The sequence below is a fragment of the Trichomycterus rosablanca genome, chromosome 10 (genome assembly GCF_030014385.1).
Source record: "Trichomycterus rosablanca isolate fTriRos1 chromosome 10, fTriRos1.hap1, whole genome shotgun sequence".
Classification (NCBI taxonomy): domain Eukaryota; kingdom Metazoa; phylum Chordata; class Actinopteri; order Siluriformes; family Trichomycteridae; genus Trichomycterus; species Trichomycterus rosablanca.
The window spans coordinates 25,780,576-25,924,754 of record NC_085997.1 but is presented as its reverse complement, the minus strand read 5'-3'; the positions used below and the strand labels follow the sequence as shown (position 1 = coordinate 25,924,754).

The following is a 144,179-nucleotide window of genomic DNA, read 5'->3' as shown; positions in this document are numbered from 1 at the left end:
ACATCTGTAAACCATGGCCTAATCTTAGGTTTTTTAGGTTTCTATTATCCCGTACACATCACAGAGCAGTGAAAACTCAAAGAGGAAGAGTAAAAGTGGTACACTTGCTGTAACTGTGCACTCCTCTTACAGCACAAAATAAAACCAAGTGCATATCCCAATTCATGCATTTTTATTGGCTAGGAATACCAAGCCTATCTGAGTGATAAATATCAATTATTGAAAAGTTAATAAAACACCTTTAATTGTCAAAGTTACAAAAGTGAAAATTAATTATTGATTTAAAAGAACTCTAAGCTCATTTGAACCTCAGAAGATCAGCAATAAATAAAAGAAAATTAGTTTTGCTACATCAAAGCTACACCAAATTTGCTATGAAAGCCCTGACAGCTTGCTTTGAGTATAGCCTGCCTAATTCGTGATCCACAGGACTTCAGCCCTTAACTTAAACCTTTAACACAGTCCATTACTTTTCTCAGATCCAGCATTTGATCATCAAAACTGCAGACAACATTCCCATAATCATGGCCATATAGAAATGATAGAAAACACAGTTGACAAGCGTATTGATTTATTCTCTGTATTGTAAAAATCATTTAAATTGTGTTTTTTTTCCTCAAATTCAACACACAAATTCAACATTCAATAGCACAGCTGTGTATTATGCTGTCAATTATTAAAGTCACTGTCAATACTTGAGGAAAACTACAAATCTTAATTACATAACAGTTGGGAAAATGCAAATTAAAATGTAAAATGCAAATAAAATCAGAAAGCTTTTGCCTGTATTTAAACAAGCAGGAAAATATTTGCAAATATTCTCATTCTAACACTGATACCTGCAACATGCCTGTTTACAAAAAATGCTTCTCTCTCATATTTGAGTGTTTAAAAGTTTACACAGGAGTTCTAGTAAAGTAGTGCTGTACTACAGAGCAGTATTACTTGTACAAACCTTATGTTTATGAGAGCATAATCAAAAATGCTGGTAAATAAAATAACAGATTACATTAGATATCAACAAAGATGTAAACAAATGTGACTGTAATTTGAAAGAATATTGACTGGCTGACTAAACTTTGGTGCTTAAACTTTTGCACATGGCACACTTACTACTGTAAATTGTTGTTATTATTTTTAAAAAGGTTATTAAACATAGTAAATGTGCATTGACATTTGATAACAAGGCACTTTTCACCTCCATTTAATGAATAAAACAATATGTATTTTGTCTGGAAGTAACCTGAATGTTTATAACACAGCTCACCCAGCACAGCTACACCGGTACCAAGCAACAAAAGTAATAACTTTGGAAACAATTCTGATAGTTTAGCAAATATTAAAAATGGTTTTGTAGAAAAACGTACTTTGGGGTAATCCGAAGCTATTGACGCTAATGAAGTAAACATTTCTAAACATTTGTTATGTTATGTGAAGTTATTCTGAGTTGTTTAGTGGCATGCCATGAGTGCTCTGATTGTTACTGTATAGTAACTTTGCTTAACTTTGTGGTTCTTAAAGTTAGATTGGGGTTCCGGATTGTATGTACTGCTATTTGGTAGGTCACTTGAATACAGTATATGATTCAAAATTATGGGAAACTGGGGGTCTGACCCTTCTAACCAAGGCCGTAATCAAAATATATACTGGGAGGACATAAGCTCAATTTAATGATGTAAAACATACAAAATAAATATATTCCACTCACTACTATTTTGTATTATTAGGATCAATGCGTTCCCATCAGTTAATATGGCAGGATGGTTTTAGAATCCCCCCCCCGGTAGATTTGGTCCCCCCCCCCGGTAGATTTGGTCCCCCCCACCCCCATGTTAAATTCATGGCTACGTCATAGCTCCTAATTAATACTTGGACCCAAAAAAACAAAACAGTCCGTGGGGGGTCGTTAGTTAGCTAAACTGTTACTTCAGGCAAAACTTTAGAAACTAGCTGATGAGCGCATTCATCAATATGCAAGTGACACTGTCTAATCCCGAAACTCAGAAAGCAGTAAAGTGTATTATTTAAGATAAATAGTTACTTACATCAACATACAGTGATGCGCCACTGAGACCTGAACGAAGACGCAATCAATAATCTAAGTGAAGGCAGACGACATGAGAAGTGGTATGGTCCACTATAGGGGTGTCTGAAATCGTATTCCTACATACAAAGTTTACCCCACCCCATTTTCACTGTATATTTCGCACTGAACACAATTTAAGATTAATGCACGTATTTATAATTATAAAGCTTAGCACACGAATATTTATATGTACTAACAGCTTTCTTTTGTGGACAAACTTCTGCTAAATATGATATTTGCTGCATTCAGTAGACACTTTTACCTAAAAATACTTACAATAATGACTAAATGAAACTTGAGCAATTTAACTTGAACTGGCAACTCTCTGATTACCAGTCCTGTACACCAGGGTTTTTCAAATTTTTTTTCAAGCGACCCACATTTTGTCCATGGTTTTTACCTCGACCCAGGCAACACATCAAAACACATCAAATTCATCAAAAAATCAAATTCCTTAAAAAAAACACAAAATAAAATTTACTTAATTAATTTTAAAAAAATGGTGGTAATCTTGTCCCACTGTGGTTTACAGGATTTAACATAAAGCCTCCACACGGGAACATTCGTGAACAAGTTCATTTTGCCTTCTTCAAGTGCCTGTGAAAATTCGTTTAATTAATATTATTTTTGTCTGTAACCTATTTTTTTGGCTCTTGACAACCCAGGCTGTACGGTACCACTGCCAGCATGAGTGACTGTGTAAATTATAGGCCATCTGCAGATTCATAGTGCTTCACATTAAAAATTTACAATTACAGCATTGGACAGTAGTAGCCTAGTTAGTAGAGCTTTTGGCTATCAAGTGAAAGGTTGAGAGTTCGAATCCCAGTTCTGCCTTGCAGCCACTGTTGAGCCCTTGAGCAAGGCCCTTAACCCTGTCTGCTCCAGGGGTGCCATACGATGGCTGACCCTGCGCTCTGACCCCAGCTTCCAAACAAGCTGGGATATGCGAAGAAAGAATTTCATTGTACTGTACAGTATGTACTGTGTGAACTTAACATAACAGCTAATACAAATAGACGACAGTCTAAGAACACAGCTCCACTTAGACCTGTGAGAAGAAAAGTATAGGTAGAAAAACAGTTTTTTGTCTGTTAGTAAACACAAGATTTTGAGTGTTACATGTAGCTACATTTCTGTAATTCTTAATGCTGCCTGTATCATTTTTCATTTACAAAAGACATTAATCTTGGCAACAATCAATTTAAAACACAATATTATGATGATTTTCAGTTTCTCCAGGTCTGCTGGAGCTTTATATTTAGAGAATGAAAATGATTTCAATGTTACACTTATGCAATGGCACATTCAAGGCAAGACTGAGTTTTCTCAGCTCCCCTGCTAACTTCATATTCAGTCCTTTGTATTATTTTGTTTAATCTTCTTTGGTATTTATTTTTCTTAAAAAAGCTTTTAGATATTGGATACATACACAATTGGAAAAAAAAAAGTTTATTTTAAACACATACACAATAATAATGATGAATAAAAAACACATTTGAATTAATATTATTTTTTGCCCAAGCCTTCTGGGTTTTCACTGCACTTTTAGAGCATGACAATAACCCTCAGTAAAAGCAGAAACAGTGTCAACAATACTGAAGATGAACAAGATTATTCTGCAAAACATTTTCTAGCAATATGTAATACAAACTTCTGTGCAAGTTTACTGTATGCTGCTTAACAAAATGCTGCAACATAAAAGAAAAGTCAGATGACAAAACTGTGTGCCTGATAGACATCTGTAATATACTGTATATTTAACAGCTTCACATATTAAAGAAACAGTATGCAAGAAAAGCAAGTCACAAGTCTTTCCTGTTTTTTTTTCCATAATTGTCTATTTTGAATGTGTCGAGTTGTTTTTTTTAGCCGCCACGGCTAAAACAGGGCTTTCAAGTTAGGTTTAGACAAATTTAGAATGCGTTTGAAATAATTTATTATAAAAAAATTAATCAGTTCTTGGATAAGACTTTACTATATGTATGATGTAAAGAACCACTGGTTTTAAAAGAGCATTCACTTTATCATGATTTTTCAGGCTTATTTATTTCAGCTATAATTATTACAGTCCAATGCTTAAACCTATGCTTACTTTCAGTCTATGGACACATTCACCATATTCTAAAAAAATACAATGTCAGTATACATTAGTAAGGATCTACAACTCTGATTTTTTTAATGCTCTGCAATCTTACATGTCTATAAATCATTTAACCATTAGCACTATTTACTAAATCAGTGTTCTGACTATTACATTAAACCAGATATGCATGTCTTTTCAAGACTAAATGCTTTAACATAAGATTTTACCCATATGCCATCACAAAATGTGACACCACTTCCAATGTAAAAATTATGGGTGAGCAAGAGGATTCAGCTGTGATTTGCAAACACAAAATGTTTTCAAGTGAATTTTGAACTGGGCCAATTTACAAGCCGAGGAGTAAATATGTCAATTACCGACTTTTTGGCACCTAATATGACAGTAATGATCAATATCAATCAGAAAATAAATGAAAAATGAATGTTTACACTTTGGCTTCTATTTCCAATAACAGTTCCTCAGGCAAGTTGTGTTTGGGCAGTGCTTGTCATTTGAACAGGGACCACATAAAAAAGTTTTTTAATTCCCTAGTTGGAGGTTCTGCGTCCATTCAGAGGCTGTGCAACAGGCAGGTTCTCATGGAGGAACTTCATGCTTCCCTGCTCTGAGAAGTCTGCAGCTGTGTGGCCATCTCCTCGTAAAACCCATTTAGTGGTGAGAAGTCCCTCAAGCCCCACAGGCCCACGAGCATGGATACGAGCGGTGCTGATTCCAACCTCTGCACCTAAAAAAGAAGATAGGGTCACTAACAAACAGCATAAAGGGCCGTGGGTTTGATTCCTGGTTCCGGTTACTGTCAATAAAGAGTTTCACATTACTGGGTGTCAGACAGTTTGTTTTGTTTTTGTTTTATGGAATTTTAACGTCATGTTTTACACTTGGGTTACACTCATGACAGGAACAGTAGTTACTCATTACACAAGGTTCTTCAGTTCACAAGGTTATTTCGAACACATTCCTGGACAATCTTATATCTCCAATTCACCTCACTTGCATGTCTTTGGACTGTGGGAGGAAACTCCACAAAGAAAGGACCCGGACCGCCCCACCTGGGGATCAAACCCAAGACCTTCTAGCTGTGAGGCGACGGTGCTACCCACCGAGCCACCGTGCCACCTGGGTGTCAGACAGTAAATTAATGAGCAAGTGTGAAATGCACTATGACTGTCCAGACTGTCCAGTTTTTATTATGTGCCCAGTGTTCCACTGTACTACCTGACCCATGGTGACTAAACAGTAAAGATGAATGAATGACACTGGATTATCAACAAAATAAATTTTTTCCCCATGTGATATATAGTAAAAACAATGTAGAAACAATGCAGTGAAAATGTACATGCATAAAAAAAGTCAAAAAGCTGTGATATTAGCACCATTCTTACCGAGACCAAAGCGATATCCATCAGCAAATCGTGAGCTGGCATTCCAGAACACACATGCACTGTCCACCATCTGCAAGAACTGCTCTGCTGTCTCCTCTGAAAAAAAGTTAAAAAGTTATAATAGATAAAACACACATTTATTTATTACATCAGGGGGAGTTTAGTGGATATATAATACAGCCTTGAAATAAGACTTTCAATTTCCTGTAACAAAGTTTACACACAAATTTAAAGTAGACACAGTCAAGAAATTCTGTCAGGGTGTCAGAATTCTTTTCCACAAACAAAGTGCTAGTTAAAAAGTCTAATCACAGACTGTTATGTGATTTTCTGCATCAATGGAGCTTGTTCATTGCCAGCAAAAATGGTTTGTTTCCAAAACTGAAGCCATAGAATAATTTGGTTGAACTGACAACTCATGTAATTCTATTTTTTTTTTTTTTTTGTTAAAAATATTATAACACAACTAAGATTTTTTTAAAGCCATTTGCAATTAACTAAAGAGGAGCTACACAGCCAATGGTAACAAACTTTGAGCATGCTCCAAACTACTCATTACAAAGCTTGTAAAACCTTTTACGGCACTATCTGTAAAGATTCTAATTTAATATACTACTAAGTATAATAGCATGTAGGTTGGAATGCAGCATTATAAAACGGATAGTTCCGGTCCTAAAATCTGATTAGCTGAGCCGCATTCGAAGCCGTTGTAAAATCCCTGATATACGCACACTTATGACCACCTCACATCATTCCATATTAATACTAATAATATAATGAAAAGAAAAAGTACAAACTTGGTTGAACATTATTTTAAGTCATGTACTATACATGAAAATGTCCAGATTAATATAAACAGTAATCCTGATCATTAAGCGGGTGTTTCGTCCAAGAAATAGTGTAATAGTGTTTGTGGAGGAATGTTTATTGCGAATGTTATGTTCGCCCTCATGTTGCCTAGCAACACTGTTAACGGACTACCTGATTTCGCGGAAGAATGCTTTTTGTAAGTGTTTTTGTAAATAAAAAAATTTATAAATTGAACATTGTTGTATTTTATTATATTTTATGTTGACCGCCGTTTTATAAAAGCAATAAGCCACTCGAGACCGTGCGTTACTGCTATGATTTTATCATGGGGAATGATGTTTTTGCAAAAAAAAAGTCTTTCGTGGCTTATTGCTTTATTTTACTTTACCGGAACTACAACAAGTTAAATAGGATGCAATTAATTAAAATAGTGTTACAAGGACAAAACAGCAAACTGTTATGAACTGTACTACTTGCAAGCTGCTGGAAACACAAAGTGGTTCCTACAAAAGGTAAGCTGCATCACAAATAATAACAAATTTGAGGTCTTGGTGTATGTACAACCACATACATTCATTACACTACATGAACAAAATAGCTAAAAGTTATTATCTCGTTAGAACTACGTTGGCACCTTGTTTTAAAGTGTTACTAACATAATCGCCACAAGATGGCATTGTTACATAGTTGCAAAAGGTACAACCTTCATTTGTTGCATCTCAATTTAAACATATCCTACATTGTTCCAGCAAACCAAAAAATAAAGTGTTAATCATTGCTGTATTTAACAGATAAATAGCAGAACTTTCTTACCATTCTCAGTGACAATGACATCTGTGTGGGAGCTGCCATATTTATGAATGTGATCCACAGCCTCCTGCATGCTGTCCACCACCTCTATGCAGCATTCCATATCTCCATACTCAGTTCGCAGAGACTTAACCTCCGAGGGGCTAAAGGTCAGGTAGGATGCAAACTTGGGGCCAGCATGTATCTTTACCTGTATGGGAAAAATCAAAAATTTAATCTGTACATCAAATCAAATCACTTTATTGTCACGTCACATTAACACAGGTGTGAAAGGTGAGTGAAATGCTTAGGTGCTCAGTCCCTCACAGTTCCAATACACATTAATTACAAAAAATATACACATTAACTTAAACTAGCACCATTTGTTTAATATATACAGATATAATACAGGAATATTTATGTGCAGATGTGCAAAATTATGAAAAGACACATACAGACACATACTTGTCCTGTTTGTGTATTTGTGACTGATGCGGTAACATGATAATATATTCATGTCTACAATTAAAAAATGTTTCATTTAATTTGACGCTGATTACACATGAAACTGCAAAGTGTGGCATATAAAAGTGGACAAGATATTTTTAATAAACACTTATAGTATGACAAGTAATGTACTTTTATAAGACCACTAAACAAGCACAGTCTAATCCTGGCTTTACTCTATGAATCCTACACGTGTTCATTAGTGGCAAATATTATCAATACCACACACACTTCTCATTAAACACTTTAACCAAGGTTTTACATTTGTTACGATAACCTAATATGTCACTGAAGTACAGACATCACTTAATGCCAGCATTACAAACATAAATGCACACCTAACAGTGATTTGTCGGTCTATTGCATGCTTGTTTTAAATATGTGAAAATAACAAAGATGCAGGGAGTCACAGAATCACAGACAAAAATAATCTCAACTGTGGTCCTGGACATACCTGTTCTATTCTCAGCATGTCAATGATCTGATCAAAAAGTGGGGTACGGAGGATATCTCTGTGAACTAGCAGGGTTTCCATAGCATTGCAGGCTGCAGGGTAGTCACATTTGGAGTCTCTGACTACAGTAATAAAAGTTATCTTTATTTTTTAATATAATAAACATTTCAAACAGAACCCTGAACATCATTCATGTATGCATCATTCTAATAGGTAGTGAAAGTTGAATTCACATGTTCATGTTTACCTATCTTGATGACTTTGTCAATGCTGGCCTCGTGGTCAACATACACATGGCAGATGCCCTCACTATGGCCCAGCACAGGAATGCCCTTGGCAGCCCGCTGGATATCTCTGACTAGCTGTGATGAGCCCCGAGGAATAATCAGATCGATCATCTTTTCTAGTCGACACAGGTCTTCCACCTCCTCTCGTGTGCTGACCTGCAGCACACATTGTTCAAACAATTCCTTACTTTTGAACACCTCAAAAAAACAAAAGTACAGCATCACTGTGGAATAAAAAGAAAACTGATATACACTTACCAGTTGGATGGCATCTTTTACACCATGTATGGATAGAGCCTCCTGTGCTAGCTCATGTAAGACACGGTTGGTATTGGCTGCCTCTTTGCCACCCTTTAGCAGCAAAGCATTTCCACTGGCAATAGCTAAAGCAGAGACCTGTTATAGAAGTATAAAAATAAACTATGCTTAATAACAAAAAAAGTAAAACTAACTGATGTAAAATATAACTGATGTAAGTAAAAACTATTATGATCATTTGGATAGTTTAGATTTGTTCTGATTTAAAAAAAAACAGCAAAAATTAAATTATTAAAAACTATGCTAAAATGTGGTTTTTTTATTTTTGTAACACTTTTGTACAGAAATACTCACTGTACATGTCAACGTGACAGTCCTTAACAAAAGCTTGTCTTTTAGCTAGCATCTACTACAAATTTAAATAACGTTTTCTTAAATAAATAAAAATAAGAATGTCTGACAAAATAAACTTTTTCTGTCCTTACTCAACTAAGTTATTGAATTTAGATGAAATCAAACCTGATTATGGTTGTAACAGCAGTTTTTTTCTCCCATTTTGTTCCGGCATTGTCTCAGTTCAGATATACTACAAGTAGACATGCCATTTCAGACATGTGTAAAGACAATGGAGAACTTTACACCAGCCTGTCATGGATTTTAACAAAAAGCATTAACATGTACACATGACCGACTGTTCTCAACCAGAAAGTAAAAGCCACTGTGGCAGAGGCAAGGAGGTGAATTTCTTTTCAGGACTTCCCTCCCTCCAAATTGTGCCACGGCATGTGTGGGAGGAAAAATATGTGTGTCAGAAAAAAGAGACCTGTGGCAGGCAGTCTGGGCGTGATTCAAAGATGACAAGAAGGACTCCAATGGGGACAGTGATCTGTTCCAACTCCAGGTTGTTGGCCACACGGGTTCTGCGCAGGATTCGTCCCACACTGTCCTGAGAGGACACAGCGATCTGCCGCAGTCCAATGGAAAGGCTGCTTAGCTTAGATGTGGACAAACTCAGTCGCTTCAGCATGGCAGGAGGCATATGTCCTGTCATGAAAAAAAAAAATTAGACAGAACAAGATTTTTTTTAAAAGATTCTAAAGACTACTGGTTGACAAATATACAATACTGTCAAAATGTGTATATGGCCATTAGCATGATTCAAAAACATAGGCCAAAATGTATTAGTATAGATTAAATGCAATTTGGATTGTGTTTACTGTGGTGTGAAAGTCTGTAATATACCTGAATTTGCAGCTAGTTCCATGTCTTTCTTATTAGCAGACATAATTTGTTCTCTTCTTTCAGTCAGAAGGTCAGCCATGGCATAAATGATCTCACCTCTCTGAAGCCAGAAACATTAAATGCTTATATAAACTTCATAACCATCCTTCATGAACTATGTTTTACATATACCGTTTAGCAGTTTTACATAATAACATTATTAGTATTTGCATGTGGCATGATATCAGAAGGTTGTGGACCTGCCTGCTCTGGGAGGAGAGAAGCCAGTGTCCTGCCTGCAGCACGAGCCATGTCTGTCTGCTGCTCCACTGTGGGCCCTGTATCATTGGTAACATATACTGTACATGTAAGGGATAAGATCAAATAGCAAGATTTTTTTAAAATAAATGTTGTAGTCCAAAATGATTGACATACCAGCAGGTTTGACCTCTGAAAAGAAGGTGCCCACTTTCCTGCCTTCTACAATGTCAGTAATAACATGGCCGGTGACTTTAGGATGTGTGCCATTAGCAATAACTACTGATGTGCCACCCTGAAGAGCCCATAAAGCAGCTTTCACCTGCCAAAATAAAAAAGAGATTTATTAAAAACTGACCCTTATTTGTTATAAACTGACTGAGAAACTGTGATCATACCTTAGCTTCCATTCCTCCAATGCCGACTCTGGATTTGGTTCCATAGGTGATAGATTGCTGGTCACCAGGGTAGAAAGTGTCAATAAGTTTGGCATCATCTGACCCAGGTGGGCTGTCATAAAGTCCTGCAAAAGGTAGTGATTCAGCAACTTAGAGAACTTAAATAATTACCTAATCGAAACGCATACAGTGTATCACAAAAGTGAGTACACCCCTCACATTTCTGCAGATATTTTATTATATCTTTTCATGGGACAACACTATAGACATGAAACTTGGATATAACTTAGAGTAGTCAGTGTACAACTTGTATAGCAGTGTAGATTTACTGTCTTCTGAAAATAACTCAACACACAGCCGTTAATGTCTAAATGGCTGGCAACATAAGTGAGTACACCCCACAGTGAACATGTCCAAATTGTGCCCAAAGTGTCAATATTTTGTGTGACCACCATTATTATCCAGCACTGCCTTAACCCTACTGGGCATGGAATTCACCAGAGCTGCACAGGTTGCTACTGGAATCCTCTTCCACTCCTCCATGATGACATTACGGAGCTGGTGGATGTTAGACACCTTGAACTCCTCCACCTTCCACTTGAGGATGCGCCACAGGTGCTCAATTGGGTTTAGTCCATCACCTTTACCTTCAGCTTCCTCAGCAAGGCAGTTGTCATCTTGGAGGTTGTGTTTGGGGTCGTTATCCTGTTGGAAAACTGCCATGAGGCCCAGTTTTCGAAGGGAGGGGATCATGCTCTGTTTCAGAATGTCACAGTACATGTTGGAATTCATGTTTCCCTCAATGAACTGCAGCTCCCCAGTGCCAGCAACACTCATGCAGCCCAAGACCATGATGCTACCACCACCATGCTTGACTGTAGATACAGTTGTCTTGGTACTTCTCACCAGGGCGCCGCCACACATGCTGGACACCATCTGAGCCAAACAAGTTTATCTTGGTCTCATCAGACCACAGGGCATTCCAGTAATCCATGTTCTTGGACTGCTTGTCTTCAGCAAACTGTTTGTGGGCTTTCTTGTGTGTCAGCTTCCTTCTGGGATGACGACCATGCAGACCGAGTTGATGCAGTATGTTGCGTATGGTCTGAGCACTGACAGGCTGATCTTCCACGTCTTCAACCTCTGCAGCAATGCTGGTAGCACTCATGTGTCTATTTTTTAAAGCCAACCTCTGGATATGACGCTGAACACGTGGACTCAACTTCTTTGGTCGACCCTGGCGAAGCCTGTTCCGAGTGGAACCTGTCCTGGAAAACTGCTGTATGACCTTGGCCACCATGCTGTAGCTCAGTTTCAGGGTGTTAGCAATCTTCTTATAGCCTCACCATCTTTGTGGAGAGCAACAATTCTATTTCTCACATCCTCAGAGAGTTCTTTGCCATGAGGTGCCATGTTGAATATCCAGTGGTCAGTATGAGAGAATTGTACCCAAAACACCAAATTTAACAGCCCTGCTCCCCATTTACACCTGGGACCTTGACACATGACACCAGGGAGGGACAACGACACATTTGGGCACAATTTGGACATGTTCACTGTGGGGTGTACTCACTTATGTTGCCAGCTATTTAGACATTAATGGCTGTGTGTTGAGTTATTTTCAGAAGACAGTAAATCTACACTGCTATACAAGTTGTACACTGACTACTCTAAGTTATATCCAAGTTTCATGTCTATAGTGTTGTCCCATGAAAAGATATAATGAAATTTTTGCAGAAATGTGAGGGGTGTACTCACTTTTGTGATACACTGTACATGAGGGATCTTTAAAAAGTTTCTGTACTTTTTATATTTTGTTTGGAAACAGTGAGGGTGGGAGGAGTAGTAATTGGTCATGTCTGAGAGACTAAGAGAGAGCTTATATTCCAGATTTAGCGCCATCTGATTTCCACCTTTTGGACCACTCAAGATTGTTCATGTGATGATGATGTGAAAGCAGCGGTGCATCAGTGGCTATGCGCTCAACCAAAAACCTAAAAAGTTGGTACGACACTGGGAAAAATGTATTGGAAGGTGACTATGTAGAAAAGTGATTTCATTAGTTTTCTTAAATTCTTAATAAATAAAGCTTAAAAAGTGTGGAAACTTTTTGAAGAACCCTTATATAAACACAACTTAAACATTAGTGAGTGAGCTATTTAGACCTTGTTATCCTGGGTTTTCCAGAGAAATATTACAACAAACGTATCCTCTAAATAGTGTGTTCCTAGCTTACCCTCTACATCAGAGAGAGCGATAAGGAGATCTGCTCTCATCTCCACAGCAAGTCGTGCTGCCAGACTGTCATTGTCCTTGATGCTGATTACCTGTGATATGAAAGAGATGCATGACAGTCAAATCCCAAAGCCTCTCCTTACTCACTACCCGAAATACAACCAGACACTTTTTGAATAAATAGCTCCTTATTTATGAATCAGAGACTTACACCAGGTTCAAAAGACAACAATAATGGGAAGATAGACCATGCAAAGAAACATGATGAAATGTTAGCTCTTAATGTTAAAAGTTTGGACACACTGGGCGAATTCCATGTTTTGCTGAAAATGAGGAAAATCATTTTCAGGAAACAAATTAAAATATGGCATTTTTCAGCAAATAAAACTTTTAATATTTAGTTTTATCACAATACAACATATTGCCAAAAAAACCCTGTATTTTTTATTTTTCATTGGAATCTGTAGGAGTTACGTGTAGAGGATGTTTTAGGTCAGTGCTCCCCAACCTTTTTTGCTGCAACGAGACGCTGCTTCCACCTGGGGGTGATATGAGATGATAAACACCTGTGTGTTGGAAATGGAAGCAGTGTTTTCATTGCTGATGTAGCAATCTAATTATTTACTCTTTTTGTGCGACCCAGTAATAAATGACCCACGGACCGGTACCGGTCCACGACCCGGTGGTTGGGGACCACTGTTTTAGGCTACTTCTAATTACAAAAATAAACAAAATATGTCTTTTGACCAAGTGGTGTTCAAACTGTAGGGAATGAAAGCAGAGGCCAGTTGTGTTTCACTGAGCTACAGTCTTTCCTAAAATATGGTTTACTGCATGTGTGTCTTTCTCATACATCTTCAATGGGCTGGAGGGTGGATTTGGGATGCTTTGCATGCCCCCTCCTCCCAACCACTACCATTACCTTTCTGTTCTATACCCACATTTACCCCCTGAAGGTCGCTGTTGGGTTCTGGGGGAGGCACTACAGCATCGTTAGTGTTGATAATGGGCACAATGTTCATGCGCAGAAGCTCGTGCAAGGTGCTGTTCAGATTACGTCTCTTTTGATCATCATGGAAGTCAAGGTTTGTGACCAAGATCTAGAGAGGAGAGACAAACCAATAATCAATAATGGGTATAGTGGAAATTACAGCTAGTCTTTGAAAGCCTATATAAGTTGTCCATACCTGGGCTGTGCAGGTGCTGTACTGAGTGAACATTGCCTCGTACAGTGCCATTAATCCACTCTGGCCTGCAGCAGCACATGCTCTGGCCTCCAAAACTGGCAAAGTCTAAGAAAGAAAGCATGTCACTAAATTACTTATTAGAGCTCATCAAGGCAAAGGGATGTTCTACCAAGTACTGCGTGTAGTCAAAACATTAAAAATCTTTCTTTTACAATGTTTTCCAGGTAATAATAATTTTGCTGCCTGTCTGTTTGATATTATTTTAGCTTTATTAAAACTGAATTGGAGCAGTGAAATCTCTAGCAGAAGTCACACTTGAATGGTATAGCTGTGATAAAATGACAAAGATTACCATGTCTTTGAGTTGATTCTGCCCAGAGTGAAGAGCCTGTCTGACGCTCTGAGAAAGCAGAATCTCATGCCTCAGCCTCTGCTTCCCAAATGCCACTGCTCCACTAGTGACAATCATCATTTCTCTGCCCTGGTTCTGCAGCATTGCCACCTTAATATTCCAGAAAGCAGTTATAGCAATATTAAAGATTAATACAATGCAAACCTTAATTAACATCCAGTAAAGTTTAAATAATAAACAAAACCATGTACGATTAGAGAATAAATAATCAGAACTAATACTAACCAGATTACCAGCCAATGTCTTGTAACATTTGGTATTACTTGGCAATAAAAGTTTGAAGAGATCAGATACAATAAGGGCATCCTTATCAGTATTAATTAAAAACATACTGGGGAGTAGCATTAGAAGAAATATCTAAATATGTAGCTAAAGTAAAAACAAAGCCGTATGTGTCTCTGCTGTTTACTAATAAAACCACACAGCCACACTATACACATACACAACCTAAAGGATTTGGCAGCTGCAATCTTACCTGTTCAACAATAGAGGCGAGCCTCCCAAGAGCAAGGCCACACTCATCACCTCGAGTTACCACAGCACTTCCCAGCTTCACCACAATTCTCTTTGCCTGGCGCAATTCACTGCGGTGAGCAGATGATTTACCATGACCACGCATCAGTGGCACTGTAAGAAAAGACACATTACTCAACGTGGAGTCTTACAAATAGAGAGATAGAGGAATTTGAAGTAAGAAAGAACCAGGAAATGCCATGTAAGTAGCAGATGAGAAAAGTAGATCTAAAAGTATGGGTACGAAAAAAGTAGTGGTGCTGCATCCAAACGCTCAGAGTGTAACTCAGAATTTCTGACCTTTGTCCAGGAAAAATGAAAGAAAATGCCCTTTAAGTGGGTATTTATTAATTTAATTTAGGACAGGTATCTCCAATTCACCACACTTTCATGTCTTTGGACTGTGGGAGGAAACCAGAGCTCCCAGATGAAACCCTTTCAGACACAGGGGGAACATGCAAAGTGCACACAGAAAGGACCCGGACCACTATACCGGGAATTGAACCCAGGAGCTTCTTGCTGTGAGGCGACAGTGCTACCCACCGAGCCACCGAGTGGGTATTTCAACTAAAAAACTCTACAGTCTCCCCAACCTCATATTAAAACGGTTGCCCACATAATCAGCAATAACAGAAGCAAGAATCTTTGTGTAGATTACTGTAGTATTTAATTCAGATCAAACAACATATCTACCAGACTGGTAGATCTACCTTAAAAAGAAATCTATTCATAAGCTTTTTGACTACAGAAAAACAAAACAAGAGACAAACTGCAAAAATGTTTTGTCACTATGTAGTTAAACTGTGTGAATGATGCAATGTCATTTTAGCTTTCGAGTTTAGAATACAGCAATGTATTAAATGTAAATGTTAATAATTTGTAAAATGTTTCCTGCTTAAATAAAACTATTGCTATTGCTAATTTCATCCTGCCATACACATAAACCCTATCCTAAAGGCAAACATCAGTGTCAAAGATGCCACATCAGCAATGCCAAATGACAAGCCTTAGTGCTGACAGAGCAGAATTCAAAACAGAGCATGAAACTCAGGAATGAGATAGATTGTCAGTTAAAGAAACAAAACGAGATCACCACAGACAATGATATAAACAGTAAAAAGGAAAATTGTATTGAAAACTTACACTTGCCTTGTGAGACAGATCTTGTGAAGCTCTGTGAGATCTTTGAGCCAACAGAGAGCCGAGAACACAAAGACAATCTCTGCAGCAACATTGTGATCACAGTAATTCAACTGCAAAACACATACAAAGCATGTGCCCTGATATTAATAATGTACTGTACATGTTTAATAAGAACTAGTACAAGCAGAACAGTACAAGTTTCTGTTGTCCAAGCACAACAATTCCTTTACACACTAGTACTGTGGACATACTAATACTATAGATAATAATGGGAAATAATATACAGTGTATCACAAAAGTGAGTACACCCCTCACATTTCTGCAAATATTTTATTATATCTTTTCATGGGACAACACTATAGAAATAAAACTTGGATATAACTTAGAGTAGTCAGTGTACAACTTGTATAGCAGTGTAGATTTACTGTCTTCTGAAAATAACTCAACACACAGCCATTAATGTCTAAATGGCTGGCAACATAAGTGAGTACACCCCACAGTGAACATGTCCAAATTGTGCCCAAAGTGTCAATATTTTGTGTGACCACCATTATTATCCAGCACTGCCTTAACCCTCCTGGGCATGGAATTCACCAGAGCTGCACAGGTTGCTACTGGAATCCTCTTCCACTCCTCCATGATGACATCACGGAGCTGGTGGATGTTAGACACCATGAACTCCTCCACCTTCCACTTGAGGATGCGCCACAGGTGCTCAATTGGGTTTAGTCCATCACCTTTATCTTCAGCTTCCTCAGCAAGGCAGTTGTCATCTTGGAGGTTGTGTTTGGGGTCGTTATCCTGTTGGAAAACTGCCATGAGGCCCAGTTTTCGAAGGGAGGGGATCATGCTCTGTTTCAGAATGTCACAGTACATGTTGGAATTCATGTTTCCCTCAATGAACTGCAGCTCCCCAGTGCCAGCAACACTCATGCAGCCCAAGAACATGATGCTACCACCACCATGCTTGACTGTAGGCAAGATACAGTTGTCTTGGTACTTCTCACCAGGGCGCCGCCACACATGCTGGACACCATCTGAGCCAAACAAGTTTATCTTGGTCTCGTCAGACCACAGGGCATTCCAGTAATCCATGTTCTTGGACTGCTTGTCTTCAGCAAACTGTTTGTGGGCTTTCTTGTGCGTCAGCTTCCTTCTGGGATGACGACCATGCAGACCGAGTTGATGCAGTGTGCGGCGTATGGTCTGAGCACTGACAGGCTGACCTCCCACGTCTTCAACCTCTGCAGCAATGCTGGCAGCACTCATGTGTCTATTTTTTAAAGCCAACCTCTGGATATGACGCCGAACACGTGGACTCAACTTCTTTGGTCGACCCTGGCGAAGCCTGTTCCGAGTGGAACCTGTCCTGGAAAACTGCTGTATGACCTTGGCCACCATGCTGTAGCTCAGTTTCAGGGTGTTAGCAATCTTCTTATAGCCCAGGCCATCTTTGTAGAGAGCAACAATTCTATTTCTCACATCCTCAGAGAGTTCTTTGCCATGAGGTGCCATGTTGAATATCCAGTGGCCAGTATGAGAGAATTGTACCCAAAACACCAAATTTAACAGCCCTGCTCCCCATTTACACCTGGGACCTTGACACATGACACCAGGGAGGGACAACGACACATTTGGGCACAATTTGGACATGTTCACTGTGGGGTGTACTCACTTATGTTGCCAGCTATTTAGACATTAATGGCTGTGTGTTGAGTTATTTTCAGAAGACAGTAAATCTACACTGCTATACAAGTTGTACACTGACTACTCTAAGTTATATCCAAGTTTCATGTCTATAGTGTTGTCCCATGAAAAGATATAATAAAATATTTGCAGAAATGTGAGGGGTGTACTCACTTTTGTGATACACTGTATTTAAGGTAGTTAAGATTCATCAGTTCAAGTCTTTAATAACAAACACAGTCATGGACAATTTTGTTTCTCTAATTCACCTCAATTGCATGTCTTTGGACTGTGGGAGGAAACCCACGCAGGCATGGGGAAAACATGCAAACTCCACACAGAAAGGATCCAGACCGCTCCAGCTGGGAATCAACCTACTTGCTGTGACAGTGTTACCCACTGAGCCACCATGCCGCCAACGTAAAATAATCAATATTAAGAAAATATTACCTAAAATGGAAGTCTGATTGTAGTTCTGATGCACATTAAAGCTTATGCAAAACTAGCTATTTATTTGGCTCCCATTTATTTCTGTGGTTGGACACCAAATGTCATACAGCAGATGTACATCTGACTCTGTTATAATGTACTTTATGTTAAACATACGTGTAGGGTAATACACTGTAACAAAGCTGGTGTTTATTTTTTGAGGTGTAATAAATTCACATTTTCGGCATTTAGCAGATGCTTTTATCTAAAGTGACTTTCAGTACTACTGAAACATACATCACACCCCCTGCACACTACAGTGGAGAAACAGAGAAGCACGTTCAGTGGTAGACTGATACAGCTGCGCTGTACTAAAGAGCGCCGTGTGAGATCTTTTCTTCCCACTGCAGTAAGACTCTACAATGATTCTCCCCATTCCAGGAACACTACGGATCTCCTGCCACCCGAACAGTGTTGATTTTCTTTTGCAGTGCAATATCTTATCTCTCTTAGAGCAATATACTTTTGTAAAATAATATATTTTTCTCTTAGTGCAATAATATGTATGCGGCTGCTTATGATAATGTCCTGTCTATTTGCTTATGCCCTGTTATGTTTAATTGTGTAGTTTTTTGTCTGTCTTCCCTTGTGTAACTTGTACTGTAATTTGTAAATTGTAACTGTAATTGTGTAATTTGTATAGTACTGTGACACTGCAATTTCCTTCGGGATCAATAAAGTCTTATCTTATCTTATCTTACTGTTACTGTATATTGTCTACGCAATTGAGGGTTAAAGGCCTTGCTCAAGGGCCCAACAGTGGCAACCTTGCAGTGATGGGACTCAATCCAGCGACCTTATAATTACTATTCCAGCACCTTAACCACTAGGCTACAACTTCCCTAAAATTTTAAAGATTTATAGCAAGGTTAATACATTTTTTGTTAGATTTTTTTTTTTTTTTTGATGGAAATGGTTTTCTTGTTATTCTTGTTTTTAAATGTTACAACCATTTAAACAGAATGCTTTTTGAAAAGTTTTATTCAACTAAAATAGTAAATTAAGCTCTACATTTGTTGTTTTAGAGATTGCATTACTTGGCAGGGATTTGCCACTGGCACTGATTGTGGATTGCTGGACACACAACTGGGGGTCATGCTCATACTTTTTCCATATTTAGCAGGCAGCTTGTTTTTATTTAGAGCTAAATATGTAACACTTAATTGTTTTACTAATAATATTATGAGGTGAATGTAGCACAAATTATACCTCATGCACCTTTAATCCAAGAAGCAGCAGCTAGATATTTTTTACTGCCTGCAATCCTGAGCTGGAATTTTACAGCCCAGCCAACAAATAAACTTCATTATGTAAAGTCTGTACAAAACAACTGGCTAATGTTAATACTGTAATCCATCCTGTGCTTATGCTGGTACAATACAGGCAGTCGTTGCATCAGTTCAGATACACTGCTGATGTGCTGCCACAGTCAGCACCAACACAGCTAACGCTACATGCAACATTTAAACCAGCTAGCAAACAACGTTTAACGCTCTACAGTCTTAATGTAACAACACACTCAGGCAAACATTAGGAATCTGTATGTACAAGCAGTGTACTCTTACATACCGATCTCTGCAGACTAATAAACTTTTGATGTAGTTCAAGTTCAATCTCTGGGACTTGCTCTAAATGCCACATCAACTCGAACAAGCTTCATTCCCTGCAACCATGTTGACACCGGCTCTCTTTATTTCCCACCAGTATTTCGACATAACACCCGCCTCCTGCACTACGATTGGCTAAAAAATGAAGCCTTTAAGTTACCTCAGCAACCATTATAACCAAAAATTATCTCGATTTACTTTACTCATTTATTTATTTATTTATTCACTTATTCAGTTTCTTGTATCTTGTTGGGATTGTGTGTTGGGAATATACTTTGAACAGGGTGTCAATATATTTAGTGTCAAAAATCCACTCACACCCTAAGGGCAAACTGGAGCAGCCAATCCACCTTTCGCATGTTTTGGGACGATGGGAGGAAGCCGGCGTACCTAATGACACAGAGAAGACATGTGAAATGTCGAACTGAACCCACAGTGCTGTAAATATTACCCTCGCTTACAGCTGCGCCACTGTCCGGTTCATTTTGACTTCATTTGTTGTGAATCAATAGAGTCGATTCTCAGAGTCGATTCTACACAACAGTTATCGTTATTGTTGATTCAAAATTTTACCTTGACAGTGTATCGTACATATATAATATACTAGGTACAATTCATTGATGTACACGATATCCTAATGTACTAATCTTACAATATAACACACAGTCTCAAAGTTCCATACGTGCTAATTTTAATGAGCTTACCCCCTCCCACAACACTAAAATATACGTAAGTACTATAAAATAAAACCATTATAAAAGTGGTCATTTGTATGCCTTTTTGAATAAACATAACATGGGTTTGGATTTCCAATAATTTAGTCGCTGTTAGCAAAACAACCTCTCAGCATTCTTTATGTACACAATAATTGTATTGATTGGACTGAATACCAAGAAACAACGAGACGCTCAGTCCAGAGCGGTAGAGAGAACAGAGTGGCGACACTCCCATAGGGAACCGTTGGAAAGGGGGCGGGACATTTTTTCTGCGCAGCTTCCGGGTTGTGGAGCTCTGTATAGTTCCAAACAACCCATAGAGCCCCATTCATTTCCACTACTTATCAAACATTTTTAGCTGTATGTTGCTTTGTTTTAAAAAAAGAATGAATTTAATGTCATTAATATACTTAATACTGTTATTGTTTAGCATTTGCTCAGCACTAAATGTTACATGTTTATCTTAATTAATAGGTATAACCCAATTTAGCTTAGTCAATTAAGCTTAATTAATGACACACGAGTCTTTTCACCTAAAATGAGTTGATTAATCAAGAGTCTTGTTACAGAAATGATCATAAAACATTAGAACCACAATAAATCATTATACTTTTACTTTCATACTTAAGTACATTTGAAGGTAAATTTAGTTTAGTACTTAAGTGGAGGTAAAGAGTATTTTTACTTTTACTACTACTTTTACTGGAGTAATATGTTACCTTGGATATCTCTACTTTAACTCAACTACATGGTTTGTGTACCTTGTCCACCACTTACATTAGACAAAATGAATTTGTGCATATTCATAATGAATTCATTAATGTATTACATGTAGGAATCAATTATTAATAACTCATGAAATAAGAGATGAATGAAGCTATTTCATGTACCTGCACTATAATGTTTTTGATACGGTAATGTGTTTATCAATCTGTTCATTCAGTGCAGGTAAACCTTATGAATCCAGCCACATGACTTAGTGTTTAGCCAAAATGATTATTATTATGAATCCTCAGGAAAGTGAAGGGAGATTAGTTTATGTAAAAAACAAAACATAAAAAAACTTTAATCTCTGTACTGTATATTGTCTCTACTACTCAATGATATCGCATTATGTAATGTATGCTAATATAATGTACTGTGTGTTAACAAGAACGACCTATTAACAAGTCATTATAAACATCAATCTTCCACTTTATATACCAAATTGACATTAAAGCAGATGTACAAATGTTTATTATTTACTGTTTAATATTTCATTCACTGCTGCCTGTCCCATTTGAGAACATGACAGCGCCGGGTTTGTTTGGAACTATTGAGGGTTACATGAACCACGTGACCGCGTAGCGGCGAGATCAAGGAGTGTCGCAACTCTCTCTATCGACGGCTCTGGCTCAGTCAGGTCATTCACTGTCCAATCAGCGATCTGCTTTTACAGACTGATAGCCAATCCTCGTGTCAAAGGCGGGAGTTTGCCCGAAGACAGGTGGGAAAATTTAGGGGAAAAAACCGCTACTTAGCCTCCATAGTAATTCTTCTTTCTCTATTTATTGATTCGCAACGTGTACTTATAAACACTACAAATAAATACTACGTTTCTATTATTAATAAAATGCAAGGTATACTGTTTTGTACAAATTATACTATCTGCACTAAGCATAGCTGATGTTGATTCTTATTTTGTTGTAATTTCCACGTGGCAAGAGACAAAGTAGTGGAAATATCCAAACTGTAACACGAGGGGGCGGTATAATCATATCAGATAGAGGCAATTAAAATACAGCTCAATAATTTAAAGAAAGCCAGAATACAAAGATCTTATTTCACCTGAAATATTTTAAGACTTTATAAAAAAAAAGAATGGAAAAGGGAAGAAACAATTTTATAATTAAACGTTTTATAGAACTTCAAAAAAATTAAGAAACAACTCATATAACGCTGCTTAAATTAATATAGCTGAAAATTTAATCAGTGGAAAATAAAAAATAATAAATTCCAAAAATGTGTTTATGCTATTTTAAAAATAGGATTAACGATTATAATAAGCTAAAATGTATTTTGCAAAAAAAAAGATAATCTAAAAACATATAAAACACTTGTATTGTCTGAACTACAAATCCAAAAACAGTAGATAAAATGCAAAGAGAAACAGAAACAACAGTAATTTGTAAATTACCTAACAAAAGTGTTGTTTTAATAACAGCACAAAGAAATTTTTAGCATTGCAACGTGTCAGCATTATTGATTTTCATAAATATATGCAATTTGACACCTGTAACATATTCTGAAAAGCGAATTAAGTGCTGAAACACTTATGTAAAAAATCTTAAATATCTGATGCCATAATTTAATTAAAGGCTCGTTAATGAAAGGCTAATTTATTTATGAGAAAGGATGTGTCTGAAGTGAATAGTCCTACAGTTTAAGAATATTTTTCTTTAAGGCAAAACTCTATTTTGTAGGGATATACAGTCCATAAAATTATTAAAAGATTCAGAGGATCACTAAGTGTAATGGGTAAGGCCAAAAAAGATTGAAAACCCTTGTCAGTAAACACAGTTTATTTCTGAATATGAAGATACTATACAAAACAGAAGCCATATTTCAACAACATCCAGAAACACAAACAACTTCACTGGGTTCAGACTAATCAGAAATGGATTGACAATTAGTGAAAATGTGTGCTGTGGTCTGACAAGTTCTCCTTGACAAGTGTTTTTAATTGTTTCAATTGTGGCAGTGCTAGCTCAGCAGTTAAGGTACTTGACTATTAATTGTTGCCTGTTTTTGAATGTTTTTGACTGTTGGGCCCCTAAACAAGGTCCCCAACCAACATTTAGCTGCATTATATATGGTCATAATTGTAAGTCATTTTGAATAAAAATCTGCTAAACGTAACGTAACTTGTACATTATTATAATTGTTTCCCCCTTCTTTTAATTTTGCACTGTATAACTGTATGTACATAATTATGGTCGCAAATAATCTATTTTTTAAATTTGTTTTGTTATTGTGTTAAGTTTTAAACTAAATGTTTTTGATACAATAGAGAAATTGGTGCCGAAAGTGTTTTGTGAGATTGCGGGATGCCAACTTTAAAAAAAGATCCTAACAGTAGTAAATTTACACATCTACTAGACAACTTGCCTTATTGTGGATTGAATGATATCCGAGTATTTAGAAATGCTTGTGTAGTCCTTTTCTCCTCTTAATGTTTCGAGTATAGCTCACATTAACAATTCTTTTTTCTAAAAGAGCAGCTTTAGACTTTGTGTGCCTTGTTTAGGGCATAGTTTGAATAAAATCTCATGTACTGCACTTTTAGAGAACTTGTCTGTACAGAGGATCATGAACTTTGTAGCCAAAAAGTAATTCCTTTTTCTTCAGTAGCTGTTTATCTTGATTAGGGACACACTGGGGACACCTCTTTCACATGTAGTGGCAATTTACAATAGTCAATCCACCTACTGGCATATTTTCAGGGGTGGGAGAAAACCAACCTGGATAATGAGCAATAAATCAAAACTATAACTCTTTCTGTGTTAGAACGTATTGGGCCTTATATTATTATGCCTCAGATTGGTCGTCCTTAAACTTTTACATTCCTGTACACCATGACAGGATAAACCTCCTTCTGAGTACCCTCACCAGCACCATACACATACAAACATTTACACATGTTCACACAGTGCACATAGTGCTACATACCAACAGAGCTGAGAAAAAGTGTTTGTTTCACTCATGTTCTTTTTTAATTTTGCATGTGACACCTGATTTATTATAGGACAAAGACAACACAGTTTTTAATCAAGCATTTGATTTATTGACAGAAAAATATACCAACTAGACTGTGTGAAAAATGTATTTCCCTCTTAGTTACTTAATTATTCAAATAGAAAATGTTATTGATAATTGGGTTTAATTAAACTAGACACATACAGCTTGACACATTGATTACTGCCCTTCCTGCCCTTATCCGTTTTAACAATGTGCAGACTAAAGGGTCTCAACTCTTGATGCTACAGAAGAATTGACAAAGAAAGTTTTAAGAAAGAAATATGTTTTGCCTGGAATGGGTTACAGCTCCTAGGGACTCCGGAACTCTAGCAGACCACAGTGAGAGCCTCTATGTCCAAATGAACAAAACATGCAACAGTAGTGAATGTCTCAAATGCCTTCTGGAGCTCATCAAAGACTTATCAGAAAGTCATAAAAAAACATAATAGAAACTGCAGGCCTTGCTTGTCTCAGATAAGGTCAAAGTTCATGATTCCACCGTTAGAAAGACACTGGGTAAACAGCATTAGTGTGGGAGTTGTAGGACAAAAATACTGCTAATCAAGAGACACAAAACCACCTAGCATTTTGGTTAGAAGTGGAACTTACTGAAAGACATGAGTGTCATTCCACAATAAAAAAAACATACCAACAGTATAACATGGTGGTAGTGTGATGATGTGAGAATGCTTTGTTGATTTAGGGCCTGTATGAGTTGCCATTATATCTCTCTTTATCAGAAAATCTTGAGGGAGTGAGTACTCATGTGGATGTGGCTTGAACCTTAACAGGCAGTTCATGGTCGAAACCTCATCAGTGACACCAAATTAAAGCAATTCTGCAAAAAATTTTGAAATCATTTTCAGTTACTGGAACTACAGTGGTCTGCACAGAGCCCTGACCTTAGTCCCATTATATAGCTTTGGAATAAACAGGAACATCAATTGAGGCTTTCTTCACCAACGTGAGTGCCCAGCCATACAAATGCTCTTTTGACTGAATGGGTGCAAATTTCCACAGACATACTTCAAAGACGTATATGAAGGCTTCTTAGAAGAAAGGCTTTTGTTATAGCTGAAAAGGCTGCATAGAGGTTGTATTTGGAATACGATGTCCAACAAGCTCATGGTCAGTTGTCCAAATATTTTTGGCCATATAGTGTACCTTATGTCATTTGTAGAATACAATGTAACTATTTTGAAGATATGGATGTATACTGGGACACACATCATCAGTGATGTATCCTGGGGTCACTGGGTGTTTGGGTCTTTTAACATCAGACACCCTCACCCAGACGACCCAAACAAGAGTGAACAATACCCAGCTTGTGTCCCAGCTAACCTATGCCATGGACCTGCCCTCTGACCTGCCCTCTCTGCAGCATCACATATGGACTTTAGGGCTCTCATTTAAGCCTGCCCTACTATACCAGAGTGATTGACCTCTAAAGCCCTGACAGCCCACCTCTATTGGCTTGCACCCAACAGATTCTTGTTTTCATTGCATTTTATTGCATTCAGCTTTACAACACTAACTTCTTTAAACATGGTGTTGGTATTTTTATGCTATGGGGCTGTTTCGTAGCCATCAGAACTGCTAGCAAAAGGCTTATATTAAACTTTTGACACTGCCTTCCTAAAGTCCTTATCCCAACCCTGTTGAGAATGTGTGAACTGTACTAAAAAGTCATGTCTGCACCATAAAACCAGCAAATATGGTTAAACTCTAAGTATGGTGGTCAAAAATGTGAACAGAGTGATGACTCTTAAAAGCATTTTACTGGGGTAAAAAAGAGTAAAATTTCAGAAGAGAAACAAATACATCTGACCGCCCTAATTAACATTTGGACACATCAAATGTTAATTAAGACATGTGTGTTTGTAAGTATGTACAGTGTATCACAAAAGTGAGTACACCCCTCACATTTCTGCAGATATTTAAGTATATCTTTTCATGGGACAACACTGACAAAATGACACTTTGACACAATGAAAAGTAGTCTGTGTGCAGCTTATATAACAGTGTAAATGTATTCTTCCCTCAAAATAACTCAATATACAGCCATTAATGTCTAAACCACCGGCAACAAAAGTGAGTACACCCCTAAGAGACTACACCTCTAAATGTCCAAATTGAGCACTGCTTGTCATTTTCCCTCCAAAATGTCATGTGATTTGTTAGTGTTACTAGGTCTCAGGTGTGCATAGGGAGCAGGTGTGTTCAAATTAGTAGTACAGCTCTCACACTTTCTCATACTGGTCACTGAAAGATCCAACATGGCACCTCATGGCAAAGAACTCTCTGAGGATCTTAAAAGACGAATTGTTGCGCTACATGAAGATAGCCAAGGCTACAAGAAGATTGCCAACACCCTGAAACTGAGCTGCAGCACAGTGGCCAAGATCATCCAGCGTTTTAAAAGAGCAGGGTCCACTCAGAACAGACCTCGCGTTGGTCGTCCAAAGAAGCTGAGTGCACGTGCTCAGCGTCACAGCCAACTGCTGTCTTTGAAAGATAGGCGCAGGAGTGCTGTCAGCATTGCTGCAGAGATTGAAAAGGTGGGGGGTCAGCCTGTCAGTGCTCAGACCATACGCCGCACACTACATCAAATTGGTCTGCATGGCTGTCACCCCAGAAGGAAGCCTCTTCTGAAGTCTCTACACAAGAAAGCCCGCAAACAGTTTGCTGAAGACATGTCAACAAAGGACATGGATTACTGGAACCATGTCCTATGGTCTGATGAGACCAAGATTAATTTGTTTGGTTCAGATGGTCTCAAGCATGTGTGGCGGCAATCAGGTGAGGAGTACAAAGATAAGTGTGTCATGCCTACAGTCAAGCATGGTGGTGGGAATGCCATGGTCTGGGGCTGCATGAGTGCAGCAGGTGTTGGGGAGTTACATTTCATTGAGGGACACATGAACTCCAATATGTACTGTGAAATACTGAAGCAGAGCATGATCCCCTCCCTCCGGAAACTGGGTCGCAGGGCAGTGTTCCAGCATGATAATGACCCCAAACACACCTCTAAGACGACCACTGCTTTATTGAAGAGGCTAAGGGTAAAGGTGATGGACTGGCCAAGCATGTCTCCAGACCTAAACCCAATAGAACATCTTTGGGGCATCCTCAAGCGGAAGGTGGAGGAGCGCAAAGTCTCGAATATCCGCCAGCTCCGTGATGTCGTCATGGAGGAGTGGAAAAGCATTCCAGTGGCAACCTGTGAAGCTCTGGTAAACTCCATGCCCAGGAGAGTTGAGGCAGTTCTGGGAAATAATGGTGGCCACACAAAATATTGACACTTCAGGAACTTTCACTAAGGGGTGTACTCACTTTTGTTGCCGGTGGTTTAGACATTAATGGCTGTATATTGAGTTATTTTGAGGGAGGAATAAATTTACACTGTTATATAAGCTGCACACAGACTACTTTTCATTGTGTCAAAGTGTCATTTTGTCAGTGTTGTCCCATGAAAAGATATACTTAAATATCTGCAGAAATGTGAGAGGTGTACTCACTTTTGTGATACACTGTATGACTGAAAAAACTTTTAGAAAAAAACAGTATGGAGATGTTGCTGCAGCAGTATCGATCTGGTCAGAACTTTTAGTGTCTAAACCTTATTTAAAACCTTTCAGCTAGCTGTCTCTCTTCTATTATTACACCTGCATGCATTAACTTATATTAGCACTTCACAAACAAATGAATTTATCATACAGTACATCCTTTCCTAGTTATAGTAGTCAAATTCAAATCAAATCAATCTGAAGATTCACTTTCATGGAACATTGTCTGTATAAAAATAGACTCAGAGCCATTTCCTCCCACATTCAAACTAGACCACACCCAGGGACTTTGGGGTTATCAAGAAGGCCCATTTAAAATAATATTTTTAGAGAAAATAAAACCTTATGATGAAATTACAAACCATGCAGCAATCTAATTGTGATCTATTATTTAGTACATTTTACAGACTGATCACACTGATGACTACCATAACTGAAAAGTTAAACAATTTAGTTCATTTTGTTTCATAGTTTTTTTAAGTTTAATGCCTCAAAATGGGTGCTTGAATAATCCTTGTAGAGTATGGGTGAAATGTATTATAATGCACCCATACTCTACAAAGGTTATTCAAGCACCCATACACTACAAAGATCAATCAAGAGTGAACACTTGGATAGCATCAATTGCCTTCAACCTGATGTTAATTTAATGAAAGCTTTATTCTTTCCAAAAAATAAAATGCAGCTTTTATTCCTCTAAGAAATTTTGTTCATGACAACTGCTTTACCTTATCATGTGCTTTTTTCAAGCACCCACCAGAAATGTGGAGCATGAATATAAATATATAATTTTTGACCTCATTTCTGTAAGTCTACAATAAAGTCTACACACACACAAATCAATAACAGTATTTTAATAGTGCTTCAAAATAAAAGGAAGGACTAAGGGTATGTCATTGCATGATTTCTGCCACTTATCATAATGCACCCATACACTACAGGGATTATTCAAGCACACTACAAAGATCAATCAAAAGTCAACACTTGGATAGCATCAGTTGCACTCAACCAGATGTAAATGTAATGAAAGCTTTATTCTGTCATTGTTCCAAAGAGAAAATGCAGATTTTATTGCTCTAAGAAATTTTGTTCATGACAACTGCTTTACCATATCATGTGTTTTTTTCAGACACCCACCAGAAACGTGGAGCATGAATATAAATATATAATTTTTACTTCATATCTATAAGTCTACACACACACACACACACACACACACACATCAATGACAGTATTTTAATAGTGCTTCAAAATAAAAGAAAGACCTAAGGGTATGTCATTGCATGATTTCTGCCACTGATGCCTTAATAGACTAAAAAAAGATTAACTATGATGTTTATAGCAACATAATATTCCATGATCCAAAACAAATTCTAATGTAAGCAGCATTCATGAATTAAAATGGTATATCTGTGCCCCTTTTAAAGTCCATATGTTTTCTCCAAAAGGAAGCTGGATAGACAGGCCCATCCTGCTATGAATTATGCATGTAATGCCACAGAGAGACCAAGTGTGTCGTAAAATGTGAGGTCAAACATGTTCCACTCAGTGAATCCATATCCTTCCAGTTAATTTCCATTGCTCCATATAGATGCTTGTCCTAAAAATGTAATAATCATGTATTTATGCAGGAATTTGCTTTCTAGTCTTTAAATAAACAAGATACAGAAAGCCAGTAACCCAACTGCTTCATTTTAATGAGAACTATTAAACATTTTTGTGATTTATTTGAAATTCTGCAACAATGTTCATGAATTATGACCTAAAAATCTTTCATGTCATGATAATAAACATGTCTGAACCTGTTATGTATTTATTAAATCAAGTAAGACATTATTCACAATCAATTCTTTAGAATATCATTTAATATATTGTATATCATGTCAAATATCTTGGTCTTTAATGCTCCAACTTGTTTGCATCTAAAAAATTATTCTTCTAAAAACACTTATTTAAAGCACAGTTTTATTACTCGAAATACCTGTTAGTTGGAGAAGCTGTTAGACATGATGTTTATTATTCTTCTAGACTAAACTATTAAACAATGTGTTTAGGACAATATATTTGTCTATTGACAAAATTTCAGGTAATTCCGAAGTGTTTACAAAATTTGCAACTATGTTCCAGCTATAATTCTATAATTCTAATATAAGAATCTCATTAAATGAATATGTCAAAGTAAGATTTGTATCATTCAAATAAACATAGCTGTTAATAGTTTCTTTTCCATTTACAGTAACAAAAAAGAGAAATAACTAATGTTTTCTTCTTCTTGAGACATAACAAAAGTGATACTGTATTCTTTCCTTTTTCATGTTTCCCTCTTTTATTCTGCACATTGTGTCCTACTTTTACACGGGAACTGAAAATGCTGATAAAACCAAAATCGACCTTCTTCTTTTTTTCCCTTTGTTTTTTAAGTTCCATCTGCTCACTGGAGGCAATAATATGACCAGGACCATATAGACCTACAATTAAAGACAGAAAAATTATGGCTCAGTTATGAGAATGTAATGATCTTCGATGTATGCTTTTCACTCATTCGTTAGATTAAAGCACACACTAAATTCGCCCTTTAGTTCCTGCAGACACTCAACACCATTTGGTAATAACACATAATGTGCCATCTCCTCTCCCTCAGGGCATATTCCCAATAAGAGCGCAGACAGAAAACACACAGATAAAAGGTGTGATGACATCTCTGACACATTATTAAAACAGCAATATGAAAAATTTCAGCATATCATAATGAAAAGATGGCCTGTAAAATATTTTCAACTGACCAGCATGAAAGCCAGTTGTGGCACCGAACAAAATAACAAACATGCTTTTGTGTCCAGTGAAAGCTTGGCCAGAAGTCAGGCCTTTTAGAAAAGGAATGGTGGCAAGACAATACCGGCTAGTGTGAGAGACTCCGTATTATGAATAAAAGCTGAAGGCACCTAGTTGTGTTTCCTACATAGTTCCAGTAGTTGACCAGGCTGTTATACTCTGTTTTTTACTCTCTCTCCCACCGCTTTCCCATTTTTTTACAATACATACTCACAAGCACACACATACATAACACAAATAGCCCATTCTTTGAGTAAGCAGACAATGAGTTAGGGTTTGTGATAGAGTGAGGGAGGAAGGAAAGAGCGAAGGCAATCCCGCCCACAGTTACCCCCTATCTTATAAAGGACCGCAAGAATGGAAACGACCTGCTAAGAAATACAAGCCAACAACAAACAGAGGGAGACCCATAAAAGGAGGTTGTGAGAGTAAAAGAGGGTGTGAGAAAGGACTAAAAAAGGCTGCACGAATGGATGAACGGCAAGGTAGGTTAAGCACACAAAATACTGCACACATTTTACTATGTGCACTTTGCTTGCTTCGCACAGACAGGATGTAACTACGATCAGACTGCTCTAAAAGCTGGAGGTGGAGTTCAGGTTTTCAGAGTCGGATTACTTAAATGCAGATGGTGCACAGATGGATTCCACATGATTCCAAGTATGTGAAAGTAAAGTGTTCACAGCTGGTCATGTCTTAGTCCAAGCTTTACGTTTTACTATGATTTTCATTGTGTTTTAAGACTGGATGCGCTTTTGGATCTTATCACTTGATAATTAGAGAATTCTGCAAATCTGAAGATTTAAATTGCATGAATAAACATACATTCAGACATTCTCAAACAAACAATCAGAAGATAAGTAAGAATAACTAAAAAACAAACTTAAAAAGCTTAAAATATGAGTGGATCTTTGGTTTTAAAGTGTGTTTATTTAACTGGGCTAGTTATTATTTATTAAATAACAAATAATATAAAAAGATAAAGCATACTTTAAACTAACTGCACAATTTACAATCTGATTAAAATTTGTTATTATGGTGAACAGTATACATATATTAAATCACATAGTACATTCGGTATAAACCGCTGCTCGTGCTATATCATTGTCTAGTGTCAAAAAAAGAACCATATAGACGTGGTAGATCTGTAGATAATTCTGTATGAAAGTTCATGGAGAGTTCTGTATTAAGGACAAAACTGAATCACTCTGTTCTGCCGTGTTTTATCTTTTCTCTCAAATGGAAATTATTTAAAGTAGTCCTGCGCACTGAAGTTGAGATAAACAGTACTTGCTGTTTTGTCACAATTTACAGCACTCTTCTTATGTTTACATTGCTGATTTCCTCATGGCACATTTGTAGCCCTGAATAATGTCAAATTGTTTGACAAAACATTTCTAACACCCATATTACCACTATATAAAAGGAATTGTTCACTAACTTAATAAGCTGTTGCACCACACTTATCAGTTATTCCTGCAGCTAAACAGTTTCTCTAATTTACTATAAGAGTTGCTGGTCTGCTGGTCTTGTGTCTTGTTAATTCCTGCCACAGCATCTCTATTAGGTGCAAGTAAGGACTTTTGGAATTATGACTCTCACTGTGGTTCAGTAAAGTCATAGAGGCTTAGAAATGGATTTGTAACACTTCCCAGACTGACATAAAAATCTGTGCTCCTCTGAAAATGTCTTTAGATTCGGCAAATTAGTTTACAATTAAATTTCTTGATCTGTTTTATTAAGAAACCAATGGGGCAGTTATTTAATTTTTATGGGTTATATTTTAATATTAATATTTTATTATTTACATAAATAAATAATTACAATTATTTTACAAAATAAATACTGTATTTTTTAAATACAAGTATTTGTGTTTTACTTATGTAATGTTTTTATTTTTTATTTTATTTTAGTTTAGTTTTTATGATAAAACTAATTAGGTGAAACAAATATGCAATCATGGGGCAATCTGAAGAGCAAGTACCCCCACACCCCTGCAAGTGTCTGTGTAATTCATCATATACTAAAATGCCAAGTCTTTACACATAGATGCATTTTGATTGTCAAACAGTATAAATCACCCAATGCCAACCTACATTACAATTTCAAGAATTAATGGGAAAAATCTCCCTTCATAGCTCATAGAGCTAAACATACTTGTTACACAGCAAAAACATTGTCCAGTTTAGAAAATGTCTCAATAACCAGAAAAAGCTATCAAGTAACCAACCAACCAAGTGTCAACTCTGTTGATCAGTAATTGATCTGTATCATATACTCAAATCTGTAATACAGAAATCCCTACTGATCACTGCTGATAATTTACTGATGGTTGACATCTCAAGCATCACAATATCAGGTCATGAAACCAGTTAGGAACTGTGCAGGAAAGCTACTTTTATTCACAGAAGAAACTCTATTTATTATATTAGATTATATACCAAAAACAAATGTAATTATTTACAGGGGCGACATTGGAATGAACTCTCTGATCTTAGCATGTCTTGCTATGAAAGTTTGGTGCCAAATAAAAGTGTTTCCGCCATGTGTTAGTAACAGGTTTATAACATTAATAAAATAAAATTAATTGTACACTAGTAACTTTGTGGCAACAGTTTGGGGAAGGCTTTTCCACTTGTAGCAGGACTGTGCCCTGTACACAAAAAACGAAGTCAATAAAGAAATGATTTGACAACTTTAGTGTTGAAACAGAAGGTATCATTCAACCTAAAATCCCATGAGACTAATCTCTACATAATAGAGTTGAATGTTTTGCACCCAGCTTCAATACAAGCGGAAGCTCAAGAGTCTAGAAGACCTTGAAGTACATCACAGGATGCTTGATTTAGTATTGCTGCTCCATTAAGGTCAGATAAACTAATGGAAGTTACTGGAGCCCCTGTAAAGCTGATACACTGAATGGTGCTCTAATGTGTCTATACTTGGCTTTTGGGTTCTGTCCAAACAATTGTGGCTGAGAAGGAGTTTGAAAGGGTGATAGGGAGGAGTGCCTGAGTGCTGGAAGTGATGACAAAGACTCTGAGAAGGAAAAAAGGAAAAGGCTGTTCTCAGAGGGTCGATCAGCAAATGCATACATGCCATCTAAAAACTAAGCAAGCCAACAATACAGAAGTCTGGCACTGATTCCAAGCAATGTACCTATAATAAATATGATGTAGACAGCTTTATATAAGAGGGTTTAAATGTTTCATTAGTGTTTATTTACCCTAAAACAAACAGGTGTGCATTTGCAATCGTGTTTTAGATTGATAAGTCCAGCGATTATTAGGTATTATTAGGTTGCTATTGTGCTGCAGGACAGAACTAGTCACTCATTGAGTGCCATCACCCACCCTTTCGCCATCAACAAGCCCCTCGTTTTTCTGTGTAGAGGAAACAAAACTTCCGGTGGCTGACACAACAAGGTCCATGTGGAGCCTCCTTAATATTCCAGTCATGTGACATTCGAGGAAGTCCCCCAAGAGGGGCCATGGTGATTCCCTTTTTCTAAGTGTTATTTACAACGAGCATTGCTTTCTTGCATATAGAGAAAGTTACTACAGATATACAATAATAGTAATTACATATACAGCAATAGCACAGTAATAGTAACTAATAAAATAGAATAGACAGTGATATGGCTGTCTAGGTTTGTATTAATAGTAATCATAAAGTCTTACTTTGTAAGTCCAGATGCTTAAATGTTAAATTCTTTACTCTCTCTAGTTCTTATTTTGATTTATTATAAAAAATTTCACTATATGACCTAATAGAGAAATTGTATTATATTACATTATATATTATATTTTATTTATATGTGTTTTATTGTACTTTTAACACAATGTAACTGGGTCTAATATGAAAAATACATTTCAGTCCCCTAAATACATACACTGCCATGCAGTATTACACTTCACACTTCTTGTTTTTAACAAACATTTTGCAGTGTGGCCACATTTTGTTATCTTTGTTATTAAAAAAAGTCATCAATAATTCATTTAGAAATTGATCATAATGCATAGCATGCATACTTACATACATGTTTTACGTTTTAATAGTGTGATATAAATGTGACATTTAGCACAGCTGTGGTCAACGTGGCACAAATGAGTCAAGTGCATCAAGTGCAACTGATGTTATGTTCAAATTTCCTAATTTTCATCACACACTGGTGGCAAAGTGTAGCGCAATACTGAGCTGTCATAATGAAAGTGCTGTGTGCAGAAAACACACTTCTTTATCTTTTCCCAGTTTGTTTAAACTTGCCAAAAACAAATGTCAGATGTTTTAGTCGGAGAACATTCTCCTCTGGCAACAATTACACATACATTAATCATAACTTGCATCTGATTTAAGAACAAGAAAAGCCTTAAGGCAACAATAATTTTGAAACCCACTCTAGATTTATAGAATTAAAGAATTTATAGCCTACACACCCCTGCATTGTGAGTTTTCTGGCTTGAAAGCATCTTTAAAGCAGAAATTTATTTTTAGTCTCTATTTGTTACAGCAAAAAACCAAGCCAGATTTTTTATACTTTATAGAGGCTTGGGATCTATAAATATCCATCTACAATCTAAAAATGCCCACATGCTCTCAGATCAGCCAGCTATTTGCTGTATTGCAGTATTATTACATTATTGCTTTGTATTATTTTATTCGAAGCTATGAACTCAAGCTTATACATCAGACCGCTAAAACTGTGACTCTTGTGGTGTAATGACTATCTTGCCCCAAAACAAATGGAATTAAAATGATCAATCTAATAGGAGTTAATTCAAATAACAGTAAACATTGTTGATCATGATTTGGGGAAAGCATGCTGGTACAGCTTCTAGAGTGGGTGCTGCACAGCTACATAGGTTCAGAAGATCTAGTAAGAGTCTTGCCCTCAGTCCATGTCTTCAGAAAGCTTTGCCCATTCTCCTACAGTGGGGTCAAAAAGTATTTAGTCAGCCACTGATTGTGCAGGTTCTCCTACTTAGAAAGATGAGAGAGGTCTGTAATTTTCATCATAGGTACACTTCAACTATGAGAGACAAAATGAGAAAAAAAAATCCAGGAAATCACATTGTAGGATTTTTAAAGAATTTTTTTGTAAATTATGGTGGAAAATAAGTATTTGGTCAATAACAAACAGGCAAGATTTCTGGCTCTCACAGACCTGTAACTTTTTCTTTAAGAAGCTTTTTTGTCCTCCACTCGTTACCTGTATTAATGGCACCTGTTTGACCTTGTTATCTGTATAAAAGACACCTGTCCACAGCCTCAAACAGTCAGACTCCAAACTCGACCAAAAAGCTGTCGAAGGACACCAGGAAGAAAATTGTAGACCTGCACCAGGCTGGGAAGAGTGAATCTACAATAGGCAAGCAGGTTGGTGTGAATAAATCAATTGTGGGAGCAATTGTTAGAAAATGGAAGACATACAAGACCATTGATAATCTCCCTTGGGGTCAAGATCTCATCCCGTGGGGTCAAAATGATCATGAGAATGGTGAGCAAAAATCCCAGAACTACACGGAGGGACCTGATGAATGACCTGCAGAGAGCTGGGACCAAAGTAACAAAGGCTACCATCAGTAACACACTACGCCGAGAGGGACTCAAATCCTGCAGTGCCAGGTGTGTCCCCCTGCTTAAGCCAGTACATGTCCAGGCCCATCTGAAGTTTGCCAGAGAGCATATGGATGATCCAGAAGAGGATTGGGAGAATATCATGGGGTCGGATGAAACCAAAATGGAACTTTTTGGTAAAAACTCAACTCGTCGTGTTTGGAGGAAGAAGAAGAACCCAAGAACACCATACCTACTGTGAAGCATGGGGGTGGAAACATCATGCTTTGGGGCTGTTTTTCTGCAAAGGGGACAGGACGACTGATCCGTGTTAAGGGAAGAATGAACGGGGCCATGTATCGTGAGATTTTAGGCCAAAACCTCCTTCCATCAGTGAGAGCATTGAAGATGGAACGTGGCTGGGTCTTCCAGCATGACAATGATCCCAAACACACCGCTCGGGCAATGAAGGAGTGGCTCCGTAAAAAGCATTTCAAGGTCCTGGAGTGGCCTAGCCAGTCTCCAGACCTCAACCCCATAGAAAATTTGTGGAGTCCGTGTTGCCCAGCGACAGACCCAAAACATCACTGCTCTAGAGGAGATCTGCATGGAGGAATGGGCCAAAATACCAGCTACAGTGTGTGCAAACCTGGTGAAGACTTACAGGAAACGTTTGACCTCTGTCATTGCCAACAAAGGTCATGTTACAAAGTATTGAGTTGAACTTTTGTTATTGACCAAATACTTATTTTCCACCATAATTTACAAATAAATTCTTTAAAAATCCTACAATATGATTTCCTGGATTATTTTTTCTCATTTTGTCTCTCATAGTTGAAGTGTACCTATGATGAAAATTACAGACCTCTCTCATCTTTCTAAGTAGGAGAACCTGCACAATCAGTGGCTGACTAAATACTTTTTGGCCCCACTGTACACATGAGTTTTCTTAGGTGGTCAGGTTTTCTATCACCTTCCAAAATCATGTATAAAGTAAGATTCTTAATTGCCCCAGGAGTTTTTGTTGCACTGTCATAGATTACTGCCCAGTCCAGAGTGGGTTCCTGCCTAGCAAACTGTTTCAAGGTGGTGCCAAACTAGGGTGCCAACTCTGACCCTGATTGGTGGTTAAATGTTGGTTGTGGGAACACTGCTAGCTAAGCAGTGTTGTTTTATGATTGATTTTGCCCTGATTATATCACTGAGATATTTTAAACACCATTCAGAATGTCATAAATGGAGGCAAAGGGACTACAGTCTATATAAAATAGATCATTTTATATAACATATATTTTAAAAGTGTTTACATTCAATGTACTTTGTGGTGATACAACCTTCTGTGTTTGATGACATAATGGAAATGTGTTGTTTTTTCCCCATGTGTAGCCATGGCCACAGCTATTACTCAATGCAGCACAACACAGTTTAGACATGCTAGTTTCCTCAACCCGCCAAACAATTACTCATCTGACGCCTTTATCTAAGCTTAAAAGCAATCATTTGTCACGCTCTGGCATATACCTTATCCTACCTAAGGTTGATTTCCTCAGCATCAAAAAGGCATTCACTCCCACTATAACACCTAACAGATATATAACAAAACAAAAAAAGCAACATCTAATAAAACAACTCTAAAGCTTTCCCCACTTTAAAAACTAAGCAGTGTAAAAAGAAAATTTTGCAATAATGCTTCTTTTAATTGTGTTCAGGTCTGCTAATACAGAGTTTAAGGTTGTAAGTGTGACCATATGTAGTCAACACATGGACAGCATTTTCCTATTTGCTGGAAAACACAACATATGGGCTCACAAACAGACCACCCAGACATACCTCCATATCCAGTCCTGGCTGTCATTATATTATGTATTTGAGCCTGAGGAAAGGTGACCCAGAAGGTCACTGGGTCAGACCCCACCACTGCCAAGTTGCCACTGTTAAGCCCCTGAATCCTCCGCTCTCAATTGCTTGTATTGTATTCGATCACACTTTAATCACTTTGGATAAAAAGATCTGCTAAATGCCATAAATGTAAATCTACATATAGACACAGTTATAATGGTGTATTTTTACAGGACTGACTCTAAAATTCCACTTTTGACCAATACAAGACTAGTTATCATGTATACCTACAGTTATTATGCAGTTGGTTAGCAAAAGTCCTAAATTACATACTGTGTACCTTGTATGTTTCAACTACACAGTGTACCTACACCACAGCTAATGCACTAATCCTATGTTAAGTACAGTTATATGTGATTTTGGATTCAGCCACAATAGTGAATGTTCTCTTTCATTTTATGCACCTTTGTTGCGCTGAAAAATTGTTCCTGCCAATTGCATAATTACAGTATTTAACCATTTGACTCCAATTCAACCCTGGGTTTAGTGAGAGATGATTTCTAGCACTTTTGAGGCTGCCTAAAGGCTATATCAAACAAAAAACAAACTATGACAGGTTTTATCATCCTGACACGTGGATTAGTGAAATGTGTTGATTCCAGGCTTCCAGTTTGAATAAAGGTGTGCAGGTAAGCATATACTTGTCAGCAAAATAATCCTTTACTGTTACCCATACATACTTTTAATCCTGTCCTTTGCAATGTAATCCTACATTAACTATTTAGCACCATTTACTGGGCATTGATTGGAAAAGACTGAGTTGCTCAAATAGCTGAATCACATAGATTTACAAATCCTCACGTGTTTAAACAAAATTAAGTAGTTGATATTCTGTTAAAAGGGCAACTACTCTGTTAAAAGGTCAACCCTAGTTTGGAGATCTCTCTACAGCATATGATTCACCTATTAAAAAGAGGAAATCTTAAGTGACAACTCAGTTAGTGTCTTTAAAATCGTTGTTCCCTTTACAAAACAAAGTAAATTAAACAAAAACAAAGAGCAATGTGGGTTTTCATAAGTACCACTTGTAAATGTCACGCTAGCCTTTATTATTTAAATGACTCACTTGTAGTACTGAGGAAAAGAGTTTTCTTGAGTATAACTAATGGCACTATGCTAGAGGATCCTTCTCCCTACATGGTTTAGTAGGTCATTTGTAAAAGTATATGAAATATTTAGCCTAGTGCTCACCTTATAAGGGAACTGCACCACTTATCACATCGCTGTTCAGCTCCAGTGCATCTTGGCTCAACTTCTGTTTGCTGGCTAGCAGTGCTTAGCATTCAGTTCCATACCACTAGGATGGTGCACGATGCTGAAAAACATATAATAACTACAAAAACAGGTATGTTGGCAGCACATTGTTACTTATCTCATCAGCATCTTACTTATGACATCAATTCACAACCCCACAATCTCATCTCAAAGGGCTGTTTGTATAACATTAGTGGTCAGAACATCTTAGTGGCCACAAGGTTAAATTTCAATTCTTGCTGTCTCTAAACCCATAACAACTAAATTTAGAATTATTTTCTAACAATAATTTGTGAAACACAATCACAACACAAATATAGATGTTCTGGGATCAAGGATGATGGAGGGTTACAGTGACTTATTTAAGCCATCGGTTCATGACCTTCAGTATAATCTCTAAGTGCTGCTTTTATAGTATCAGTGGGCTGCACACATTAGTGGCTACAAAGGTAAAGAATTATTGTTTCTAGCTCTAAACCACTAATAGCTAAACTTAGGAAACCTTTTTAAAAAAAAAATGCATTTTCTCCCCCTTTTAGCGCGTCCAATTGCCCAATTTGCATCACGCATCCTCTTTGCCTCTGCCGATCTCTGCCCTCACCGAGGAGATTGAAGCTAACCCACATCCCCTCCGACATCCCCTCCGCAGGCATCTTGCCACCCACACATTGACGAGTGTGGCGCCACCTAGCGTTGCGTGTGGAGAGACACACCCTAAGAGCACTTTTTCCTCATCTCTGTCTGCCTCTAATCAGCCAGCAGAGGTCGTAACTGCACCATTCTGACAGAGAGAGACCCACTTCTGACCTTAGTCCCGCCCATCTGAACAACAGGCCAATCGTTGTCCATATAGTCGCTCAGCCCCGGTCGGTGAGGCAGAGCTGGATTCGATACGAGGTACTCGAGAGAGTCTGCCTCTAATCAGCCAGCAGAGGTCGTAACTGCACCATTCTGACAGAGAGAGACCCACTTCTAACCTTAGTCCCGCCCATCTGAACAACAGGCCAATCGTTGTCCATATAGTCGCTCAGCCCCGGTCGGTGAGGCAGAGCTGGATTCGATACGAGGTACTCGAGATCCAGCTCGGTTGCAGCTCGTGTTTTTACCGCTGCGCCACCTGAGTGGCCTAGGAAACCTTTTTAACAATATTGGGTTCATCTTTTACATTTCTCAAATACTGATGTTGTCCAATATATGTAAATTCACCAAATTACTGACAGTAACAGCAGTTACTGCAGAATCCTTTAAGGTAGATTGTCTCTTGTGCAAAAGTGTATAATTTGTGACAGCACTAATTATATCAGTTAACCAACTAAAAAATATAATTTGATACAGTGCATTTTAGTCCAAGATATGAGTTAACACTGATACTCAAAATATTATTTTTACATAAATAGACTGTTGTACCAGATGAGCTAATCCTATCTATTCTTTCCTTGAGAGTATATCTTTTTTTAAAACAAGGTATGTTGTACAAATGCTGCCAAAGTCAGAAACTGCTAAACAGTCATGGCCAAACAAAGAGCTACTGTCTTTAATAAAAACGTTAAAAGAACATATTCATTGTTATTACTGCTGGTTTAAACTCACTGTTACAATAAAATTGCATTTTAGTGTCATGGGTTTAAATGTATTCTTAATTATTGTGACACCCATAATCCTACTCAAATAGGCAAGGTCCAAAGCCAGATCAGCAAGATTTACCAATATTTACTTTTCATTTTTAAAACATGGGTTAAATATAGCACAAATCCTAAGATTGCACTACCCCAGGCAAGTAATGCAGGATAAACACAGAGAAGCCTTAAAGGTAATGCTCAGATTCTGCTGTGCCTGCTTAGTCTGAGACACCACAGCAACAGTCTCCACTTTCTTTTACTTCTGTAGAACTCAGCATGATATAGCATGTTAAATTACAACTAGATTTTTCAACTTTAAGACTTTGTTAAAGTGCTGTGAATGGGTAACAAAAAGAAAACTATATAGGAGACAGCAGACCGATGATTTTAAGCCAGAGAGGGTGAGTTTCTTTTGTCTTCTCTTGCACAGTCTAGCCATAACACATTCTATTACAGCTACAGAGCGATGTCAAGTGTATTAACAGTATATAGCAGAAAAACTATCATAGATTTCTAACATAAAAGATTCATAATGTATTTCATTTATGTAAGCAGAAAGGCTGTTTAAAAAGTGTAAGCTTATTTGTTTTTCCTGTTACTGTAGTAACAACTTGCATTTCCTGGATGAACTTCATGTTAAGGGCTAACAATGCAGGAAACTTAGAAAATATGTGTTTGATCTGACCCTGGGGTCTGAAATAGAGAAGTGAAAGCACACAGTTTTCAGGGAATGTAACTTTTTTTTACAAAAACTCTTGATTATGTGATACTTGTCTAGAATAATATTATGAAGTTTACGTGTGAAAAAGAAAGCATTTTGGGGTGCAGTTGGATGGTTATATTTGGACAGTGGTAGCCTTGTTTGGACAGTGGTAGCCGAGTGGGTAGAGATTTGGGCTATCAGCTAAAAGGTTCAGAGTTCGAATTCCAGCTCTGCCACTGTTGGGCCATTGAGATGTTTCAGAACCATACGATGGCTGACCCTGCGCTCTGACCCCCGCTTCCAAACAAGCTGTGGCTAAGAAAGAATTTCGTTGTACTGTACGTCTGTATATGTATATATGACAAATAAAGGCATTCTATCTTCTATCTAAAATGTACAAACATTAAAAGAAATTTATTAAGATCTTTATAATGAAAGAATGAAAATGTCATACGTTTGCCCAGGTTGCAAAATGGACCACTGTTTCCAGTTATACAGCTTTTATTGCAATTTTGTTTATTATTAAGTTGTATAGAAACGTCTATGCATTCTTCATTGCATGCATATTTGTTTGCCTGCCGTATCAGTTTACATTTATAGCATTTAACTTACTTTTATTTAGTGAGACATATCCAAAGTGCTTTGTGCTTGTCTTAGTACACATTTCATTTGTCTAGTAGAGACAGATGCTTGTAAATCACCTACGATGATGCAAAAAATTTACAGTCTATATTCATATGCAAACAACAATTAGATAACATTGGCAGGCAACGTGTAACTTTCTAATCTGTATTTGTTGCATGAATTCAACGTAAAACAACTAGTCTCCCTAAAAATCACTGTCCTCCTCAAGTCACCCTCAGGCCTGACAACAAGGTTCTTAGCTATAGTGCATAACAAAGTGCTGAGATCATTAGCACTACTTTGCAGAAAGGTTTGGGCATGATACATAAGGAAGTATGTATACAGAACACACACTGCTAAGTCTACATTCACAAATACAAAAATAGGATTCCTGCAAACCCACTGATAAAACGAATTATTACAATAATGACTGTAATGGAAAACCCAAACCCCAACTGCTGTGCTTTGCTAAGAATTGCTGCTGCAATATTGACAGTTATATGACAGTTTGATGCAAACCAGAAAGTTATCTACAACCTTTTGTAGTGGCAAAACTTGAAATGGGCAGTTCATGCTTAAAAACCCTCCAATTTAGCCAAATGAAAACAATTCTGCAAAGAAGAGTGGGCCAGAATTCTTCCACAGCAATGTAAAATACCCATCACAAGCTGTTGCAAGTTTTATTGCAGTTGTTACTGCCAAGGCTGGCACAAGCAATTATACGTTTATGAGGGTGATTACTTTCTTACATGGGAGATATAGGTTTTGAATAAATCTTTATCTTCAATAAATTGACAAATTAGCAAAAATAAAAGAAATTGGGTGAATGTGGGCAAATCATTTTTCACAGCACTGCAACTGAAGCCACAGAGTTCCTAAAATAATACTGATTAGCAACGGATCTGAGTGTTGTGGTTAGTAGGCTGTCACATAGTCTGTCACGTTCTTTTTTCTCACATATGCTGTTTTGATAAAACATTTAAAACCCTCTATTAGACAATGGACAAATGCAACAATTTCTAGAACTTTACAAATAATTTTGAGATGGGTTGCAGCAGGGGTGTCTCAAATAACTAATAAGTATAGACTGACACAAGTCAAAGAACACCTATGGGCTAGGTACTAAAAATTAATGACTTTTATATGACTTTCTAACCTAGAGATCTAAGAGAGACCATTTAATTTGGTAGATCAGTAGCTGAGGATCATCATTAAAGCAATTTAGTATAATTCACTGGTTCCCAGTATCATCTCCCAAAGGTAACATGTACAAAGCGGTCAGCAAGGAATCTGAGATAGTAATATTTCACTTAGGTCAAAATTAGATTAAACAGACTTTCCTATACACTTGATGGTCTGGAAAGATCTAAACCAGATAAGCATGTCTATGCAAAGATTCTCACACATGTCCAAAATAACACCAAGCTCAATACTCTTAAATGCTGCACTATGTTCATGTAGTATAGACACAGCCAGAAAACAAACAAGTACTGTTTCTGGGCTAAAAAGCAGTATAAATTGATTGAACTTTTTTCATCAGTCAGTTTAAAATATTTGTAGATATGTTTCTTTAAATTTCAAGTGGGATTTAAAAAATAATTTAAAAAAGACAACTGATGTGTACTTTAATCTTCACAATAGTGAGAATATTTTCTCTGTTTATCCTTGATATAAAAATGTAACTTACCTACAAAATGCTGTTTTAAATACTACATGTTAGCATGACATTAAAACTTATAAGTGCAAGGAACAGATATTTAATGTTCTTCATGATCAACTTTATTGATTTCTGTACTATTTTCTGTACTGTTGATGCCTGCAACAGATTCCATAGCTATCATGAGTGGGTATAAAGGGAGCATTAATCAAAAGCTTAGTCCCTTACAGGCAAGCATTTGAGGTTCGCCATTTTACAATAAGCAAAGGGTCCAACACTTGAAAATGTTTTCTCAATGCATGATTGCAAGAAATTTAGAGATTTCACTAATTACAGTACATACAACTATTAAAAGGTTTAGAAAATCCAGACCAAAACCCAATATTACAAAATTGTGACCTTCGGATTGCACTGCATAAAAGATTTACATGAATCTGTAATGCATAAAACCACATGGGCATAAAGATGCTTGGAAAAATGACCATCTGGATTGCTACGAAAAGGTCCAAATTCAAAATAAGTTCAAAAGCTGTTCGTCTTGGTATTGGAAAGTGTTCATGCCAATGGCATGAGTAACCTGTACATCTGTGAAGGCAACATTAATGTTGAGGGGTACATCTGCATGAAGCACATATGCTGCCATCTAGAAGACTTCTTTTTCAGTGATGTCCCTGTTTGTTTAGCAATGCCAAGCCACATTCTGCATGCATTACAATAGTGTTGCTTCTTAGTAATAGGATAAATGTGCTACACTGGCCTGAATGCAGTCCAGACCGGTCTCCCAAAAATGTGTCTTCCTAAGAAGCGCAATGTACAAAAATGAAAAATCCAGACTGTTGAGCATTTGAAGTATAATATCAAACAAGAACAGTGAAAACCACTTTTTACAACTATAACTGGTGTCCTCAGTTCCCGAATCATTGCAGTATGTTGTTAAAAAGAAACTTGATGTAACTTGGTGCTAAACACAAAAATATCATAAAGGAGAAATTCCTGAACAAATGAAGGGTGTGGTTTGGTAAGAAAAACAGTTAAAGAAGTGAGCACTGCCTAGAGGAAAGGTAGGGAGGCAGTGATAAGAGTGCTGTGTTTTTATTACTACAGGCCCCAGCACCTTTCATAGTTTACACTGAGTGAATTTACATCTAAATCTTTTTTATAGATGACAGTAATTGTGCCAGTGTGGGGATTTTGAATTGGAATTCCAGAATACCTTTCAAACTCTATACTAGTTTTTACTAGTTTTTCTTTTTAGGAAAGAGGAATATTAAAAAAAAATATTACTGAATATGGAGCAAACAGTGAGAGGATTGGATACTTTAAATTAACAGACCAGAATGAAGCTACATACATTTATATACATACATATCTAAATATACATAACTGTGACTCCCTGTAATAGATACTGCAGCAAGGGATCTATTAAAAAAGACGAGCTTGCAAAATATATCAACATGTTAAATGTAAACAACTACATGACTTAGGGTTTAATAATTTCTGACTGGCATTTACATTACAAATTTACAAGTGACATAATTAAGTTTTTTTTAAGAAATTACCAATAACTTGCCTATGTGTTCATTGAAAATGCAGGTAGACTGACAGCATTAAGTGTTGATGACATACAGTATATATCCACTTTTAAAATTTATAACAGCAGTCACACATCCTGTATGGTAAAATAAAGCAATAAGCCACTCGAGACCGTGCGTTACTGCGATTTTATCACGGGGAAGGTTGTTTTGGCACGACGCGAAGCGGAAACGTCTTTCCCCCTGATAAAATCATAGCGCACGGTCTCGAGTGGCTTATTGCTTTTATAAAACGGAGGTCAACATAAAATATAATAAAATACAACAATGTTCAATTTATAAATGTTTTTATTTACAAAAACACTTACAAAAAGCATTCTTCTGCGACCCCAGGTAGTTCGTTAACAGTGTTGCTAGGCAACATGAGGGCGAACATAACATTCACTTTTTCTTTTCAGTGGCGTATTAATATGGAATGATGTGAGGTGGTCATAGGTGTGCGTTTATCGGGGATTATACAACAGGTAGTTCCGACCTTACAATCTGATTGTTTGAGAAGCGTTCTAAACGTGCTGATAACAGCACGGTCTTTTCACACCACAATGGTATTACTCCGCTGACGCATTGCTATTAACGACAAGCTTCATGCACACAAACGCGCACGCAGGCAACACAGCCTTTTTTTTCCCGATTGCGTTTTAAATCCGTTATCTGATATACAATCTAGCGCACTGTGTAGGGAACATAACCAATTGTCTAATTCACTATCTAGTGCACTATGTAGGGAACATATATCCATGATCTGATACACAATCTAGTGCACTATTTAGGGAACATTAATGTGTTTGTAACGCGAACAGTTAGTTAAGCCAGTTAGCAGCTCCTAGTAGTTCTGTTTTCATCCATAGCCTTTGGTGTGTGCGAGAGGTTTTTTTATTTCTTTTTTTCCCTTCGGAGGTTCTTGCTTTCTTCTTCTTGTTGTTCTTACCTCCCTGAAATGAGTTTTTGCAACTTGGGATGTCTGCTTTGTAGTGTTAAACTTTATATTCGTTGTGGAACTACTTTTTGGCGGAAGGTATTGTCAATATTAAAGCATATTTAATATGAAATTCAGGGCTTCTTTGATTTATTTTCTTTCTTTATTTTGTAAAAACTGTTGTATAAAAGCAATAGAACACTCAAGGTCGTGTGTTATCGCGAATAACATCACGGCTGTGATGATCTACGGCACTCACCTTCGGTTCGTGCCTGCGACCAAATCACAGCCGTGATATTCGCGATAACACACTCCCTCTCGTTTTCTATTGCTTAGTTTTACAACGGCTTCAAACGCGGCTCAGCCAATCAGATTTTAGGACCGGAACTATCCGTTTTATAACAAGGGTGTTGCAAAACCTTGAATTGTTAAAGTAGTTTTTTCGCGTGTTAGTTGCAGACCTGTGCGTGTGACAGTGCGTGTTTGTTTGAGGAGAGCACAGATATGGTTTGCATGTTAAGTCTTCACTTAATTTATTTGTGCCATTCTAAAAAAAAAGCTGTAGTCACACAATATGTAAACTTACCATAAACTGACAGTGAGATAAGGGTAGTGGAGATGCCTGATGTAGTAAATGATAAACACCCTAGTGGGATTATTTTTGTTGTCTTGCCATGCAAATTTAAAACCATGTGTCATTTCAGGGTATATATGTGTAATATAATAAAAGTAGACATTTCATTGATAAAAGAATATACTGCTGAAGCCGAAAGGTTACACATACACATGGCAAGGCAGTCTTAGGCAATGTAAGGAGTTTTGCAATCATCCTTTTTCTAAGAATGATTAAAATGACAAAATACTTTTATAAATTTGAGTTTTATTTTAGATTTGTGGTTTTTTTTTTTTTCAAGTTCATATGCGAAACAACCCTGCGCACGGAGAGCTACACCCTGATCAGCATTATCCCTCTACTCCAAACGTTGTTCATATAGCCGCCCAGCCCAGCCGGATGGCAGAGCTGAGATTTGATACGATGTATTCGAAATCCCAGCTCTGGTGTGCTAGCGTATTTTACCGCTGCGCCACCTGAGCGGCTAGATTTGTGTTTTTTAATCAGTATCCTTATGCAAAATATACACTATTTGGCCAAACATGTGTGGACACGGTACTTAATTACTGAATTTAAGGGTTCTAGCCAGACCCATTGCTAACAGGTGTAAAACATATGTATGTAAAATTAATTATATTTTTCCAACATTGTGTAAACAGTTTGGAGAAGGCCCTTTCATGTTTTAGCATGCACTGCCCCTGTGTACAAAGCAAAGCCCTTAAAATTATGATTTGAAAAGGAACAGTGGTCTGTACAGAATCCTGATTTTAACACCACTAAGCTGTTTTAACTAAAAAGGCACAAATTCCCACAGATACTTTTAAGTCTTGTGGAAAGTCCCCAGATGAGTGGAGCAGCAAACTTAATTTTAATGCCTATGGTTTTGAAATGGAATGTCTATCAAGCTCATGCTGGGTGTCCACATAATTTTGGTAATAAACTAGCACTGTTCCCCTGTGATCCTAACAGTGTTGGGTGTTCTGTTAATGACAACATGCCTGGTTGTTACCATGGTAGCAACACTAGTTTAGGAATCTGAAACTCTTTAAAGTAAATGTTAACCACACAGATGTAAAGATCAAACAGTCTCATCACACAGCATCAAACAAGCTTTGCTTGAACAACTTTATATTAGAAACATCCTGCTTTTAAAGTGGGTTACTATTTTTTATTTCTATATTTATTACCAACGTACATGTTTCCAACAGATCTTCTGAATAAAGTTATTTTCTTAGTTTGATCCTTTCATGGTCCAGCTGGGATAAATCAAAGGCTTAGATTAAAACCAGAGCAGAACACTCCAACCTCTTGTCTAAACAGTGGAGATTAGCAGATGCTGAAAAAGAGAAGACTTGTAAACAGTGTGATTTTTCGCAAAGCTGAGGAGACATTTTTGGTGTTTTTGTTTTCCACTTCTATTTTGTAATTACTTTGATAGAATAATAACAATTTAATAAAATTTTAATAGTGACTTTTTTTTATGAAGTCACTATCACTGAATACATCACAAGGCCAATAGTATGTGCACAATCAAACACCACATCCTTGGGTGTTAAACATCTCATACGTTGGCATTAATATGGAGTTGACCACCTTTTAGCGTTTGGGTGGCACAGTGGTCAATTACTCTAGCCGCCTGGACCTCTACACACACATTATTCGCTATGTCTAACTGTGGGGAGGGCAAAAGTCCTAGTGTATCCTGTTGTAACAGGAGCCGCTGTGACCTGGAACAGGATAAAGCTGTAGTTAAAAAATAAAAATATTTTAGCACTTTAACAGCCCTACTCCACTGTGAAGGCTTTTTACTAGGTTTAAAAATGACTGCAGGGATTCACTTCCATTCAGCCTAAAGAGCATTAGTGAAGTCAGGCACTGATGTTTGGTAAAAAGGTTTCTCGCACATCTTACATTTAATTAATCTAAAAGCTGGATAGGGTTGATGTCAGAAATCTTAAGCTTATGTAAAGGAAACCCTACCTGTCAAGCATCTAGCTAACAGTTTGTATGCTGACGAGCTAGTGAGAGGCAGACAGTAGTCCAAACTACACAAGACACAATCAAAGTTATGTGCTAAACTGTTAAGAATTCGGCAGTACCACTCTGTACGACTGTGTGACCTACTGATTTACTGCTGAGCTGTTGTTGCTCTTAGACATTTCAATTTGCACTATTATACCAGGGCAGCCCAAGCATGGTGTCACCTTGCTTTTGGTCGTGTAGCATAAGCGTTTGTTATACATGAGAAATAACATGTAATCCATTTTTTCCTCTCTGTTTCTAATAGAAATGAAAGTCAAGAACCCATGGCACAGACCACTCGTCATCTTCATCACTGTCATTATTGCGGTGGGAATCATCGTAATGGTGGCTGTTGCAGTAGTACAGCACAAACCTCTGCTTCAGAAGTACAAGGTATGGAAGACAACAAGAAAAGGGAAGTAGGCTAGCGTGTTACAATGAAGTAACAGATGCATGTTGTTGTTTTTTCATTATTTATAGGAATGTAATTACTAAAACGTTTGGTCAGGATGTTTTCTTCATAACACAAAAAGCACTTCTTCTGAAACCAGGTAGCAGACTAGTCAGGCAAAGTCTAGAGATCAAATAGAGTAGAATAAATTTAATTCCCTTCATTTCGAAATAAGCAGCATTGTCTAAAAACATTTCTGAGCAATACATAGACACAAACAGATGCCAGATAATGGCCAGTGTAAAAAAGTATGTTTTTATTTTTAAAAAAGTACTATCTTTATTATTAACTTTAACACTTTGCATGTTATAAGTTCACAGATCTTCAAATACTCATGAACATGTCATTAAAATGAATCAATCTATAATGCATTGTTAATGTAGGAAATGTAGGAAAAATACTCATATTTAAAAATGGCATCTAACACTGCTATAATATATTTGGACAAAAGTGAGGCAAAGTTTTTTTTTAAGCAATGCACATACACTCACAGACTGGCCAGTGTAAACAGAAATGTGGTTCTCTCTATCCAAAAAAAGTAAGGCCAACCAGACTCTCTGGAGTCCTGTCCATGTACGGCTTTGCTTTCATAAACAGATTAATGCACAGTAACACCTATAATTTCCCAATAATAGGGCAAGCAATTCCTCTTGTGCCAGTAAATAGACCGTGACCATTTGTAGCAGAACCCCTACAGGTATCCATGCTAAATTACAACCACATAATGTTACTGACTGTTACCATTTACATTGACTTTATACATACTGTCTAAATGTGCACAGGAAGCTAACATAAAAATAATAGAATCCAGAAGTGTCAGTATGACAGTCTGACAGATTAAGTATTAGAGAGTTTTATTGCATTAACATGTTAACACCAGGTTTTCTTAGCTGTAGTATTAAAGGCCCACTGTCCAGTAGTTGTGGGTTTTTGTGGTGGGTATAAGCCTTTAAAACTGTTTTTGAGAAACCTTGCTCTACACAGTTTTACCTGCTTTTCCTCTACTTTTTGTAATCATATTATTTTGCTTTGCAGTATGGAATCGTTCTTGATGCAGGGTCATCTCACACATCTGTTTATATCTATGAGTGGCCAGCAGAGAAAGAAAACAACACTGGCATGGTTAAGCAAACACATGCCTGTAATGTGAAAGGTAAATAAAATACTTGGTTTGCAATGTTAAGTTTTTATTTGAAAAAAAAAAAATCTACTATATTTATTATTAGGCTTAACATTTTGCATGGATTAAGTTTACAGACTTTCAGGCATGTCACTTTGCTTTACAAAGTACAGATAGTACTAAGATAAACTTGTAGGACATTTCAGACTAACTAAAAACAAGTAAAGAACCTGGACAATTGCTGACATCCCTTAGTAATATTAATATTGGACATGCTCAGTAAATTCATTCAGTCATTGCTTTATCCTATTCAGGGTCATGGTGGGTCCAATTCATTGGGCAAAAGGTGGGAAACACAATAGACAGGTCACCAGTACATCATAGAGCAAACACACATACACACACACACATAAGGCAATTTTGTATCTCCAATTAACTTGACTGTGAGTGGAAACCGGAGCTCTCGAAGGAATCCCAAGGCTGAAGAATCATGTTTTTTAAGTTATGCAGGACTTTAACTACAGATCTAATCACATGAATAAAATTATACCTGCTTTATACAGGCCATGATTTGAAAAAAAGAATGTTGTAGTGCTACAGCATGTTTCAGTTAAAACTTTATGGCTGCAGCTGTTTATTAAACAATTTGTCAGTTTCCTGAGTAATGCTTTTTGCACATGTTTTTTGTTTTATGAAAGGCAAAGGAATTTCCAGTTACTCCGGCAATCCAACACAGGCAGGTGATTCCCTTAAGGACTGTATGGATGAAGCCAGAGAAAAAATTCCTAAACACAGACACCAAGAAACGCCGGTGTACCTGGGAGCCACTGCAGGCATGAGGCTGCTCAAGTAAATAACTTTTTTCATCTCATCAGATTATTTTGTGATGACCACATGATTTATGAGTATGCTACTAAAAGATGATAAATTATTTAGGTTTATTACTTTTGTCAGATAAGTCATTACTTATTACTTTGTAAGTTATTACAAAGTCCATTATAATAAGCACTTTACAGACAAGAGTACTGGGACACCCCTTCTAATTTTAAAAAGGTTATTATATGCTTCTAACTTTGCAGCAACAGTTTATGGAACTTCCTGTTTAACCATGACTGTGCCCCTGTGTACAAAGCAAGGTTTTTGAAGACATAAAAAAAAGTTTGGTTTAAAGAAACCAGTCTGCCCAGTGGCCTGCACAGAGCCCTGGCTTAAGCTCCACTGAACAGCTTTGGAATTAACTGGAACATTAACAGAAGACTTCTTGACCAGTATCAGCGTCCAGCCATACAAATACTATTTTGGCTCAATTAGTACAATTTTGCACAGACATACTTATGAACCTTATGAGAAGTCTTCTCTTGCTATATCTGAAAAGATCACATAGAGGTCACTCCATTTTAATACCATTTGTTTTAAATGTGACATCCAACAAGCTCACGGTCAGGTGTCCAAATACTTTTGATCACAGAGCATATTAATGACACACCATTGCAGTACTACATTACTACTGGCACAATTAATGTTTTTGTTCTGCACTCATGCTCACTTTTATCAAATTAATCTTGACTTAATTTACATTGTTGAATGTCAGCTTTAATTTTAGGGTGTTGATATTTTTATTGAGTAAATCATGTGCATGTCTAGCCACTGGAACTGGCTCACATGACCTTCCCTGAGCATTGCAACAACCAAATGAATTCTGAAGTGTACTCAGACATTTTATTCTCTCAGATTTAATTAAGTTTCTCCACGTTCAGTAGATGTGATTTAATCGTAGTCTCACCACAAACATGCTGAGAAAACAACTATGGAGATTTATAAATAGATAAGTGAATTACTTGACCTCAGCACATATCTTGCCGAGTTAAGGAAAGCCTGATAGGCACAAAAAGTCGCATAAGAAGGAACTGAAAGTTTCTGCCCAGCGTCTAGTGCAGCGTTTTTTTTCCCTGTGTCCCAAGTGACCCACAATTTGTCTGTGATTTTTACTGCAACCCAGGCAACACAAACAGTGAATCAAAACGAAACACAAAACAGAACACACTTAATTAATGAAATTGGTGGCAATCTGGTCCCACTGTGCTTTACAAGTTCATGTACAAGTTCATTTCATATTTGTGTGCCTTTTAAAATTCATTTAATCATTATTATTTTTCTTAGTTGACCCATTTTCTGGCTCACAGCCCAATCAAGCTGTAGATAACTACTAAACATTTTTTGATGTTCATGTGTCCAGTTCATTTTGGTTCTTAGAATTTGAAAGACTGATGTCTGTTCTGTAATTTGTATCCAACTGGGCAGTTACTCATATAGAAATTGTTTAATTTTAAATGCAATTTTAAATATTTTTAAAGGACTTAACTGTAACAAATAATTACAATATTATACTACTATTTGTTAAGGATGGAAAATGATAATGCCTCACAGAAAGTTTTGGAGTCTGTAGAACAGTTCCTGCAGACATACCCATTTTCCTATCAGGGAGCACGTATTATCAGTGGTCAGGAGGAAGGAGCTTTTGGCTGGATCACTGTCAACTACCTGAGCGATAATTTTAGAAAGGTAAACTTAATCTTTTGATTTTTATGGGAGTTTTGTGTTTATGTTTATGGTACATGATGTATACGAGTTGCCCCATGTCTTCTGCCATCATACATTAGCAGGCTGACTAGTACAAGTTTGATGTTGTGAATAACAAGTAATTTTGATATTATATAAGTTAGTTCTGCTATATTTGTTTAAATGTCCAGTGTTTGATGCAGCTTTTATTGAATCTGGTGTATATTTACTTTTACCACATTTAGTAGACACTTTTATCCAAAGCAACTTATACATGCAAAGTATGGACTTGATTTTGGAATGCATTTAGCTGTAAGGTAATTTTCATTTATGACATTTAGTAAAAGCAACACCAACTTACAATTGCCTTTCACTAATTATTCACCATATGAAACTACTCAAAGTTAGAGAAATTAAACATCACTGTTTTAGTTTTGTTGGAAATACTTCAAAAGTCTCTCAAACTATATAATTAGAAACGGAGTTAGCATTAAAAAGTAAGCATGTGTTTCAGTTTAGAGTCTTAGAGTATACACAGTGATTTAATTAGTTGCTGTAGGATAATGTCATTTATTAATACCACACAGCACATGGTTTATTGTATTATGTGTAAAATAAAGTTTGTGTGCAGGCCTCAGGGACACTTGGAGCTCTTGACCTAGGTGGAGCCTCCACTCAGATCACATTTGTTTCGAAGCAGGAGATGGAGTCTCCAGAAAACTCGATTGATTTCCGGCTTTACGGAAATGATTACCATCTCTACACACACAGTTTTCTCTGCTATGGAAAGGATCAGGCGCTAAAGTTGACTTTAGCTAATGAAATACAAGCAAGTCGTATAAAGGTAAGATCATTAAAAATAAGATTAGCATTTACTTTTATCTACAACAAGACCAGTGGATCTTATATTCCTGCTTTTATCTGTTCTTTTCTAAGACAGATCCTATTATTCTCGAGGACCCTTGTTTCAACCCAGGATACAATGTGACCAAAAGCATTCAAAGTACCTTTAACAGCCCTTGTCTAGGACAGAATACATTTTCTCTGACAAGTTTTATCCATAACGGCATTGGGGATGGAAATAAATGTCATGCAGCAGTCAAAAAGGTCTTTAACCGCACACACTGTTCTACTTCAAGCTGCTCTTTTAACGGTGTCTTCCAGCCCCCTGTGGAGGGCAGATTTGGGGTATGTACAGTACTATAACAACAGCATATCTGTATATTAAATACATATTAAAATGCAATTAACCTGAAATCTTTTTGTTTTTTAGGCATTTTCTGCTTTCTTCTTTGTGATGGACTTTCTGAATCTGACCAGTTACAGCTTACCAGAGGCTAAAAAACAACTGGCAAATTACTGCGCCACCCCCTGGCAAACTGTAAGATTGTTTGGTTTAAATTTGAATCTAAAACTAATCTAAATCTAAATCTAAAGTTAAACTGTATCATATAATTTTCCTTAAATGTTTTCATTATTAGAACATTTTGACCAGTTTGAATTATATTTGTGTGATCATTATTCTGGAAAAAAAAAAGCTTTGGACACACACATATACACTGATCAGCCATAATTAAAACCACCTACAGGTTTCTACACTCACTGTCCATTTTATCGGCTTCACTTACCATATAGAAACATTTTGTAGTTCTACAATTACTGACTGTAGTCCATCTGTTACTCTGCATGCTTTGTTACCCCCCTTTCATGATGTTCTTCAATGGTCAGGACTCTCCCAGGACCACCACAGAGCAGGTATTATTTGGTGGTGGATCATTCTCAGCACTGCAGTGACAATGACATGGTGGTGGTGTGTTAGTGTGTGTTGTGCTGGTATGAGTGGACACAGCAGCACTGCTGGAGTTTTTAAATACTGTGTCCACTCACTGTCCACTCTATTAGACACTCCTACCTAGTTGGTCCACCTTGTAGATGTATTTATAATTTGTATCTTTTTTTATTTTATGTGGAATATAAAACTGTTAGATACCATCTGCAATGTTATTCAAAGACTGATCCTAATGCCTTTTAACTCCAAAATACATTTAATTAAATAGAATCTTAAGTTACGCTTGTCTACTGTTACAGATAAAGCAACGGCATTTTCAAGTAAAGGAGAAGTATCTTTCAGAGTACTGTTTCTCAGCTACCTACATCCTGTCCTTGCTTGAAGATGGATACAACTTTACATCTGATAACTGGAAAGACATTCAGTTTATCAAGAAGGTCTGCACACTTCTTAATTGTCGAACAATTCTGTTTAAATACTATAATGCTGAACAGCTGTTTTTGACTGACAGTGTGTGACTTACCTGTGTGATATCTGTCTGTGCCTGTGCAGATCGGGGACAGTGATGCTGGCTGGACTCTGGGTTATATGCTGAATCTGACAAACATGATTCCTGCAGAAGCTCCAGACACTCCACTTCTGCCTTACGATGGCTATGTCACGCTTATGTTCTTCCTCTCTCTCCTGATTTTTGTCCTGTTTTTACTTGCCTACGTATCCATTCGTCGATCATCTGGCCAGGCCCAGAAAGCAATTATTTAGCTGTGAAAAGGGATTGGCAATTTATTTCGTTACCATAAAAGCACAGTCTTCCAAGAACAAAAACCATGGGACTGACAACCACTTCTGAGTTTTTTTTACTCTAAATCAATAAACAGTTTAAAATTTTTACCTCATTCAAAGAAGAAATCAGCTCAAATAACGGATTTGTGAATCTAGTAAATTGAAGAAATACAGAAGCACAAACAATACACCTCTACAACTGGAATATGTTTTATGTCTTTGTTATTTCTTACAACAACCTTAAAATGCTGATTCAAAACAATCTCAGGAGGAAAGATAAAGTGATACATTTCAATGAAGGCTACTTGTAGGGTTCTCCCTACAGGGAAAGTGCACTGAACTATATTTTGTGTCTTTAATACTTTAGAACAAATAATCATTCTTCTGCATAGCAGAGTACAATATTTTGTACTCATCTGGAACAGGACTGGGACAATAAAATGAGCCCTGAGATGTGGTATGGCCTTATGTATTTTACTTAAGTATGCATACAATCATTATAAAAGTAAGTATCTGCAAATACACTGTTTTTAACAAAATATAAGGGGCACAAGGTTACATTTCTGACTGTCTTTCTATACAATAGTGTGTTCTTTTATTACATTGCTCCATGATGTATGTTTAAATTACTGTCAAAAAGTTTTGTAAGGCACATTTGTTTAAAATATCAATGTACTGTCTATGTTATTCTTGTGACGTGTACACTACAGGTCTATGTTATGGAAGCAACAAACTAAACAAAATTAACAATTAATTACATCTACATTTTTTAATGGTGCTGTGGCCAGGGCCCTGTGCAAACTAGTCAGTTTCTTTCACACCAAACTTGCCAACAAACCACTGCTTATACAGCCCACCTGGTGCACAAAGAAAAGCTGCTGCCATAAAATTATTTGGAATATTAACTTTAAGTGAATAACAACAGCTGTGTGCTGTACTTTAACAGTTCTTTAACATTAAACTAATGGGTCCAGCCAGAGCCCTTCACCAAACTTCATTCTTGGAACAATACATTCCCACATTGTAAAGGTGCACTGAGCCAAATTAAAAGCCCCCAAAATCAATCTTCTGTCAGTATTTATGAGTGAGGATTACATGGCTACATGCTTCATTTGATGGCTGAAATAACTGAACTCACTAACTGAAAAACGTGTCCATGTACCTTGTCATGTAGTTTATATTTAATTTATATAAAATCTTCATTCTTGGAACCACATCTAGATTTACCTATTTTTCATTAAATAATCTTCTGTGCAGCCATGTACATTTAGACAGCCAAGAAGTGATTATTCATTATCTTAGACCCTGGAATACTAATCAGAAGATTGTGAGCTCAAATCTCACTTGCACCAACTTTCCACTGTTGGGACTTGCCCTGCCCTTAGCTGTTTAATTTATATGCAAGTATATTTTGATAATACGATCTTTTGAATGTATAATACGTAAATCATAAAATGTTAGACTGCAAGAGTCACACTACATCAAAAACACACAATCTTGGCCGCTCAGGTGGCGCAGCAGTAAAAACACACGCTGGAACCAGAGCTGGGATCTCGAATACATCGTATCGAGTCTCAGCTCTGCCTGCCGGCTGGGCTGAGGAGCCACATGAACAACGATTGGCCTGTTGTTTAAATAGGGGTGGGATATTAACAAAAGCCAGGTAGGGACTCTCTCATAACAAATGCAACTACAACCTCTGCTGGCTGATTGATGGTGCCTGCACAGAGACAGGAAAAGAGTGCTGTCAGGGTGTGTCTCTCCGTACACAGTGCTGATCACTCGTCAAAGTGTAGATGACAAAATGCATTCGGCTGCTGCCCACATGTCGGAGGTTAGTCAGTGTTAGATTTTGGCACATAGTTTTAAATTTAAATTGCATTTTATAAAGAATTAGTAAGCTGTACAGTATTGCTGTAAATATTGGGTCAAACCATTTTGTTATTAAAAATGCAATCTGTTTTTGAAGGTGATAAGTATTTATTTGCTTACACGGAGCATGCTGATGAGCCTTTATGAACAGTACCTACACTGGACACTATTACAAGCATGTATTAAGTAATCTTACATGTATTTAAGAAGGCACATTGACAAATACAAACTTTTATTAAATTATTTAATGCCCACTCAGGAATGGACTTTTCCCAGCATTCATTTGCCTTGAACTGAAATGTAGCTCAATTAATACACATTAAATCTTTTCCAGAATTAAATGCAAGTGCCCCATGAAATTCTCTAATTTTTTAAGATTGTGTTATGATAATATTAATTGAATGTCGTTGTGAACCATTCATCAAGTTTTACAACTTTTACAACCAAAAATCTAATAAGCACAAGTGTTGATTCATAACACTGCACAAAGTTTGATTTCTGTGCAATAGTTATTATGTACTGAAACTAAAGTAATAATTTCTGGCCTTACAATAAAATATTCATACAGGGCAGTAAGAGATTTAATTTATTTCTCTTACTGCCCTGTAGGAATATTTTATTGCTTTTATAAAACGGCGGTCAACATAAAATATAATAAATACAACAATGTTTAATTCATAAATGTATTTATTGGGTATAAACTTACAATAAAGCATTCTCAGTCAGAGCGACTTACAATTATGACTGAACACAATTTTGAGCAATTGAGGGTTAAGGGCCTTGCTCAGGGGCCTAACAGTGGCAACCCAGTGGTGGTGAGGCTTGAACCGGCAACCTTTTGATTACTAGTCCTGTACCTTAACCACTGAGCTATCACTGCCCTGGGATTTTACAACGGCTTCGAACGCGGCTCAGCCAATCAGATTTTAGGACCGGAACTATCCGTTTTATAAAAAGTTTTAAATGCTTACAGTCAAGGCTTCCAGCATGTAAAAGATACATTTAAAGTGTTTATATGGTTTGACAGTCTAAATGTTATGACAATTTAAAAATTAAGCTCAACTGTAAAATTGATTTCTAAAGAATGTATGTAATACTGTTACCCTACCTAAAGTTTTAACACAAATAGTATTGCTTCCATACCTTTGACAAGTAGTGGACATGTAAAATATTTTTTTACTATTAAAATTGCCAGTGAGTTTATTTTGACATGGATCGTAAGCATTTACATTTACATTTACATAACCTTCTGTTTACTAGTCCAGTACCTTAACCACTGAGCTATCACTGGCCCTAAGCACACTTTTATAATGTAGAGAACAATTCATATATGTTCAAATCTTATATTATACATGAACAATTTTCTCCTACCATGAAGTGTTCTTCAGGTCTTTATTTAATTATTCAGCATGTCAAAGTCAAAACTGTCATGCCTTACAAAGGTTTACAATAAGCCACAATTCCACAGGAATATAATAACAATGTATTGCCACTGTAATGAAATATATAATATGGGCCTAAATGGATGAATTCATGATGTATTATTTTATCAAAATTACATAAAGCCTATAAAATACCACTATACAGATATAGCTACTTTATGGATATAGTGTTTTACAAGAGTGTTAGTTAGAAGGCAATGGCAATGTATTAAAACTGTTTGAAAACAAATAAAAAGCCAAACATGTAAACAACAAATCATAACATTTAATTGTTTTGTTCCCGAAATCATTAGCTTTATGCAATTGCTTTTCACCAGATTAAGAAACATAACTGCAAGAACGTCTGTCAATTAGTGAAGATTGACGCTGTTGTTGGGTGAAAAGGCTCTCTCACAGTCATCGTTTCAATTTTTAAGGGTGCTGAGGTCAGGGCCCTGTGCAAACTAGTCCGTTTCTTTCACACCAAACTTGCCAACAAACCACTGCTTACAGAGCCCACCTGGTGCACAAAGAAAAGCTGCTGCCATAAAATTATTTGGAATATAAACTTTATGTGAATAACAACAGCTGTGTGCTGTACTTTAATATTTCTTTTAAATTAAACTAATGGGCCCAGCCAGAGCCCTTCACCAAACTTCATTCTTGGAACAATACATTCCCACATTGTAAAGGTGCACTGAGCCAAATTAAAAGCCCCCAAAATCAATCTTCTGTCAGTATTTATGAGTGAGGATTACATGGCTACATGCTTCATTTGATGGCTGAAATAACTGAACTCACTAACTGAAAAACGTGTCCATGTACCTTGTCATGTAGTTTATATTTAATTTATCTATTTAAGTTACATATCCATATAAGTTACACATAAAAGTGATATAAACATATATACATGATTTTGCATGATATTTCTGCATTTAACATAATTGTCTAATATAGAACAAAAATGCAGGATTAATAACTCTTATTCAGGAATTATTTGGATATACTGCTACATTACGCAGTCTTGTGCTTGTGATTTTCAACTCACCTCATTAGTACATCAGCAGTATTACCTTCATGGCTGGTAATTATTGCAGAGGGGACATTGGTTAAAAGACAATGTAAGTAGAGCTGTCACAGTTTAGATTATTTGTAGTTAAAAACTGCAACAGTATCCAATTGTTTAGTGAGTTTTTAATGTCTTAGATATGCTGTTATCATTTAGCACCTGTATTTTTTTTAGCACCCAGCATTCGGTGCGGCACAGCTTTTATCAGGTGTACAAGGGTAATGTATTTGCCAATTTGGGTTTGTCAGTGATAATTTAACAGTTTTCGATACAATGAAGAAGATGTTAGCTGACATGCTAGTGGTTTGTGTCATCTCAGCTGCCTGGTTAACTTTGAGGCTAACTGTGTTAGCTTATGCCTACTTCACACTACACGATTTCTGCCCTGATTTTTGCTTGCTGACTGGTCGGCGCTAGATTTGCCGGCTCAGGAGCAATTTGGTGTTCGCTTGTCCATCGAAACTCGGCTCTCAATCGCTATGTGAGAACTACTCAACAACTCGGTCCGAGCGGCTCGCCAAGCACTTGGCGACCAAAGAGAGATTTCTAGCTTGTCAAATATCTGGATATGAGTTGCCCAACTAGCAATGAGTGCTATTTCGAACAGCCAATGAGAACGCAAGATACGGTGTGAGGGTAAACGCAGGGGAGGAGTTGTAAAAAGGTGGGACAGGGGCATAATATAGTTTATATCAGAATACATCTGCACACACACAAGTTTTACAGTATTTCTGACCTTATCGTTCTCTACAAAACATAACACCAACGTTGCATTGCAAAAAATATTTATTAACCTCCAACTCACTATAGAACAATCCATGCTGTTCAGGTAGCCAAATCCACTCAGATTCATTTATTTGTATTCCTTGATTTTACGCTGCACATCAGCACACAAACTTTGATCGCTCACTACTTGCTGACGCGTGTTTTTGGACGTGGTATCATTAAACCTTCTCGTGTTTGTTTTCGTGACAAAATGTAGTTTGGAAGACCAGAGAAGCTTGCCTGAGATTCCAGTTGGTGATAGATGGTGTAGTGTGAAACCCCATATCACCGATCAGTCGTGTAGTGTGAAAACCACAACAACTTGAAAGACTCCCGATTACAAGAGATCCAGTTGTGTAGTGTGAACTGTACAGCGACCTGACGACTTGGAAAGTTGTGTAGTGTGAACTTGGCATTAGCAAGATAAACTTACGGCGGTGGGAGGGGACAGCTGATGACGTAGCCACTGTCTAACTAGAGCGTCTTCATAATCTGCTGTATAAGTTTGATGTCTTATTAGAATCCTCTCTGCTTATGCAGCTTCCTAGGTAGGATGTAGGCAACACAGCTCAAGAGGTTATTATATTATTATAGTTATTATATCCTGTCAAAAACAGCAATTAGAACATGATATAATTTTCAATATTCTGTTGTAGTATTTTACTGTATGTTAATTGTTATTTCAACCTTCGTAAAATGTGGGAAAAACAAAAAACAAGTGTTTTACAGATGGAATTACTGTTCCCAGGACAGCCATAACAGCACGTTTTTTGTTTACCTTTCTCTGAGGAAGTTGTTGCATCACTCTAACTGAGAGTTTATATTGTAATCTAAATAAAATTGCAGGTTAGTGCATGGAAGCAGTTTTAGAATTGCAGTTTCCACTCTTGCTGGACCATATGTGCAGTGCTTCAGTATGTTTGTTTATGCTGCCCTCTTGTGGTTTCTTTTTGTTGCTCAGCATGGCGCGAAGCTGCAGAAAATACTGATCCCAGTCATCAGGCAGCAGCAGCAACAGGAAACCCAGGCAGATAGTGGACACAGCAATGATCCGCACACTGTTAAACTGGATCGCACACATGTAGCGGTCTATTACTAGAAAAATAATGATAAAAACAATGGTGTATTGGTTAATGAGTTTAAATGTATTTCTACCTTAAAAACCAAGGCAAGGTTTTCTAGCTATGCAGACATTCGTTTGATCCTGATATGAAAACAACTCACCTGCATTGACAGGTACACTGAGTACGATGCTCAAAGAAATCAGTGTAGGAAGAGTAATCAAAACTCCAAAACTGATGAGGAAATTGATCACTAGGACACCACAGGAAGACATAAAATTGCATAATTAATTCAGTTACATACAACTTTGAAACAAATAATCAGTTGAAGAAATAATTCAGCATTTGTTAACCAAATCTCTATGCCCCTCTTTTTAGTGCATGTTCATTTTAGTGCATGTTTCCTACAGACAAGTTTTTACATGATGTCCTGTAGTCAAAAGAGAGAGAGAGAGAGAGAGAGAGAGAGAGAGAGAGAGAGAGCCCTTGAATTTCAGCTAAGGTTGTGTGGTTTCTTTGCACAACCAGACCCACTAAACCAGGGGTGTCAAACTCGCCACGTCATTTTATGTGGCCCGCGAGAGGTTTAACGACTGTATGATTGTTGTGATGGTTCGAGTCGTTACAGAGACGCACTTATTATAATTTAACGGGACTCCTGCGCCTTTAAGAGACAACCGTGACATCGTAGTCATGGCAACTAACTTTAACCTTCGCTAAGAAGCCATGTGACTTTTACGGCAAAGAGAACGTGAAGTAGCGTAGTCAGTAATGTAAACAATAATAAATAAATACAAATAATTATCTTTCAGTATAATACCAAAGCATCGTCTGTAAGTAGTGGCGTTTATATTCTCAGTTGTTAGTAAATGTTTAGTGAGTATATCACAGCGTTTTAGTTACAAATTTACCGTAATTAAATACAATTGTTACTGTTACTATAGCAATTAGTATCTTTAAACAAAATGCTAACTCGTTAGCGTTATTTTACGTTTGGTTAAATCTCATATTGTACCAGATGTAACACTTGACTACAGCTGCGTGCTTTTACTGTATTAAGTTCTTTATTGTTTTTATTGTTTGTAGTTTTACTTCATTTTGATGCACACAGTGTATCACACAGCTGGGGAGCAAATAAAACCGACTGTATTCTGAAGGGAGCTGTCTGTCTGTCTGTCTGTCTGTCTGTCTAGCTGGGAAAGGGGGATAAACTATTAGTGAGGGCAGAATGAATGTCTTAAAATACACTGTAAAATCCTAAACAAACTGCATCTTTCAAAACGCAGGCTGATTTTGTGACCTGCAAAGTGACACAGCCCGCCAGTAGATGATGTCACACATATTTACACATGATCCTAAAATGTACAAGAAGAGAAGTAAGAAAATTAAGCAGAAGGAGGAAATGTAATGAAAATGAAAACAAGTTTGTGCTTCAGGAAGAGAAACCGGTGCGTCTCTTGTGTTATGAGGCCGTGTCTGTGGTAAAGTAGGACAATATAAATGCAGAATTTAGCCTCCAAGAAAAACAACAGACTGCAATCACAGCAGGATACGTTACAATCGGCCCTTTGAGGGCCACAATAATGCTGATGTGGCCCTCGGTGAAAATGAGTTTGACACCCCTGCTGTAAAGAGTATACTCATTTGAAGTTGTCTCCATACATGAGTTTAAATGTTAATTAGCTTAAAGTACTGGACTAATTATTCACTAGCATGAATAATAACATGGTTATTAATTGATGACAGCACATATAGGTCTTATTAAAAGGACAGCTGATAAAACACAGTGCCAAACATGCCTCTTTCCCAACTTTTTGGAGTGTTCCATTCAGCAAATTCTAAATGTGTTTATATTTACAAACTGCAATCAAGTTGATCAGTGAAAACACTGGAAATCATTTATATCTGCTTTTGTCCGTTTACTGAAAAATTAAGAAAATTAACAAATCACAGATTTTTCTTTTTACTGAATTTTATTAATGATTGCATGTCAGCCTTACCCAGCATAAGTGCAGCCATGCCACAAAGACTGTGCCAGGGTATTTCTTTAGGTGAGCCAAAATCCTCTGCCCCAGTGAGGAGGAGAATGAGAGGCACAATGCTGAGAAAGAGCATATTGGCTCCTCCAAGGACAGACAAGTACAATGCTGCTTCACCCAGTTTGGCACTACTCAAAGCGAGCTTGAACAATACCTGCAGAGAGAAAAGAAGCAGGCTCATTAATCACACCACAGTTACTGTCTCAGCATAAAACAATCCAGCATTTTAGTGACCAGTTTGGAGCTCACAGCTGCTACTTGGTAATTTAATTTAGTCTTATTTGCCTACCTTGTACATAGCTGCTGTTGATGCAGATCCTACCACCAGTGAAATGCCAATCACAGAGTGACCACGGAAGCCATCTGCATAAGTTATCATTACTATGCCTGCAATGGCCAAAATGGCTGCAACAACCTGCATGTGAAAATGTAAGAAAAATCTTTCAGGTACCAGCAGGGCTGTATTTGACAACCTGTGAGCAAATCATGTTTTTTGCACTTTTTTTATTTTTTGGTTAATCCAAACTGTCAGTGACCTAGTGTCAGTCTCACCCTGATACCCATAAAGCGGTCACGCAGTACAATCCAGGATATGAGGAAGACGAAGGCACGACTGCAGCAGAACAGAGCTGATGCATCTGTTGGAGGTATCCTGCGCAGGCCCTGCAGGTACAGGTAGCCTGTGAGAGTCCACAGCACTCCAGATGGAGCAACCAATGACAGCAGTGTCTTCATTGACAACCCCTCCTCTCCCAGAAACTGAGAACACTCCCTATGTGTTCATACACATATATACACATTCACAACATCAGCATCATCAGTGTATAAATTTTTTAATAATTTTTATTTTTTATATTTATCTATCTATCTATCTATCTATCTATCTATCTATCTATCTATCTATCTATCTATCTATCTATCTATCTATATACATACATATAAATATATACAAATACATACATATATGGATAGATAGATAGACAGACAGACAGACAGACAGACAGATAGATAGATAGATAGATAGATAGATAGAATAATAAGAATAGATTAAGTGTGCAGGAGCTGTGCACATGTGCCAGTTCAATGCACACCTTTATATGACTCTTGTGAGAGTATAGGCATACAGCATATGAAAATAGTAAAAGTATCAAATTACACTGTAATCTACTCCATTAGGAATAAAATTCTTTACATTTATTACAATAGATAATAATGTCTATAAATAATCCTATAGAAATAAAATACTTTTATTAAAAAAAAAATAAAGCCAGTCTTTTAGAGATTTACGACTATATATTTTACCTGAAGTGCTGTCGAAAGCTCTTTCTGTCCTTGTTGCAGCACAGGTGCCCCAGATAGTATAGGGGGAAAAAGATGCAGTTCCAGGAGGTGGAAAACCAAGTAAGTGTAAATGGTATGTTTATCTGCCTGAGTGTTTGCTTGGCCAGCTGAGTAGAGCCTGACCAAGACGAACAGGCACAGAGAACCACAGTAACGCCCCAGACGGCCTGGCGCAGGTGAATAAAAGTCCAACACAGGCAGCAAAGTATACTCTGCTGCCTACTCAAACCCTCCAACTTTCTCACGTTTGTGCCAGCGTGGCCATCAACCTTCACATCTGTCCTCTCTTTGCTTGTTTTTTCCTCAACTGTAGGCAAAACACAGTGAAATGACAGTTATTATACCAACCCCATTTCTAGAAAAATTGTGACATTTAGTAAAATGCAATAAAACAAGAATCTGTAGTTTGGTAATTATCCTAAACATTTATTTAACTGAATAACGTACAAAGAAACTATATATAATGATTTAAATGATTATATTTTGAAATAGATTGTATTTAAAATTTTTAATTTCATGCCTGAAACACACTCAAAAAATTGAAACGGGACAAAACAAGAGTGAAAAGTTAATAGAACATCTCAGAACATAGAACTTCTCAGTTGTTAGTAAATGTTTAGTGAGTATATCACAGCGTTTTAGTTACAACTTTACCATAATTAAATACTGTTGTTACGTTACTATAGCAATTAGTATCTTTACACAAAATTTTAACTCGTTAGCGTTATTTTATGTTTGGTTAAATCTCATATTGTACCAGATGTAACACTTGACTACAGCTGTGTGCCTTTACTGTATTAAGTTCTTTATTGTTTTTATTGTTTGTATTTTTACTTCATTTTGATGCACACAGTGTATCACACAGCTGGAAAGCAAATAAACCGACTGTATTCTGAAGGGAGCTGTCTGTCTGTCTGTCTGTCTGTCTAGCTGGGAAAGGGGGATAAACTATAAGTGAGGGCAGAATGAATGTCTTAAAAATACACTGTAAAATCCTAAACAAACTGCATCTTTCAAAATGCAGGCTGATTTTGTGACCTGCAAAGTGACACATCCTGCCAGTAGATGATGTCACACATATTTACACATGATCCTAAAATGTACAAGAAGAGAAGTAAGAAAATTAAGCAGAAGGAGGAAATGTAATGAAAATGAAAACAAGTTTGTGCTTCAGGAAGAGAAAACGGTGTGTCTCTTGTGTTATGAGGCCGTGTCTGTGGTAAAGTAGGACAATATAAATGCAGAATTCGGCCTCCAAGAATAACAACAGACTGCAATCATTTCTGGAAAAATTGTGACATTTAGTAAAATGCAATAAAACAAGAATCTGTGGTTTGGTAATTATCCTAAACATTTATTTAACTGAATAACGTACAAAGAAACTATATATAATGATTTAAATGATTATATTTTGAAATAGATTGTATTAAAAATTTTTAATTTCATGCCTGAAACACACTCAAAAAATTGAAACGGGACAAAACAAGAGTGAAAAGTTAATAGAACATTCAAGTTGCACTGTTTTAAAAGATTTCACAATGGACAGGTTACCAGGAGTTGTTACCAGGTGAGGAAATCCTAATTGGGTATAAAAAAGGGTTGTGCAGCCATGCCCATGAAATGAGTAGCTTGCATATATGTAATATATGTGTAATATAATGGTATAATGGACAGATATATACTCCTATCAAGGTGACATATTTTCCTGGGAAGTCTGTGGTTATTTTAGCAGGACAATGCCAGGCCTTATTTTGCACACCCTACAGGGTGGCTTCATAGACACAAAGTGTGTATGCTTAACTGGCCTGCCAGCAGTCCAGATCTGTATCCTATCAAAAATGTATGGACCATCATAAAGAGAAGATTCAGACAAAGATGACCACAGAGTTTACTACATAGTAAAAAAATTTTATCTGGGATCCAATTTTGGCCAGTAATCTGTAGCAGCAGTGATCAAGCAACCATATAAAACCTAAAGAAAACTTTATTGTAATTCAAATTTTAATCAATTTATCATCTGTAACACCAAAAAATATTACAAAGCTACCTTCCATATTTGTGACTCTATTCATCAAATTTTTTGGTTTGTTTTCAAGTTTTAAACGTAATGGTTTTGTAACTTTTCTACGTGTTGACCCGTCTTACCGCACAACATAGTTGTTGATGAGCTGTGGCAGTGCAGAAGAATCAACAAACTGTGCTAGACTTCCACAGACCCGTCTTTACCACTACTATCTGCCTAATTATTGGATATCATGTGTATCTGCAGTGACTGAACTTGTGTGGGAAAATATGTCCAATGTGTTTTGTCCCAAACAACACTTTATATAATTTATAAATTTAATGCTTACTAATTTTGTTGGACTGTTTTTACATGTGTAACTTTTACTCAATCTTTTATTACGTGACAACACTCATTTGTAAAGAGCAACACTAATTTGTTGTTCTTGACTTTTTGGGGAACTCTACCTTATGTACAGGGCAGTATTTGGAACACAGTCTGATTGATTGCGTGGTTGATTTAGGGCATAAATGACATGGGCAGAAGTTTTGATTCATTTGCAGCATTGGTTAACTAGCAGGACTCATCTAATGTAAAGCATTTCAAAAGAAAATTAACACCATGTACTTTTACTGCCACAAAATAACTCATGCTGCAATTGTTTAACAGTAATATAATTTAGGCAGAGATGGCTCAGTGGATAAATTGCTGGATTATTGATTGAGGTTGGGGGTTTGAGCTGGACCTTAGATAAATGTCTTGGAAGGGGGGAAATGTCTGCCAAATGAATAAACAAAAATATTTTATCACAGTGATTAAACACTGATCAGGCATAACATTATGACCACCTTCCCAATATTGTGTTGGTCCTCCTTTTGCTGCCAAAACAGCCCTGCAACTGTGATGCTCTGTGTATTCTGACACTTTCTCTCAGAACCAGCATTAACTTCTTTAGCAATCTGAGCTACAGTAGCTCGTCTGTTGGATCGGAACACACAGGCCAGCCTTCGCTCCCCACGCACATCAATGAGTTTTGGCCACCCATGACCCTGTCGCCGGTTTACCACTGTTCCTTCCTTGGACCACTTTTGATAGGAAAACCCCACAAGAGCTGCAGTTTTGGAGATGCTCTGACCCAGTGGTCTAGCCATCACAATTTGGCACTTGTCAAACTCGCTCAAATCCTTACGCTTGTCCATTTCTTCTGCTTCTAACACATCAACTTTGAGGATAAAATGTTCACTTGCTGCCTAATATATCCCACCCACTAACAGGGACTGTGATGAAGAGATAGTCAGTGTTATTCACTTCACCTGTAAGTGGTCATAATGTTATGCCTCGTTGGTGTATACAGTGCTGTTAGTGTAGCCAAATGCGAATACATACAAATGTTCTGTTTTGGTAAGCACCCACAACACTGTACCAAAACGTAAAAAATTACAAAGTGATTTATTTCAATTGCAGCACTGCTGTAGAATCACACAAAACTGTCTCTACAAGTCTGGTGGCAGGGTTAGGTATTCGTTTTGTCATCATTTTATAATCATTTATAATGTAAAAAATATATAGTAAAGGCACATTTGCTTTGACAAGTTGTACCACCCCACAGAAATAGTGTTGAGATACAAGAGAAACCCTCTTCTCATCACTGCACTGCACACACAGTGGGGATGACTGGAGTGTACGTGAGAGTGCATACAAATCAGGATCTGTACACCACATATTTCATGGGAAAGAGAGTAACTCTTTCCCAAGCTCTGATGACTTAGCAAAAATGGGATTTGCTACTTCCACATCTACACTAGATTACACAGAAAAATAAATAACATTAACATAGAGAATTAAGGGCTAATTTACTAAACAATACAGGCTTATTAATTTGCATATAAGGCAGCTAATTACTGCATGCATTGATGATTATAAAATCATATAATGAAAGCTATGCACATAATTAGCATTGCATGCATCTATAAATCCTAATTTTAACAATTTACATTCAAACAATAAATGTGAACGTCACATGGATGATGGTAGCAGTCTTTGAGACAATTTGTGTCTCATGTTGGACTGCACTATAGCCTAGTTAATAAAGTGGGTGCTGTAGAGCAACACTGGTACCTGGATTCGATTCTCACCTGTGGTCACTGTCTGTGAGAAGGTTGGCATGTTCTTGCCCTGTCTGTGTTGGGAATTCTGGTTTTCATCAACTGCTTTATGCTGGTCATTAGTAATTAGCAATAGTAATTTTTTGTAGTAATTAGAAATTAGTAAAAGCTTTTATCGAAAGTGTCACACAATTTGTCACAGTTGTGACAGATTCAGTGCTTAAGGGCCTTGCTCAGAAGCCCAACAATGGCAAAGGTAGTGGCTCAGACCTTTTTGGCTTTGGTCCAGTACCCTAACCACTAAGCTGTCACTGACTCATAATTGCCATAGTAACTGGTTGTGCCACCCTTGATTTAAAAGCTAGGGGGCAATTACCTTCAGCATTTTTTCTTCCATAAATGGAAATGTAATTTAAAAAAAATTTTGTGTTTACTTTAATGATCTGTTTGATGATCTAAAACATATCAGGGTGACCAGTGAGCAAAAAAAAATATGCTGGAAAGGGAGCAGGTATTTTCTCAACGCTGTAAATCAAACAAACAACTTCAACGCTTGCCATATTTATTTATATAACTGACAGTGTGGTTTTGGCTTCACTGCGGGCTGTCTCAGCATTCAAAACAACATCAGTGGTGAAGCAGGGATGCTGCCATCTCAAACCACTTTGGGTAAAGTGCCCATTAAATTTTCAGGTGTTTTTGAAACATGTGAAACATCCTCTATCCACCCTAGTTTTAGTAAACTTCTTTTTTTAATTATTACAGTTCAGGTAGCAACAGCAATTCTGCCTGTTTAGTTGGGGACATGAACAGGAAGATTTTTTCCATATGGCAAACATAAAAAGAATTTAAAAGGTCTTCAGAATAATAGGGGTGTAATAAATTATTTTAGTCCAGGCATGTGTTTTGCACAACCTACCGTCTATGTACTTGCAAACTACTGTTGTCTTTCTATTTTAACACTGCTACCTAGTGTTGGCCAAAAAAGTTAATCTTGTTTACTTTTATGTAGTGAGTAAATAATAATGCAAACTTTTCATCATTTGATGACAACGTGAGTGTAAAATTAAATCTTTGGGTGGAGTATGGGCGGTATTGGCTTATTATATTTTAGCAAAAATACACCTAAAATACTAGAGCAGTTGTAGTCTAGCAGTTTAGAAACTGGACTAGTAATTGAAGAGTCGCTGGTTCAAGCCCCACCACTGCCAGGTTGCCACTGTTGGGCCCTTGAGCAAAGCCCTTAACCCCTTACTGTCATGCACTGGAAGTTGCTTTGGATAAAAGCATCAGCTAAATGCCAAAAATGTAAATATAATGGCTCTGTAACACCTTATCACCTTAATACATCTATACATTCTTTTTATTATTTTTATTGCTTTTTTAACAAAACATCACACACAGACATTATACATACATATACACCTAGATACAATATAATAATAACAAAAAAAATGCAGTGATCTACAAAAATACATGTGGTGTTGTTAACACCAGCATTGAAATCAAACAACATTCCATTATATATTAGTTATCCAAAAACTTTCTAAATGACTCCTTTTCCAAAAACCGATAACATTTTCCCCAGATCTCCCATGGCCATACAATAAGAAAGCCCAGTGATAGCTCAGTGGTTAAGATACTGGACTAGTAAACAGAAGGTTGCCGGTTCAAGCCCCGCCACCACCAAGTTGCCACTGTTGGGTCCCTGAGCAAGGCCCTTAACCCTAAATTGCTCATTGTGTTCCGCTCACTGTTTAAGTCGCTTTGGATAAAAGCGTCTGCTAAATGCTGAAAATGTAAATGAAAGAGATTTCAACCACTAACCTACTGTTGGTGGTTCCATGCTTTTCCACTTACAAGATATATTGTGTTTTACATGGAGAAGGCAAATATTTATCAGTTTTTTGTTCACACTTGACATTGTTGTGTTTTCTGGGAATAAACACAACATCTATACATTTTTATATATTAAGATAAGATAAGATACACCTTTATTAGTCCCACAGAGGGGAAATTCACAAACTGACTAAATATCTAAATCTCTTCTTTTGACTAAATATCTAAATATCTCCCCCTATCATTTTGTTTTGTGAACATATGAGTTTATGCTTACACATATTTTGTTCATATGTATAGGTGTTGGTGCAGTTTTTGTTTTTGGATGGTTGTTGGTGCTGCTCACCAGTGTTAGTGGAGCTCCAGGGCTGGTATCCGTAGTAGCCGGTGATTCTGAGGATGCGCTCCTCTATAGACGCGTGTTTTATATCCTCCATCGAGCGCGAAGACTTGAATTCCTCCTTTATTTCTTCCTCAACCACCAGTAACTTTAACTGTCGAAGCTGAGGGCTGATGTCTGACAGACGGCGTGGACTTACACAGGGAGATTTCCACATTCCTCTAAAAACATGGAGAGAGAGAGAGAGAGAGAGAGAGAGAGAGGTGTGTTAGTACTGCATGCAGCTGTAGATAAACAGAAATAACGGCTCTGTTTCAGACACAGAAATCTACAGAAATCTTTGGTTTGGTTGGGTTGGGTTTGTAGAGATTAAGTCGTAAAATCACTGGTGACTTTTTAAGTTTGCACGAAGGAAATGAATATGTACTGATATTCAATTTAATCAAACAACTCACTCCGATAGCTTTTCCATTCGGTACACCGATGAGCATATTTAAACTGCTCTACTAGGGAGTTCCTGCTCAGTGGTGCACACACACACACACACACACACACACACACACACGTAGGTCTCCAACTGCAGTGGCACACTATTTAACCCCTTAAAATCCTCAGTTGATTTAAACCTTTTCAAGTCAAATCATAATGGTTTTAAGAAATAATAATAATAATAATAATCATATATCCTCATATAATCATTATAGGTGAGACACCTCCCTACTTCCCTAAAGCAGGAGAAAAAGCACAAAGCTAGCGAATACTGTTTTATTAAACCTGTGCCATTCTTTTTTTTTTTTTATTATTATTTTTCTCCGAATTTTCTCCCCCAATTTTTCTCCCAATTTTTAGCGCTTCCAATCTGTCTTCCGCTGCTAACAGGCACACCAGACCTGCATCCAAGGAGAGCACGCCGCTGCCCCACGCCTTCTTTACACGTGTACAGCCCTCCTCTTCTCGTCCGTGCATTCTGCACGGGCGTCTCTTCTGCAAATCAGGGTCCTTACACAGCGCATGAAGACCCACCCGCCCACATATAGTCCGGTCCCACACCCTGCAGGCACTGCCAATTATGCCCGCCAGATGGCGCCCAGCCAACCGGTGGCAACACCGAGCCTCGAACCGGGAGGTTCAGAAACTCGGTGCTGGTGCGTCAGCGGAATATCCCGCTGCGCCACCTGGGCGCCTTGTGCCATTCTTTTTGAAACATTCTCTGCTTTTGTTCTGTGTAAAATTATTTCTTTACTTACTTTTTACTCATATAAAGTCATATAAAACTGCCAGACCACAACATGCAGCTCAGCTAATTCTAACCTTGACTTGGTACAGAAAAGTGAATTAACTTCACATTCACAAGGTAGCATGATTTTGGGGATAGTATTGCTTGCTAGGTTGTTCCTTTCACATTTCTAAGTAAATTAACTTTTAATTGGTCGCTCAGGTGGCGCAGTGGTAAAAAGTACGCTAGCACACCAGAGTTGGGGTTTCGAATACATCGTATCATCGAATTTCATCGAATTTCAGCTCTGCCTTTCCGACTGGGCTGGGCGGCTGCATGAACAACGATTGGCTGTTGTTCATAGGGGTAAAAAAGTTGGACCATAGCTCCTCATAACTGGTGCAACTGCGGCCCCTGCCGGCTGACTGATGGTGCCCGCACAGGGCTGAGGAATAATGCTGATGGGGGTGTGGCCCTCCGTACACAGTGCCCGTCAGTGTATGAACTCAACTCGTGCAGGTGAAAAATGCAGTCTGTACTGACTGTACGTGCCAGAGGCGTCCTGACATAATCAGGGTAATTGGACGGGACTAGATTAGGGGAGAAAATTGGGGGGGAAAAGTGGGAAAAATAGAAAATTCTTATTATTATAATTTTAATATAATAAATTCTTATTATTATATTAATAATGTTGCTTAACTTATAAACATGTTTTATTGATGCTACTATTGGCAGCTAATCTTTTTAGCTAGGCTAGCCTGTTAGGGTAACATACAGTGTATCACAGAAGTGAGTACACCCCTCACATTTCTGCAGATATTTAAGTATATCTTTTCATGGGACAACACTGACAAAATGACACTTTGACACAATGAAAAGTAGTCTGTGTGCAGCTTATATAACAGTGTAAATTTTTTCTTCCCTCAAAATAACTCAATATACAGCCATTAATGTCTAAACCACCGGCAACAAAAGTGAGTACACCCCTAAGAGACTACACCCCTAAATGTCCAAATTGAGCACTGCTTGTCATTTTCCCTCCAAAATGTCATGTGATTTGTTAGTGTTACTAGGTCTCAGGTGTGCATAGGGAGCAGGTGTGTTCAATTTAGTAGTACAGCTCTCACACTCTCTCATACTGGTCACTGAAAGTTCCAACATGGCACCTCATGGCAAAGAACTCTCTGAGGATCTTAAAAGACGAATTGTTGCGCTACATGAAGATGGCCAAGGCTTCAAGAACATTGCCAACACCCTGAAACTGAGCTGCAGCACAGTGGCCAAGATCATCCAGCGTTTTAAAAAAACAGGGTCCACTCAGAACAGACCTCGCGTTGGTCGTCCAAAGAAGCTGAGTGCACGTGCTCAGTGTCACATCCAACTGCTGTCTTTGAAAGATAGGCGCAGGAGTGCTGTCAGCATTGCTGCAGAGATTGAAAAGGTGGGGGGTCAGCCTGTCAGTGCTCAGACCATACGCCGCACACTACATCAAATTGGTCTGCATGGCTGTCACCCCAGAAGGAAGCCTCTTCTGAAGTCTCTACACAAGAAATCCCTCAAACAGTTTGCTGAAGACATGTCAACAAAGGACATGGATTACTGGAACCATGTCCTATGGTCTGATGAGACCAAGATTAATTTGTTTGGTTCAGATGGTCTCAAGCATGTGTGGCGGCAATCAGGTGAGGAGTACAAAGATAAGTGTGTCATGCCTACAGTCAAGCATGGTGGTGGGAATGCCATGGTCTGGGGCTGCATGAGTGCAGCAGGTGTTGGGGAGTTACATTTCATTGAGGGACACATGAACTCCAATATGTACTGTGAAATACTGAAGCAGAGCATGATCCCCTCCCTCCGGAAACTGGGTCGCAGGGCAGTGTTCCAGCATGATAATGACCCCAAACACACCTCTAAGACGACCACTGCTTTATTGAAGAGGCTGAGGGTAAAGGTGATGGACTGGCCAAGCATGTCTCCAGACCTAAACCCAATAGAACATCTTTGGGGCATCCTCAAGCGGAAGGTGGAGGAGCGCAAAGTCTCGAATATCCGCCAGCTCCGTGATGTCATCATGGAGGAGTGGAAAAGCATTCCAGTGGCAACCTGTGAAGCTCTGGTAAACTCCATGCCCAGGAGAGTTAAGGCAGTTCTGGGAAATAATGGTGGCCACACAAAATATTGACACTTCAGGAACTTTCACTAAGGGGTGTACTCACTTTTGTTGCCGGTGGTTTAGACATTAATGGCTGTATATTGAGTTATTTTGAGGGAAGAAAAAATTTACACTGTTATATAAGCTGCACACAGACTACTTTTCATTGTGTCAAAGTGTCATTTTGTCAGTGTTGTCCCATGAAAAGATATACTTAAATATCTGCAGAAATGTGAGGGGTGTACTCACTTTTGTGATACACTGTATATCTTTTCAGATATTTTTGTGCATTTTACATTTTTGAATCAGACATGGTATCAGTCCAGTCCATGTCTCGAGTATCCCCCCAAAAGTTGTTGCATATTAAAGTAAAAGTGACAAAGATTTAGCTAAAACAAAGCAAGGATTTACAAAATGGAAAGCTGCATTAGACAATGATACAGGCTTTTAGAAGCACATATCCAGTCAGAGCTTATTTATACATTTAATTTATTTACATTTTTAGACAATCCAAAAAACAGATTCATTCATTTATTCATTCATTTTTCATTTATTAACTCCAAACATCATTGGTTAACGTTGGTTACTGTTTATGTTCTTTATACAGAAATTATCTGGCCTATATCTTTTACATTTTTAAATACCAAGGCCTATAACTTAAAAATAAAAATACAGGAAAGTGTGTAATACCGGTTACCTTTTGCCAACAATCGTGATGGTTTAAAAGGTAAATATAAACCACAGAGTTAAGCACTTAAGACATAAACAGAGGACAGTATATTCTGGAAAAACACAATCCATATGATCTCCAGGACTTAGAATCGACTTGACGGTACTTAATAAACAGACATTTTGCTGGACAGGTAAGCTGCAGTGAGTGAAGCAGCCAAGGACAGCAGAAATGAAGTCTGAAACAGAGTGTTATTGGCCTTAGGACAACAGGGGAGGCAAATAGGAGAAAAAAAAATCAATAAGGCATGAAATGATCTCTTCGTCTTACCTCGCAGTCTTTGGCTCAGTCTGCCCTGTTTGAACTTCAATAGTCCTAAAATAGATGACTTAGGATAGTCTAGGAGCCAGCTTGTTAAGTCATTACAATAGTCCTTATGTCCTCAGTTTATTTGCTAATAAATACGCAAATAAATAATTTAATAAATGCATAAAAATTTTATTAAAAATGTAGTTAAAATTAAATTTTTAGTTTTCCTAAAACCAAATAATTACTGGTTAAAATTAATTTTATTTAAAATGGAAATCTTACACACATTTTACCCAGCATCTAACTTTACATTTCACCAACAAAAAAAAAAAGATAAAGAAGGTATCTATTATTCATCAAATAATTGGTAAATATGTGCTGAATTTTAAGACACTATGCTTTTTTCTATTTAACCCCTGTACACCACCCACACATACTCCAATCCAAGTTGTAGTTTTTACATAATACAATCACTTTGTTGTCAAGGCATGTAAAAGTTTGTTAGCTTGTTATTATTCAGTCACTATAATACAATAAATAGCTGTAAATATTACATACCAGTATATCTTATTGTTATAAAACCAGGATGTTGACATTTGTTTAGAAGATTTTTCATTTTTCAGAACAAACATCTTAATTTATGAGGCACATTGGCTGATGCATGAACTTGAAGTTTTATATTGCTATTAAGAAAAACTGTGAATAAAATGGTGTTGCTATTAAGTGCATTTAAAAACTGTAATACTTGTTAGGTATTGGACTGTAAACAATAAAATTTACCTGTTTTCCTGAGGCTGCAGCTCTGTAGCCGATGTTGGAGTCAGGTCTTCTCCCTGCATTGTGCTGGCACATTATGTGTGATCTCCCAGCAGAGTGGCAGCATCACTGCCAAGGGACAGGTTTTGAAAGATGGCAATGGGGGTGTGGGATGGTGTGTTTGGAATGTGGGAGGGGAAGCTAAATAAAGGGGACTGGCATCCATTGATTAAGATAAACTTCCATACCAACTGAAATTAAAAGATCGGTGCTTAGTCAGGCAAATTCCAGAGACAGTGCTTACTAACAAGCACCTAGACGCTGTCAGACGGAGAAAGAAGAGTGCATCAGGGAGAGGCCATTAGGTTCACTCTACTCTGAACCCCTTTAAAAAAGCTTGGGTGACTGGCTGTAATAGGTTAACATATGATACAAACCCTATTATTTCCAGAAAAGTTGGGACATTTTACAAAATGTGTAAAAACAAGAAACACTGATTTGTTAATTTTCTTGAACCTTTATGCCAAAAGTACTAAAAATGATGTTTAATGCTTTGGGTGATCAACTAAGCAAATTTTGATTTTGTTAACAGGTAAGGGTATCATGATGCACTAAAGGCTCAGTCTTTGTAGGTGAAGATGTGTCTTCACTCACCAATTTGTGCCAAATGTCTTTTAAAAATAAAACAATAAAAAAAATAGCGAAATTGTACATACATTATATCCTTTACCATCTACTGTACATAATAATACATAAAAACATATTCAGGAAATAAGGAGGTGGTCAGAAACCACTGTTGAATGTGCATGAATTTCAAGCCCACAGATAGTGTAACTTGAGACACTATCAAACTCCTGGGCTCAGGAGTACTTCAGAACACCGTTGTTACTTAACACAGTCTACTCTTGCAGCATGCAACCTAGAGCTCTATTATGCAAAGATAGAGCCATACATCAGTTTAGTTTAGTTCTGGGCCCATTATTATTTCAGATGGACAAAAAGACAATAGAAACTTATTGTACTGTGGTTAGATGAGTTCACATTTCAGTTTTTTTTTTTGTTTGTTTAAATTCAGCTTCCAAATGATTATAAAGTGTAATTAATAGGAAAGGTGATTTTTAAAATCTGTTCTTTATAAGCAAAATAAATTTGCCAAATATGCCAAATAGGGCATGTAAATTATGATTACAAATGTTACTTGAGGAAAAACAATATATTCAAACATTTATGAAGAAATAGACCATCCCCACAAAATGGATCGAACAAAAATGCAAAAAGTAGAAAAGTATTTATGCAAGCAAGGCAATAACCATCCAAAAACCAACTGATATCCATACATAGATAATGGAAAAAAAAGGTCCCAAATTACTAGGGTCACAGTGGATCTGAAGTCTACCTGGAAACACTGAGCTCAGTTTTTCCTTACAGGGTATTGCATCAATTGCACACACACTCACCTGTTTAGTCGATCATTCTCTCCCAGGAGAAACATTAGATTCCTCACCGACAGTGACTTGTAGAATCCAGAATCCTGAGAATCACCAAGGCCTAAACCCAGGTCACCAGAACACTGGTAACACATGCTGTACCACCATGTTGCTCATATCAAATATAATTCTTTATCATTTTTCCATGATTCCCATTTTAAAGTGGAATTTAAGTATCTACAATCTACCAAAATACACTAGTATGTAGACATCTATTTCAGATACGCATTTTGCCAACAGTGCATGACAAATATTGTCTGAAGTCTAACACCTTTGGCCACATAATGATTGACTGTTTGCTGATACTTTTCCTCTTTGTTTAAAATGAGAAGTCATTGAATTTTCCATGCCCCCTGGATATTCCAGTTTTCTCCCTTGTTCTGATTGTGCTTCCATATTGACTAAGACACAAGCACTCTATACACTTTAGATCAATGTGTGTGGGAAATGCATTGACAGATATACAGAAGTAATAGAACAGACAATCCCTTTGTGTTATTGATTCGACTCATTCAGATGCTTGTACAGAAAAAAATTATATTTCTAAATCTGTTAAAAGTGCTGATTTATCTCCAGCAGTTTTTACAGTTAAAACACATAAACAAGTGCTGCCTGGAATAGAACACACAGAATGCTAGTTCCAGAGGTAGAACAGTCCACATTGAGACAAATGATGACTCTATTTGTTATTGATTAGTTGGTTGGTGGTGTGTGCAGATAAAATAAAATGCCATTTTGGCTCCACACTTCATTAAGCCAAAAAACCTTTATCATCAAAGGAAATGTATAGAAAAGTAAGCTTATTTTTGAAACAGGTACCATATTTAATATGATAAGAACAACTTACGATAAACTAAGCCTCATTCAAGTGTTAAAGCAGAACTAAAGAGCCTGGCTGATCAGAATAGATTTAGCATGGGTGCAAAGTATTAAGCTTTTCAAGCGTTAAGCTCTACACTCAACCATCACAACTTTTGGAGAGACTTTAAAAAAAGCCTACCCTGCACTGAGGATCACTAATAATTAAAACTCATTTTGAGTGCAGTACGGTTCAGAACTATATATTCTTTAGTTCAGATTGGACGATTGTTAAAGCTTTATAATCCTGGTAAACTGTCAGCATAACTATTATGCAGTGCAAACACATCTACTAAAAGCACTCATCAGACACATTGATAAAGTGTTAACATACAGCACAGCTGCCGACAAGTCCTTAGCGACACAGCCATTCATCCAAACATGGTATGTGGCCTGGCAATGAACCCACTGTCTGAGTGCAGTGTTTGCACAGGTCTGACATGTGGAGAATGAGTACAGTACACGACTCAAAAGTATTTAACTCTTTCATATGTCCACAAATACATTTGTGAAAGTGTATAATCTAACTGCTCAGTTCATTACATATACACAATACTATACAATAAGTACATTAGAAACAGTCAGATAATCCAGAGCGACATACAGAATTGCTTCCATTAAATGATTAGATGTGGTCATTAAGAGACTCAAGTAGTTTTCAGTCTGAACATGGGCCTCCAGGATATTTAAGTGAGGTAATGACAAACGCTGGCAATTGTTTATCTATGTATATACCACCGCTGTATCCTGGTCTGGGTCACACTGGACGCAATGCAGTAACACACCCTAAGCAGGATGCCAATCCATCGCGGGGCCCCGGACATGGCCAATTTTGTCTGCTATTACCTGCATGTGTGTTTTAGGCTTAATACATCATAAAAAATATTATATTTTAGAGAGGTTCATTAAAAACCAGGAGTACCTTTCCTTGTAGAAATGTATATGTAGTGCAGCTTTGAAATGAATTTACAGTACTGAAAGAAATTATTTTCCTCTTTCTGATCTCTTTGATTCTTGCATTAACCGTGTGTCACAAATATTACTTATTTCAAATATTGAAACGGTTTGGCTTGAGACAAAAAAAACTAAATAAACACAGTACTGTCTTCAAATCTTTTAATTTACAGGAAAAAAGCATTATCCAACACTAACTGGCCCTATGTAAAAAAGTAATTTGTTCATGTAAACCCCCCAGGCTTGATTACTGCCAGTCCTGACGAGTCTTCACCTACTTTTATCAACTTCAAATCTTTTCAAAATGTTGGCCCATTTTGTTCACATAACTGCTTTAATTCACATAATAAAACTGGGGCCGGTAATAGCTCAGTGGTTAAGGTACTGGACTAGTAAACAGAAGGTTGCTGGTTCAAGCCCCACCACCACCAAGTTGCCACTGTTGGGTCCTTGAGCAAGGCCCTTAACCCTCAATTGCTCATCGTGTTCCGCTCATTGTGTAAGTTGCTTTGGATAAAAGCGTCTGCTAAATGCTGAAATGAAAATGTAAAACTTCTAAGCATAAATAGCTTGGTGGTATGGAGCTTTGCATGGCTCTCTATATGCGATAAGGCTCTGTGTGGGAACCCAAAACTGGCAGGTGATAAGAAGTGACTGCAGATTGAACATGTGTCTGAGGGGCAGTGTGGATGTTCCAGATCTCTTAAATCAGATCGAAGGTTGTGCAAGTGGCAGCGGATTTACAATCTGTAATTGGGAATGGCTGAAAAAATTCCTAGGATCCCTATTTGGGGATTTTAATAAATGGTGTACATGGGATGATACAAAATATATATATATATATACACACATACACAGTATATATATATATATATATATATATATATACAGTGTATCACAAAAGTGAGTACACCCCTCACATTTCTGCAGATATTTAAGTATATCTTTTCATGGGACAACACTGACAAAATGACACTTTGACACAATGAAAAGTAGTCTGTGTGCAGCTTATATAACAGTGTAAATTTATTCTTCCCTCAAAATAACTCAATATACAGCCATTAATGTCTAAACCACCGGCAACAAAAGTGAGTACACCCCTAAGAGACTACACCCCTAAATGTCCAAATCGAGCACTGCTTGTCATTTTCCCTCCAAAATGTCATGTGATTTGTTAGTGTTACTAGGTCTCAGGTGTGCATAGGGAGCAGGTGTGTTCAATTTAGTAGTACAGCTCTCACACTCTTTCATACTGGTCACTGAAAGTTCCAACATGGCACCTCATGGCAAAGAACTCTCTGAGGATCTTAAAAGACGAATTGTTGCGCTACATGAAGATGGCCAAGGCTACAAGAAGATTGCCAACACCCTGAAACTGAGCTGCAGCACAGTGGCCAAGATCATCCAGCGTTTTAAAAGAGCAGGGTCCACTCAGAACAGACCTCGCGTTGGTCGTCCAAAGAAGCTGAGTGCACGTGCTCAGCATCACATCCAACTGCTGTCTTTGAAAGATAGGCGCAGGAGTGCTGTCAGCATTGCTGCAGAGATTGAAAAGGTGGGGGGTCAGCCTGTCAGTGCTCAGACCATACGCCGCACACTACATCAAATTGGTCTGCATGGCTGTCACCCCAGAAGGAAGCCTCTTCTGAAGTCTCTACACAAGAAAGCCCGCAAACAGTTTGCTGAAGACATGTCAACAAAGGACATGGATTACTGGAACCATGTCCTATGGTCTGATGAGACCAAGATTAATTTGTTTGGTTCAGATGGTCTCAAGCATGTGTGGCGGCAATCAGGTGAGGAGTACAAAGATAAGTGTGTCATGCCTACAGTCAAGCATGGTGGTGGGAATGCCATGGTCTGGGGCTGCATGAGTGCAGCAGGTGTTGGAGAGTTACATTTCATTGAGGGACACATGAACTCCAATATGTACTGTGAAATACTGAAGCAGAGCATGATCCCCTCCCTCCGGAAACTGGGTCGCAGGGCAGTGTTCCAGCATGATAATGACCCCAAACACACCTCTAAGACGACCACTGCTTTATTGAAGAGGCTGAGGGTAAAGGTGATGGACTGGCCAAGCATGTCTCCAGACCTAAACCCAATAGAACATCTTTGGGGCATCCTCAAGCGGAAGGTGGAGGAGCGCAAAGTCTCGAATATCCGCCAGCTCCGTGATGTCGTCATGGAGGAGTGAAAAAGCATTCCAGTGGCAACCTGTGAAGCTCTGGTAAACTCCATGCCCAGGAGAGTTAAGGCAGTTCTGGGAAATAATGGTGGCCACACAAAATATTGACACTTCAGGAACTTTCACTAAGGGGTGTACTCACTTTTGTTGCCGGTGGTTTAGACATTAATGGCTGTATATTGAGTTATTTTGAGGGAAGATTAAATTTACACTGTTATATAAGCTGCACACAGACTACTTTTCATTGTGTCAAAGTGTCATTTTGTCAGTGTTGTCCCATGAAAAGATATACTTAAATATCTGCAGAAATGTGAGGGGTGTACTCACTTTTGTGATACACTGTATATATATATATATGATCCGACATCATTCTGATCGTGTCATTTTCTGCTCTCTAATAGCGCTCCAGCCGTTTTAACCCGCAACGCACCTAATGGGTAAATGTTCCAGCCAGCTTCCGGCATAGTGAGAAATGCTGTTATTTTATTTATTTAGTTTGCAGTGTCACACAGATAATGTGTCAATAAAACGCTTGATTGGCTTTCTAACGAATTAGTATTTTGGGAAAACACACGGTTATAAATGTAATAACATTTGTAAGTACAGAAGTTAAGGTAAACATTGGTTATGGATTTTTTGCTGTGTTTTGGATTTTGTGTGCCTGATTTATCGCGCGCTTTTGTTTTGCAATGAAAACAAAACGTATCAGTTTAAGCTTTTAACTGGTACCTAGAAAAGTAAAGGCACTAAGTAAAATGGCAAAATACAGTCGCTAATCTGTTGTTTTTTTATCTGAACTTACGCATTATTTGTTTGTCAGCTACATTTCCAGTATATGTTTTGTGTACATTATATTGACTCGTGACTTGACTCGGACTCTAGCCTAGACTCGTGACTCGACTCGGACTCTAGCCTAAAGACTCGTGACTTGACTCTGACTCTAGCCGAAAGACTTGTGACTTGACTCGGACTCTAGCCTAAAGACTTGTGACTTGACTCGGACTCTAGCCTAGACTCGTGACTTGACTCGGACTCTAGCCTAAAGACTCGTGACTTGACTCGGACTCTAGCCTAAAGACTCGTGACTTGACTCGGACTCTAGCCTAAAGACTCGTGACTCGACTCGGACTCTAGCCGAAAGACTTGTGACTTGACTCTGACTCTAGCCGAAAGACTTGTGACTTGACTCGGACTCTAGCCTAGACTCGTGACTTGACTCGGACTCTAGCCTAAAGACTCGTGACTTGACTCGGACTCTAGCCTAAAGACTCGTGACTTGACTCGGACTCTAGCCTTAAGACTCGCAACTTGACTCGGACTCGTATTTTGTGACTTCTGAACATCTCTGCATGGTAGGTGTCGCTTATAAGATAATCAATGAATGTACGTACCAGATAGGTGTACCTAATAAAGTGATTGGTGAGTGTGTATTTGACATTTACCATACCAAAGTGAGTTTAACTTAATTTTTATTTCTGAGATAAACTGAAACACTTAACTTTACATACTTACATTTAAAGAAATGTACCATTTAAACCATTTACAATATACTTTATAGGAGCCAGTGATAAGTTCCTAATACAATGTACAAAGGTTCCCTCATGTGGACAACTACATTAACTACAACATCAAGTAAAGCATTAGATCATACTTTGAGGGCAAAAAAATAGAGTAAATACAAAAATAGTTTGCTTCTAAACCGCTACTTATTTGGTTATTATGAGAGGCCGTGTAGGCCATAATTCTAAGTTGAATTCTCTCACACACACCATCATACTCTCTCACACACACCATCATACTCTCTCACACACCCCATCATACTCTCACACACACACCATCATACTCTCATACATGGTTTACTATACTCTTTCACATATACTACTATACCCTCTTACAACTATAATCACACTTTCTTTTATTTACTATTATACTCTCATACACACAGCACTATTCTCTCTTGCACATATAACTATAGCTACTTAAACATGCATTATGTGCTTTCATGATAATCTGTGTAAAAGAAAATATTAGTATATGTATGTAAGTTTGGTAGTCTGTGTAAGGGACGTTAACACTGTATGTAAAACAAAGATCTACTGTATGTGTAAGAGAATATTATTATATGTAAGCGTAATAAATAGTGTATGTGAATGCAAATAATCATGTTTATGGAACAGAATGATAGTGAATGTAAGACAGAATGATAGTGCATGTGAATAAGAATAGTTGTATGTGTGAGAGAGTTTGATGGTGTGTGTGTGTGAGAGTATGATAGTGTGTGTGAGAGAGTTTGATTGATACGGAAACGAGTTTGATTGAAACGGAAGTAATATTAAATTCTCAGTACCTGATTGGTGGAAGACGCGGGATTTCACAGACATGTCCCGCCTTCCTCATTATTACTGATAGGAGAGGATAGTGGACCGAGAGAGAATCAATGGAGCATCGGCCTGTTAACATTTTAAACTTTTCCACCGCTGCCACATCCATGTCAGAAATGTGGATTTAAACCCGACAGCCCGACAGGAGTCTAAACGCGGCCGCGGAGGAAGAGATGCGGTGAAGCTTTATATCCGAACCATCAGCCGAGTGCTGCGAGCTCCATATCAGACCCAACCACAGAGAGCAGCGGCTCCAGAGTCAGGGACAGGTGAGTTCACTAAACATGATTAAACTCATTTAGCTTCTGATAGAGTCGGGTTTAGATTGGGATATTTTATAAATATTCGTCTTTGTAAGGGACCGTCTGCAAATTACACGTTTTAAACGTTCTAGTAATGCCAAACTAAGTAAGTGAGTTCTCATAAAGCACATTTATAAGAAACTTTGTTTTGGAAGCTTTCTTAAAGAACAATAAATAAAATTACTTTATCGTTTTAATGGCTATAGTTGCTCCACATTAATGTGTCACTACATTCGAGTCGAATTACATGGAACTTTTGGACTCTTCCCTATGTAGGTCTTAATAAGTAAAATAAAATATAGATTCATTTTGTATACACAATCATAAACAAGCTGCTGCACATGGAAAGCTACAGACTTACAGTCTAACATTTCAAAATCTGTCTCAGTGCTCATTCTAACTTAGTCACTTGTACTATTAAAGTTTGTTATCTTTCTTTTATTACAGAAAATGTAATTCATTATAGATTGAGACCAAGCTCTCTTGAGTAACTGTTCTCTAAATATTTGATTGGGTGAATTGCTATAGACTGGTTTTGAAACTAAATTCAATTTTTGTGATTTCAGTATTGAACTTTTGATGGCATGAGGAAACAAACTGGTTTCACCAAAGTTGCACGAGGGCCAGAAACTAAATGGCTTCATGATTGACAATACATTTACATCAAAGGCAGTGTACATTAGACAATGACACATTTACGGTAAGTTATTTAAAAATAATGTAAGCAGTATGTTTATATTGCATATTATTAATAATAATAAGTAATTTGTAGCATTTAGATTTCATGGTTTGGCAATAGGCTAACCCCCAACATTTTCTAAATGCATTGTGTGTGTGTGTTTGTTTTGTTTGTTTTTAGTTTGTCACCACAGATTTAGAGGACAGTGGTGTGGAGGTTGACACGACAACAGCATCTAGTGACCACAGAAGTACCACACCAGTCATTGTATGACTACAAGGACTAAGGATACCTTAATCCACCTGAGTGACAGATTATTTGCTGTTGAGACTGTTCTGAAATATTTGGTTTCTGCATGCAACAATAAATAAGAAACATTTGTTTGCTTGGGACAAGATCTTTGTTAACCAGTATAATAGTGATTTCCTGACCTGTCCATAACTTGATAATAAATATCTAAATATTATATGGGGTGTCCTCGTGTTTTTTTTTTTTTTTTTTTTTTTTTTTTTTTTTTACATTACTGCATTGTTTCATTTATCAGAAATACATTATGACGTTTTAATTACTATCACAAATAACTCTAATAACCATAGCTAATTTGGAATGTGAACATTGTAAATTCTTTGGCCAGTTGCACACCCGTGATGGAAGGCATGTCCATTTGGGTCCAGCACCTGCAGCGCATGCCGGCGCTGTTTTCTGATGTTGCAAGACTGTTGTCCTCCTAGCACGTACCTTTCATCTGCATTTGGGGTGATTTGAAGAATCTTATTAACAATGTCAGCCAAAGTCGCAGACATTGCTGTATGCTCTCTCTCTCACACACACACACACGTCAGTTAACCAATTTGAAGTTGCTATTTGTGCCTGTATAATTTCCTCCTGATGATTCCAAAGCATACAGCTATTCTTTAGCAACGAATTTCAAGAGACAAACCGAAGGTAATTTGTTTATGTAGGATGACCAGTTCTGATTGTTGGAGGTAATCTTGGAGAAAATATATCCCTATGTCTAATTTCTACTGATCTTGAGTTTTCCTATACATTTTTTAGGGAACAAAAACATGCATAATGTGCCTCCAGTGCACCCAAACTTCATTGACTGTCACCTCCTTCTAACTGCGGGCTAATTAAAAGAAAGTAAAAAGTTGTCAGTGTTTATCCATTAAGCTCACAAAATAATATTTCCAGAATCATGCTGGTATGTCCCATGCTGTCAGTTTTCCTTTCAATGTTCTAAATGCATCTCATTGTGATGGACAAAAATAGTCAAACATGTCCTCCTCATTACCATTTATTTCCACAAACCAAAGTGACCTTGTAAAAAAGGTAGAAAGTAGAAATATCATGGCTAGTTCAACAAAGCTCAACAAAAGTGTAGTCATTGTTAAAAGGTCTGCTGCCAGATTTAAATGTTTTTTGTAGACCAATTTATGTGCAGGCTCTGTTCTTACAGCTGTAAGCCAATCTGACTTCCTGTCCTCCTTCCTGGCCTCCTTTTAACACCTTGATGGTGTGTGAGAGAGTATGATGGTGTGTGTGAGAGAGTATGATGGTGTGTGTGAGAGAGTATGATGGTGTGTGTGAGAGAGTATGATAGTGTGTGTGAGAGAGTATGATAGTGTGTGTGCGAGAGTATGATAGTGTGTGTGAGAAAGTATGATGGTGTGTGTGTGAGAGAGTATGATAGTGTGTGTGAGAGAGTATGATGGTGTGTGTGAGAGAGTATGATGGTGTGTGTGAGAGAGTATGATGGTGTGTGTGAGAGAGTATGATGGTGTGTGTGAGAGAGTATGATGGTGTGTGTGAGAGAGTATGATAGTGTGTGTGAGAGAATTCATCTCAGAATTATGGCCTACACGGCCTCTCATAGGTTATTGCCCGTTTTTACCTAATAGACGTGAAACTGCCTGTTCAAGGCTGTAAGGAATGCAATTAAAACATATTGGCTCATATATGTACAGTATTTAGATCTTATCGCATGTCAGCAGGAACCAGTCCTTTCTACACTATACACAATACAGAACCATTAAGAAGTTTGGAAACACATTCTGGATCCTTAAGAATGTTAAGTTCAAAGGCTTAATGCCTAAATGATCCATAAATCAGAATAAATCCAAATTATGTAGTCATGTTAATTATGTGGAATATATAAAAATATTCAAGCTCTTGGTATAGATGTAAGGACTAAATAAAATGAATACCAGTCTAAATGTTAAGATTGTGCAAAACTGTGGAAACTGTACTTTGATTTAATGTGCAATATAGCATTAATTACTGCATTGTTCCAAATGTGACATCACTCACATCTTCACTCATATTAGTAAATTAAGTAAAACCTTCTATAAGCAAAGTGTTACCCTGGTAACACAAGAAACTTAATCCTTGTTGCAATGTAAAGCTGAAAATTGGTCAATCCTCATGGTTTATTTTATTTAGCCATGTCCAACGTGCAATTCTTGTTCTTCTAGCTTTATACATGTAATTTACCATCCCAAATTAATTTAAACCTAATTTGGTTGTACACAAAGTTTAATACATTCAGAATCTGTCATTCCAATCTGAACCATCTAATCCATCTGAGCCTTCTGACTTCAAACCATGCAGCTACAGTTTTACCAAATCATTTACTGAATCATTTAAACCTTAACCGGTAGACTGGAATAGTAAGTGCTTCATCCATTTTGGATCAACTGTGTAACAAAATTCCTTTTCAAAGGTCAACACAGGAGAGCATTTGCACTATTAGCCGTTACTGCAAATTCACATGTTCCACATATGTTAAAAACTGATTTTCTCATTTCTTTAGCAAACTATATAAAGCTTGAGGTTGGAGGTGCAGCGTTGCGTCAAATACTATTGAAATTAATGTAATTTTACAGTTGAAATTTTGTATTGCAAATAAATGTGACTGGGGTTTAAGGCTTTATTACAGTTATCTTAAATGTGGCACAATTCACCTGCAATATATTAAGAAAAGACTACTGCTTTCAGTCATGATTTATTGAAGCTATGAAGGAAAATCTATTAATTCTAATAAAATACTTCATTTTTTATCCCTTTTAAATTGTGTGTGCTACCATTGTTTAGACATTTTAACTTAAATGCCAAGAAATTGTTATTCTGTACAGGCAAAAAATTGTAAAGACATTTTAAGCTTTCAAGTTATTATTTTGTTGTTTAATAAGTTACTTTATAAGTGACAATGACCAGCTACACTACAACTACCACCGTCTCCCTTTTTTGTAGTATTGGAATTTAAACCAACCTTTACAGCATCTAAATTTAAGCAACTGGTCATTAAATCTCTAAGTCAGTCTATTGCTTGGCACCTTACCTAATTACAGGGTTGTCATTGGCTAGATGGGGAAAGGTCAGGGGAAAGATCAGCCTTAAAATCTTTGAGTGACGCAGAGCGATCGGAAACAGATGAGAAGAGATGATCGTGGTCCATGATAGCAAGCTGGTCCTCAGATCTCTCTTTCTTGAGATAAAATATCTTCCTCAGCTTCTTTAACTGCTGAAGCTCACACAACGTTTCCAGAACCAACAGCATGGCAATTAGTCCCATTAAAAGATACACTGAAGGAAAAAACAGACATGTACGGAAACACTGTTAGGGTTAATCTTGTCACTAAATGTATTTTTAAATGATAAAGGGTTAAAATGTCATGTTCCCAGGTGTTGTGTGTTACCAACACTAACTGCTGCACCATACTGCTGCCTCAAAAATGCACAGGGATTAAGTTTTTTTTATTTTATTAACTGTGGCAAAACAATAACATCTGTCATTATGTTTTTACAGATCACTTGAAGACAAAAGTAGGCTGTTTCAGAGGCTGTTATTTGTTCTGTGTCAAGAAATAAAGCAATAAAATATTCTCTTGAGACAAGTACAGCAACAGCAGAAGACTTAGTAGTGTTGCCAGGTTGCTGCTGTGGCAAGACCAGACATGCTTCAAAATACATTTATATGACACTATGCTGTCCAAATTATTGTTGGACTGTTAACACCAGTGCTAAGCAGTTAACGCTAATGAATAAACAATAACCAAAAAATAAAAATAAATCAGTGTTTGCAAAAAACACAGACACCTACAGTAATTTTGAATATTTACTGTTGTCACTGTAAAAAAATCTGTAAAAAACATTTCTGTCGAAGGCTAAAACTATCAATTAGAAAACAGATCAAATAAACTTTGCTTACATGACATGACAAATGTAATAGAAAATCCATTTATTTAGGGGTCACTATAATTTTCTTTACATTTTAAAGGTTGTTTATTTATTTCACACTTACCAGTAATCCCCAATTTATACAGCTGCCTGAACTTCTGGTTGTAGCCCTCTCCTGGTACATAGTCACCCAGTCCAATAGTGCTGAGTGAGATAAAGCAGAAGTAGAAAGACTCCAGGAAGTTCCAATCATCCTCCAGTGCAGAGAACACAGCAGCAGGGATGAAAAAGAAGCAGGAGACAGTGATGATGGTTAGCACAAATGCGTGCACCCCTGCCACTAAAGCCTTTGACAGACCCCAGCGGCTCTGCACAAAGGCCACAGGTCGGCGAGTAGTGAACACCATTATCCTCTGCACCACTGCTGTAAGGAATAGAAGTGTGAATGGGATTCCAACCACGGAGTAGAATATGCAGAAGGCTTTGCCCTCATCTGACAGAGGTACTGTGTGTCCATACCCTAAAAAGAGAAAAGGTTTAGACTCACTAAGATACATACTTTTAACCAGCATAATACAGTGCATATATTCTACATGGAGAAAAGTATTAGGATACTGTTCTCATTAGTTGGTTTAGCTACCTCATACATTTGTTGCTAACAAGTGGATAGAATCACCTGTGCAGCCACGCTGTCTTTATAGATGAGTATTGGCTATACTAAGGCCTCAGTGACATTACATGACATGCTGTTTTGTTAGAGCTTCCTCAGTGAACTGGATGAGTTATTATTGATAAGTAAAAAAGTTAACCACAACAAGACATGAAATAAGCCTAACATGGTGCAAATCTAAGTACCAAGTAAAGCACACTGCCAGTACAGTGTTTATGTACAATATCTGGCAGTCTAGTGGATGAATCTGTATTTTGAGCCACTCTGTGTGCCCATTTACTGTAGATCTTAAAAGGAGCAAACCCTGTGCCCCATCAATGTCACTTTCCACAAGAGAACAACTGCATCTCACCATATGGCTAGGAACTGCAACTTATCAAATTGCCTTTTGTTGTTTACAAAAGCCTATTCTTAGGATATATATTTTATTTATATGTTTCTGGATGTCAAGACAGTTCAGCTAGAACAAATCAATTACTGCAGCTTTAAAGCCTTGCTCAAGGTCGCAGCACTATAATGTCTCTTAAGAATCTGCAGCTATGCAGCAGTCAGGTATAAGATCAATTTCACTCAATGTCACTTAATTCTAAATGCTATTTTTATACATTAGCATATTATTGGGGATTCTTCTATAAAAATACTCTTTAGTTCAGGCTATAGGACAAAGCTTATTATATGTGGGGTAAAAAAAACAGAACAAGGTTATTTCCAGGGCAGTGTCTATGGATACCATTCTCTGGCCCTATTCTGGATTAGGTTACTTTAGACCATGAAACAATATACCAAGTTCTCCTTTACTCACCCTTCATCACAGCTGCAGAGCAGTACACTGCTAGCATAATGCCTGCACTGACCACTGAGAATCATTTTGTAATAATAAAAGATTTAGTATTAGGACTTCATGTCCTAGGTAACAGGGCATAGATATAGCAATTGATGTGACCTAGTACCTAGAGAGGCCAGATATGCTAATTAATTGCACCACTTTTATTGTAGTACACCCCAAATGTTTATTATAAGGATGTCCACAATGAGCCAAAAGAGGAAAAGTTAAAACTTATATATGTGAAAGAGACTATTCATGTTGTTTTGGCTCACTAAAATAGTAGTGAAAACAATAAATAGTTCAGGAAAGATCCAAGAGATAAATAAATAAATAAAAAGGTATTACGTAAAGTGTAGCAGAAAAGAAGCAACTATTCAAACAAAAGGCCAAGAAGCATGTTGCACTAAAACCACACCTTACAGACAAAAGACAAAAACAAATACGTAAGTACACTATTGCAAGAGTTCTTTAACTGGTAGAAGTCTTTCATGAAGCTTATTTGTTGCATCACAATGTTTTTGCATGGTAATTTGATCTATAAAGAGCAATTTTAACATGATCAACACTCTAAAAATAATAACCGTTCTTTGTACCTCCATAGGGTTTGTTGGTTGGTAAACAGTTTTGAACAGAACCATTTATACAGCTGATGTATATCTAAAACTGTTGAGAATCCAAAGTCTTATATTTTTGAGATAATGCTATTTTAAGAATGCATTAATTAGATTTGTGACTGATACTGGCCTAAATTCTAGATCAAACCAGATAATGTATTAATCTTTATTTTACAGTACCTCAAGGTGAACTGACACAGGCTGTCAACATAAGTATAGAACCCAAAGAATTGTTAAGAATGTAAGCAAATCATTCGTCATGTAAGATCTGACAGTAGATTCTTTCATGTTTGAGATGACACCCAAACCAAAGGGAATGGTCTGTCAGTCTGAACCAACTGCACTTCTTGGTTAACTCTTAAGGTTTTCTATCACTGGAGTTGTGGCTATTTCAGTATTTAAATTTGCCACTGTTGGTGGCAAGAATGTTAGTGTTATGGCCTCCTTGGAACTGGCTTTCAGCAAACCTAATGTTAAATATTTTCACTGCTGCACCCTGCCCCATCCTGTGTGCTTTGTAGAGCCTTGGGTGCATGTTTATTAAACCTAACTGATGTATGCTCTGTTAAAGTAAATAGTCTAGGCATATTTTTGCATGGCAGTTTACAGAAGCATAGTAAATGCCTAAGTATTGCAGGTCATAATATGTTTTATTAGAAAAGCCAGTGAAATCTCTCAAATAGCTTTATTTGGCCACTGGACTTCATACAAGCCTGAAAGGAATGACACTTTAAATAATTAACAGTTACAGGCGGGACCATTTTTATCTGAAGAATACAACATCCAAAAGGCACAAATATTTCTTGGTTGGACTAATTCCACTTTCATTAAAAGACAACTAAAATAAGCTCCATGTTGCGTGAAATAGCTAAACCATAAAGTTGCTTGTAAAGACTATGACCTTTTAGGATGTTAGCAGGAACCTCTTGTTCTAAAAAATATACATGTTGAAAAGCACTAAAGGAGAACATTCATTCGGTAATGGCATTAAGCAGACTCTTTTATCCAAAGCGACCTACAGTTGTAACAGAATTCTATGCAAGCAACTGACGGTTAAGGGCCTTGCTTACTAACCCAATACCCTAACCCAATAACTGTGCTACCCAAGATTGTACCCATTAATTAAACATGGGGGGAGACCAAATCATTGAGGAGGGTTGGGGTCCTGCCTTTCTAAAACAATCCTGCCATATAAAAAACCGGGAACACTGATTGATCCTAACATTACACAAAGCTAGTGAGTGAAATATGTTAATTTTAGATTAGCATATATGGGGGGTACATTTTGAGCATATCTAAATATTTGGGGAATGTGCCCCCCTCCACCAGTGTATACTGAATAGAATGCTTTTATTTGTCATATATACATATACAGGTGAACAGTACAATGAAATTCTTTCTTCGCCTATCCCAGCTTTGGAAGCTGAGATCAGAGTGCAGGTCAGCCATTGTTCGGCACCGCTGGAGCAGAGAGGTTTAAGGGCCTTGCTCAAGGGCCCAACATTAGCTGCATGGCAGAGCTGGGACTCAAACTCTCAACCTTTCAGTTGATAGTTCAAAGCCCTACCCACTAGGCCACCACTGTGATTACGGCCTGGGGGCTACCACTGCACTAAAGAGAACAGAGGTCATATATTATGTCCCCATGAAACAGTCCAGCTCTACAAAGTTCTGGTGACTAAGAAATACAGACAGAAGATAAATTGATAGTAAATGTGTTGGCAGAGGCCTAAAGAGAACCAAACTCCAAGATGTTAATTACGTAAAGCAAGTAGTAATGTGTTCTCTCAACAAACAGCAAGTGTTTACAAGGTCAGGGTCTGATAGAAGAGGTCAGGGTCTGATAGAAGAGGTCAGGGAATGCTGAATGGTTGATGTCTGACTCACCTGTGGTCGACAGCACCGTGCTCGCGAAAAACAGCGCTGAGGTAAAATCCCAGTTCCAGTTGGTTAAGTTGTTTTTTAAAACCGATACACCGTAATTATTCGCTTCTAGCGCTTTAACCAAAAATTCCTCCAGTCTCTCCTCGGATAAACATTCATTCTCGCGGAGAAACTGTTCTTTGGTGGCGCTGAGCTGTTGGCGGAGCTCTCGTTCGTACGGTAATTCCACCTGAGAGAAAACTACAGCCCCCAAAACTAGATAGAAAAAATAGGCGAGAAGCAGCAGCAAAAAATACCACGTCGACCTGTTTCCTTCGATCAGACGCATGCAGCAGTTTCCGGAAAAACACTTGAGCATTTTCACCGACCGACTGATACAAAACCCGGTGTTTTACCGTCTCGACTTCTTTCACACCACCCAAATAGAGCTGAAATGCGGGCTTTACTCGTTTAACGTTTTATCACCGGCTTTACCTGAGCTCGTTCAGCTAACGCCGAGGTGATGTGAGCAGGGCTGAGAACACTGAGCGCGCGTGGTGTCACGTCAGCGCGTGCAGGTTCAGCCCACAGTACAATCAGGGCGCGTCCCCGTACCTCACAATCACTGCCTGTACTGTGTGTTTACACTCCAAACTTATAGTAGCACTAATAACGACACTTTACATTCAAAACCTTCGTGTACAACATAAAGAGAACTGTCTCCACCCCAAAGAGATGCTGTTACACTGGACTGGTTCAACTCGTTTGGCAAGATTTTTACACCACAGATTAAAAATGAGAGAAAGACTTACGTCATTAGGGCAGGGTTCCGGATTTCACACCAGTACAGATCCATTTTTAGGAGAACACATCCAGTCTGGTTTTCACATTTCAAATGTCTGTGTCGATGTGTTTAAAATGGATGGATGCTGGATCAGTTTAAACGTATTGAAAAACATGCAATTGGTTTAATCTAACCAAAAGATTTTTGATTCATCTAATAAGTGCTAAAGCTTGTCAAGTCAAATCAAATTTATTTGTATAGCTATGTTTACAATGGACATTGTCTCAAAGCAACTTTACAGAATCCAGGACCACCAGACCAAAAACCCCTGTTAAGCAAGCCAAGTGAGACAGTGGCAAGGAAAAACTCCCCTAAAAATACAGGACGAAACCTTGAGAGGAACCAGACTCAATCAGGACCCCCATCCTCTTTGGGTGGCCTGGAGGATAAATTGAATAAATAGGATCTACACAAATCATACATACACAAAGTTAAATTGAACTAAAAATTGAGCTAGCAATAATAATAATAATAATAATAATAATAATAATAATATGTAAACAATTGGAGTTCTTCATTATTCTGTACCGTCTGTGATAAAGTCTGTAGTGAGTTCTTAACATTTCTGGTGCAAACACACCAGGTTCCAAACATATCTAGCAGAAGCCACATTGTTGGCATGGCAGTCTCAACATGTAGGCTTCCACCTCGGGTGGGTAAACAGGTGTGATTCTATACTTAATAAATCAACAACTTTAGGAACTCAGCGTTAACTCAGTTAACATAATTACATTTGAGATGATGATGATTATTATTAATTATAATAATAATACAATCATTTATAATACTAACACTAGGGTGGCACAGTGGCACAAGGGGCCTAGTTGTGATTACCCGGACAGCAAGGGTCCTTTCTGTGTGAAGTTTGCATGTTCCCCCTGTGCCTTGTGGGTTTCCCCCAGGTGCTTCGATTTCCTCCCACAAGTCCAAATACAGTGTATCACAAAAGTGAGTACACCCCTCACATTTCTGCAGATATTTAAGTATATCTTTTCATGGGACAACACTGACAAAATGACACTTTGACACAATGAAAAGTAGTCTGTGTGCAGCTTATATAACAGTTTAAATGTATTCTTCCCTCAAAATAACTCAATATACAGCCATTAATGTCTAAACCACCGGCAACAAAAGTCAGTACACCCCTAAGAGACTACACCCCTAAATGTCCAAATTGAGCACTGCTTGTCATTTTCCCTCCAAAATGTCATGTGATTTGTTAGTGTTACTAGGTCTCAGGTGTGCATAGGGAGCAGGTGTGTTCAATTTAGTAGTACAGCTCTCACACTCTCTCATGCTGGTCACTGAAAGTTCCAACATGGCACCTCATGGCAAAGAACTCTCTGAGGATCTTAAAAGACGAATTGTTGCGCTACATGAAGATGGCCAAGGCTACAAGAAGATTGCCAACACCCTGAAACTGAGCTGCAGCACAGTGGCCAAGATCATCCAGCGTTTTAAAAGAGCAGGGTCCACTCAGAACAGACCTCGCATTGGTCGTCCAAAGAAGCTGAGTGCACGTGCTCAGCGTCACATCCAACTGCTGTCTTTGAAAGATAGGCGCAGGAGTGCTGTCAGCATTGCTGCAGAGATTGAAAAGGTGGGGGGTCAGCCTGTCAGTGCTCAGACCATACGCCGCACACTACATCAAATTGGTCTGCATGGCTGTCACCCCAGAAGGAAGCCTCTTCTGAAGTCTCTACACAAGAAAGCCCGCAAGCAGTTTGCTGAAGACATGTCAACAAAGGACATGGATTACTGGAACCATGTCCTATGGTCTGATGAGACCAAGATTAATTTGTTTGGTTCAGATGTTCTCAAGCATGTGTGGCGGCAATCAGGTGAGGAGTACAAAGATAAGTGTGTCATGCCTACAGTCAAGCATGGTGGTGGGAATACCATGGTCTGGGGCTGCATGAGTGCAGCAGTTGTTGGGGAGTTACATTTCATTGAGGGACGCATGAACTCCAATATGTACTGTGAAATACTGAAGCAGAGCATGATCCCCTCCCTCCGGAAACTGGGTCGCAGGGGAGTGTTCCAGCATGATAATGACCCCAAACACACCTCTAAGACGGCCACTGCTTTATTGAAGAGGCTGAGTGTAAAGGTGATGGACTGGCCAAGCATGTCTCCAGACCTAAACCCAATAGAACATCTTTGGGGCATCCTCAAGCGGAAGGTGGAGGAGCGCAAAGTCTCGAATATCCGCCAGCTCCGTGATGTCGTCATGGAGGAGTGGAAAAGCATTCCAGTGGCAACCTGTGAAGCTCTGGTAAACTCCATGCCCAGGAGAGTTAAGGCAGTTCTGGGAAATAATGGTGGCCACACAAAATATTGACACTTCAGGAACTTTCACTAAGGGGTGTACTCACTTTTGTTGCCGGTGGTTTAGACATTAATGGCTGTATATTGAGTTATTTTGAGGGAAGAATAAATTTACACTGTTATATAAGCTGCACACAGACTACTTTTCATTGTGTCAAAGTGTCATTTTGTCAGTGTTGTCCCATGAAAAGATATACTGAAATATCTGCAGAAATGTGAGGGGTGTACTCACTTTTGTGATACACTGTACATGCAGTCAGACCAATTGGAGCAACTAAACATTGCCCTGTGTGTGTGTCCTGTGATGGACTGACAACCTGACCAGAGGTGTTTTATAGTGAATCAGACCCACTGCCACCCTAACCAGGATAAAGCAGAGGTGAAAACAGACAGTGAATGAATACAAAATATTGTAATAATAAGAGAAATCACACTATTCTGGTTTATTCACTATTGGGTACAGGCCAAGCATTTATCTGTATTTGTTTTTCAGATTCTTACACAGAAAATTCTTAATAAAACATATTCTAATATCTAATGGTTGCTTCTATAATAGCAATTTTCAGCAGTGTTGTAATTTGAAGATGCATACTGTAGAAAGTTTATTATAGAACAAATAACTGGCAAATATTTTGCCAATAATCCATTGTAAAACTATACAAATACAATAGACAAAATAATATAAATTTTTTACAAATAACACAATATTATGCATATAATTGAAGTAAATAAGCAATAATAAGCAATAATAAGAAAAAAAAGTAGAACCAATACATTTTATGATTGTTATAAGTTATTTAAACTATTCAAACTGCACCCAGCAAATCAGAAAACAAACTGATTACCATGATAAAAAAAGATAGAAAGGTTAGATAGACAAGTGCTTGAGCAAACTTTAAGTAGCTAGCAAGCTTAGATATACAGTAGTTAGCTAATCTAATCAGAAACCAGTTGTGCACTTATTTAAACAGCAACACAAATAAGTGAATGTTTAAATAAGAAAATCTTCCAAAACATTTAAGTCAAAGAACAGCAAAGCTACAACTACAGCGGGCAAGTTTAAATGTCCCTTCAGAACAACAATCATCATCTAGCTTGCTATGTAGCATTATAGCTAATAAGCTGTAGATTTATTTATCAAACTGGTGTAATTAGTATAAGCAGAAATAAGTTTAAATAAAAAAAATGGGTGTTAAACCTAATATGTAAAGGTCACAACAGTCAGTAAGGAAGGAAGTAGAACAATTTTAATTTGGAGATCACAGATAATCTCTGTGATATGGAAAAAAACGAACACAGCAAGGTTCCTGCTAGCAACGTTTAGGTTCTTCTTTTTCTAACTCCATCAACTGTCATGAAGTATTGTATTTCAAAGAATTTTCAAACAGAAATAGCTTTTCCCCAAACCATTTAATCGCACATTTAAGTGTGTGTGTGTGTGTGTGTGTGTGTGTGTGTGTGTGTGTGTGTATTTCTTTAGAAGTGTTTGTAAATGTAGGTGTCTGCACAATTAAGCATTTCAACTCAACATGTTAAGCCTATTTGCTAAATAAAATGTATTTAATTTTATTCATAATATAGTCTATCTAGTTAGCCTCAGTGAATCAGCATGTGATACACCCACACTATTCAAAATTATTTGCATAGTCTAGGTATTGCAAATCTAATAATTGAGCACGCTGGAGAAACTACTAGGAGAGGTTACTTCACCACTTCTTCAGTAAAATTAGTAGTTTCTCCAGTGTGCTCAATCCAGTACAGCTGTAAAGTCTGCTGTCCACACCACATAAATAAATGTTCACTCTTAAATAAAGCCCTTCATTTTGGGCCCTGGATACCATCCAGCTGGTAAAAGGTCACCCATAATAGATCTTTCTATACATTTAGACTATTTCTGAACGTGGGTAATGACACGTTTAAGCTCTGACCAGACTGAAGCAAAAAGTAGCAACCTTCTAAATTCTTGAAAAGTACTGTTTGTCTTCTATAAACAGATGCTAATGAAGCATCCAGCGATGAGAGGGTGAAGTTGTGGTAGAATTTCAAAAATGAGGTCACTGGCCAACAAAGCTTGAGAACCTTTTAAACGTCACTTTCATTTAAGTGTCACTAGAGGGAGCTATCTGAACAAATAAGTAAAATATTAAACTCTAGATTCGCTTGACTGAGGGAATAAAATATTGTTTTTCTTGAATGTTAAAAATAGTTTTAGTTTCCATAATCACAGCCAATGTACAAGTGCCTAATGTGCTGTTTTGACATTCTGCTTTGTGGATTTATAGCTTTGTGTGTAGATTTATAGCTTAGACAATGTGTGGTTCATACCTGGATGTAACTGAACATTTCTTGGCATGTATAAAGTAAATGTATGCCTTAAATTTGTAACACTATCTAATAGCAAGATTTTTCAGTTCCAAAAATCACAGTATAACAGTATAACCACCAAGCTGGTTTTAGGTGTTAACCAGCCTCAGGTGTTCATTAATGTATTCATTTGAACAGATATTTTTTAAAATAAGAAAAAGGGTGTGTACATTTATAAAGAAAAAGCTACAATTGTAAAAGTTAAATTGTTAGCTTGTAGGACCAAAGACAAATCCAGAGTGGTAAATGTAATTTAAAAGCAAGCATTCTTACATTTAATATTTATTTATTTGGTTTAGTTAGTTATTTCATGTAATGACTAATAAAATACTAAAATAGCAAACATCTGTACACCTTTAATGTGCCACCTTTAATTTTAACATGGCCAATCACCAGACACTGGCCCTAATTGTCTGTTGATTCTGTCCCCTTAAAATTTTTTAGGTCCTGAAAATGTCCATTATATTTATTGTAGTTCACTGTAATTATTACACTCATTTTTGTCTGCACTGTTTACAACTGTGTTGTTCTGTGTTGCACCATGGTCCGGGAGGAATGTTGTTTTGTTTAAACTGAAATTACACTAATAAATGTTCAACGTGAGCTAGCCTCACTGTTTTTAGTGGTGTTCTGCAGTAGTGCAGTCTGGTTTCTGGATGCTGCCATTTTTGGACCACTGATGTATTTTTTGCTTAAATACATTAGAGCCAATAATCAACATAATAATAATGTTCCTTCCGCCAGACAAAACCTGGCTTTGGCACAAAATGACTACAAAAATTTAAATGTTTTACATCACCTGTTAAAATTCCCTATCAAAATGCTTATGATTGCTTATGAATGCCTATGAAACAAGCCTTTTGGCACAATGCTGAAAATTAATACGGTTTGGACCAGGGCCGGCGCTAGGGGGGGGCTGAGGGGGGCATTGCCCCCCCAAATTGTGTCTTTGCCCCCCCAAGCAAAGCAGTCCAGAACCGGGGCTAGGGGGGGCTGAGGGGGGCATTGCCCCCCCAAATTGTGTCTTTGCCCCCCCAAGCAAAGCAGTCCAGAACCGGGGCTGGTTTGGACCCTTGAAGTATGCATGACCAGCCAAATTACGTATTATGATTTCCTTGTTAGTTACGTTAGCAACCAGGTTACGTAAACAATTTGCCTGCTGAGTAACTGCCAATAAATAGCTTTCAAGTTAAGAAAATCAGTTTATGTTATTTTCGGGAGATTTTAAGTAATGTCTGGAACAGCCTAGCCACTGGGTGGTGCACTTGTCAGTGCGCTCTCAGTGCAGGTCCCAAGCCCAGATAAAATAAGGAGGGTTGCGTCAGGAAGAGCATCCGGCGTAAAAACTGGTCTGGTATGCAGACCAGTTCTGCTGTGGCGACCCTTAAATACTGGAACAGCTGGAAAAAATGCTTCTTTTCATGGGAACAGAGCTCTCAAGGCTTCATTTCCCTCTGCTGTTGGCATAACATGCTGACAAAGAATAATGTACTTGTCATCTACAAATGATAGGAATGTCAGATTTTTTTTATTGTATAGCTGGAAGATTAAAACACCATACTCCTTACTTATTTTCAGAAATGTTCTGTTTTCATTAGAAACTAATGAGATAAACATGTTTTGCAGCTTAGGATCATTTAGCTTAATTTTTATAGGCACATTGGACTTAATGCTACATTTGTCTCTCTGTTGTGGATTTGACATGCTGAGCAAGAAAAAGTCTGGGAGCGCACAGGGATAATATGTTCAGTTTGCAGAGAGCCTTTTTGATTTTCCTTAATTTGATATGATGTCATGGCACATACTGGACCATCATCCTGACCACCAGATATGACTGGGCTAGCAGTAACCACAACCAGCAGTATAACAGTATTTTTATGTTTTTCGGAGCTCATGCAGGAGACAACAAAGTCCCAGTGAGGTTGTACTGGTTATCAGTTGTTGGACAAACCAGTTGCTCTTGATATCCTCAAATTAAAATGTTGCATGGCATTTAACTGCCCAGCTGCTTGAACATGTTCTGTTGGGGTCTGATACATATGAATGTGCCATGATGAAATGTCTTTTCAAATCATCCTGATCATTTTTCAGGGTTTGTGTTTTGGCAAAAGCCAACCAACAATTTGTGTGCTTTCAACTGCAGTTGGTGAAGTAAATTATTGATTGAGAACACAGCATACATACCACTGCACATGTTTCATTTTTAGTGTACTGTAAGTGTACTTTCTTGGCCCGACATGGCTCCTGGAACTGGTGAGGTTTTTCTTGAGGAGATTCGAATGCTGGCAGGAGTAGAGAAAAGAAAAAACATTGCTCCCAGATGGTGCCAGCTTTACTGGATCTGCAGATCAGAAGCATCTGGTAAAGCCATTCCTACCAACAGGTCTATCCCACAGGAGTGCTTAAGCTAGACGATGCTGCATCCAAAACACTTGTGAGGAGTAAGCTATGCGTTACTCGTACTGATTTATTTCTTTTTTCAGCAGGGGTCTGCTGCATCACACTAATCTTAGTCCACATGTGTAGACTGAAAACCCCCCAGTGCTGATTAAGCTCTTACAGTGTTCTCAATGTGCAGCTGTTAATTCAATTAAGTGTAAAGTCAAACTGGACCTGTACTTTGTGCACTCAGTATTAAAAGCTGAGATTAAAATCTAGACACAGCTTTAAAAACACAGAAGCACATACAAACACTTCCTCTTTCTCATAAAAACCTATATTCAGTTATGACTTTGACAGTGATAACTCCCTCAACCTAAAATAGTGTGATAAGTTGAAGACATAAGAAGTAATGTATTCTTAATTCTTTCTTCTTATTTACACCTATCAGTGCAGAATAGGTGTAAAGATAACCATTGCAACCACTTTGCAGTGGATATTTTAGGTAGGCAATCTGTTTTTAATTTTCTTGTTTATTTACTATTTATTTATCTTTAAGAATCACTTCATCCTTATTGTGGTTGCAACAGGTCCACATCCTACTCAGAAACAATATGTGCTACAGAAATGTCAGGTGCTACACTTTGTGGACATGTGCTACACTTTGTGGACATGTGCTACACTTTGTGGACATGTGGTACAGTTTGAAAACTTGTGGTACAGTTTGTGGACACATGCTATACTTTGTGGACATGTGCTACACTTTGTGGACATGTGCTACACTTTGTGGACATGTGGTACAGTTTGGGGACTTGTGGTACAGTTTGTGGACACATGCTATACTGTGTGGACATGTGCTACACTTTGTGGACATGTGCTACACTTCATAGACATGTGGTACACTTCATAGACATGTGGTACAGTTTGTGGACATGTGCTATACTCTGTGGACATGTGGTACAGTTTGAGGACATGTGCTACACTTTGAGGACACATGCTATATTTTGTGGACATGTCTTACAGTTTGTGGACATGTGCTACACTTTGTGGACATGTGCTACACTTTGTGGACATGTGGTACACTTCATGGACATGTGGTACAGTTTTCGGGCACGTGCTACACTTTGTGGACATGTGCTACATTTTGTGGACATGTGCTACACTTTGGACACGTCTTACAGTTTGTGGACATGTGCTACACTTTGTGGACATGTGGTACACTTCAAGGACATGTGGTACAGTTTGTGGGCACGTGCTACACTTTGTGGATGTGTGCTACACTTTGTAGACACGTGCTACACTTTGTGGACATGTGGAACACTTTGTGGACATGTGCTACACTGTGTGGACATGTGGTACAGTTTGTGGACATGTGGAACACTTTGTGGACATGTGCTACACTTTGGAAAGGACTATGGAAAATGATGTGGTGAACTCGTAAGAAATTTCATAATGTACCTAATATGTACCAAGGTTGCTTGGATGCTTGACAGGGTTTTTATTTGTCAAGCTTTGATACTTTTAGAAAGTAAAACCTACTTCAGCAGAGACCTGCTTTACATCTTAAAGGTATTTGAATTGACTTCAAAGCCACAGAACATGAGAATGTGAGATTTCAGTTGACTTACAACTTTATTTATGAATGGCTGAAATCAGCATGGTTTTTCCATGTGTTAAACTCAGTTCTAATTGGGGCTGAGGCACTAGAGTGCACAGCACAGCTGGTTTTAATCATGAACAAACTGGCCTTCCTTTAGTTTTAAACACTGTAAAGTTAAACTGTGTGTATGTGTTTATGTGTGTGTGGTGTATATTTGTGCATGTGTGTGAGGTCAGTGGGTGCCACACAGCAAAATGGTCCTGAATACCTGGGTTTGCATGTTCTCCTAATGCCTGTTCTGGATTTCTCCATGTACTCTGGTTACCATCCTGCTTTAAAATCATTCAGAAGACCGCCAGCACTTTTTGCCATTTGCTGCCCAAATCGCTGATCACTCATTGCCCTGTGCTCACATCAGCAGCAGTGGTGGCCTAGTGGGTAGGGATTTGGGCTATCAACTGAAAGGTTGAGAGTTCGAATCTCAGCTCTGTCATGCAGCCACTGTTGGACCCTTGAGCAAGGCCTGCGTTTTAAACATATGCGAAGAAAGAATTTTGTTGTACTGTACATCTGTATATGTGTATAACAAATAAAGGCATTCTATTCATTCTATTCTATCATTATCGCCTGTGAACGTTTGGTTGCCATGGTTTACTCAATCAATGCTCAATGTTTTGCTCAAAGCTCAATTCCTTAAATAGTCAAAGTAACTACTGCAGTGAACCAGAATACCTGGAAGAAAACCCATAAGACGAGGGAGAACAAAATAAACTCCTTACAGTGACTAGAAACATAGATCAAATTCAGGTTCCTGGGACTCTGGAGCGGTTCCACCATGCCACCTCCACTTTGATTTTCAGGCCTTTCTTGATTTACCCATTTATTAGATTGCACAGATTTAATGTCTGTTAACATAATTGTCTTCATGGAACACATTCCTGGTTCACTAAAAACGAACTAATCAAAAATCAAGGAAGATTCATGATCCTTTGAATAACAGTTTTAATTCCATTTATATATTTTTATTTTTCATTTCTGCTAAGTTTAAAAAAGTCAATGTTAGAAATGTAGCACTGACTAAATAAAAAGCAATGAAAGAAAAATCCCCTCTCTCCATGTCCTTAATAGATCACAGGGTTTAATCCTGCTCTGCAAAGGTAAGAAAATTATAGTAATTTACTATGACTGTTAATTTTTTTTCCTTTGCTATTTGCAAATAGTTGAGTAGGCATACAATTTTATTAGAAAATTGACATCCCTGTGTCACTAAACCATCCATCTGGTTGAGATGTGTGAAAAGAATTTGTCATTCATTTGTTGTTTGTTTTACCACCACTTTATCCTGGTCAGGGTTGTAGTGGGTCAGATTCGTTGGATGTAGCAGGAACCACCCTGGACAGGTCGCCAGCGTATCACAGGGCAAACACACACACACACACACTTAGGGAAATTTTTAGTAGCTTCAATTAGCCTGACTGCATGTCTTTGGACTTAACGGAGGAAACCGGAGCAACCGAAAGAAACCCATGCTGCCCCCCCCCCCCTGTCAAAAGGTCTGAATACTTTCTGAATATACTGTATACCACATGCACACGCTACAGAGCATACACCAGTGATCTTCTTAGTGAATAGTTAATACTGAAGAGCTCAGCGACTTTCAACATTACATAGTCAAAAGACACTCATCAAATTTCTGCTCTGCCAATGCTTATGTCAAACAGGCTTGAGTAAAAGTACACTGGTACAGGACTATGGAGCAGTGTCCAGCTGGCAGTTTGATAAAAACCTAAGTTGGTAGGTGGCAGGAGAAGAACACTATCTGCACAGATTATAGCACTCACTTTCTTAACTCATCAAATTTCTGCTCACTATCTCAGACCACCCAAGAAGGATGGGCCCTGTTGAGTCTGGTTCCTCTCAAGGTTTCTTCCTGTAATTTTCAGGGAGTTTTTCCTTGCCACAGTCGCCCTCGGCTTGCTCAACAGGGGTTTTTGTATCTGTTGGTCCTGGATTTTGTAAAGTTGCTTTGAGACAATGTATATTGTAAAAAGCGCTATATAAATAAAGTTGACTTGACTTGACTTGACTTAACTGCTTATCCAATCATGGTCGTGGGGGAGGGGGGTTGCTGGAGCCTATCCCAGCATTTCAATGGGCGCAAGGCACACAGTAACACCCTGGACGGGGCGCCAGTCCATCGCAGGGCAGACACACATATACACACCCATTCACCTACAGGGCAATTCAGTGTCTCCAATTAACCTGACTGCATGTTTTTGGACTGTGGGAGGAAACCAGAGCTCCCGGAGGAAACCCACGCAGACACGGGGAGAACATGCAAACTCCACACATAAAGGACCTGGACCGCCCTGCCTGGGGATCGAACCCAGGACCTCCTTGCTGTGAGGGAACAGTCTGGGCTGTTATTATAGCTTGGACATGGTGCTTTAGTTCCAGTGACCTCAACTAGCCAGCACAGATCCCCAACCTCAACCCACCCCTTAAATTTGGGATACATTTGCCAGGACTTATCGCCAGGAGATTTTATTGCAGAATAGAGGAGCAAAACCTACATTAATACTCATGGTTTAGGAGAAACATGTTCACACAACCTTAAACGGTCATATTAGCATACAATCCTAATTTCAGGAGAATACATTTTCATGATGTCCCCGTTGTGCTATAGCAGGGCTGTCCAGCTGGTTTACTGTACTGGCCTGTGGAGACTTATTAAAATGGAAAACTTGCTTTTCCACTTGGCCTCAAAAGACTTGTTCCACTGCTGCCAAACAAACAGATTGAAAGGGGATTATTAATAAATTACCTTTACACATGGTAATTTGAACAAAATGCAGCATTACATTTTAGTCAGTCAGATACTGTAGGCCTGTGTGACTTTTTAACATGATTCTTGCAATTTATTTAATCCACTGAGGCAAGAATGGAAATATTCACACAGTATATAAAATACTTTGGCATAAATTAGATCTTGTTGGTTTTTATGTAGTTTGGAAAGAGTTTAAGGAAAGTGTGGAGGCTGGTGCTGGTGATCTGATTTCTGAGAAGTGTATGCAGGCGCTTGCCTTAGTTTTTTTTTTTATCCTGCTGCTTGATGGTGCTGACACAGAAATTACCGTCAGATTCAAAGAAGCTTAAGTGTTCTTGGCTTATTCAGTAGCACTCAGATATTAAGAACTCCTTGTTCACTGGCACTCAGGCTTTAAGGCCTGTTCATTTTGGGACACAAGTAAATTATCCTACTCCACCACATTTCTATCCCAGTTTGTCATTCCCATTTTCGTAAGAGTTGCTGATACTCCCCTATCACACAACAGTTACCAGTTAGAAAGGACACTGTAATTATGTATTCCAAAAATAAATAGCAGCTACTATGGAATAGTGCTGTGTGACATCATATTTGCAGGCAGGAAAGTGCAAACAGAGCTTTTCAGAGCTTCATAGTTTTGAATAATCAACTAAACAAAGTTTATGACTAGTCAGCCAGTTAAGAAAACTAATGACCCACACACACTGAACATACACTGATCAGCCATAACATTAAAACCACCTCCTTGTTTCTACGTACACACACTGTCCATTTTATTAGCTCCACTTATCACATAGAAGCACTTTGTAGTTCTACAATTACTGACTGTAGTCCATCTATTTATCTACATATCTTTTTAGCCTGCTTTCACCCTGTTCTTTAATGGTCAGGACCACCACAGAGCAGGTATTACTTGGGTGGTGGGTCATTCTCAGCACTGCAGTGTCAATGACATGGTGGTGGTGTGTTAGTGTGTGTTATGCTGGTATGAGTGGATCAGACACAGCAGCGCTGCTGGAGTTTTTAAATATTGTGTCCACTCACTATCCACTCTATTAGACACTCCTACCTAGTTGGTCCACCTAGTAGATGTAAAGTCAGAGACGCTCGCTCTATCTATTGCTGCTGTTTGAGTTGGTTATCTTCTAGACCTTCATCAGTGGTCACATAATGCTGCCCACAGGGCGCTGTTGGCTGGATATTTTTGTTTGATGGACTATTCTCAGTCCAGCAGTGACAGTGAGGTGTTTAAAAACTCCATGAACATTGCTGTGTCTCATACCAGCACAACATACACTAACACACCACCACGATGTCAGTGTCACTGCAGTGCTGAGAATGATCCACCATCCAAATAATACTCACTCTGTAGTGGTCCTGGGAGAGTCCTAAACATTGAAGAACAGCATGAAAGTAGGCTAATAAAGCATGCAGAAAAACAGATGGACTACAGTCAGTAATTGTAGAACTACAAAGTGCTTCTATATGGTAAGTGGAGCTGATAAAATGGACAGTGAGTGTAGAAACAAGGAGGTGGTTTTAATGTTAAGGCTGATCGGTGTAAATCAGTCACTGTCAAAATATCACTCTGTATTTAAAAGTTTGCTTGAAACAGTATTAAATGCAAAAACATGTAACAGTTAAAAACCAGATATATAGTAGTAGTGTTTAATTTAGTAAGGAGACTGAGAGTAGACTGAAAGAGTTGAGCAGTGCACATCCTTCCAGAGAGCATGAGGATATATTTACACAAATTAGTGGGTTTGCTTATTTCAACCACACACAGTGCTAATTATGTCATTTAAGATTTGTGGCAGCTACTAGAAGTCCTTTTTCTCTTTCTGTGTGATAATGCCCTGGTGCATAGAGGAATGGTTTGCAGAGTTTAGTATGAAAGGACTTGATTGGCTGCTTTAGAACCTTAACCTTATCCACAGTGACATCATTGGAAAGAATTGGAGCGCCAGCTGCTTGATTGGCTGGTTTAGAGCCTTGAGCTTATCCACGTTAACATCATTGGAAAGAATTGGAGAGCCAGCTGCAGGCCAGGCTTTATCCTCCAAGACGGGTGCATGCTGGACATGTAGTCTACAAACCTGGCTTAAAATAATATAAGCATGCACAGACAGATAAATAGAGACAAGGTAATGGCTGGGTAATGAGCACCAGGTGGTCAGAATTCCAAGAAGGCTAAAAACTGATGTTAGGTTGCCAAAGACAGAAGACCTAAAATACCACCAGACAATGAGGATCTGTAATAGACGAATAACTAACATTCTATGGTTGAATATTATCTTTGTTGGTTGTTACAACTGAAACCCAAAGCAATAGTGTAATGCACAAAAGCAATAATGCACAATCCCTTACCTGCTTTTAGTAAAGAATTATTTAGCTATTTATCTAGTAATTTTAGTTATAGTAGTTTAGTTAAGCCTGTTTTCACATTCAGCTAGGCTATCTGGTCTTCACATTCAGCTAGGCTATCTGGTACAATTTACCTTTTAATTTTTAATATGTTCACAGTATGTAAATCACACTAGTAATGTAGTGTGTAGGAAACTATATTAAGTTTGGAACTCACCTGGAGGACACTGAACTCACCCTCCACCTGGTTGTCAGAAATCAAAAGCCAGTCTTACCATTGCTTCATGACTTTTGCAAACACTGAATTTCTCCTTACTAGATCCTGGCCAGAACAAGCAGGTTTCTGGTTTCCCTGTGCAGTCTGATTAGTAAAGGTCTTGTAACACAGATCACAAATCACAAGCCCGTAGAAAGAAAGTAACTGTTCAAGAGAAAGGCTTCAGAGACCATCCTTAACCATATGCAGCAATAGACACTCAGGTGGCGCAGCCGTAAAAACACACGCTAGCACACCAGAGCTGGGATCTCGAATACATCGCTGGCTGGTTGATGGCGCCTGCACAGAGATGGGGAAAGAGTGCGGATCAGGGTGTGTCTGTCCGTACACAGAGCTGGTCCGCAGCTGATCTCATCTGGTGTGGGTGACAAAATGCATAAGGCTGCTGCCCATGTGTCGGAGGGGGCATGGGTTCGCTATGTTCTCCTCAATCAGAGGCGGGGCTGGCATTAGTGGAGAGGAAGCATGACGCAATCGGGCAACTGGACGCGCTAAGAGTCGGGAGAAAAAGGGAGAAAATGCATAAAACAAAAAATAAATAAATAAATAAAAATAAACCATATCCAGCAATACCCCTTGTATCACAATATTGTCTTTCCTGACATAATAAGACTTAAAGCCAGTACATAACACACAGGAAGTTCTTCACATGTTTATGTGCATGTATGAGGAGGTGGAATGTAATAAACAATGCAATAAAAATATATAGTTACCATGTTTTGCATGGTTGTAAGACAATTTCTTTTATTTCTAATAATGTACAGTGGGGTCAAAAAGTATTTAGTCAGCCACTGATTGTGCAGGTTCTCCTACTTAGAAAGATGAGAGAGGTCTGTAATTTTCATCATTGGTACACTTCAACTATGAGAGACAAAATGAGGGAAAAAAATCCAGGAAATCACATTGTAGGATTTTTAAAGAATTTATTTGTAAATTATGGTGGAAAATAAGTATTTGGTCAATAACAAAAGTTCAACTCAATACTTTGTAACATAACCTTTGTTGGCAATGACAGAGGTCAAATGTTTCCTGTAAGTCTTCACCAGGTTTGCACACACTGTAGCTGGTATTTTGGCCCATTCCTCCATGCAGATCTCCTCTAGAGCAGTGATGTTTTGGGGCTGTCGCTGGGCAACACGGACTCCACAAATTTTCTATGGGGTTGAGGTCTGGAGACTGGCTAGGCCACTCCAGGACCTTGAAATGCTTTTTACGGAGCCACTCCTTCGTTGCCCGAGCGGTGTGTTTGGGATCATTGTCATGCTGGAAGACCCAGCCACGTTCCATCTTCAATGCTCTCACTGATGGAAGGAGGTTTTGGCTTAAAATCTCACGATACATGGCCCCGTTCATTCTTCCCTTAACACGGATCAGTCGTCCTGTCCCCTTTGCAGAAAAACAGCCCCAAAGCATGATGTTTCCACCCCCATGCTTCACAGTAGGTATGGTGTTCTTGGGTTCTTCTTCTTCCTCCAAACACGACGAGTTGAGTTTTTACTAAAAAGTTCCATTTTAGTTTCATCTGACCACATGATATTCTCCCAATCCTCTTCTGGATCATCCATATGCTGGCAAACATCAGACGGGCCTGGACATGTACTGGCTTAAGCAGGGGGACACGCCTGGCACTGCAGGATTTGAGTCCCTCTCGGCGTAGTGTGTTACTGATGGTAGCCTTTGTTACTTTGGTCCCAGCTCTCTGCAGGTCATTCATCAGGTCCCTCCGTGTAGTTCTGGGATTTTTGCTCACCGTTCTCATGATCATTTTGACCCCACGGGATTAGATCTTGACCCCAAGGGAGATTATCAATGGTCTTGTATGTCTTCCATTTTCTTACAATTGCTCCCACAGTTGATTTATTCACACCAACCTGCTTGCCTATTGTAGATTCACTCTTCTCAGCCTGGTGCAGGTCTACAATTTTCATCCTGGTGTCCTTCGACAGCTCTTTGGTATTGGCCATGATTGAGTTTGGAGTCTGACTGTTTGAGGCTGTTGACAGGTGTCTTTTATACAGATAACGAGGTCAAACAGGTGCCATTAATACAGGTAACGAGTGGAGGACAGAAGAGCTTCTTAAAGAATAAGTTACAGGTCTGTGAGAGCCAGAAATCTTGCTTGTTTGTTATTGACCAAATACTTATTTTCCACCATAATTTACAAATAAATTCTTTAAAAATCCTACAATGTGATTTCCTGGATTTTTTTTTCTCATTTTGTCTCTCATAGTTGAAGTGTACCTATGATATAAATTACAGACCTCTCTCATCTTTCTAAGTAGGAGAACCTGCACAATCAGTGGCTGACTAAATACTTTTTGACCCCACTGTATGTCAGGGGAGCTTTAAGACCTAATAATTATAATTTTGTTCAAGTTTTTGCCAGCTGTACAAGCACAAACTATGTCTTTAAAGTTCACATCTGAAAGCTGTGAAGACCGGGAATTCATTCTGAGCAAAAGGATTTTTGATAGCTATCTAAATCACCCTGAGCATAATCCATCTTAATCAAGCACTGTTTCCACTTACATCTCTTCACTGATTCTTAGACATGACTTAATAACAAAAAGGTGAAGTAGAAAACATTCATAAATCTTCCCCATTTATCGTTTTTCCATAAAGTCAGTTGCTGTAATTGATTTATAGATAAGAAACTCAGTTGGACCGAAAATTCACGCAAGGTTTTCATTATGTCTGCTTTTACTGCGAGACTGATTCCTTCACCTCAGTTTAACATTAAAAGAGATAAGCATGTTATATAACCTGTCTTAAAATGTTTCTGTTGTTCCTTAACTGTCCTTAGATCACAAATTATCTGGAAAAAGCCCCTCACAGTCTTTACTGCTATTTTTAATACACTACATGGTCAAAAGTATTTAGGCATCCAATTCAACTAGTGAAACACTCACAGCATACAGCCAAGCATTCTCTATAGTTATAAACTCTGGTGAAATGGGTTTCACTGGAAAGTTCAGAATGTCACTATATTACATTTCTGTTCTGCTACGGTTGCTTTGGTGAACTCAAGTTCTGTTTTGTGAAGTAGAAACACCTTGCAGAAGTTCAGCCTAAAACTGTTACAAAACAAAGATAGAAAAACATTTAATCACAGTTATCTTTGTTATTTTCATTTTAGTGCATACAGCTGAAATCATAGATATTTAACCCTCCTCACATTAAGTATTATGGCGATGTGTATAGAATTGAATGAAAATATACAAGAGATCTCAGTAAACAGAAAAAATATATATATTAGATAATACATACAAGTAATTCTGATGACATAGGCTTACATCATTTTAAATTTAAATACTCTAGTTCTCCTGACAAATATCCATGTGCACTATTATTTAACCCCCCAGTGTCAGAACTTGGTGGAACCACCAATAAATGTTAACAAATGTTTTTCATTATTTTGGAATCTTTTCCCATTATTGTTCTGAAAACAACAAAAACTTCCAGAGTTCCATGATAAAGATTTTCTATAGGATTTAAATCTGGAGACTGAGAAAGTTACACCAAGATATTCTGGTACTGATTCCTTAACATAGTTTTAATTGACTTGGAAGTGTGCTTGGTATCATTGACCTGCTGGTTTGATTATAAAATATCTTTTGACCGCGAAAAGCCAGTATCATTTATGCTGAAGGTTAAGGGGTTTCTAAAACTTTCTGGGTACAAAATTATTGAACATTACTTAAATGGAAATATCTACAGATCCATAGCAAAGCACTGAGCATTACTGACAGAAAGCAGCACATAAGATTTTACAATATCCTATCAGACTATTAATAGAGAAGGTAAAATGGAAACCAACAGGGTATTCCTGCCTTGTGCCCAGTGTATCGTTTTGGAATCGGATCTGCCGCTACCCTAAAATTAGAAAATTATGATTATTATTACATTATTATTACACTATCGTTACAATATAATTATTTTCAAAATATTACTTGTGCACATTTAAAGTAAATATATGCACAGAAAACAACAAAAAATCAGTGACAAAAAGTCACTGAATACTTTTCACCCACTGCAGCAGAAAAAAAACAAAACATTTTTCTGACTTTCAAACTGCTGTCTGAGCAACATGTGTGGTGGAAAAATGTGTCAGCAGTTCAGCTGCATTGCAATGCCCAGTGCTCAAAGCACGAACCATTAAAAACTGTTTACCAAGTGGCACTCTATGTGGAATACTTCAACTGGCAATCTGAAACCTCTGGGAAAAACAAGAACACTGAGTGCCAACATCTGTCAACCTTAATTAAATATTAATTTTCAAATATAAGATCTCATCCCTTAATTAATTATTTATGTACTACTGTAAATATACATCGATTAGCCATAACATTAAAACCACTTCCTTGTTTCTACACACATTGTCCATTTAATCGGCTTCACTTTACTGACTGTAGTCCATCTGTTTCTCTGCATGCTTTGTTAGCCCCCTTTTCATGCTGTTCTTCAATGGTCAGGACCCCCACAGGACCACTACAGAGCAGGTATTATTTGGATGTTGGATGATTCTCAGCACTGCAGTGACACTGACATGGTGGTGGTGTGTTAGTGTGTGTTGTGGACCTCACTGTCCCTGCTGGACTGAGAATAGTCCACCAACCAAAAATATCCAGCCAACAGCACCCCGTGGGCAGCGTCCTGTGACCACTGATGAAAATCTAAAAGATGACCAACTTAAACAGCAGCAATAGATTAGCGATCGTCTCTGACTTTACATCTACAAGGTGGATGTAAAACTAGGTAGGAGTGTCTAATAGAGTGGACAGCGAGTGGACTACAAAGTGCTCCTATGCAGTAAGTGGAGCTTATAAAATGGACAGTGAGTGTAGAAACAAGGAGGTGGTTTTAATGTTATGGCTGATCAGTGTATGTCACTGTAAATAAGTATGTGGCACATTTTGTTACACTGTTCATGTTAACAATAAAAAAATTAAGGAATTCTATAAAAAAGGGCATATGACTTTATTAACACATTTGCATCATGTATTTATGTGTGTAACAGATAAAAATTAAATAAAACAAATGTTATTGTGATAAAACTTAACATTTCACACTATGCTACAAAGTGTAGATGAACTAGCAAAATGAAATATGGTAATAGTTAAGGCAGAAAGAACACATATGCAACAAATAAGATACATATATAAGTACAAAAAAATCAGTCTGAAGTGTGATGACGTACAACAGAAACAAAAATGAATCACAGATTAATGCATTAGTGCAAAAAGCAAAAATGAATGGATTTGTTATTTGGTAACAAATTTGATCTAGTCTATTGTTTTTTTAGTGGTGCAGTACAAATCTTTCTTGTGTAATAGTATTTTGTATAGATTTTTGTCGACATCTATAATAATTTATAGATCAGCTGGACACTAAACAACTGAATGGTAATCCTAATGCAAAAGTGAATGATACACTACTAAGCATAACATTCTTATAAATTTTGAAAAATACTGTAACATACTTTTGAATGATCTTTTTCATTCACAGCTGAATCACTGGAGCAGAAATACCACCACAGTGGGTGAAGTGCCAAATGCTACAGATGTTATATAATTACAGTAAATCCTCATTAATGTCAAATCCAAACAAGTAACAGTTCAGCTTTTACTCGTGCCAGACACCAGTCTCTTACTTAAATACTGGTCTAGATTTTCAGCTGAAAACCACTAAAATTATTTTCATGTCAAGTGCAATTTTCTTTAAAAAAACTGGAAGGGAAATACTTTTCTTTAAAATATAATATGTAGACATGGATTAACCAAAATGATGTAACTAAGACAAAAGAAGATCACTGCTTTATCTCAGTTGGCAGGAACTATAACTCAAACATAAAGACTTCTAGCAGTATCGTTTTAAATACAAAAGTGAACGCTTTTACTTTTCATTTGTGAATATTCAAATAAATAAGTATTTACAATCTTTGGCAAAGCAAATTCTCGTGATATAAAGTTGCACAACAGAAAAATAAGTTACATTACTATCATTCTGAATATCATACATCTCAAACCAAATGTAGAACTAACCAGGCAAAGCTATTATGTAAAATGACTTATGAATATGAATTAAAAAAAAACTACATTGTTACATAAAAATAACTTTCAAACCCTTAGGTTTATATTCAAGATGACAGGACATAACTAGGTATTATTGAGAGTGTGCAACGAAGCTAAGAGTCATTTAAAGTAATACAATGGTGTGTATAGACTTTTAATCCTTATTTTGACTTTCAATATCAATGTCACTGTCATAAGTCCTTTAATTCTCTAAATCTATGTATTCCATCAATGTAACACTGAAGACATACTCAGAATCTGAAACATCTGACTTGATGTTTAGGTCTTAGTCAACAGACGGAGAGGTCTTCATATCTAAATCAGATGTCTGCAAACAAGACAAAACATATTATTAGGAATTCTACTATTGCACTAAATGTACAGTATATTCATGAATGTGACTTCATCATAAATGTGAACTCTATTTGATTATCAAGAGCCCGTTTCATAAATCTTATTTTTCAGTATTAATATTTGCTTTATGAATAATTAACAAAAATGCAGGTGTTAAATCAATCCAGATGCATTTAAAACCGGATTAAATAGCTCAGAGCAATTCAAAAGCTAGAGAGCCATATTAGCAACATTATTCAAGTTTAACTCCAATTTGTCTCAAGACGCAAATGATAACTAAGACTCAATATTGCCCAATGTACTACATCACAGCACCTGTAAACAGCAGTGAACACCAGTGTTGATGCCTTTCAGATTATTAAAAACAACTGGGGCGGCATGGTGGCTCAGTGGGTAGCACTGTCTCCTCCCAGCAACAAGGTCCTGGGGTCGATCCCCAGGTGGGACGGTCTGAGTTTGCATGTTCTACCCATGTCTGCGTGGGTTTCCTCCGGGAGCTCCGGTTTCCTCCCACAGTCCAAAGACATGTAAGTGAGGTGAATTGGAGATACAAAATTGTCCATGACTGTGTTTGACATTACACTTGTGAACTGATGAACCTTGTGTAACCAGTAATTACCTGTACTGTCATGAATGTAACCAAAGTGTGTAAAACATGACGTTAAAATCCTAATAAATAAATAAAAACAACTGTATTTTGCATAAACAGCTAAAGTTAGTGTTGCATAATGAGTTAATTTGTTTAATGGAATTGGCATGGTATCTGAACTTCCCTACATACAATCCAGATATAAGGTGCATTAAATAACCAGGTGTAAATAGACTTAGAGAGACTCACCTCTGCATTCATATTTGAGGTCAGAAAAGAAGACGAGCTCTTGAGAAAAGACAAACAACCCTAGTCTTCCACCAGCGAATGTCTTGTCATAGACGGGGCCAGAATCTGCCATGATCTGCTTTCCCTCGTACACTACAACCCTGCAGAGTTCAAACAAGACATCTAACTTAATTACATCTCATTTTAACATAAACAAAATTATACATGTCTATTATTTGTCTGATGGAATCACATTATAGCAAAACAAAATAGTAAGAACTATAATTTAGTATTTTTACCAAATTATAGATAATTTGCCTGGGCAGCACGGTGGCTTAGTGGGTAGCACTGTCGCCTCACAACAAGAAGGTCCTGGGTTCAATCCCCAGGTTCGGCGGTCCGGGTCCTTTCTGTGCGGAGTTTGCATGTTCTCCCCGTGTCCGCGTGGGTTTCCTCCGGGTACTCCGGTTTCCTCCCACAGTCCAAAAACATGCCACCAGGTTAATTGGAAACACTGAATTGTCCTATAGATACCTAGCCGCTAGATGCACTAGTGCATTGTAGTGCCGGTCCCAAGCCCGGATAAATTAGGGAGGGTTGTGTCAGGAAGGGCATCCGGCGTAAAAATTGTGCCAAATCAATGAGCGATCATGAGGATGACTCGCTGTGGCGACCCCTGAAAAAGGGAAAAAGCCGAAAGAAGAAGAAGAAGAAGATAGATAATTTGCCTAGATTTTTACTTAAATTATACTTTATTTATACAACTGACAGCAACTGAGGTAACATTTTAAATAATGTAACAAAAGGTTATTAAGGAATATTAACAGTTTAAAAACATGTTAAGCAGAAGACAAGTCTGTACCTAATGAAACCTGTTTTGGGTCTGTGAATAAGGTGCCAACGGTAAGCAGTGTAGTCCTTCCAGCCGATGTTTTTCGGATCATGCCAAAGAGTTCGCACCTAAGTAACAAACAAACAATGAACTGTGGAAATCTTTGACATTTTTCCTCCACCCATGATTTGAACACAGGACCTCATTCAACATAGCAAGTAATAAACAAAATCAAATAAGAGAAATTCTAGTATTGGAGTCTCAATATAATAACTCCCTGTGATAAATTGACTACTAGCTATACATGTCTTTGGTGTTATGTAGGGCATGTTAGCATGTACTCAAGGCACATACATAACACACTTTCACAAACGTTCCAGGGAATCGTGCCATTTTCTAGCAATGACATAAAAATCCTAAATAATTCCATATAACCATCTAAGTTTTTACATTCAGGAGTACTTTACTATGCAGTGCTGTGTAAATGCCCACCTGATTCTTAGTGTTGCCTGTGTGCCAAAGGGCATTGCGCAGGAACTCTCCTGTGCCTGTAGTGGAGTTGACTACTTTTAGGGACACACCAGAGATACCGAAGGCCTTAGAAGGCTTCTCCTCCCAATAAGTCTGTGTTATCTGTTTCCACATCACCACATAGAAGCGTCGACTGGACTGATAGCCAAACACAAAGCCTGCATAATCATCATCCCGGTCAGTGTTTACATAGAAGGTTCCGCTGAAATCCACGGAATTAAATTCATCATAACCTGTAATTAAAGGATATTTTGTAAGAGTAAAAGCATACCAGAAAAGGGTAAAATTAATTGGTGTGTTATGAACTTGTCATGCCTACCCACTGCAATGCCAGGGTCAGAGTTAGCAGCCTGTACCAGTTCTTTGCCCTGGTTGCGCACTACCCAGTGGGGGTCAATCTGAAGGGTTCCCTTCGGATCCAGGTGCACCATCTGAAACTTTCTTAAATCTGTGACACTGATGGCATTGTTCTCAGGGCATACATCGAAGATGTCAGGAATGCTGTCGTTGTCAAAGTCGTCCTTACAGGCATCACCACGACCATCACCTGTAAATATGCTTATCAATTACGACTAGATATAAATAACAAAACACAAAACAAACTGTTACAAAACAAAGTGTGTGTAATGTAGAGTAGGCAGCTTTCTACATGTATGTTTAGAGGGGGTGTGAGAAAAATTAATTATCTAAAGAAAATGTCTGTAACCAGAGGCAAGGATTAAACCTGGGTTCTTGAAACTACCTGCTACACCACTGTGTATGTCAGTTACTTACAGATCAATGTATTTTCACATATAAAAAGGGTGACCTCTATAAAGTTCTTCTCAAAATCAAACACATTATTAGCAGCATCATTACTATGTTAATGTAGTACCATGAGAATTAAGTTTGGGTTATAATGAGAAATGTAAACTGTTTGTTGGGCTAATTATGTTAACAACATATTAACTTAAAACAAAAATGGTTATTATTTAATAAGCCCTGTTATAATAAAAAATATAACAGTAGGTTGGAGGCATAGTAGCTTGTGATGAGTGTGTGAAATCTATAGTACAAATTGTAGTGTTGAATTCCCAGCAATAAAAGAAAGAAGATTTAAAACATGTTTTCTCAAAAACTGTAAATGTGTCTCCAAAAGTCTTATGTTACTATAAAGACAGCCACGAAACACAAGCTTTAGGTCTAGCCCTTGTGCATTTTTGGTTTCAGTTAAATTTATGCATCTCATATCGCTTGTGTTATCAGGTTTCTTTGATATAGCATGTTTTATGAGATGGGCCTTGGATGACCTTCATGTGGAGCATTAAAAGACCCTGAATAATAAAGACTTGGATCCTACACAATTGAAATTGAGATCATGCACAAAGACAAACAGGTGTGAGAAGTCCAACAGAACATTCTGAAGAACAAAAAAAATGTGCCTCGTGACTCCAGCTCCCTGATGATCTGCTGTGTACTCACGAGCCTTTATCTTCACATTTCACAAGTCAGCATTGCCCCAGGTGACTGTTTTATATCTTTCCTCCCTGCTCTTGCTCTCTGCAGGCCACAGCACTGACACATTCCTACCATTAATAACCCTAAAACTAAATTCATTTATTTTAATCTGATATTAGTACACATGGACTAATGACTTTGGCTGCTGGGCATTGACATTCTAAATTATTTTAAGTCTAATCCTGTCTTTGTGGGAATGAGGAATTTGCCCTAGGGTACTGTAGGTTTGAACCCATGACCTGTCATGTTATCACTAAGCACTTAACAAAATAGTTAAACGTACATCTGTCTTAAAAGGTATTCAAGCATAGCTGTGTCTTATTCTGCTCTCACCATTTTCATCCAGCTGATCTGGATTAGCCACCAGCCTGCAGTTGTCCCGATCATCAGGAATTCCATCATTGTCATCATCATGGTCACAGGCATCTCCTTTACCATCATTGTCATGATCTGCTTGGTTAGCATTGGAAACGTAGGGACAGTTATCCAAGTTGTTCTGATGACCATCCTCATCTATGTCCTGATTGTTATCACACTGGTCTCCAATTAGATCATTATCTCTATCCGTCTAAAGAAATCAGAAACAGTTTCATTATTTAAAGTCTTCATAGATATAGTCCCAATAAATACTGTACATGTTAACAGATCCTAAACTGCATCTGTGTCCATGCTGACCTGCTGTGGATTGTGAATTAATGGACAGTTATCACACTGGTCACCAACACCATCCAAATCTGTGTCCTTCTGGTCAGTATTGTAAAGAAGCGGACAGTTGTCTTTCTCATTCAGAATTTCTGAAAATCAAGAAAATAAAACTGTCACAGTCAACTGCATACAGTGATAGATAATATACAGGTCCTTTCTTATACCGTCTCCATCCATGTCAACAGCGCAGGCGTCTCCCTCCCCGTTGTTGTCTGTGTCAGTCTGAGCAGGGTTAGGCTCATATGGGCAGTTATCACACCGATCACCAACAGCATCCTTATCATAGTCATACTGTCGGGGGTTGTACATTAGTGGACAGTTGTCCTGAAAGACAAAAACATTGAATGAAATTGCATAACAATATTTTCAATGTTGGTTTTAGAGCTTTTTAGTACAGACTGGGATAAATGCTTACCCTTTCATCAACAATCTCATCATTGTCATCATCCTTATCACAGGCATCTCCTTGTCCATCATTGTCATAGTCTTCTTGACCAGAATTGGGAAGGGTAGGGCAGTTGTCCTGAAATGGAATGATTCTAATATAAATAGTGTCTGTATTATAAAATCTTTATTATAAAACGGATAGTTCCAGTCCTAAAATCTGATTGGCTGAGCCGCGTTCGAAGCCGTTGTAAAATCCCTGATAAATGCAACACCTATGACCACCTCACATCATTCCATATTAATACGCCACTGAAAAGAAAAAGTGAATGTTATATTCGCCCTCATGTTGCCTAGCAACACTGATAACGGACTACGTGATTTCGCAGAAGAATGCTTTTTGTAAGTGTTTTTGTAAATAAAAACATTTATTTATTGAACATTGTTGTATTTTATTATATTTTATGTTGACCGCCGTTTTATAAAAGAAATAAGCCACTCGAGACCGTGCGTTACTGCTATGATTTTATCATGGGGAAAGACGTTTTAGGCACTCCGCTTCGCGTCATGCCAAAACAACCTTCCCCGTGATAAAATCGCAGTAACGCACGGTCTCGAGTGGCTTATTACTTTATTTAGTAACCCTGCTGACCCTGGGTTTCGTGGCTGGAAAATATGCAGGACAGGGCATCAGTTCTGTACAGGGCATCACACGCTCACCCACACTTAAGGACAATTGAGTGTAGTTAATGTATTTAATCTATTAAATGTATTTAATCCAGCATATTTCAAAAAGGCAGAAGGAAATCAGAGAAGACCATGCCAAACACCAAACTCAGATCCAGATGAAACATTATACACACATTTTTTTCTTTCTGATGCTCCTGTACTAGGGGTCATCACATTATTCTGTTCCATTAATGCAACCCTTCTTAAAACATCATGCGCAAAATATACATGATTTGAGGTGCAATTAAAGTACATAAAATACAAATAAAACTATCATACTTTTACTCCACCACACAGCTATGCAAGTGTACAGGGGTCCCTGCCTTTTTTCTTGTTGATTGGTTTATTTCTTGTTCACTGTTTGCTAGGTAGTAATTTAATAGTAATTTGTAATGTCTTGCAGATTGTGGTTCTGGTTTTTGTCCTGGGTTCATTATTACACAATCAGCCAATTATTTGTCCAGTATGAAGAATGATGTAATATTTTTATAAGTACTCTGCGTTTTCTAATTCCCATTGGTTTAAAATGTGGTTGTAAGGACAAGTAAAGGTCTTGCTGAACATATTATTTTATGTATTATTTCAAGAGGCACTATTTTTTCTGCTTTTTTTTGCCTAAAGAAAATGTTTATTGCTTTAGATCATTTATTGCCAACATTTTGTCACTGAAATGTATTAAGCTAAAACTACCTTCTAATTTTCACAACTGAATTTAGACTTATTATAATCAGGTTTGTCTTGGCCACACTGCGGCTTAGTGCCATACATGTATGGGTCATGTTTGCCTGGGAAATGGGTAATCTGGGAAATGTGTTACCTTTTTGCAGTGGTATGTGGCATTAGCTGCACATGCCAGATCCTGATTAGGCCAACCGTCAAGGTCAAAGTCCTCTCCACACACAATACCATCTCCAGCATAGCCGATACGGCACTCACACTTGTACATGGGCTCGGTGACGTGGCTGAGGAAGATACACTCAGCATTTTTATTGCAGCTGTGGCTGTTGTCCTTACATGGATTGTAAGGTTCACAAACCTGTTTAAAAAAGGAATTAATTAATAATGAATAGCTATGAAAGACGGTTTTGTGAGCAAACAGTGCTAAGGGTTATTGAACTGACCTGTTTGTCTGTTTTAGCTGACTCCACTCCAATACCATATGGCTCAGAACCTTTGTATCGTGGTGGACAAGGCTTACAGTGGAATCCTGGGTCTGTATTAACACACTGCTGCACCCCACCCACTTTATGGCACACATCCGACACCATATCACACTAGAGAAAACAAAAAGACAGGCAGACATAAGACAAGGCAGAAATAAGGCTTAATGCAAGATTTAGATGTATAAATTACAGTATAGACATTCAATTTCCCACACTTCATTGTCAATCTCAACCTTTGCAGGACATTCATGCTGGACATTCATGCTGGCCTCTGTGTATGAAACATTCTTTTCTTTTTCCCAGCCAATGCCAGAATTCAACATAACATGCACAGAGGAACACACTATACTCCATATATAGGAGCTAAAGAGGGTACAAGCAGAGCTCAAAATAAGGATTAAGGAGGCCAGAGACGAGTACAGGGCTAAGCTGGAGGCCAATCAACGCTGCTCAGGAACATCAACATCAAACGAGGGCAGTCATGAATGGGCGAATGAGTTAAACCAGTTCTTTCTAAGGTTTGACAACGACTCTCCTCCTGCCCCATTGTCCTCTGCTCTGTCTCCAGCCGTCTTGCATCTTAACACCCCAGCACAACAACAGCCATCATCATTCACAGCCCATACCTCCACCATACCAAACATTAACACCTCACCTGACATGAATGCTCCTTCCCCCAACCACACTCCGGACCAGTCTAGCAGCAGGGTACCAACTTTTACTGCTGACCAGGTGAAGAAAGAGCTGAAGAAACTCAAGCAGTGTAAAGCGGCTGGACCGGATGGCATTCAGCCTAAGGTATTAAAACTATGTGCTGAGCAGCTGTGTGGAGTCCTTCAGCACATCTTCAACCTGAGCTGCAGCCTAGGAAAGGTCCCACTCGGGTGGAAAACTTCTTGTGTGGTTCCTGTCCCCAAGAAGAAGCAACCAGTGGCACTAAATGACTATCGTCCTGTTGCTCTGACCTCCCACCTGATGAAGACACTGGAAAGACTGATGCTGGGCCACCTGAGATCACTGGTAGGAGCTGACCTGGACCCCCTGCAGTTTGCATATCAGGACAGCATTGGAGTGGATGATGCTGTTATCTATCTGCTGGACAGAATGTACTCCCATCTAGACACTACAGGCAGCACTGTGAGGATTATGTTTTTTGATTTCTCCAGTGCGTTCAACACCCTACAGCCTGTCTTACTTGGGGAGAAACTTCGGCAGATGAAGGTGGATGGGTCTATCATCTCTTGGGTAATGGACTACCTGACTGGTCGACCCCAGTTTGTGCGACTGCAGGGCTGTGTTTCTGACATGGCCATGTGCAGTATGGGGGCTCCCCAGGGGACTGTATTAGCACCGTTCCTGTTTAACATCTACACCTCAGATTTCAGATACAACTCTGGCACATGCCATCTGCAGAAATTCTCAGATTACACGGCCATCGTGGGGTGTATCAGGAATGGGCAGGAGGCGGAATACAGGAAGCTGGTTTCAGACTTTGTTGACTGGTGTACACTGAACAAACTGCAGCTCAACATCAGTAAGACAAAGGAGATGGTGGTGGACTTCAGGAAACTCAGACCTCCCCTGGCACCAGTCACTATCAATGGAGCGGAAGTGGAGGTGGTTGACACTTACAAGTACCTGGGTGTGCACTTGGACAACAAACTGGACTGGAGTTTTAATACCTGTGCAGTGTTCAAGAAAGGACAGAGTCGTTTGTACTTTCTGAGGAAACTGAGGTCCTTTGGAGTGTGCACTAAACTCCTTTGGACATTCTACCAGTCTGTTGTTGCTAGTGCCTTATTGTATGCTGTTGTGTGCTGGGGCAACAACATCAACAAAAGTGCAAAAAACAAAATAAACAAACTAATTAAGAAGGCTGGCTCTGTTGTTGGAGTCAAATTGGACACTCTGGATAAGGTAGCAAAAAAACGGTCACTCAATAAGCTGCTTTCTATTATGGACAATACATCACACCCCCTGCACACTACAGTGGAGAAACAGAGAAGCACGTTCAGTGGTAGACTGATACAGCTTCGCTGTACTAAAGAGCGCCGTGTGAGATCTTTTCTTCCCACTGCAGTAAGACTCTACAATGATTCTCCCCATTCCAGGAACACTACGGATCTCCTGCCACCCGAACAGTGTTGATTTTCTTTTGCAGTGCAATATCTTATCTCTCTTAGAGCAATATACTTTTGTAAAATAATATATTTTTCTCTTAGTGCAATAATATGTATGCGGCTGCTTATGATAATGTCCTGTCTATTTGCTTATGCCCTTTTATGTTTAATTGTGTTGTTTTTTGTCTGTCTTCCCTTGTGTAACTTGTACTGTAATTTGTAAATTGTAACTGTAATTGTGTAATTTGTATAGTACTGTGACACTGCAATTTCCTTCGGGATCAATAAAGTCTTATCTTATCTTATCTTATCTTATCTTATATTTCTCTGCCACTCAAGTTGATATCTTGAACTCGATGTTGTAACGGCAACAAGGTGATATCCCATACGGCCCTTTACTTTCTCTGACACTGCCAATTGTGTCTGTAGAGCATTAGACTAGGAAGGCACCAGTGAGACCAGATTCAAATCCTAGCAGTGCCACTAGCGTGGTCTGGTGCTCTACAGCTATCATAATAGTAATTAGTAACTAGTAATAGGATTTTTGTGCTAACAATGAATTACATGTTAATTAAACAGAATACTGTCTGTGGATGGTCTAGGCTCAGTGAACCAGAAAAAATAAATAAAGGTGACAGAAAACGAGTGTCTGCGTGTGGCTAAAAGTGAATTCCATTGGTTAAACACGTTAAAAATATTCAGCTTCAAACATTTAAACAGTTTTGTCAACATTGCATGTCTTGTCTATGTATAAAAAACTGTAGTTTTGCTTAGCATGATATCATCTACTTACCTCATTTACATCTTCACAGAAGGTTCCATTGCCACGATAGCCCACTGGACATGGTCCGCATCCCCAGGAACCATCGACAGCAGTGTTGCACTCCACTGCAGCAAAGCATGGGTTTGATAGGCAGCCATCTGATGGAACAACCCAATACATTCATGTCTTCTCTTTTCAAATCAAAATATGTTTAGGTTTATATAGTTTACAATACACTAAGCACTTTAAATTAAATTAGCACAGAAGAGATGCTTACTGATAGGGCATTCTTGTTTGTTGCACACTTCATTTTCAAGAGAATCTCCCATACACTTTCTGCCCCCATGTTGTGGAGTGGGGCTATTACACTCTCTCTCACGACTTTTCAGGCCACCACCACATGTTGCAGAGCAGCTTGCCCAGGGTGACCATGGGCCCCAGCCACCATCAACTGTATGGATACACAGACAGAATGCATACACATGAGTAACACTAAGCTATACCACTGACACCAGGAGACTGCATTGTGGCCTGAACTGCAATGGTTGCGTAAAGAAATAACTTTTCTTTATTTGAAGCCTCTGGGGCACTTTTTGTTTGATGCACCATCTGTTACTGAGTTAGATGTTTTGCCCTGTTTGCTATTAAGTTTAATGTTCTCATTGTTCTATTTAAGAAATTGCATAATTATACCTATTAAACAGTGATGGCAAAGTTTAATTTCAGACTTGACTGCAGTTGCTTAAGAGGATTTTAATTGGCACAAAAGTAAAAACATCCAGCGATTGTGAGTAATGTAACTAACAATGCCAAAGCCATTTTTGATTAGAAATTTGAATGAGCATATTTATACCTGGGTTGTCATTTTGTCATCATCAACGAAAAAACACCAGCTGAATCACCAATTAAAAAGGGGGCATTTAGCCTCTTCAAACTTCCTCTGCACTGATCATTGTTAAGCTGCATTTTAAAATGATATCGTTATTTCCTCTTCTGTCTTGGAGTAAGAACATGCTAGCCCTTATGCTCCCAGATGGGTAGTACCCATGTAACATAGGAAATAAAATATTTGAGATCAAAAAACCTCCTGGAAAATCAATACTAAATTATTTATGTTGGTAATCATTTAAGTTTAAGTCTTAAGGATTTGGACGTCAAACACATTCACGTTTATTTGTAATAAATATCACTATTATTATATTATTACTTTATCAATCACTGTATTCTGGTCTGGGTTGGATGTCCACCCAATATAGTGATGTAAAAATTATAAATAAACATATTTCACTCAGTAGCTTTGCGTAATGTTAGAATCCAACCTTGTTCCCATCAGTGGTTGGTATGACCGGAATGTTTTAGAACCCCAGGGGGTAGATTTTGTTCCCCCCAACTTCAATTCATGGCTACGGCCTTGGTTTGGGACGCAGTATCTTTCTACAGGAAGAGAGCAGCTTTCACATTTTACTGTTAAGGTGAAAGTAATTAAGGTGTCTGTGTAATAAAATCACAGTTTTCATGTAAAATGTAATGAAATACAAATTCAAGTAGCCAAGAAGTCAAAAAGTAATTATATGCTGTATTTCTACACCTCTGGTTAATAATACAGATTATTTTCTGTTGCACCACTCAAAAACCTACAGTAATTCATATTGTCCAGAATGCTTTCCTAATGTTAAAAAGCATAAATATAGAGAACTGGCAGACAACTGTACACGAAAGCTTTTCTATAAACGTCTGTCACACAGATGTATTTAACCCATCAAGAGGCTGGTCAGATTTTAAACCCTTGCAGATTCCGCCTTACAAACTCTTTTTGTCGTTCCATTCTAACTAAGCACAGTTCACTTTTGTTTCCCTCTGGACCATCTCATTCCTTGGGTGTGTCATGGGAGTCTTTCCCATAATCCTCTGTGGTTAGAGATCTCATATTATCCTCCCAGGTCTAAGGATAATATGAGCACTGGAAAAAATGACATCATCTTCTTGCTTGTGTTCCAAATCTGAGCGGGTAAGAGTGGGTAAGATAGATTTTAAATGAGTATGTGCTTGTATGTTCCAAACTTACTTGGGCAAAGCTCAGCCTGGCAGCTTTGTGTCTCTCTTCCTTCTCCTTCACAGTCCTTGCCACCTCGCTGAGGAAGAGGGGAGTTGCAATGGCGTATGCGAGTGATCACCCCTTCCCCACAGGTCACAGAGCACGCGGACCAGGGGGACCACAGACTCCAGCCCCCATTTTGCCGAACTGAACACACACAAAATCTAATTCTTTTTACTTCTGCTTGCCCAAGTAGAAGAGAATTTTGCCAGGCTCAAATAAAAAGTTTTCCATACCTCTGCGGTCACATTTTCCCAGGCTGCACCTCCGTGTCTGGATGGAGGGGCCAGAGCATGTGCTGCTGGTGCCGTCACAAGAACGGCCTCTCTGTTGCGTACCGCTGCCACAAGTTACTGTACACTGAGTCCAGTCTGACCATGGAGACCAACCATCTTCACTGTCCATAGCTGAGACCCAAAATACAGTTATAGAATTTTTAAAACTAAGTTTTTGCGGTTCTGTTGACATTTTATTTATATTGATCTGCTGTATGCAGTAGAATAGACACTTACGAAGGCAAACTGGACAGCACTCCCCATCAATGAAGGATGGACTGGCACATGACACAGGAGGGCAGGTGATCTGACGACAGATTACTTTTCCATCTTGGCATGTGCATTTGGTGCAGCTATCGACAATCCAGTCTTCCTTATTCTCAAACAGTCGCCCATCTTGCCAGCAAATGCTCTGTGCCACTGGGTCCTGCATCTTATTAAGGGCTTCACGCATGGCAGTGTTCTCCTCTGACTGAAATCCAGTATTCAATGAATGAGACTCTGCAGTTATGACAAGTTGCTAATGAGCTTTTAAAAACCCAAGCAAATCCAGACATATGCTTATGACAGCATGCTGCCATCAAATAGCAATAGATCTTTACACAAACAAGAACAACATAAAAGGCTGTAATTAACTGCAAACATTCCTTCCACAGGTATGTGAGCAGACACCAGTTCTGGCCCAATTACCCAGTTTAAGCAAACGGAAACTATAAGAAATTGCCTTAATAGAGCTTGCAAATTGTTCAACATTTTACAGAGGCCATTCACAAAACCAGCAGCTTAGCACATCTGGCTGATTTGATAGTAATCCCAATAAAAGCTTATGGTCTAAGTGTCTCCGCTTACGTAGACGTTATAAGATACATACCACTTTCTGCAAGCCGTCAATGAGGTTGCTGACAACAACCCGGAGGCCCTTGAGCTCCTGGAAAAGGTTTGCCAACTCCTCACACGAACGCTCACACATCATCTCAGAAGGGCTTGCTGTTGGAGGATCCGTGTTTGGGCTAATAACATTAGTGGCAATGGAGGAAGGTATATCCACCAGTTCGGCGCTCTCACTCACTGTATTTAGCTCCTCTGTCAAATGACAAGAAGGAAAATTGTGAGGCAAAGGTAAAGAAATAAGAGTTAAAATGAGTATAATAAATTCCCAGATGATTGCTTCCCAGGTTTTTATAATTGGCTTTGCAATGTTTTAATAGTATGTATCAAATTCTAATAATACAGAGCCAGTATAAGGAATAAAAACAAAGAACAATAGAGGGCCAATTTTCCTCAGTTTGGTGGGATTTATTTAAAACCTTAGATTTTCCAGTCTATTCCCTACATTCCCATGTTAAATAGCACATAATTAACACACAATCTGAGCATAAGTGACTTATAAAACACTCATAAAATAAGAAAACCTGACATTAATTAGAATTGAAAGCATAACTGGCTAAAGCTAAGTAAATAAAGGAACCTGAAATGTAAAAAATTTGAGCCTTTTGAGATTAATAAAAATCTGTGTGTAACTATAAGGCTTAATTTTTTTTCTTAATGTAGCAACCTGAACCACAGCACACAGGAAGCAATAGATGGGGTAAAATTTTGCAGTTTTATTGTTTAAAAAACCTTCAATCATTTAGTAATTTGGGAGAATCTTTAACTGTACAATTTCCTTGGTATAATATGACATTTACATTCATGTGGCTGTTTAAATCCTGGTATCTAAAAAGGTTAAAGCTGATTTATGAAAAGATGTTCTGGAAATGTAATGCTTAGAGGTGAGTGTGTAAAACATTGAAATGGAGCCATGGGAATGCACAGGAGGCCATGCTCAGTTAACGTGCTTTTGTTCCTATGGATGGAATAGCAGTCAACCATGTCAACGTTTTAAGCATGCATGTTACTTCCATGTGCGTGGGTGGAGGTGAACATGGAAAAACATTATAGTAGCTTGGTAAGTGGTCCTTGGCTTAAAACCAGTTAAAACCAGTTTGTAATAAATGTTCATTATGCAAAAGGTTTTAACATGTTATAATTCTTCAAATGTCTGACAGTTGTTTTCCTTTAACCAGGACATTTTTTTTTATTTTGAGGGCTTCAATGAGACCATGTTGCCTATAAAACTATGATTTTTTTTTCCTTAACTGATAACTCTAGTATATACAGAACCAGATTGTTTGAATAAAAACAAAGAGAAACGTCATGAACTAATAAACTAGTTTCTGGTTTGATAAGATATTAAATAAAGTTTTATTTCTTCCAAGAATCTGCTCACAATAACATTTCACAATGTGAAACTATGGTTATTGGTAATTTAAGTAAAAAACATGCTGCATTAATGATCCAGGAGAGAAAAATTGTCACAGCCTACAGCACTACTTAAGTATTACATTATTACTTACTAACAAACCCATTGTTCTGATCCCAGACTTTCACCTAATGTATTTGGCTATTTCTTATTGGTCAGTTGTTTTAATAAGGTTTAATGCAGGTTTTGTTTGTAATATTTAGCCTGATCTCACCTTGAAGTGAAATTTGTTACAACATTTTATAAAAACCTGTAAAACTAGATCTAAAAACTTAGATCCAACCAAAAATGGATAAAGTATTTCTCTGTGCACCTCTCAGAATACTTATTTCAATCATTTTAAACAGTTGTAGACTAGTACACAAAAATACAAGTTTATTATTTTATTCATTATTTAATTATTTTATTTATTATATGCAAAAAGCTTTCCAAAATTAACTGGCACTGTGTAAGAAACAAATTCTTCCTTAGTTACTTAATCAACAAATTAGCCTAATTCAATAATTAACTGGGTTCTATTACAATAGTTTACTGCCAGCCCTAGTCAATCTAAACATTGCATGAATAAAACCTTTTCAGAAATATAAAGTAGCACACATCAAAATAAATTCTTAAAAAAAAGAAGAAACAAAGACGAACAGTAAAGTATATACGAACAGTAAAGTATATACGAACAGTAAAGTCTGGAGGGTTACAATGTCATTTTAAGGCTCTAAGACCCCAATGAGCTACAGTGAGGGCCATAATCTTTAAATGGAAAAGACTAGAAACAGTGGTAAATCAGTTCAAAAGCAGCTGGCCTACCAAAATTCCTCAAATAGGACATCAACTATACTTATTAAGGAAGTCACGAAAAGACCCAGACATACATCTAAAGAACTGCAGACTTAACTTTCCTCAGAAAAGGTCAGCTCATATAAATCCACCATTAAAAAGATAACTGCAAAAATGGCATTCATGAGAGATCCATGAGATAGAGCAGCAAACCAAAAAAACTACTGCTTGTCTTTAAAAAAAATCACAAGTGAAACTTTTTGGGTCTTATTACATCTGGATTAAAGCTACCAACCACATCATTACTCAGTAAAAACATTAAAAGCTACCACATTGTTTTACAACAACATTTTGCCAACTGTCAAAAACGGTGTGGGCAATGAGGTAGTGTGAGGACGTTTTGTTACTTCAGAACCTTAGTTACATGCCATAATTGAGGAAACAATGAATTTTGCTCTTTTACCAAAAAGTCCGAAAGAAAAATCTGTCCATCTGTAATCTGAAGTTTAAGTGAAACTGGGTTATGCAACATATAAAAAAAAAGTGTTTCAAATTGATGAAAAAACAGAACTATTTTTAATTATCTGACTTTTAAAAGATTCTAATGTAGTTGTATTAAAGGAATTTTGCAAATAAGGGTGGGAAAAACATTCCTTACATCATCGTCAAACAGCTATGTGTTTGGTTGCAGTTGTTTCTGCAAAAACTGGCACAACCATTCACAAGTTATAGGGCAGTTTTTGTCAACTGAGTGACCTTTTTCCTGTGTTTTGCATGCTAATGTTCTCTTTTAACAAACAAGTTACCTTGTTTTCCTTAATTTTGTAATTTTGTAATTAATTCAGTAATTTAATTTTAATTAACCGAAATTACAAAATGTTAATTTGCAGACTGCAACAGCACATTTAAACCAGAGAGGTCTTCAATGCCAAACTGTCCAAACATTACATACTGCACATTTTTGTTTAGGATAACTTTCAGTAAATGCTTTATGTTGATCTTGGCTGTAGTGTTGTGGAGCCCACCCTAAAATATTAAGTGTAGAGGGAAACATACCTCGACATACCCTTACACGCCATTGCAGACTTTACCATTAATCTAATTAACAGAGCGTGATGAGTAGTTATCTAAACATAAAACACCTAGCTACAGCCAAAAGACAGAAATGCTCTCAGTATATGAGCTCACACTGGCAACTGTAATTCACTAGACCAGAGATTTTGAAGTCCAGTGAGCTTGTTGGCCTGAATGACGTTTTCTTGAGCCAGCAATTTTTTACTTTTTGATTCTGGCTCTGGTAAACTCATTTAAGTCCCTAAAGACTAAAGACTGTGTGTGTGTGTGTGTGTGTGTGTGTGTGTGTGTGTGTTTGTGTGTTCATATGTATGTGTGCTTATGTGTGACTTGGCTTGACCTTTCTTTCCTGCTCTTGTTATATGACCTCACTGACGGCTTTAGGGTTGTGACAGATACAATTACGTGGCTGAAGAAACCAAAACTAGGTTGGTATGCTTGGATTCAAAATCTGTGTAATTAGACTTTTTTAATTAGTAAAAAACCTGATAAAACGTACTTATGGTTATTTTAAACAATTACACAACCAGGTTTTTATTACTTTAAATGGATTTAAGAATAGAATAGAATAGAATAGAATAGAATAGAATAGAATCTTTATTGTCACTATACACAAGTACCATGACATTTCGAGTGGCATCTCTCCAATAGAGTAGCAGCAGTAGAAGAAAGAAAGACAGTAGTAGTAATCACAAGTAATTAAAATTATTTACACTCTAAAAGATAAAAAATTAAAATCTTTGCACTCTTGTAAAGTGAATTTACATTTTTCCTTTAAATATTAAATATTAACTGTGTGTGTGCAAATGCTGCATAGTCCGTGTGTGACCCGTAGTCCTGTGTTTGTGTGTGTGTGCTCAGTCTTTTCCAGTTCTGTGGTGTGTGATGGAGGCCACAGCTCTAGGAAAAAAGCTGTTCCTTAGTCTATTTGTGCATGCTACAGTCAACAATAAGGCAACAATATAGCAAATTTTCCTGAACTGAACTGTTAACATTTTGCTCTAAGTCTGATAAATTAAGCCACATACAAAATCAAACACATACACACTAATCAGAACTATTTTACTGATCATTGCTTTAGTCTGGCTGCTTTATCTGTATCTAGACAACTACAGCAGTCCCACTTGACCTATATTTTAGCTAGATATCCACTAAGTGCTTAAATCCTGACGTGCTAAAGTTTTTTTTTTTTTTTTATTTAATACTTTTGAATTATCGTATAACCTGATATATTTGAGCTTGGGGAAATATTAATGTTCAAGTGTTAAACCACCCCAGGTCTTACAATTTTTACACCATCCTGGTGAAAAGCTCCCCAGAAATGTAGAATAGACATCATTTAGAAGTGTAAATGTATTAAAGATGAGCATACAGTAAAACAGCTTTAAACTCTACCTGGGTTTATTAGCTCGCACCCATGGCTCTCTAGGACATCCTCAAGAGGGGTGTCAAAAATAAATTGCACATTCTGCAGCAGACCCTGGGAAAAACATGAAGACAATTATACAGAGCTTGCCATGATGCATGTACAGCAAACGCATTAAGGAAGTTACAACTGAAATGATTAAACCACATGGTTTTATTAAGGTTTTAAAAATATTTATAGATTCTGCATTCATAATCAGGAACACTTTTTGAGTTTTGGGGTGATATAAAAACTATCCACTATCTGTTAAGATATGCAAGAGCAAAACCATTTATGGCATTAGGCATCATTAGAATAACTTTCTGTTTAGAATCACTTTGGAATTTAACAGACAGCTAATGTAGAATAAACAAAATTGTGATGGTTAATAGAAAAATGCACAACTTTTCCAGTTGTTTAACCTTGTTTTAAATGTTTTGAGAAGTCAGCGATAATTGTACAGTAATAAAGTCACCATGTTGATTTGTTATCAGTCATTTTTGTTAATATATTCATATACCCTGTGTTGATTGCGTAATTTATTCTCCTGACCCACTCAACAAGTGTTGTCCAACCCAATATAAAGATGCATATATGTGTCTGACATTTCTGTAGGCCCATTATTTGTATAAATTTAATAAATTGTGTATATTTTTTAAAATTGTGGACAGTGTATATTACTGTATCTTAACGCATTAGTGGGGCCTGTCAGATCTGCTCAACTTTTGTGGCTCGGCTAAAAAAATGATCAAGGACAAGTACAATAATGCATGCACACAGGACTTGCTTTGGGCAGTTGCTGGGGCCAAATGTTGCTGAATATTTTGTGAACTAATGCTAGTCAATAAGAGTTTTAGTTATCCAACTTAATTACAGCTGTGGCAGATGATCAAGGTCTGAAGGCTGATTATCAGATGTTTTGAAACAAAAATTTCTGGGGTGACTCCGGGGACTAGCGTGAGATCATGTATTTCATCAACATTATCACTGTAAATGGTTCTCACCCTGAAATGAGTGTCACGGCTGGATCCTTTGGCCACAAACATACGTCCACCAGGAGCACGCAGGTGCTCGTAGAAAGGCTCATCAAGGATGAAGCTGTCAATAAGGTTACAGCCCACATACAGTGTCGCTGTCTCACCGTGTACATGCAGCGTGATGTTTTTCCACTGCGAATCTACCAACTCAACATCCTCAAATGAGATGACATTACGTGAGCCATCGGCCCACCAGTACACCAGTTCAAGTGTGTTGGCTCTGCCATCAGAAAGCACCTCAAACTGCCTGCGTTCCCCAGGACCCTGAAGAGAGAGAAGGGTGCCACGGGATGAACGATCCTGGCGCAAAGTTGCTGTCAAAATGAAACCCTCATTGTTCTGTATTTGCTGCAGAATCTGCTGTAAAGCTTTAGGGTTGACTGAGGGAAGATGGTCAAATCGGATGAAGCGATATGTCGGGGATTCAGAGTCTGGGCCTCGGAATAACTTTACCCCAATGGTCTTTTGTGTAATTCCACTTCTTTCAAACAAGTCGAAAACGGTTATGTCCTCCAAAGGGCCATCTAAAGGGCATACATAGAATTAAAATAGGTTAAAATGTATTATAATTCATCTGAGATTTATATGGAGTGGCACAGATTTAAAGACTCCCTGGGGTGCCCCTTTTATTATTCCATTATTATACATTTAAATAAATTTATTGTATTCATTTTTTTTAACAAATTTTTCTACCCAACTTTTAATATAATTGCAAGAAAAAAGTTAAGCATCTTGTATGACCTGACATAAGTTTTAAAAAAAAGTTGAGTTTGAAGGCATGGGTTTTAGAAGTGGCATATATTTACTTCTCAGAAAAAAATACATGTCTATCTGAGCCATGTCTTAAAGAAAACAAATTAAAATTTTAAAGAATTGTGTGGTCATGAATGCAAAATAACTCAAACTGTCTGTCATCCAAAGATATTCAGTGTTGTTGCAACTCTTCTTTAAAGGGAATGTCTTTTCCCCCATTAAAAGCAAAGATCATGCCAATGTCATGATGTGAAGTGCTTCAAGTAGTCATTAAAAACTAAGAATAACATCAAAAGACTCTCTAGAGAAAATTTATTCTACAAGCTACTAAAGTCAGTTCACATGTTTGTTCTAGGAAAAACAATAATTACCACACATCTCTAGTTAGATTGGACTTAAGTTACTTTTTTTTTTACTAAACTACACAACGCTATACTCGGAGGGGGAAAAGTCACTGCACACAGTACAAAACCATTATTTGAGCTGTAAAGCTTAGCAGCATGAGCATGGAGGATATATTATGGTTTGGGACTGCTTTGTTGCTTCAGGAGTGGTACAGCTTGTGGTCATTAAGAGGGACAGTGAATTAAAATGTATTTTACTGGAGAAAGTCAAGTTGGCAATCCGTCACCTAAAGCTTAATTAAAGTTAAACAATACAACAAAGCAACAGCGCCAAATACACAAATGGTGTAAAACCATAATTTTTTAACTTGGTCATACCAGAGGTCAGATGGTGCAACAATACAGACCAAAAGAGACCTAAAAAGGTAAGTAAATGACTCTGAAATGAGTCTGCCCCTTCATACAGCAGAATTCCAAGTGATCCCAAAGTTTTTAGCTTATCACAATTTTTATTGGAACTGTAATAAATTAAATAAATCTATTTTAGGGAGATGAGTGTGAAAAGTACCTGGGTCGATGGCGGAGGCGCATAGAAACAAAAGGGTCAGCCAGAAGTGGCGTCCTCGGACAATCATGATTCCTAACAACAAATAGTTTACATTTTGTCAGTAATAGCGCAAAACAGCCTAGGCATTTAATTACAGAGAAACACTCCAATTTTATAGTGTTTTAGATGAAATACAAAAAGTATCCTAATTAACAATGTCTTACTTCAAAGTTTAGATAAAATACAAAATCATGATAATTAACACTAGCTTAGTTCAAAGTCACGATGTTCCGCACACTTTTACCCGATTCCGTACATTTATAGCAGCATTTAAAGCTCTATTTTGAACAGTTTTCAGTTAAATCCAATTAAAGAATAAAAATATGATACTCTGAGCAATAATTGGGAGCAGCCTACTGAACTGTTAATGTTAACTGTAAAGCATCTTTAACCTCCTTCCCTACTTCTGTTGCGTTGATTCATTTAAGTGCCGAAGGTGAACTGTACGGAACACTGAGATTGAACAGACCACCATACGTTAGTCCACAGCGTAGATTAATCTTATATTTAAGTGGTGTAAACCTTGTAGCGATACTTGTTTTACTGACCCATATTTAACTCATATTTAAATAAAAAGATATATGACATTTGTGTGGAACACACCGGTGCTGTACGGAACACTGTGACTTCACTCTGCTCACAGACGCAAAACTGCTTTTTGAACACAGCCACAAAAAAAATCTGAAGCGTCACGAATAAACCAATAAACCTACCTGAACCAAAGACTCAGCCCTTGGATTAAAAGAAAAATAAAGCAGGAATCTCACAAAAGAAGAAAGAGAATTCCTGATGTTGTCATGAATCAGTGGTGCAGGGTATAAAGTCTCAGAGATAAAGCAGCAGCAGCAGCAGCAGTGTGTACAGCAGCTCTAGAAGCGGTGCTCTGGGAGCGCAGGCAGGGCTGTGGGTTCTCTCTGATGGAAATCCTTTATCATTTTCTCTGTGGAAACGCTCACTGGTTTGCCGAACTGTGTGTGCACTCCACAATTTGAAATCTGATCAATGAGTTCCTCCTCAGGAGCTCCTCCTCCGTACCTAGAGCTCCACAGAGCCTAAATCATGGGTTGCCACCAGTGCCTAACTGAGGACTTGTAAACCCATACTGGTGTTTGGATTTATTACTTTTTTATTTAAATGATCTTTGTTACATATATACCCTTATTTAACTGCAAGGATTTATGAAATGTATATAAATGTATATAAATATAAATATTTATATAAATATGCATGTTTGCTATGCTGCATGACATGGTACTCGCCTCCCTGTATACAAACAGGGGTGTCGTAGTGGGGTGAAAAGTGGGACTGAGTTACCAGGGCCCCAAGTCGGGGGAGGGCCCTTGAGGAGTGTAGAAGGAGTCTGGACTGGGGTGAGGGGGGCCCATGGGCACTGCTTGTGCATAGGGTCCAGAATTTGGTGCTCCGCCCCTGTATACAAATATACATAAGAATACAATAATCACTACAGTTAAGTAAAAAAATAAATAAATACTGATAGTACACACAGTTGAGATTTCATGTTTAGTCACAGTGTATGTCAAGTGATTACATGTAAAAATACATAAATTCAGTTTTCAGGGATCACATCATTCTTCAATTTAAAAAAAAAGTTAGATGTGTTTGGTTGTAAAGCTAAAATTCTTTTACTTTTTATCTGAATTGTTTTGGCACCCTTATTTTCCTAAATAGAAGTAATATGTGGGTCCCTGTTTTAAATAAAGGAGTGTGACTTCTGTGCTGTGATGCCTTTGTGTTGTAATGCAACTTTTTAAAAAATCACCTTTAAGGTCAGTAATACGTTGTTCAATGGTGCTGTCTGGCAGTCTATTGACTAATGGACTTGCTGAAAAGTTTGCCCCAGGGCCAAGGATTTAGAATGCCTGTCAGAGCTCCCAGTAGAGTATAAGCAGTGGAAGGTTAAAACCAATGTCAGGTTTAAAAACCAAAAAACATCCAGTACTAGTGCCAAAATACCCCTAACTTTACTTTTACTTTTATTAGAGTCCAGTCCAACACACATAGAGGTAAGTAATACTGTTTTAATTTGGGTCTGCTTACAGGTCATCACAATTAATATTTTTTTGTTCGGGCATAGCATTACCCAGGTCTGAATCCCCATTCATTTTAGCTATGAGCTTACATTTTTTGGCAAGTGCTGAATAAGGTATTTAAGTAATAGATTAATGTGTAAGTGGATGGATGAATGGATACTTTGTTGAGGAAAAAACTGAGGGGAGTTGCAAAGCACTGAATGAAGTGCAAATATAAGATGTAAAATACAATACAATTGCAAAAACAATATATATATATATATATATGTATATATATATATATGAATATGTATATATGAAATATATATATATATATATATATATATATATGAAATATATATATATATATATATATATATATATATATATATATATATATATATATATATATATATATATATATATATATATATATATATATTAGGGCTGTCAAACGATTAAATTTTTTAATCGCGATTAATCTCAGAATTTCATATAGTTAATCGCGATTAATCGCATTAAAAAAAATCTGTGTAAATGTTATAGAAAACAAGGATTTTTAAGTGAAATGTTACAATTAAAATGATGAACACATTTTATGCTAAATGTACTGATGTTAAAAACTGCTGGGACAAGAGAAAACTGTAAGGGAGTTTATTCACTCACATATTAGGCAGTAAATGTCAGATTGTAGGTTAGAATTTCTCCATCAGCAAACATTGTAGATCAGCGGTGCTTTAGATGGGATAAGGCGTAGTTATTGTCACAGACTTTTCTGTGGTTGTATCGTGACAATGGTTTGATGGACGTTTCTACACGAAGTGAGTGTGTTTTGACCCTTTGGGGCTTCCATAGTTCATGAACTAACGTGCTTGACTCAGCTTTCCGGTATTCGGTACAGAAGAAGAAGTTAATTAAGTGTAATAAAGTGTTCTGCTCCCGACAACTTGTGAATATAGCGTGTATTTATTTCTTTATTAAGCAAGTACATCACTACGACGATCGGTTACATTATGTTAACAAACCGCAAATGAAAAACGGTGGCAAGTCCGACATTAAAATGTTTGTTCTACCAGTCAAGTGTCAACATGAACTAGAATCTGCGTTAACGGCACTATTTTTTTTAATCGCGTTAAATTGAGGTCGCGTTAATGCGTTATTATCGCGTTAACTTCGACGGCCCTAATATATATATATATATATATATATATATATATATATATATATATATGAATATATATACAGTATATACTGGTGCTGGTCATAAAATTAGAATATCATGAAAAGTTGATTTATTTCAGTCATTCCATTCAAAAAGTGAAACTTGTATATTATATTCATTCATTACACACAGACTGATATATTTCAAATGTTTATTTCTTTTAATGTTGATGATTATAACTGACAACTAATGAAAACCCCAAATTCAGTATCTCAGAAAATTAGAATATTACTAATATTAATCTAAGGATTTTTAGAAATGTTGGCCAACTGAAAAGTATGAACATGAAAAGTATGAGCATGTACAGCACTCAATACTTAGTTGGGGCTCCTTTTGCCTGGATTACTGCAGCAATGCGGCGTGGCATGGAGTCCATCAGTCTGTGGCACTGCTCAGGTGTTATGAGAGCCCAGGTTGCTCTGATAGTGGCCTTCAGCTCTTCTGAATTGTTCGGTCTGGCGTATCGCATCTTCCTCTTCACAATACCCCATAGATTTTCTATGGGGTTAAGGTCAGGCGAGTTTGCTGGCCAATTAAGAACAAGGATACCATGGTCCTTAAACCAGGTACTGGTAGCTTTGGCACTGTGTGCAGGTGCCAAGTCCTGTTGGAAAATGAAATCTGCATCTCCATAAAGTTGGTCAGCAGCAGGAAGCATGAAGTGCTCTAAAACTTCCTGGTAGACGGCTGTGTTAATCCTTGGACCTCAGAAAACACAGTGGACCAACACCAGCAGATGACATGGCACTCCAAACCATCACTGACTGAGGAAACTTTACACTGGACCTCAAGCAACGTGGATTCTGTGCCTCTCCTCTCTTCCTCCAGACTCTGGGACCTTGATTTCCAAAGGTAATGCAAAATGTACTTTTATCAGAGAACATAACTTTGGACCACTCAGCAGTCCTTTTTGTCTTTAGCCCAGGCGAGACGCTTCTGACGCTGTCTCTTGTTCAAGAGTGTTCAAGGAATGCGACAGCTGAAACCCATGTATTGCATACGTCTGTGCGTGGTGGTTCTTGAAGTACTGACTCCAGCTGCAGTCCACTCTTTGTGAATCTCCCCCACATTTTTGAATGGGTTTTGTTTCACAATCCTCTCCAGGGTGCGGTTATCCCTATTGCTTGTACACTTTTTTCTACCACATCTTTTCCTTCCCTTCGCCTCTCTATTAATGTGCTTGGACACAGAGCTCTGTGAACAGCCAGCCTCTTTAGCAATGACCTTTTGTGTCTTGCCCTCCTTGTGCACGGTGTCAATGGTCGTCTTTTGGACAACTGTCAAGTCAGCAGTCTTCCCCATGATTGTGTAGCCTACAGAACTAGACCATTTAAAGGCCTTTGCAGGTGTTTTGAGTTAATTAGCTGATTATAGTGTGGCACCAGGTGTCTTCAATATTGTACCTTGTCACAATATTCTAATTTTCTGAGATACTGAATTTGGGGTTTTCATTAGTTGTCAGTTATAATCATCAACATTAAAAGAAATAAACATTTGAAATATATCAGTCTGTGTGTAATGAATGAATATAATATACAAGTTTCACGTTTTGAATGGAATTACTGAAATAAATCAACTTTTTCATGATATTCTAATTTTATGACCAGCACCAGTATATGAATTTTAGCTTTATATTACAAAAGAGAAGAAGCCCAGCACCTTCATAATACGAGACCTACTCTTAATGACATTGAAAATACATCAGATAAATCTAAGTTATGATGATAAAATAAGGTTGACAGTAATCCACAGTTCCTAGAAATTCCAGCTTTATTGCCAGAACATTCCAAGTGATATAAAGTTGCACATTGCAATCTGTTTCATATTAATCACAAGCTGAGGATTATTTTGCTGTCTAGAGGTGTGCGAGAATTTATTTATTTGTTCAGACATTCAGTGTCTGTTTTACCACTGCTTCATCCAGGTCAGGGTTGCAGTGGGTCAGATTCGTTGGGCGAAAAGCAAGAAACACCCCGAGCATGTTGCCAGTCCAACCGGAGCAATCGGAGGAAACCCACACAAGCAGAGGAAGAACATGCAAACTTTAAACAGAAAGGGCACTGGCCACCTGGCCAGGAGGCCGAGGCCCTACTAGCTGTAAGGCATCAGTGCTACCCACTGTGCCACCATGCAAGAATTGTAAAGTCTAATAGAAGTTGGCAATAATGACTTCCTATAGAGCTTCAGGTTTCACTGTGCTTGGATCAGCTTACTGCTGAACATGCTCCTCTGGTTTACAAGTCTTGCATGAAGGGTGTGCCATCACCACATGAGCTAATTAAGCATGCATGATGGTTTTTCTTATAAGGGTTGTGTGGTTACATCTGCCACAGTAAAAAGGATAGAAATATTTGTTCAATTAGTTTATAAAGGGAGCTAGATTACAAAATTGATAGCAGGTGAGGGGCACAAACATCAGGCTAGTCCTGAATGTTCTGACAGCCTTTTTGTCATTATAATTCTTTAAGAAAAGTTTTTAGAGAGACCGACTAAATACATGTATGACCACAAAGTCCCTATAAAGATTTACTCAATATAAACCCACTACTATAGACCCTAGCTTCTGTGTATGACAGGGAGACTACCACCGAAACAATAAGTAGATGTCATTTTAGATTCATTTTAAAACTAGTTTAAATATATTCAAAACTAGTTTAAATATATTCAAAACTATTGTGCCAAACTTTGAGATGTTCAGCAGTAAAGTATGCTGCTTGCTAGACAAAATAATGTCAACTCAGCAAGAATGTCTGCCAGTTCACATGGTTTTTCCTAATGGTTAAAATGTAAATAGAGATTTCTGAGGCCTGAAATCTCATTACTGTGGAAAAATGCTCAGTAAAATGTTTGACAGATGTGTCTAGTTGTAGTGAAGCAGCAACTTAAAAACCACCATGCTATCATTATAATTATAACCCAATTATAGTCCTTAATGGTTTCAGGTGTGGTATTATTTTTAATCTCACTGAATCTCCTCATGACATTTATCTTCAGTAAGCACTTCATCATTGTCAGTGTTGTGCTAGATCCAGGCCCATCCCAAAAGCACTTGGTGCGAGGCGGGAATATATACTAAATATGGCATCAGTCTAATCACACGGTTTCACACACTCACTTATTCACTCATTAAAATGTATTCATACCTGGAACAACTTAGACCACCCAGTCCACCGACCAACATTATTTTTGGAGTTGAGATTTATTTTCTTAATTTAAAAGTATATGCTAAAATAGTGGTGATGTACAATACAGCCCTTAACATTGTGTATGAATCTGGTGAGGAACCATTAATTGCAAAAAGGTAAAAAGAACAGAACAGAATGAATAGAATGCCTTTATTTGTCATTTATACATACACTGATCAGCCATAACAAATAATAATAAATTAAAACCACCTCCTTGTTTCTACACTCACTGTCCATTTTATCAGCTCCACTTATCATATAGAAGCACATTGAAGTTCTACAATTACTGACTGAAGTCCATCTGTTTCTCTACATACTTTTTTTTAGCCTGCTTTCACCCTGTTCTTTAATGGTCAGGACCACCACAGGACCACCACAGAGCAGGTATTATTTAGGTGGTGGATCATTTTCAGCACTGCAGTGACACTGACATGGTGGTGGTGTGTTAGTGTGTGTTGTGCTTGTATGAGTGAATCAGACACAGCAGCGCTGCTGGAGTTTTTAAATACTGTGTCCACACACTGTCAACTCCATTAGACACTCCTACCAAGTTGGTCCACCTTGTAGAAGTAAAGTCAGAGGCGATCGCTCATCTATTGCTGCTGTTGGTCATCTTCTAGACCTTCATCAGTGGTCACAGACGCTGCCCACGGGGCGCTGTTGGCTGGATATATTTGGTTGGTGGACTATTCTCAGTCCAGCAGTGACAGTGAGGTGTTTAAAAACTCCATCAGCATTGCTGTGTCTTATCCACTCATACCAGCACAACACACACTAGCACACCACCACCATGTCAGTGCCACTGCAGTGCTGAGAATGATCCACCACCCAAATAATACCTGCTCTGTGGTGGTCCTGGTCATTGAAGAACAGCATGAAATGAGCTAACAAAGCATGCAGAGAAACAGTTGGACTACAGTCAGTAATTGTATAACTACAAAGTGCTCCTATATGGTAAGTGAAGCTGGTAAAATGGACAATGTGTGTAGAAACAAGGAGTTGGTTTTAATGTAATGGCTGATCAGTGTATACACATGTACACTACAATAAAATTTACCCACATGTCCCAGTTTGCTTGTAAGCTGGAGTCAGAGCAGGGTCAGCCATTGTACATCACCCCTGGAGCTGATAGGGTGCATTGCAGAGCTGAGATTCGCACACACAATCTTCCGATTGGTAGTCCAGAGCTCTACCCACTAGAGCTACCACTGTCCCCACTTCACAAGGTTTATTGTAAATATCAGTTACAATTCAAACTGTTTACTTGTTCTTAAACTTGTTCTTCTTCATAGAGTACTTCATTCATCAATGAATTTCATTTATTTCTAAGTTGCTAATGGAAATGAGCATTTTCACAAGTCTTTGGATGACAATTTTCACCATTTTACAGCATCTTTCCAACTCTGCAGCTCGAGCGATGGACAGTGTGTGTGTTCTGTGTGTGCTAATGTCAGAGCTACATTGCACCTTATCACGCTCATATATTTAAACCAGAATGTTGTTTTGGATACAGTTTGGGATTAGTTCCAGACAGATGTTAGACAGGGTTCTATTAATGTTGCACGCTTGTCAAACAAAGTGAATGTGTTGAAGTAAATTGGCATATGTTATTGTTTTCCTCTGATTGTTATGCAACATAGGACCATTTATGGCAGGAGGTAATAATGTTGAAAAATAGAACCCACAATGGTTTTGGCTAGTTGATATCTTAAAAATGATGTCTTTAAAAAATGTAGATTAATGGATTTAAGACTTTGCTCTTTGTTATTTGGATTACTTTTCAGAGTCATACTTCTTGGGATTTTTAAAAAAACAAAAACAAACTCACAATAGTGTTGACCCACACACAGTTCCACTGTCCTGATTCCTTAAGTTAGATTTTTATATTATCAATTTCATGTCATTTTTATCAACCATTATGTTGGTTAGGGTGGGTGGGTCTTGTTCTACATGGAAACACTGGGCACAAAGCAGAGCTTCGGCCATCCTCCCATTTCCCTCCTCCCTTCAGACAAAGCTAATCATGTCTAAAGGGAAGAGAGATAATTTGCTGTGTGAACAGGTGAGATCTAAGTTTAAATCAGTAAGCTAACGTAATAAACTGCTGCGCCAAATTTAAATAAAAATAACAAAGGTTATGACAAATACAAGCCTAAAGAAAATAGAGTTGACCATCCTTCAGTTCAGTCTGAGATAGAAGACAGTTTGATATTAAGTTTCTGGACATTGTGAGTGCAGTCACTACAGATTCCCATCACGACCTGCAGGAACAGCATTGTTAACATGGCAGCT

The 144,179-nt window shown here is 37.8% G+C and overlaps 5 protein-coding genes and 1 long non-coding RNA gene across 8 annotated transcripts; 2 read left to right on the top strand and 4 right to left on the bottom strand.

Annotated features, from left to right (window-relative positions):
• Positions 1-3,522: 3,522 nt before the first annotated feature.
• aldh18a1 (aldehyde dehydrogenase 18 family, member A1) lies at positions 3,523-16,138 on the bottom strand. The gene is made up of 17 exons (XM_063003017.1): positions 16,048-16,138; positions 14,867-15,018; positions 14,332-14,481; positions 13,980-14,084; positions 13,734-13,892; positions 12,794-12,884; positions 10,558-10,682; positions 10,337-10,481; positions 10,166-10,239; positions 9,923-10,022; positions 9,504-9,724; positions 8,681-8,818; positions 8,383-8,578; positions 8,136-8,257; positions 7,199-7,385; positions 5,576-5,671; positions 3,523-4,917 (listed from the first exon to the last, which is right to left on the bottom strand). Exons 1-17 carry the CDS (start codon positions 16,136-16,138, stop codon positions 4,721-4,723), a joined length of 2,349 nt encoding a protein of 782 aa, XP_062859087.1. The 3' UTR covers positions 3,523-4,720.
• A 14,967-nt stretch (positions 16,139-31,105) lies between these two features.
• entpd1 (ectonucleoside triphosphate diphosphohydrolase 1) lies at positions 31,106-58,958 on the top strand. The gene is made up of 10 exons (XM_063003016.1): positions 31,106-31,205; positions 49,441-49,568; positions 50,662-50,779; positions 51,445-51,595; positions 53,149-53,308; positions 53,937-54,149; positions 54,242-54,493; positions 54,579-54,686; positions 55,394-55,531; positions 55,647-58,958. Exons 1-10 carry the CDS (start codon positions 31,190-31,192, stop codon positions 55,854-55,856), a joined length of 1,494 nt encoding a protein of 497 aa, XP_062859086.1. The 5' UTR covers positions 31,106-31,189; the 3' UTR covers positions 55,857-58,958.
• Positions 58,959-61,327: 2,369 nt separating this feature from the next.
• On the bottom strand, positions 61,328-76,917 carry slc35f3a (solute carrier family 35 member F3a). 2 transcript variants are annotated; one of them, XM_063003738.1, is made up of 8 exons: positions 76,859-76,917; positions 71,738-71,952; positions 65,407-65,752; positions 64,657-64,876; positions 64,394-64,519; positions 64,066-64,258; positions 62,229-62,318; positions 61,328-62,099 (listed from the first exon to the last, which is right to left on the bottom strand). In XM_063003738.1, exons 1-8 carry the CDS (start codon positions 76,915-76,917, stop codon positions 61,852-61,854), a joined length of 1,497 nt encoding a protein of 498 aa, XP_062859808.1. In that variant the 3' UTR covers positions 61,328-61,851. The 2 variants fall into 2 exon arrangements, with proteins under 2 accessions (XP_062859808.1, XP_062859809.1); XM_063003739.1 differs by lacking the exon at positions 76,859-76,917 and adding an exon at positions 72,187-72,203.
• Positions 76,918-84,601: 7,684 nt separating this feature from the next.
• Positions 84,602-86,149, top strand: LOC134321326 (uncharacterized). 2 transcript variants are annotated; one of them, XR_010013838.1, is made up of 3 exons: positions 84,602-84,971; positions 85,571-85,704; positions 85,864-86,149. It is a non-coding gene; the product is annotated as an uncharacterized LOC134321326 (long non-coding RNA). The 2 variants fall into 2 exon arrangements; XR_010013837.1 differs by lacking the exon at positions 84,602-84,971 and having other exon boundaries at positions 84,978-85,704.
• Positions 86,150-88,682: 2,533 nt separating this feature from the next.
• Positions 88,683-94,288, bottom strand: kcnk1a (potassium channel, subfamily K, member 1a). Its single transcript, XM_063003737.1, has 3 exons — positions 93,860-94,288; positions 89,987-90,382; positions 88,683-89,268 (listed from the first exon to the last, which is right to left on the bottom strand). The coding sequence occupies exons 1-3, from the start codon at positions 94,212-94,214 to the stop codon at positions 89,039-89,041; spliced, it is 981 nt and encodes a 326-aa protein (XP_062859807.1). The 5' UTR covers positions 94,215-94,288; the 3' UTR covers positions 88,683-89,038.
• Positions 94,289-115,038: 20,750 nt separating this feature from the next.
• thbs2b (thrombospondin 2b) lies at positions 115,039-136,248 on the bottom strand. The gene is made up of 21 exons (XM_063003736.1): positions 136,164-136,248; positions 135,412-135,483; positions 133,714-134,270; positions 132,700-132,784; positions 128,026-128,237; positions 127,392-127,626; positions 127,116-127,286; positions 126,850-127,026; positions 125,062-125,235; positions 124,815-124,942; positions 121,860-122,012; positions 121,556-121,774; positions 120,041-120,148; positions 119,790-119,949; positions 119,596-119,714; positions 119,254-119,488; positions 117,743-117,970; positions 117,385-117,656; positions 116,923-117,020; positions 116,082-116,221; positions 115,039-115,217 (listed from the first exon to the last, which is right to left on the bottom strand). The coding sequence occupies exons 2-21, from the start codon at positions 135,476-135,478 to the stop codon at positions 115,210-115,212; spliced, it is 3,546 nt and encodes a 1,181-aa protein (XP_062859806.1). The 5' UTR covers positions 135,479-135,483; positions 136,164-136,248; the 3' UTR covers positions 115,039-115,209.
• Between the last annotated feature and the right edge of the window lie 7,931 nt (positions 136,249-144,179).

Excerpts from the sequence above, each read along its gene's own strand:
- slc35f3a (XM_063003738.1), bottom strand. The coding sequence starts at position 76,917 with ATGCAGGGAGAAGACCTGACTCCAACATCGGCTACAGAGCTGCAGCCT. Across the intron at positions 64,520-64,656 it reads ACCGCTTTATGGGTATCAGG|GTTGTTGCAGCCATTTTGGC; the intron begins GTGAGACTGACA and ends TTTCACATGCAG. Across the intron at positions 64,259-64,393 it reads CAACAGCAGCTATGTACAAG|GTATTGTTCAAGCTCGCTTT; the intron begins GTAGGCAAATAA and ends TTCTCTCTGCAG.
- kcnk1a (XM_063003737.1), bottom strand. The coding sequence starts at position 94,214 with ATGCTCAAGTGTTTTTCCGGAAACTGCTGCATGCGTCTGATCGAAGGA. Across the intron at positions 90,383-93,859 it reads CACGGTGCTGTCGACCACAG|GGTATGGACACACAGTACCT; the intron begins GTGAGTCAGACA and ends TTCTCTTTTTAG. Across the intron at positions 89,269-89,986 it reads GTATAAATTGGGGATTACTG|TGTATCTTTTAATGGGACTA; the intron begins GTAAGTGTGAAA and ends TTTTTCCTTCAG.
- entpd1 (XM_063003016.1), top strand. Across the intron at positions 54,494-54,578 it reads CTGTGGAGGGCAGATTTGGG|GCATTTTCTGCTTTCTTCTT; the intron begins GTATGTACAGTA and ends TTTGTTTTTTAG. Across the intron at positions 54,687-55,393 it reads GCGCCACCCCCTGGCAAACT|ATAAAGCAACGGCATTTTCA; the intron begins GTAAGATTGTTT and ends CTACTGTTACAG.
- aldh18a1 (XM_063003017.1), bottom strand. The coding sequence starts at position 16,138 with ATGTTGCTGCAGAGATTGTCTTTGTGTTCTCGGCTCTCTGTTGGCTCA. Across the intron at positions 8,819-9,503 it reads GCCCAGACTGCCTGCCACAG|GTCTCTGCTTTAGCTATTGC; the intron begins GTCTCTTTTTTC and ends CTTCTATAACAG. Across the intron at positions 8,579-8,680 it reads TAAAAGATGCCATCCAACTG|GTCAGCACACGAGAGGAGGT; the intron begins GTAAGTGTATAT and ends TGTGTGCTGCAG.
- thbs2b (XM_063003736.1), bottom strand. The coding sequence starts at position 135,478 with ATGATTGTCCGAGGACGCCACTTCTGGCTGACCCTTTTGTTTCTATGC. Across the intron at positions 125,236-126,849 it reads CCAGGCTGAGCTTTGCCCAA|TTGATGGTGGCTGGGGCCCA; the intron begins GTAAGTTTGGAA and ends GTATCCATACAG. Across the intron at positions 121,775-121,859 it reads CAGCTAAAACAGACAAACAG|GTTTGTGAACCTTACAATCC; the intron begins GTCAGTTCAATA and ends TTTTTTAAACAG.